The sequence below is a fragment of the Cryptomeria japonica genome, chromosome 9 (assembly GCF_030272615.1).
Source record: "Cryptomeria japonica chromosome 9, Sugi_1.0, whole genome shotgun sequence".
NCBI classification, from domain to species: domain Eukaryota; kingdom Viridiplantae; phylum Streptophyta; class Pinopsida; order Cupressales; family Cupressaceae; genus Cryptomeria; species Cryptomeria japonica.
The window spans coordinates 117,658,457-117,802,635 of record NC_081413.1 but is presented as its reverse complement, the minus strand read 5'-3'; positions in this window follow the sequence as shown (position 1 = coordinate 117,802,635).

Genomic DNA, 144,179 nt, shown 5'->3' with positions numbered 1-144,179 from the left:
CATTGTCGGTTTGGATCCAGAACCCAGTTGAGTGTCTATCTTATGGATTACAGTCTATACAAATGTAGGCATCTTATCAATTTTCTTCTCTCTTCTTTTCTTGTCGAAGCCAATTACTTCAAGAGCCTTTTCTTCAGCAGTATCAAAGTGTTCTGTCTTATCATCCAATGGAGCTTCAAGCAACATTTTTGCATAAAGTTCAGAAATGCTATCATCCACTTCATATCCAAGTTCAGTGACCCATATGATCCTAGGTTCTACTACCTCCATAAGAGTTTCACCAGTATTCACCATAAAAAAGATATTAGTGGAGTACTTCTCCACAATGTGCTTTGATATTCTTTCCCTCTGTCTCATATTTTCCTGAAATGTTTTGAAATAGCCCCAAAGCTTTTCGTCCCTGTCGGTACCAAGACCGTTGATTGCTTCCTTGATTTTCATACCTACCGGTGTGTCATGAGCCCAATGCTTATTCCCTAGACCAGGTAGCTCAATTATGAAGTAAAGCATTAAACAAACAAAGAGATTTCCAAACCTAAAAGTTCCTTTCTTAACACTCTTAATCTTTCCAAGATTCAGCATTAGTTCACTTCTCAGCCATTCATATAAATCATACTTCTCATTAATCTTTAACATCTGATAAGCAACATGGATGCAGAAAATAGCAACAGAGTTCAATCGAGTAGATTGAGTTACCTTATAGTCGATTATCATGCAAACAAATTTCACATTAGTGTCTTTGATTGTGCTAACCCTCATATATCTTCCATCATGGGTTGTGTTGGTGAGCTTCTTTGATGATTGTTGGAAATCCTCTTAGAATGCTTTTGCTCACTCTTAATCACTTGAGATTCACCTTTTCTTTGCTCTAGATTGCTTAAATGTTGGGTGAGTGAAAATGAATTCACTTTCCCCTTTTATCAGCTAGTAAACCCTAATCCTTCACTGTCATAAATGCTTCATGATGTACCCTACCGGATGTCGATTTCATAGTCTTATGTTGGGTAAACCTTCATCAATGATTAAGACAACTCTCCAGATCTCTTTTAGATATCTTTTAGATCACCTCCAGGGAATATGAAAGATTTGCAATAGATTTTCCAACCCCTAAGGCGTATGCCTCAGTTACCGGTGGTATTTCCTACCGGTGCAAGAATGCTTTGTTCTATCGGTGGAGTTGCTGGTGTAGATCCATCTCCACTTGGTTCTTCAGAATTTATAACCCATCTCTTGTTGTGATCTTGTTGTATTTCATCTACCTTCTGCTTTCCTTTCTCATTTTCTTTATCATTGCTAACCGGTCTTGTTTCTACAATACTTAGCAATATGACCTATTTTGTTGCATGCATAACATGTAACATTGTTCTTTTGAATTGCTTTAACATATCCAGTGTCATTCCTTGACCTACATTGATTAGCCAAATGATCAAACTTTCCACATGCATGACATTTGACATTCATTCTGCAATCTTTTGATTTATGACCATATTTCTTGCAATGTTTGCATTGACCGGGAACAAAATTGTAGTTTTGATTTGCTCTATTTCTACATTGTTTAGCCATATGCCCAAATTTATTACAAACAAAGCATCTAACATTGAATTTATAAGCATTAGATTGCCTTACCGGTTTCCTCTGGTCTGATGAATTCTGCATACCGGTTGTCTAATCTTTATTTGCCGTATCGAAGCTTTCACCTTGTACAAATCCAAGTCCTCTAGAATCATCATTATGCCTTTGTCTTTTCAATAAGTCATCCAATTGGGCAACATTAATCCTGAATTTTTCTTTATACTCACTTGCAGTAGTCAAATCATCTCTCAAAGTAGTTATTTCTCTTTCAAGCTCTTGTTCATTATTCTGGGAGTGTACCAAATCAGTTCTCAACAGATTATTCTTATGAGTCTATCTACCACATTCATCAAATTTGTTTTTTAGAGATATAACAAGATTTTCTTCCTTCTTTCTATCCTCGATATCTTTTGATAACCTCATAGTTAGGTCTTGCATTTCATTCTTCATGAGCATGTTTGCTTGACTTAGTTTCTGACATTGTTCCTTAAGAGCATTTTTCTCTTCATCATCCTGGTTTTGCAAAAGTTCCTTTCTCTTGGCTTGAGCAGATGATAACCTTTCTTACAGGATAAGGATGAATTCATTAGCAGAATTCAATTCATCTTGCAATTTTAAATTCTTCATCCTTTCAGCATCATAATCCTCAAGAGCCATCTCAAGTTGCTTCTCCATAGCCATGTTCAATGATTCTGGTTTCAAGATCTTCCTCAAGTTGTTAAGCTTCTTCTGAGGAACTAGGCTCTGATACCAATTGTTGGGATCCAAGAACACTGAGGGGGGGGGGGGGGGGGGGGTGAATCAGTGTTTTGTCAGTAAGATATAATTTTACCCTTTTATAACATACACATATAAACTAGTAAATGAAGAAACATATGACTTGAATCAAATAAACCATCCACATAAATGAACACCATAACACACAAAATTTATATGTGGAAAACCTCAAAGAGGAAAACCCACGATGGGATTTGTGACCCACAATATTAGTTCACTAGCCATATGAAAGATATTACATAAAATGGGGACCTGCAGATGCAGGAAGGCACACTGCTCATCACAAAAGAGTCTCACTGACTACAAGCTTTTGCTAAAATAAAATAGTAATAATGAACTCACAAAATGCATTTGCTATGCCAAAAAGATTTCTGGTTATAGTACGTTCTTCTCTGTACCGGTTCATAAACCCTAAAAACTTCTACTGGTATCTCCTCTCCTCCAAGAATGCTTTCCAAACTATCTACAGATCATTGCATGATATAACATTCACATAAAAAATGATCTACATACATATACTTCGCATCACACAATCTCCTATATCCTTATTACAATCTATCTCATCTATATATATAATGACCTTAACAAACTGACCTATATACACTTCACAAACAATATGCCTTATGTCGGCTTACAATGAATTACAAAAGAAATACAATGTCGGTCTTATACAATAATTACAAAATGATTTTACAAATAAAACTTCCTTCGGGTCCAAGACTGATGTCGGCTTCATTGAAATGTTGAATGTCAGTGTCGGTGCTGATGCCAGTGTAACCTTGGATACTCCAATGCCAGTGTCTACCGGTGAATCCCTCCTAGTGCCGGTGTATGCTTCCTTATGAATCATGTTGCCAAGTTACCATGTTGCCATAAATGACAACATATGAATCCAATGAGTGTCAATTGCCAACACACAAGATGTAATATAATGGAATCGTTAGTGGATTAACAATCCCTATCCAATGCTTCCTATTTCATAGGTGGAAGGAAAGCCTCAAAATGAGAAAGCAAGCACACCCAAGGGAAAAGGGTCTTCTACCTCAAAGAAGCTACCTCCTTTGGCTCACCCAATAGGCCATGCTAGAGCATTCATTGAGAAAAAACCATTAAAAGTACATAGGAAAATGAAAATGATAAGGAAAAGCTTCCTTCTACAAGTGTAGAGAAGACAAAAAAAGGGAAGGAGATTATGCTTCATGTTGTTTCCACTAGTACTTGCTCCTCAATCTACCAAAGAACTAGGTCTACCAAAGCTAAGGATAAGACCAAGGAGGTTTCTAAGGATATATCAAGAGTTTATAAAAGGTTGAAGATAGGTCCATCACCAATAAGAAGAATCATAGATTGGTCCAAAGAGGAAGCAAAAGAGGAAGGGTCACAATTGTAGAGAAAGAAGAAAATAAGGGTGAAGATCTCAAGTGCATAAGAACAAGTTGCACCCTCTACTTGGGTCATAGGGGAAACCTCTCCTCTACTATAGACTTAAATAGATCTACAAAAGGTTCCACCACCATCTTCCTTTGTCAATGTGCTATAGAAGGAAATTGTTGAGGAATGACATCAAGATAGCATTCACATTGAGGATGATGAAGAAGGGGAAGTTGGGAGAGATGATATTCTTGAAACTCGCATAGGGGAAGAACCAAAAGAATCAGAAGAACCCATAATTTAAAAAGGCCTCTCCAGGGATGACACACAAGATCTATACCTTCCATGATTGAATGTGGAAATTAAAGAATAGAAAAGGATGTTGAAGCGAGAAGGACTATTGACGTAGAAATAGACATGAATGTATTGAATAAGGAAAGTGAAGAATCTTTGCACTCCCTGATTGGAGGGAGAGAAAATGATGAAGATAATTAAAAAAAGGATGAGCCTCCTCATATCAATAAGGAGAGGAAATGATCCATAAGGTGATGGGATTGTATTATGCCATCAAATACCAACTAACATTGCCCCATGGAATATTGATAGACAAAGGAAAGGAAGCCATAAGATTTGAAGATATAATCCTCATGTGTTATTATTACCTTTCAATATTTTGAATCATTAAAAATACTAATGAAAATTCCTTAGTAAAAAGGGGATCCTCAATGATTCAGATAAAGGCATTGTAATAAAATGGACCAGAGTCATCAAAAAGGTAATAAAGTAGTGTAAGAATTCAAAGGAGAAGGTGATTGAACAAATCAATATCACAAACACATTGTTGGCAAGAGCTGAAGAGTTCATGGAATCCCTCCCTTGCACTCTTTTGAATGATAAAATGGTGGTTAATAATGTTCAACAAATAATAGAATAATTCAAGGATATGTTGCACAATGACTACACTACTAATATTATTGAGAAAATGGTTCCTATGAAGTAGGGAATCCAAATAATGTAGGTTGAGCTTTCACAATTTGAACAAAAGAAGAGAAGGTTGAAATTTTTCATAAAAAATCTGGTTGTAAAATTGGAATATACAAATCCATTGAATATTGAGGTCCTGAACAATATCGTAGACATGTTCAAACAATAATTTCCAAAAGAAATTTATCCCTTGCAAGGGTGTAATTCAAATTTTGAATAGATACATTTGCAGAAAATAAAGTTGCAGCGAACAATCATTCCAAATAATGTTTTTAGACATGGTTTTTGATAGCTCCATTTAACTCCAATTCTTACGTGGATGGAATGAGCTATGAAAAGGGTATTTTGTTTTTCTTTCCCACACCCAAAATATTGCATTTAATTTTAGTTGAGTTGGGAAACACTAGAGTGATCAAACCCACATTTTGGAAGGAAAGCCTCTCAAATTTGAAATGATAGTTAACTTGCACTTCAAATGTGATCAAATGGGTGTTGAACAAACCAAAACACTAAGAGAGGGGTGAATTAGTATTCCCCAAATCAAACACACATAAATTCTGAAGCTTAATTTGATCTCAATTAACCTTAGCATGAAGCAATTGAAATGAAATCCAAAACACACACAACCATAAAAGAGACACTAGATATTTATACTTGGAAAACCCAAATGGGAAAAACCACAGAGAGGTTATTTCTCAAGTTAATATAACTAGTTATAAGGAATTACAAACAGAGGTTCACTGTTGAAGGGCTCACTACTCGGAGGGCTCATTGTCCAGATTACAAAGGCTCACTGCTAAGAAGAGTAAGAATGAACCAAGAAAATTGCATCTACATATGCATAAGATCAATTCCTATTAAGCCCAGACAATAGATCAATTGCCTGTAGTAGATCTGGTTAAGAAAATGTGCAATTCATTAACTATCAGCCTGCTCACACTCAAAATACCATCGCATTAAAATTGTCCTTCTTCTTCACCCAACTCACCACCTTCTTTTCTCTACTCTCTTTCTCATATCTCATGTATCCAAAAATAATGTGTATATGTGTGTGTGTGTGTGTGTGTGTGTGTGTGTGTGTGTGTGTGTACCAATAAGGATATACATCAAGTCGGCCTCAAACACACTTACCCAAAAGATATTCCAATAGTTAGATCACACGCTACAATCACCGAAGAAAAAACAATAATAAGAACATTCAAGGTCAGCCTGGCCCAGAAAGAACATAATCTCAAACTTCCTCAAGAACACGCTACCAAAGCATAAATAACACGATCCACCTCAACATAGAGACAATTAAAGACACGAACAACAAATTACCAACTAGGATTAACATTAGATATCAAAAGCCAGAGGCAAACTGAAGCTCATATAACTATCAAAAGCTGCACAACTGAATATATCTTTGTAGCACAACATCTAGAGCATGACTTCTGAAGTACCAAAACTGGAATACAACAATCTTGAGAAATGACAACCAACATATAAAAAATGTGCTATCATATCTACAACGAGACAAGAATGCGGAGCACTGCAATCCTACTAACTGTCAACTAAATATCACCATACTACATATACATCCAAGCATGAAATCGATTGCCACAACCAACACCAAAACTCAGACATAATGAGAAACATATCCAAGAACTGCCACAACACAATTCTAGAGCAATAGTCTACCAAAAGAGTATACTTACAATCACTGTTGACTACCTTTAATTCATACATACCTATCTTCCATTGTTATGCACTGCCAATGTTCTGCATACTCATCATACATTGCAAACACTATATGCTGCAATATCCAAACCAATCAGGATCACTGGGATCGACATGAATGACAACCAATCAAGCATTTCTAACAATGGGTTCATTTTCTCTTGATCTGGTACTAGTAATAACTTTAAGAAAACTCCTCTCAAAAAATTGTATAAAATCTTGGTGAATATTTATTTTATTTTTTTTAAATATTATTATTTTAATTGGCGAATCTTTCATTTTTTTTTTAAAAAAAATTAATTTTATTGGTGAATTTTTTTATATCAATTTTTTTTGGTAGAAAATATTGGCGAATCATGGAAAATAATAAGAGTATGCATTAATTACAATTGCAAATCCTTTCATTTAAAAAAAAATTGGTTTTTATAAAAAAGTAAAGGCCTGAAGGTGGAAATCATTAATGAGTTTAAGGGGTACAATCTACTTTATTTTTTTTCTACCATTAACTTAAAATAATCTAATAGCCCTCTTTGTATTTTGTGGGATAAAATATACCAACAATTTGTAATACTTATGGGGCAAAAAATTGCTTTTAAACGATTGATTTTCATTGAGGTCATTACAACTTGTAGGTACAATTTACCTCATAGAATACAATTAAGGTCATTAGATTATATTTTAAATCAATGGTGGCAACTAAAGATTGTTGATATAACCCTAAAGTAACTAATAATTATGATATATTATTGGCGAATTAATTTAGATTTTTACAATAAATTATAAAATGTTGGCGAATATGATCCAATCATGTATCAAATATTATGGCAAATATTTGAGTTAAAAAAAAACAAAAAAAAACAAATTCTCTGGCGATTTAAATAACACTAAAATAAAAATTTGTAAAAATGTGGCGATTCGAATCACCTCAAAAGCTGAACTTATTAGCCAAATCTTGATTCCCAAATTTTAAAAAATAGCCAATTGGCGAATATTAGCCACTAAAATTTTCACTCTCTGGTACCCCAAATTTATCATCTACACTTTGCATGAGTTTTAGAAGTAGTTTGCTTCGATTTTGGAGTAGTTTTATTCAATTTTTAATAAATTTTTACCCAAAAACCCTAGTTTCAAGTTTATAAATTGATCGTTGTAATTGCTATATAAATCCTTCATTTCAACTTCGAAACGGTTGGATTTTTAATGCAAATTTTATAGTGAAATGTTTATGCAATTTTGGTGTGAGAATTTTTGCCAAATTTGTGAAATTTCAATGAATAAAGTTTAAGTTTCAATGTTTCTTGTTTGTGTTGATGATTCAAACAACTTTATTAGATGGTATTATTGATGGTTCGATGATTTAATTGCAAAGGATAACCTAGTTAGATCGTGTTTCAAATGGCTTATAAGTAATTTTGTCATGTATGTGCGCATGGGTATGGCCATATAGTTTGATGAATTCTAATAAATTTATTGATTAATTCATTCCTTTTGTGATTGAATCATATTTACATGATTGTTTTATTTAAGTTATGTTTATGTAATTTATCTTGATCTAGTCTAATCATCATATGTAGGAAATTGTCAAATGATTAACATTGTCCAGTAGTCAATTGCAATTTTATCTCTTGTGTCCCTTTACTTTTGCAATTTATTTCATGATCTTGAGTAAAATATATTGTTAGAGTAAAGCTAGGTGTTATCACTTGGTTTAAATGAAGATTTTATATTAGAAAATACCAAAAAGACCATTGAAGTTGTGAGAAGATTGTGAAGCTTCACCACATAATTTCTAGTTTGAAGTGTTAAACACTAATGATTAATACACTCACATTTGTTCCCATTGATGTACCTTGCAGGCTAAGACCTAGCCTTCCATAACCTTAAAGTGGGAAACCTCACCCTTTAAAAGAGGATACATACTCGGATCTCCTGTCATTATCCATGCTAACACCACAGTCAATAGTTATTATCTAGTTAATGGAGTAGATGGAACTTTCTTTATTATTGCTAAAATGAAATCCACTAGGTTTCTACTTTTATTTGTCAGTAATTTTATTTTTTAAATGAAGTAATAGGATGTGAAAGCCACCTTTTTTGAAATGCACAAACTAAAAAAATCATTGCTAAAGAAAAGTAAAATTTCTAGTTTGTAAACTAAAAGGTCTTTGTATGGTTCAAAAAAATATCCTAAGATGTGGTACACATTGTTTTGAAACTTTAATTTTTGAATAGCCAAGACTATCGTTGTGTTTATTATAACAAAAAAGATGCACATCTTATAACCATAGTCTTTAATGTTGATAATATCATTATCATTAAAAATAGTAAAGATATGATTAGAGAATTAAAGGCCCAATTATATTAAAAATTTGATATGAAAAAATTAGGGTCTACTATTATATCTTAGGGTGGAGAATAAACGAACCATTCTTGAAAAAAACTTGATTAAATAAAAAAAAGTGTATTGAAATAATTTTATAAAAAATTAATATGCATGAAATAAACCAATGAATTTACCCCTTCTAATTGTCATACAACTATCTTTATATCAATGTTGTGGTTCTATAAAGATCTTGAATATTTTTAAAAATTCTTATATATAGAATGGTTTGTACTAGACTATATATTGCCTAAGTACTAAGGTTTTTTAGTAAATTTAGTATGACCATATAGGAAACATTAGACCTATCTAAAAAAAGGAATCTAGATATTGACATGAAGCTTTAAATTATTTCATTTGTTGTCAATGAACAAGTATTGTGGATAAGATATTTGACATATGGGGTTTTGTTGATGCAAATGTGAATAGGATATTCTTATGATTTTTTACCTTTTTAAGGGTGCTATTAGTTGAAAGGAAAGAGATAATAGGTGGTTGTTCTTTCCACTAATGAAGTATGTGAATTTTGTATAGGCTTATAAAGAAGCAATGTGGCTATAGATTTTGTGTTTGGATATTGGTAAGATTAATTGTGATCGTTAGAGTGTCATTAGTTTGAAAAAGAATTATATTTTTCATTCTAACAGGAAACATATTGATCTATGGTTTCTTTTTTTAGGATGTGTTGGAAATGTATAGATTTAAAAGATTGACAATTTTAGAATATTTTTTATTCTCTCACTAAACCAAACAAGAAGATTTTTTACTTGGTATAGGTAAATTGTGGGCATCTTTACCCAAGTTTGTTTTTCTTATTCTTATGCAATTTATATAAGTGTTAGATTGTTTTGACTAAATGTAATTAAACACTATGTATAATATTAATACATTTAATGGGTCATATGTGAATATTGATGTTCCATTATGATGTAGTGCTATAGGACGCATGCCATTTGATTTGTGTCATTTTGGATTGTAGGACAACAATAGAAATATTATTATATGTGAAGTTTGACTCTCCATTGCACATAGGACAAAAGTTTGGTAATAAATTTTATATTCTTAGTTGATCTAAGAGAATCTTTGAAATTCTAAAATGTGCAAGAGCATTTGTGCTTTGTAAGAGCATGTATGGCATTGTAGGATGAGTAAGATTATTTATATAACTATAAGAGTTACATTCTAGTCTTGGAAAGATTCACATATGTGAGAAAATTGGAACTTTAATTGGTATTAAATTGGGTGCCCATTTTGATCCATAAATTTAGCTCATTATAATTTAAATATTTGAATAATATTTATATATACAAGCATACATGTGTATACAGACATGCATGTTGTATAGACTAATACTTTATCACTATTAATTAATTTATAAATATTTATCAAATAATTAAATGTAATGAAAATATAATCTATAAATATCATTCATGGCATAGTGTGATGGTAAAATCATGACATTGTTATTGCAACCAACAAGGTTCAAACCTCTAAACTTTTGTGCATGTGGGTTTGGACTACTTATCTTGATGGTGTGTGTTCATGTCAAGGATGAGGTCCCCAATTTGTGGCCTCACTTGGCTTGGGACAAACTAAAAATTCTAAGCGTATCAAGTAATTTTTTTTATGTATAATCAATAAATAATAATATATTTTTAATTAAATAATTAATATTGTAGACACCTAAAATTGTCCAGTCTAATTAAATAAATATTTTATTTATTTAATTACTTTAGCCTAATTCTTCTATTAATTAAATAAATCTTTATTTATTTACTTAATTCATTTATCCTCTTCTAGCCTTATTTATCATTTAAATAAATACATTTATTTATTTAAATTATCCTTTTCTTAAATTAAATAAATATCTTATTTATTTAATTATCCAACTTCCTCTATTAATTAAATAAATCTTTATTTATTTAATTAATTTATTAGCCTTTTCTATCCATGACATGTCATTCATCTCTTAATTCATACACTACCTACCCTTTCATTATTTTATTATTTTCTCTACCTACCCTCTAATCATAGCCAACCTCTTTTACACCTCTCAATCTTATCCCTCCATTTCATATAGTGTCTTCTATATAAGGAGATGCTTCCTTCATTATCAACCCTAATCAATCTATGCATCCTAATCAATTGATTACACTCACTATGCGTTCAGCCCCGACTACGCTTTCAAACTTGCATATGCAATCAAGCCTACTTGCAACCACATTTCCGTTCTTTGTTGAGCTCTTGTGCACATAAAATCTGAGAGCAAATATATCAAGCAAGATCAATGGAGATAGGAAGAATGGAGATTCAAACCCTATTGGACATGTGATGGTATAATCTTTGTGATTTCATTTGATTTGTATTGTCTTAGGTAATCTTCATATGTTATGGTAGATCTTTGTTGTTGTTAGGCTAGGGTTTTGTGGTTGAATTCATTTAGTCTTTCAATATTGTTGTTATCTATTTTCACCATAAACATTTTGGAACGCCCCATGGGACACAGATTTTTGTTAGATCTATATTTTTAACAGATTTTTCTAACCCTATATTGTTGTTTTGTAAAACAATTTGGAGAATAACCTTGTGCAGCTAGGGTTTTGGACACAAAATCAAGATCTTGGAGAGATTTGATCATATCTCACAAACGGCTTGGAAATTTTGCACCAAATTTTTTTTGCAGGTTGAAGAAAGTATCAGGAGATTTCAATCCAAAATTCCAAATTTTTGGAGCACATTTTAATTTTCTATGAATTTTTTATGATTTTTCATAAAAAATTAATTTTGAGAGAAAATGAGAGAATTTTTCATATTTTCTTACATTTTTGGAAATCTCTCATAATTATACATAGGATCTATTCTTTGTGATTTTAATTTTGATGCAAAATATTTCCCTAAAAATTGGATCTTTAAAAATTAAGGTTTTTCCTTATTTTGATCAGATCTCACAAACACCTTCGAATTTTGGCATAAAATTTTTTGTATAGATCAAGAAATGTATCAAAAGGATACAGTAAAAATTTTAGATTGTTTGGATCAAATTTTCATTTTATATGAATTTATTATGAGTTTTCATAAAAAAATAATTTTGAGAGAAAATTAGCAAATTTTTTAGATTTTCTTACATTTTCAAAATCTCTCAGAATTATACACAGGATTTGTGCTTTGTGATTTTAAATTTGATGCAAAATCATTCATCAAAAATTGGATCTTTGAAAATTAGGGTTTTGCATTATTTTACTCATATCTCACAAACTGCTTAGATTTGTTGCAGATATGTTTTTATGTAAGTTTGGAAGACCATCAGGAATCTCCAATAAAAAATTTAGATTTTTTGGATCGATTTTGCATTTTATATGAATTTTTTATGATTTTTCATTAAAAATTAATTTTTGGAGCAAATTAGCAATTTTTTTGGATTTTCTTACAATTCTGGAAATCTCTTGAAATTTTACAGGTGGTCTTTTTTTATGATGAATCAGATCTTTGAATTGGTCAACAAAATAATTTGTTGAAGTCCCCTTATTTCACAAAGTCTTTTGGATCTAAAATTTACCTAACTTGTGTGCTTGCAGGAAGGGTGATCATTTGAAACAATCCAAACTACTAATAGATCTTTGTTGCAGGACCTTGGCAAGGGTTTTTGATCTTTATTGTATGCCTTGTTCTCATAGACTAGTAAACACTTCAATTGGTGCACTAAAATTGAACCATTGTCTTTTGTATCTTGAGCAATAGGCTCTTTTGGTTTAATCTTTAGAGGGTCTGTCTCCTTGTGTGGTCATTAGGACTACTAGTGAGGAGAGAATGACCCAAGTGGTAGCAAAAGAAAATCCATCTTCTTCCAAACCACTATAAACAACTGTATTCATGGTGAAAACTATGGATAACGTGTGCTGATTAGTTCATACCGACACTATGTCTCCCCATAAACCCATTTGATCAAATTTATTTGATCATTTGTAGGGCGTAACCCCTACCAGCTGGAAGCCTTCTGTATTTATAGAGCTGAAAGTGTCGCATGTATGGCCACACGAGCGGATGCCCTTACTAGCACCTTTTTGTTTTAGAAGCCAAAATCCTTCTAGTTGTTGGGACAGGAGGTTGGACCTCTGGTAGTGGCCCACACACATACGGTTCTTAGTAGAGTTACAAAGTTCACCACGGGGAGTTTTCGTGGGGATTGATGCTTGGCTGCCCCGAGAAGTGAGTGTTGAGGGTGGAGCCAGTGGGGTCAAGCATCTAAGTATCCGCTCTGAATAGTGTAGCCTCAGGGGAAACTCCATGTGGGATCAACAATTATTATCCTAGCCAACCATAAGAATTGTGCTTGTCTTGTTTTGAACTATCAAACATTCAAGACCAAACATTAAAACATTGTGTCTTTTGTATCTTCAAGTGTATGCAAAACAAATTTTACATCAAACAACACACTTTTTTTTTAGTCATTTTTGAGTCTAAACACTTGCAAACATTGAGTCCTCATCAACACTATGTCCTCTTGTCACGAAAAACAGTCAAACAAAATTCAGATTTTTGGTCACAAGAAATAACTTCACAAATTGGAAAAATTTATAGTCCAACAAACAAGAGCAATCAGTTTCAGAATTCTTGAGCTTCCTAAGCTATCTCTTTAGGTTTTTATCTAGCATTCAACCTATCTTTGGGTCTCACAAAGTCCATCATTGCTTTACACCTTACATTACATTCACATTTGTCTAAACATGAGTCAAAAGGTCACTTGCTTGTCCTCATCACACTTTGTCAACACACTACATACAACAACATTTTGCTAAGTGGTCCCTCATCAAGGTCTATCACCTTTGGGTCTCATTTGGTCTTACTTAGAGTCAAGGTCAACTTACCTCATCAAGAGAAACTATCCTCTCTTTGGAAGTCACACCCACTCTACTACATACATACTTGGTCTTACATTTTGGACATTGCAAGTAAACCTCAAATTCATTTACATCTTGGTCAATACCTAGTTCATGGTTGAAACTCATTCCCAAAAATCTAGGAGAGAAACTAAAGAGGCTCAAGAGTCCGCAAACATGAGCTCCTATGAGTATGCCAATGATATCTTTTTCAATTCAAATCATACTACATTACCTAACATGGATTCCTATAGAAGCATTCCAAATGTTGAGAACGTGGACACTACAAACAACAATGATACACACAATGACAATATGGACAACATTTCAATACATTCAGCAGAAGTGGAAGACTCCATTATGGATCCCCGTTTCAATCGATTGGTTGAGGAAATAATGAGGGATAGACAATATTTCTTACAAATGATGGCACAAAGTGGAGCCAAGATACCTCATGATTTTGACATGTCTCAAATAATGGAAAATCGACCTTTGCAACAACCTCACCTCAATATAGATCAAAGGAGACCTAATAGTGGAGGCAATAGAGGACCACATCTTGTGCCTGAATCACCATCATCTTTGTTTCAAAAACTAGAGGTCCCATACACACATGGTCAAGCATATGATACTCACCTTCATCGACCATTATGGAAGTCTTATGCAGAAAAATATGCTCAATCACATACCAATGCTAAGGATCAACCACCAAAGCAATTAGATATCCAAAGGCATGCTCAAAATTTGGGCACAAGGAAACCCCGCGTCAAATTTGGGGGCAAAACATTAGAACAAACTCATGACATGCCTGTAGAGTATGGTATACATGGACAAAGCAGATATTCGATTCCTCACCATGACTCTATACCAAGTGGTCCATATACGCAGCATCATTATAGACCTCCTCCATATGAACATGTGTATGATCAATATCATCCATATATGCAAGATGCTCCTCCTCCAATTGGTGCCTCAAGCATGGGGTATAGTCCAAGAAGTCGGTCTCCACCTAAGAACAATTTGGAGCAACAAATCAGGGACTTACAAAAGAAAATGGAGGACATAAATACATTGAAGCCAACATACACAATGAGAGACATATGTCCTTATCCATTTGACAAGAGCATTCCAATGCCTCCTTTTCCTACACACTTTGTGAAACCTAAGTTTGATAAGTATAGAGGAAAAGGGGATCCTAAGGCACACATAAGATAGTTTTTCACAGCTTGCATTGAGGTAGCAGTAGAAGAGACATAGTTGATGAGATTATTCCCACAAAGCTTAGGTGATCAAGCTATGGAATGGTTCTCCCAACTGCCACTTGGAATTAAGTCATGGGGTGATTTAGCAGAGGCATTTATCCAACATTTCTCCTACAACCTAGAGACAGACATATCAGCCACTACTTTGTGCAACACCAAGCAAAGGGATAGAGAATCTTTTTCATCCTTTTTACAAAGATGGAGAAATCTAGCCAGCAGATGCTCTTGTGAAATTCCACAAAAACAAATGGTAGAAATGTTCACCCAGAATGTTAACAAAGACATTGGCTATGATCTAAGGAAATCTTGTTTGTCCACCTTCAAGGATGTGATTGAAAAAGGCTAAGCGACAGAAAAGGTCCTAATTGAACAAGGAGTCATTAAGATATTCAAGGAAAACAAAGATGACTTTAAAGGAAAAGATAAGCCAAGATTTTGGAATAAAAACAAGAACACAGTCAATGATGGTGTTGTTGATGCCAATACAGTACGACCCAAAATCATTTTTTTCTGGATCAAGCTCTACAAACAATCAAGTGAATACTCAAACAACTTCCGAATCACAAAGGAAGTACACCCCATTGGGAGAACCACTAGAGTCAGTTTTCAAAAAACTAGTGGCAAACAAGATAATCACAATTCTAGATTTTCCTCCATATGAACCAAAGGTTAAACCAAATTGGTGGAATGATGATGAGTATTGTGAATTTCATAAAAGCAAGGGTCATAAGATAGGAAATTGCCATCGATTGAAGAACATCATACAAGATCTCATTGATAGAGGTGACATTGAAATTGAAGGACACTCATCCAACCAAAAACATGAAATGTTTAAGGAACCATTTCCAAAACATGACAAGGGAAAAGCTAAAGCCACATATGACCAAACCAACTATACCAGAGCATCTTATAACTATGATTCAACTATCAATCACATTTTGATCGACAATTATGTCTCTACCATTATCATCAAGGACAAAACACCTGAGAATTATACCCAAAGACCCAAGATTGTCCTAAAAGGCATTGGATCTTCTTCCGAACCTACCTCTAAATGCAATGTTACCACTCATCGAGGTAAATTCACTTTGCAAGGTGCTCCAACTAAAAACACTACTTGCTCATCAACTAAGCCTGAGTATGACCTTGTAGAACAGTTAGGGAAGACATCCGCGCTTATCTCCATCCTTGAGCTCTTACACATATACCCCACACATAAAGCCATTCTTGACAAAATTTTGAGAGACAATTCTATCCCTATTGATCTGAACGTGGACCAGTTTCAAGCCATGGTGGGATACCTTTCCATTCCACACTCCCTTACATTCACAGAAGTTGATGATGCCTCTGTGAGTCAGCCACATAATGCATTGTTACACATTGAAGCCTTCCTACACAAATATCAAATAAAACGAGTCCTGATAGATGGAGGAGCAGGTTTAAACATTTGTACATTGAGCACTATTAAACAATTGGGATATTCAGATAAAGCTATGAATTCTACAAACAAAATTACCATAAAAGCATATGATGATGAAGAGCGTTCATCCAAGGGCACAGTCATTTTACCTCTCAGAGTTGGGCCAGTTACAAAGTATGTGGTTTGTCAAGTCCTTGATTTAGATCTCACATACAACATACTTTTGGGACGTCCATGGATTCATGAGATGAGTGCAATCCCATCTACATATCATCAATGTATCAAGTTTCCACATAATGGAGTTGAAGTGACCATCAAAGCTGACCCAAATCCATTCATATATTGCAACAATCTGCGACCTAAATCAGAAATAACAATTCCAGCTAATCAAAAAGTTGTTCCATCTTTAGCATATGTGAATCCAAAATCATTGAAAGCTTCTACATCAAAACAAACAGAGCTCAAAGAAAAATTCAAGGTTAAAGACCTAGGATGTGGTGAGTATATCTTTCATGTTGAGCAACTCCCACTATCTCCTAAGGTATTAAGTCGACAGGAACAATCTATAAACAATTTGCAAGGAATTGGGTGTGAACCACCTAGTGTTGTGGCTACTAAGTCCAAATGCAAATCTCCTCTAGTGGTGCAAGCATCTCTTGATATCAATAATCCTAAGAGTGGTTCCAACAAAGAATCTATTGAGCATATCACCAACCCTCTTGAGAACTCACATAGCCTTACCATTTCATCCACTCATTCCATTTCCACCCCACTTCCAGACTTGGATCAACAAGAATTACAAAAGCCCTTACTCATTGGGGATCAAAAATCAAGCTATGAAAAGAAAAAAACTAAGAGTCAAAACTAAAGAAAAGTCCTTTAGTTCAAATCAAAATCAAAAGCTATTGGACTTTGCAAAAATCAAAGTCAAGGATAAAATCATATGAAGCAAAAAGAGAAAGAGTTGATCTCCCCTAATATCAAAATAACTAGGGGCAAAAGTTCTACAATTACAAGTCAAAAAGCATACTTGTTGATCCTAAGTCTCCATCATGCTATCCTGCTTTCACTTCTTTTCACAATCATAAGCCTTCATAACTCATCCACTTGTTCCATACATCCTTTCCCTTCTGGCGATACATCATGGACCTTTAATGGAGCTTCTTTGAAGGACTTTGTTATTAGGGATGCCCAAACTTCTTCAGGTGACACGCATACGGGCCTGTGTAGTCCACACACTAGTAATTCTATCTCAATTCCTTTATCAAGGAAGACAGTCACTTGAGCTACACATCATTCAGTCAAGGAACATTGCAGTTACAATCATAAGGTAAAGCCTCACACATTTGAGGTTGGTGACTTATTTCTGAAGGAGAATCCCAAAAATCAACAAGACATACAGAATAAGGACAAGTTCGAACCAAATTGGCTTGGTCCTTATATCATCACAGCAACATATGGATCTGGTACATATCAGCTCTTAACTACAGAGGGCGAACCTTTAGAGGATCCTATCAATAGCATGCACCTTCGCAGGTTTTACACATAGCTCTTCAGAGTATCCTAATTCAAAAATACAAAAAAAAAATCAAAAAATACAAAAAATCATAAACATAAAAAATTGTTACTTGGTGAAAACCTGGCAAACAGGCACCTTGTGACACAAAAAGAAATAAAAAAAGTAAAGAAAAACATTTTCATCCAATGGTGAAAACCACTTCGGTGGCACCCTGCGCAAGTACCATGGTGAAAACTGGGTCACTAGTGCCATGCGTAGAGACACTGCTCCTTCCTCCTTCAGGATTCAATTTCATCCTTTCACTTTGCACAAACTCACAACCTATTCATCCATAATAAACTTACCCATTCCCACCATGGCTTGTTATTGATCTACCCAAGATTGGTTAGCCATTCCTAATAAACATTCCTTTTTGCTCATTTCAATCCATAATAAATCAGCTCCTATCTGTGGCTAAGACAAATCCTACGTCTAGTGATGGGTGTGGAACTGAGAGCATCACATATTTCGAGGAGTATAGTTTCTTCCAGTTTTTTTCAGTCTATCCGCGCACAATCCGCAATAAAGCAACATCTACATCGCCGATCCGCAATAAAGTATTAGTTTCATGGATTAAGTTAGTTTCAGACGAGACACATCAACAACAATGGGATTCAACAAATCAAATCTTTCAACAAACTCAGACAACATTATGGTTTAGTGCTATCTATCCTTTTTGTGAAAGTAAACATTGTGACCACAATCAAATAAGACTTATACAAGTGACAAGAGACACCAAAATTTGAGGACTACAGTGGACGTTGGTGTCGGGTCTTAGTTTTCTTTTGATTTTATCTTTTGGTGACATGTCTTTTAGCTTTTCCAGGATGTCTCTGACTAGAGATTCTATCTCTAGGATGTCTTTGACTAGAAAGACGAGGATGGGGTATCGTCATCTATTTTTCTTTGCTATCTGTGGATTGTCTCTTAGTAATGCTATGACTTGTCCAAGGATATGAGGACACTGAGAGTCTAGTATGAACTGGGGCATTTCTTGTTTGCGACTGTCTTATCTCCATGCAAATAGGTACAATGACTTTCTAGGTCAAACATATGCCTCGATTGTCATAACCTATTTTGCCATAATAAAGCTCAATGATGATAACGCACAAGAAGCTTTTTCACTTTCATATCTTCTATCTTCCATCCCCCTTTCTTGACTGACTTCCATTGTCCTTCTTGAGTCCGTGTAGCCTACTATCACATGACTGAGTATAAGGACACACCAAAAAATATTTGCATTTCATGTAGTTGCACCTGCATTACCACCTATTAAGCATTTCATACATACATATAGATATCACAATTGCATCACATCCTGCACACAACACATATTAGCACATTTTACATTTTCATCATGTAAATAATCATTTGCATTATCATATTCATTTGCATTTCATACATTCACATTTGCATTTCATACATTCACATTTGCATTGGCATAACATATTAAAAACATAAAAGAACAAAAATATTGTTTTTCATCATGTACATATTTGCATCCATATCATAAGCATCACATAGGTACACATGCATATAGTTGCTGCAAAGATGAATCATCTCATATATATATATATATCAAAATCATAAGTGTCATGATACAATGATGTCAAAATCATATGGCTACAACTAACCCTCGTGTCACCCTATCCAGACAGAGGAACCCACTGATCACTCCTACCAGCACCGCCGCTAGCGCCAATCCTGTCTATGTCATTATGTTCCGTGCCACGTGTCCAGCCCTCATCTCCAGTCTTGGATCCTGAAACACTCGTCTCAGTGCATCCCTATCTCCATCTCGATCGTAAGGAACTAACTCCCCATCGATCGGTATCCTCAAAATCCTGTATACATCCTCCAAGGTGACTGTCATCTCACCCATAGGCAAATGGAAAGTACATGTCTCAGAGTACCATCTCTTAGCTAGCGTAGTCAGCAAACCCATGTTCGCCCGAAACTCAGGCACATACAGAATAAATCGCAAACTCCTAACCTCAATCGCGGCTCTGTCCTCAAATGTCAGCTCTAGTCGTAACCTCTGAGTCGATGGGAATCTCTCCCATGACTCCAGCATAGGTAGGTACTCTTGCAGTCAAGCAAATCAATCATGTCAATCATAGTGGCATTCCCTGTTCATCACAAAATGCTGCTCTTTATCCTAGTGCTTATATTTATCATATGGCGCTATTTATCCTAGTGACACTCATTGTTCATCACAAAGTGTTTCTATTTATCCTAGTGGTACTCCTGTTCATCACAAAATACTACGTGTTTTGCACTCCATGTTCATCACAAAGTGCTGCTCATATTTGCACTCCCTGTTCATCACAAAGTGCTACTCATATTAGTACTCCATGTTCATCACAAAGTACTATGTCTTGGTACTCATTGTTCATCACAAAGTGCCTCGATCTATCCTGGTCTTCCCTAGAGGACCTGCTTGAGTGTATCCTCTCAGCAACTTATCCAATCGACAACGTATGTTCATCACAGAACTGCCAATTTGCCCTAGAAGACATAGATGCACATTTTTGACACAAACGCACTTACATATTGCACAGACACGCCTCGACGTTTTTTGACCTTGTTTGACATTTTCTAAAATGCATTTATTGCACTACCTAGCATGCATTAATAACAACATTTATTGCGACAAAGTACAAGGAGGTTTTGAAGTACTTACTGGCTCTCCTGTATCTATTGGCCTTTGAAATCGATGAACGCGATTGAATCTGTGAACCAATGCCATCGTTGTTGATTGTTGTTGCTCTATTCTCTCTCTGCACTCTGATCTCTTGAAGGTGTGGATGACAATGAGGATGTATTCCCCTTGTGGTCTATCTTATAGGCTGCCCTAGCCCTCATTTCTCGAGTCAGTCTTCATTATCTCGTGACTCTGTCACTCTATCTTGTCAGCCCATTCTAGCCTTTTTTTCTTATCGAGAGATTGTCTGCAATCTTTTCACACATTTTCATCCAATCTCTCGAGGGGGCATATCATTCCCATCTTGGGGCAACTTTGTATCAGTTCATCTTATCTTCTTTGAAACAATGCGACAAGCTGCATTGTCTCAAAGAGGGGCAAAATGTAGACACCTAAAATTGTCCAGTCTAATTAAATAAATATGTTATTTATTTAATTACTTTAGCCTAATTCTTCTATTAATTAAATAAATATTTATTTATTTACTTAATTCATTTATCCTCTTCTAGTCTTATTTCTCATTTAAATAAATACATTTATTTATTTAAATTATCCTTTTCTTAAATTAAATAAATATCTTATTTATTTAATTATCCCACTTCCTCTATTAATTAAATAAATCTTTATTTATTTAATTAATTTATTAGCCTTTTCTACCCATGACACATGTCATTCATCTCTTAATTCATACACTACCTACCCTTTCATTATTTTATTATTTTCTCTACCTACCCTCTAATCATAGCCAACCTCTTTTACACCTCACAATCTTATCCCTCCATTTCATATAATGTCTTCTATATAAGGAGATGCTTCCTTCATTATCAACCCTAATCAATCTATGCATCCTAATCAATTGATTACACTCACTATGCGTTCAGCCCCGACTACGCTTTCGAACTTGCATATGCAATCAAGCCTACTTGCAACCACATTTTCGTTCTTTGTTGAGCTCTTGTGCACATAAAATCTGAGAGCAAATATATCAAGCAAGATCAATGGACATAGGAAGAATGGAGATTCAAACCCTATTGGACATGTGATGGTATAATCTTTGTGATTTAATTTGATTTGCATTGTCTTAGGTAATCTTCATAAGTTATGGTGGATCTTTGTTGTTGTTAGGCTAGGGTTTTGTGGTTGATTTCATTTAGTCTTTCAACATTGTTGTTATCCATTTTCACCATATACAAATATATTATTAAGTTATGTTATATTGATATCTCTCATATTTTTTATTAGATGTATTTAAGATATCTATTAGTATTAATATCTCTATTGTGTATACAACTCCTATCACTTGAATCAATTGATCCTTGAGCCTTTGGTTGATTTATTTTTTGTTATAATCATTAATTGCTAATGACTAATTGCATTTGGTATATTTTATGGTGAGTTCCAATTATAATATATTATACCTGATTAGATCTATTTATATAAAATTATCTGATACTCTTTGTATCATAAATAAACTATGCATCGTGATGATGGCTCTTATAAAGCATGTATTTATCTTATAAGCCTATTTATCAAATGGTCCAAAACTTAAAAAGAGCATAAGTTAGGCATTTGCCTCCTAAAGGAAGAGCTTCTTTAATTTTAATTAAAACAAAATGTTTAATAGGTCAAATGCATGCACATGTGAGTTGATAGAGGAGTATGCTAAGTTTGTTGCCTCACAAAAATAAATTATCGGGCCAAATAATTAGAATGTATTTATTATAGTGTCAAATCATTAAAATGTGAATTTGACTTAAGAGTATGATACACTGGATTTTTGTTGCAACTCTTAATCTTACGGATTACTTAATCTTATAGACATCATTGAAACTTTTCATTTCATTTTACCATCATCACAAAACATATTATCAAATTACTGGTTGTGAGACAGGAGGTTGAAAGGAGGGACCACTTAGTCGAGTGCATGACATCAACCAGCGGCAAAGGTCTTCATCTCCCAAATAAAATAATGTCATCATATCTTTTCCCATAACATTTTATTAAAAATTAATACAACATTCTAACCTATCGTAATAGTTACCCTTAGAATACCTCCCAAAAACCAAATTAAACATTGCTTATTCTCTAAAGTGGAACAATTAAAAGAACCCCGGAGAAGAAAGGCATTGAAAAAAGAGACATTTTGCACTATTATGTGACATTAGAATTGTTGGAACTACCCTTTTGTCTGGCCATTAACTAGACCAGTAGTGGGGTTTGGTGGTAAGGTTAGGATAATGCTTCAACCCCAATGCAAGGTATCTACACATATGGGGTCCGTTGTTGGAAGCTATCCCCATTTAAGATGAATTATTGGGCTTAAATGGTGGACCCGCAATCCCATCAACTTGCATTTTACTCATTGAAATCCTCCAACCTTATTGAGAGGCCCACCCTTAGACTTTTTAATGCCCTTGTTTGACCTGAATGCATATTATAATACACTCATTATTATAATTCTCATGAGCTGTTGTGCAGTCACAATCTCATCATACAAAAGGCTTCTCCTCCACCACACCATCATGACAGTGGTGGTATTGTTTCTTGTGATCTTAAATGCTGACATCATATTCTCATTGAAAGCTTTCCAAGAAGATGATCTTATTATGGCATCCAAGTGACAGAAATGAATATTTTATGCGCATTTTAACATAGTAACTGTTGGGTTTTACGTAGTTGACTCACATTGTACAAATAAAGGTTTCCAGATGTATTATATCATTTGCTTAAGATTGTATTAAGTTTAATAAAATATTATAGAACTTTGATAATAAGAGATCAGATTTTCATATTATATAGGGATTATTGTTTTATTTCAAGTTTTCAGTGTAAGATTGTGTTTGTATCAACGTTTTTGGATCAGTGATCTCTTGGCACTCTTACACATTCTGATGATGAATCCAAAACGTTGATACAAACAAAATCTTGCACAGTGGAATCGAGAAACAAAACAATAATTCTGATAACAGTTAAAGATTTTTTAGCATCAATGTTTTGGATCGCATTCTGTGATCCATCAAGCATGCTAGAGAACTTAAGGAGATGAAAAACAGATTAGTTGGAGACCTAAACTATCTTTTCTTTCCTTTCTTCCTTATAAATTAGTTTGGGTCTGCAATTAATCTATTTTTCATCTTCTTAAACTCTCTAACATTTCAGTGATAGATCACAGAATGTAATGGAAACATTAATACTCAAAACTTTTGTGCAATCAAAAACAAAAACAACAACATTAATCCAATAGAATAATATTGGATCTAATAAAAATATTCGATTAGTCAAATTCAAAAGATCTTTTAAGAAATTCAGTACGATCAGAGCTGATCATAGATCACATGGTAAAAGTCAAAAACCAACAGAATACAGACTTATCAGTCAAAAATATACAACCAAAAGTGATTAAAGATAATAGTGGTCACAATCAAAGAGCAACAAAAGAGTGGTAACAGTCAAAGAGCAGCAGATTAGAGTCAGAAACATACAGCCACAGTTGATTGTAGATTGACAAAGACTGCTGCTGAACACTATTATATCATTTCTTTTTGATAATATATCCTGTGTTGCGGTTCAAAATTTCAAGATAATCTTGTACGGGTTTGCTTCCCATGTTGAGAGAATCTTAGCTCTTATGGTTTTAATATTTTTCTCTTATGGATCTTATCTCAAATATAGAGCCATTTGTTTTAAGAAACTTGGTCAAAAGCCAGGCTGGGTAAAATATTCCATTTGGGGGCATTACAAATTATATCAAATCCAAGATGCCTCCATTAAGAGGATAAGGGTAAGGTATTGTTAATGGAGAATAAGGTATTGTTAATGGAGAATATGGTATTGTTAATGTTGCTGGAAAGATGGAAGAAAAATTTGAGATGGTGAACAAAAGTGAAGATTTAAATGGATTATTTTGAATAAAGTTAAAAAATCATAATATTATAGGTGATGACATTAATTGAAAATAAAAAGTTATTCTTGTTTAGAAATGTGAGGGCGAAGAAGGAAGAAAGGATCTTAAAAATTTATATAAAGTATTGGAAAAATATTAGAATAAAATATATCAAATATTTTTGACAAGTCAAATCTTAAAAATACATTTTGATTATTAAGATACATATGTTCCATATAGGGGAAGAGAACCTACCCATGCTCCAAATACTATTCACTTTATGCTCACCCAACGCCCCAATTACTAACTTTAAAGAAACCAAAAGAAATGATAAATTAAAGACTTAAAAATTTTGCATGTACCAATAGCCGCCCACTTTATCCCTAGTAGTTAGAATTTTCGGACTTTAATTGGAGGATTTGTGCAACTTATTAGTACACATAGTGCACGACTATATTGGGGGCATTAGTGCATAAGTATTAGTCATTTTTGAGGTAATTGTAGTGCATGGTTATTGGAGCATCTTTAAGTAGGTATTGAGAGACACTTTGAAATGACCACTTTTTTACTCTTGTGTGTATAACGGATACCACAAGAAGTGTCATTACTACCCAAAAGCCAGAACAATAGCTCTAAGCAGTTAAGTCGCATATAAAGACAACAACAAAAAAAAATGTCAAAATTTGATGTATCGTTTAGGATCTATGGGTGCACAAAGTTAGCTATAATGACTACTAGTAAGTGTCCCCTAACATAAAAGAATTAAGACTCAATTGAAAGGTTATATTGTCATTTGGTGGAAATAAAATTAATTAAAAATAAATAAAAAAGGTACCCTAGTATTGGGAAATGGGAAAAGCTAATGTAATTCTCATAAATTGTCATCTTGAATTATTAAAGTAGTTGCACAACTTGAAGTAAAAGTATGTCACTATGAAAGTATGTATAGATGAATATTACAAGATAAGAATTCGATTATAGCATATCATGGTGAAGGAGAAAAGAAGGTAGCAAGGCACATTAATGGTTTGAGTGAATCAAATTAAGTAGTTGAAAATGTTGAATATCTAAAGAGTGGAGCAAGTGTATTAGTTGGCTCTAATGACAGAGAAGAAATTGAGTAGAAGACTTAAAGATAGATGGAATTGATAAAAAGTAAGGAAATGAAGATTATAAAGAGAATAATATAAATGGGGAAATTGGAGGCCATATGCCAAAGATACTATGAGTAATATGTTATGCCATAATGGAGGAAGCAATAGTTCTTACCACAAAGAAAAGAGTAACAAAAATTTATTCTCCAATGACGGAATTGATGGATATCAAAGAAGCTAAGGATTGTATGGTGGATGTGATAGAATATATCTCAAAGGAACTTCTTTTAAGTGCAAAGAGGAAGGAAACTAATCTTTTAATTATACCAAGGCTAGAGAAACCCTAGCAAAAGATCATACAAAAAAGTAAGTTGCACATGGTGATGAGGAGACAAAGGGATCATAAATTCTTCAAGATGAACTAAACAAACGTAAGTAATTTTTTATTAGATCATCTTTGCTAAAAATTAAGGTGGAAAAAGAACCAATACAAAGAAATATTCTATTTAGAATAATATGAAAATCAAGAGGTATATGGTGTAAGGTTATCATTAATAGTGGTAATATAAATAATTTAGTATCAAAAGAGATGGTTGATAAAATAAGGTTGGAGATGCTAGAACACCGAGCAGGCTATATAGGATTTCTTGGCTACAAAAAGAGCATTATGTATTGATGAAAGAATAATATTTTGTCAAATTTAAAATAGCTATATATTGTGATGAATTTTTCTATGATATAATGTCAATGCATGTGTCTCAGTTGTTTTTTAGGGAGGCCACAATAAATTGATAGGACTATAATGCATGATGGGAGACTAAATACTTATATTATAATAAATAATGGTAGAAGACACAAGTTGATTCTTTTTAAGGAAATAGAGGAAAGAGTTTTCAATAGCACCAAGATTTGTTTAGTGGACATGACTAAACAATTTGATACGTGAGAATATATTTTTACATTAGTTTCTTGTGTTTGTGCCATTACAAATGTAAACAAAGCACTAAAGGTGGAAATTGTAGAAGTACTTATTGAATGTTAGTTGCATTAATACCAATGAGGAGTATATATCATCACATGTACCCAATCTTAAGAGAAAGTTCACTAAATAAGACAATTCATAGAATGACACAAGAAGAAAATTAAGAATTGAACTAATAAGTACAAGAGTTGTTAACAAAATGATTAATCAAAGAGAGTTTGATACTATTAGAAACTTGAGTTCTTGTGTTGCGTTGTCATTGATATCAGCCTATTTGGTGTTGTCATTGATGTCACTGTGTATTACATGGATGTTGCAAATGGTCCGAAAGTGAATTGTGTGATCTTGTTGTGTGGTCTGGTAGTCATATTGAGAAAGTTTGGGGCATTTTGGGAAGGTTAGTGTAGTGGAAGTTTCAATATGTAGGAAATAGTATTTATGTAGGAAAGTTTATTTAATGCTCAAGTGGAAGAATTATTTGCATTCCTCCAGTATGTGAAGATTATGGAGTGCAACTCTAGATATAATGTTTATGATATATGTATTTTATACTATCAGATTTTTAGGTCCTCTATTGTTCAGATGGTAGAGGTGGTTGTTGGTGTTTCTGACAATATGGTCATTTGTCAGAACTGGTCCAGATAGTGCTTGTCGGTTCTCTGATTTGTGGACTCAAGTGATGTGGCTTGAAGGAAGTGTTAATTTGGCTTGTGTGGTGTTCCAATTTATTTTTTTGGTGATGGTTCGATTGGCAAGTGAAGTTATGGTGATCTGAGTTATGTGTTGTCTATCAAGTTAGTTTCTGGTTGATCGAGGTGGTGTATCCTATCTAGATAATGTCTTTTTGGTTTGGATATACTTTGTTGATTGATTTTGGATGTTGATATGGGTCTCACCATGGTGTGTGTAGATCCATATTGATTTTTGTGCATTGGAAGATGTTTTTGGGCCGACCAGTTGGTGTGCTACATTGTTTATCTACATGTTTCGTTTGATGTTGACCTTGGAGGATGTGTTAGCATGTGTGGTTAATTGGAATCATTTAGAAAGGATGTGTGGTGATGTGTTTGGGTCCTCTCTATCTCCTACAGTGGACTACATTTGATATTATTGGTTTGGGTGGCATAATTTATGTAATTCGGTATATTATGTTTGTGGCCAACCTAATTAAGGGTTTTAATAAATTATCTTGTATAGATAGATGTGAAGATGTTTGAGTTGAGCATGAGATGTATGTGAATTGATGTGAAGTGGGTGTGAATGATGCACAAGCAGATTTGGTGTAGCAGAAGTGTGAAACACAATTCTGAAGAGCTTTGAGATAGTGTTTGATGTCAAATATATTTGCCATGATATTGGTCGCTTGACATAGTGGTTCAAGGACAATTTCATGATCAGGAGATCTTGTTCACTTTGTTTCATTGATCCTTTGCACCTACGAGAAAAAGGTGTGTTCTTGTTGGCAGTCAATGCATTCATATGTATCTTGCCTTGAGACTATGAGTCTCAGTATTGCAAGTCTCAATTTCCTATGTACTAACAATATCACTGAATATGAAGCCCTTATTACTATTTTAAAAGTGAGTTTATCCTTTAATGTTCAACATTTGCGTATCTATGGTGATTCACAATTGATTATAAGACAAGTAATGGGAACATATCAATCTAAACAAAATAAGCTATCACAATACCGTAACTTGGCTTTATTAGTGTTAAAGAAGTTTGCTTCCTATACAATAGATCCTATTCCTAGCAAATAAAATCAACATGTCGATGCTATGGCAGCCTCCCTTATGTTCCTTGATGATACTTTTGTGGATTATTGTTGATATATGGCCACTAATCATGTTTCTGGGCTTAAATTTTGGCAACTTTCTCGGGGGGATTTTCACCCTAATTATTAACAGGGGAGTGCAGGGGCATAGAGCCCCTCTTGCAAGTCTCGGGGGGGGGCTTGTTTCAGGGGCAGTGCCCTTGAAGCCGAAAATTGCCCATTATTTTATAGAGTAGGCTAGGGTTTTGGTATGTAAGTTAACCTTTGTAAACTGCCAAAAAGGCTTATAAATAAGTAACTATGTAATACAAAGGTTATCATATATTTTAATTTTCTCTTCGTTGAATAATAAAAAGAATTGGACAACTATTTCTCTGGTGGATGTAGCCCACATTGGGTGAACCATGTTAATTCTCTTTGTTACTGTTTGTTTTTTTATTTTTTGTCTTTTTTATTTTGCATTATACCTAATATTGTTTATTGCTCTAGTCTCCCTTAAAACCCTAAAAATTTATAAGTTCATCATTCATAATCTCAACTCATCTACTATTACTAGCAATCTTAATGAGGTAGCTTGTTGTTATGCTTTAGACTTTGTTGAATGGTACTCTCATATCTTTCGATACTTGACTAATCCAGTACCCTTTTTGGATTATACAAGTAAAAATACTCAAGCTAAGATTCGTAAACTCATTGCATGATGCATTATTCTTTCAAATATTATTTATCGACGAGGTCATAATGACCTTCTTTGTTGTCTCAACAAATCAAATATCCCCTTAGCCCTTGAAGAGGCACATTTAGGTGCTTGTGGGGGGCATTTTGGGGGAATTTTTGGGGCAAATATTTGGTTCAATGGTTGCTCTGGATGGGAAACTATTGGTAGATCATGGAAACATACTCTTTTTCTTTTGTCAAAAAGTGTCAGCAACATAACAATTTGATTCATGCTCCCACTCATGAGCTTAGGTCCCAAGTGGCTTCTTGGCCCTTTATACTATGGGGTTTGGATCTTATTGGTAAAAAAATTCCTGATTTATCACAAGAACATACTTTTATTCTCACGACCACATATTATTTTATGAAGTGGGTAGAGGTTGTTCCTCTTCGCTCCACAATTGCTAATGTAATTTTTCAATTCATTCTAGATAACATCATTTTTCAATTTGGTATACCTTTTACTTTGATTTTTGATAATGTTACTTCAGTTAAGAACTAATATGTGAAGAAGTTTCTTGATAAATACCATATCAAACTTCAATTTTCTACCCTATATTATCCTCAATCAAATGGTCAAGTTGAGGCTTCTAATAGATCATCGAAGAAATATTTGTAAGACTATAAATAATAATGGTAAGGATTGGCATACTCATTTGATATATGCTCTTTGGGCTTATCATACAAGTGTTCTCATAGATATATGGGTAGAACTCCTTACAATCTTGTTTATGGTGTTGACGCAATTATGCCTTTAGAGTTAGAGATTCTCTCACTGACAATTTCTCTTAAGGGGATAATTGATGATGATTTTTATAGAGAACAACACATACACACTCTTGAGCATATTCAAGCCTATCAAAATACTCTACAACAAAGCTAAAATGATAAAGTTATTCAACTTTCTTTCTTAGTGGGTGATTTAGTTCTCTATGAGAATTAATGTAATGTTAATGCTTTGTCGAGTGAGAAAGCGAAGTTAGTCCAAATTGGCTTAGACCATACATCATCACTGATATTTACAGATTAGGTTCTTACAAGATAGTAGACAGGGAAGGTACGCCCCTTAAGGAACCCATAAATACTATGCATCTTCATAGATACTATGCTTATTCTTCTTCTCTCCTTTTCTTCTCTTCTTTTTCTTTCATCATTATTGAAGGGTATGCTAGCATGTCTACATTAAAGCATGTAGTATTAGATAATTGTTCTTTAATATGCATTGCTTCATTCTTGACACAAATTGGTTGTCTTATATTCATTATGTATTTTTTTATGAATTTAAATTTCTTTATGTTATCTTATCATTTCAATTTTTCCATGTGTTATGTTAGATTACATCATGTTGTGTTTAGTTAAGTTATACTTTAATTAGATCACATTCCATGTACTTTAACATAATTACACTACATCATCAATAGTAGCATTTAATTAAACATTTAGTTGTTCAGTTAAATCACACATGTATCAATTTAATCATGACAACATTGAGAAATCAATCACATGGGTATTAAATGAAGCATTTATGCAATCTACCAAATTTGTTACTTTTAATCAAAGCAATATAACAGATTGTTTTTCAATTAAAGAAACACATTAGAGACAAGAGATTGCCATCACACACACACACACACATTACCAGAGTTTTGATACAAAATTTACAATCATCACCACTCATAAAAAATGTGGTGCTCATATCACCAACTCTATGGATGGTAGCCACCTGATCCCTCTGGCCCATGTTGTGGTGGTCCCATGTGTGTACGACGATGGTTCAATGTGGAACATGAGTGACTCTTTGATGAGCTCCTCCTATCCCTATCCATCACGACACCTTTATACATCACTGACTCTACTCGGGCCTCTGTGAGATCATGTTGTAGTCACTCCCTCTCCTCTCATGCAAGCTCTAGCTCCACTCTAACATCATCAAACACATCCTCATGCTTCTCAATACTCTATTGAGATCTTTGTGTGATCTACAAGGACTATAAAATGCATGATGATATGATGATATCACCAAGTACGTGATGGATAATGTCACGCCACCCCTAGGTGGTGGATGTAGAGAAAGAGACAAAGAATTTCACATTAGCCTTACATATATACATATATCTCATTAATAATCAAACTCAATTTAAATTTTTTTAGAAAAAATAGCATCTTTCTTTCCTAGATCTCCTTCCTGCCATGTAGGACCTAATGAGGCAGGAGTCTAAGACATTGTAGTTGGGGGCACAACCCTACTACTCTCTTTGTGCTTGTACTACCTTTTTTCCTTAGAGTGTGGCCTAGGTTGTTATGACCTACAAATCCTTGAGGTAGGCCTTTGTAGGGCTCTGTTATCCTCCTCTATCGCTACCTCTTGTCCTCTATCCTCCACTGGTGAAGGGATGGCATCTTGGATCTCATCTCCAACATGATCAGGATCATCTCCCTCATCCTGTTCATGCTCCTCTACCTCCCCATATATGTTAATAGGCTCCTCGAATGCCTCATCTCCTCCCTCCTAACTACATGACTTTGTTGCTCTAACCCATGGATTGGGATTCCCCCTTGAGTAATATAGAGGAAATATGGCTCCTAGATTTGAAGCTTACAAGTATCCACTAATGTAGTTGGGATATACACTTGCATCATCCTCTAGTGGGGAGACATATCTATTGCACCTCTCCTCCTAATCATCATCTATAATCTCCACATCTTGTGTTGTAGGTCTCATATTGGCTCCTTGTCTCACAACAATATGAGAGTTTCGTATGTATATTGGTACCACCGAGGGATAGCCCTACTCTAGACCGAACTACCTCATGACTCTATCAAAATAAAATGGGAAAATCATACAATGTGGAAACCCTCTAATAGTGAGTCTCGTTGCATATGATGTAGTTGTACATGTTGTCCTATCCAATGATGTATCCAACTGTAAGGTGTCCATATGATATCATCAAGCTGCAAATGTTCTATAACAACTCTCCAATATAATAAGTCTCCTCTCTACCAAGGTCCCGTGCATGGGTATGCAAGTGCTCAGGGCCCATTAAGGACTATATCTATGGTAAATCCTCTGGACCCTGTACACGTAATATGCTCGAACATTTAGACCTGGAGAAGGGTGCATTTCATCAAACTCTTCCCCTCATAGTAGATAGTCTCCCAAGTCATGGTATAGATGTGCTAACATGCTATGTCCCCATGCAAACATAGTATGGTTTTCCTCCATCTCATACATGGCGTAGGTCAATCCTCCATGCATGTGACTACCTCGACCATCTAGATATATGGCTAGTGCTACTATAGAAATCATCAATCTCCTCACCAATGGGACATTACCTATCAGATGCAGTAGCCATCAGATAAATATTTGGCCCCTCATCTCCCTAGGTGTAGCTCTCCCGACACAATATATCCAATCCCTCCTCACCTCTACTTGTGATCAAGATGACTCATATCTCATAGGCCTTCCTCTCACTAGTAATCATAGGATGTGGTATACATCATGTAATGTGATTTCTATCTCCTCAACATGATGGTAGAATGTGGATGTATCAGGATCCTATCTATCCATCAAGGCCATAAGCATCGGTCCATCAAATTTGATCGCCAAAATGCAACATACCCACCATAATCCAACTATCAAGAGAATTTTCTACTCATCTAACAAAAGGTGAGGGATTTGGCTCTAAAGGTTGTTGTATATATGGCCCGAGGTATGCTCCCATAAATATGACATCTCCTACAAGAATCAAACATCATGCATTAGGATACTCATCATCAAAGTCATCAAAATTTGTCTTAACCTCATGAGTGCCACATGATGCCCCTTTTCTAGCACTATGGTGCCTTGATGGGACCATGGATCCCCTAAGGGACTAGGGTGCCCAAATGGGACCATGGCACCCCATTCTGTGTGGCCCATGTCAAAATTAGGGTTTTGACAGCTAATTTACCAACAAAAGACACCAAATCAATAAGGTATAGGTTGTTGGGCCTACCTAATCCAATGGGATATCCTCCAGGATGGATTATCTTAGATTCTCCATCTAGATAGACACTTCAGGTCATTGATGTGGCATTTTATACTTTGTGGGCTCCTCCTCTACACTACAAGAAAAAAAGGTGAATAGGACAAATCAATAGTGTTCTTTTCACTATTTAAAAGGTAATTCTTCTAAAAGGACCCTAATTCTACATTTGTACTTAATATTTCACATCTTGAGCTAGAGAGCTTCTATTCTTGCTTTGTCTATTGTGTTGGAATCATATTTCAATTCTCTTTCTTACCAAATGATTCTCCATCATTTTTAATCTCGTATTGAACAATGTTGTGGGAATTTTTCATCAAAATTTCCTTCACAATTTGAAGTGGTCAACATGATACCCTATTTCAACATACTAATTAATTAGGGGGAATCTAGCTACCCTCTAATTTCATTACTCTTAGTAAGCATTTTAGGAGATTTTGTGATTTCAACTAGCAATGTGGTTTTGTAGCATGCGGTTCCTAACATTGTACTACACATACTATTGGGGCCTTCATTAGACATCATATGGACTTATCCTTTTTCCCATGAATGTTTAATTTTATTTAATTTAAGTTGCATATGCACATAGTGTCATATGACCGCTAAAGTGGGGGATAAATGTAGCATCATCAATTGTACACCCTTAATTAGGTTGTCCAATTCTATGCTTAAGTTAGCACCCACCTTAGTGTGTCCCATTGCATTTTGAATTATAGGACTTCTTTAGGAATTTAATTATTAATATAATTAAATCTAATTTTTATCTCATCAATTTACATATCATAAAATTGGGCCCTTGATCCTAGGTGCGCCCCTTTTATTTAATCCTAATCTTTTTTAGTCAATTGGTATCAGTCACCATAGTGCTACAACACTAACCAATTTAATCATAATATTACCCTAGTTTCAATCTTAAAGATATATTTTTCACATATACACATATTAATTTGAGCCACCAAGCTAGATTTAGCATTAGAATCATGCTAGCTCGCATCCCTAGAAAATCATAAAACAATTGGTCAAACTTAGTCCCAAACCTTTTTCCCCAAATTTTGGGAGCTTAATTTGATGGTCTTACCATATTAAAATCCCACTTGGTGTCAAATTTCATCAATTTTAAGTCAACCTTTTATCAAATTTAAATTTAGGGTTTCAGAATCCTGCTAGCTCACATCCCTAGAAAATCAGAAAAAAGTTGGTCAGACCTAGTCCCAAACTTTTTTCTCCAAATTTTGGGAGCTTAATTTGGTGTTCTTACCATATTCAAATCCCACTTGGTGTCAAATTTCATCACTTTTAAGTCGACCTTTTATCAAATTTAAATTTAGGGTTTCAGAATCATGCTAGCTCGCATCCCTAGAAAATCAGGAAAAAGTTGGTCAAACTTGGTCCCAAACTTTTTTCCCCAAATTTTGGGAGCTTAATTTGGTGGTCTCACCATATTTAAATCCTACTTTGTGTCAAATTTCATCAATTCCAAGTCGACCTTTTTATCAAATTTAAATTTAGGGTTTCAGAATCATGCTAGCTCGCATCCCTAGAAAATCAAAAAAAAGTTGGTAAGACCTGGTCCCAAACTTTTTTCCCCAAATTTTGGGATCTTAATTTGGTGGTCTTACCATATTCAAATCCTACTTGGTGTCAAATTTCATCAATTCTAAGTTGCCCTTTGATCAAATTTAAATTTAGGGTTTCATATATATGGCTCTTCTTTCCCTCCTTTAAGGATCCCTAGTCTAGCGTTTTAAAGGAGATTCTTGTGAAGTGAAAGAATTGCTTTATGGGAAGTCTCAGATCTGCAAATTCATCCATCAATCAAGTCTTCATCAACATCTTTATCAATTATGGAAGATTTAGGAGATATTGAAGAATAATAAGGGAATCACCAACTATTGATTGGCTTGTACCTCTTCCTTGTATGATTTGGTATGATTTCATGTTGTTCATGTCATTTTCATGTCTGTATGTTAAACTTCAGATCTACATCATATTACTTTTCATATTTCAATTATTGCTTTATATTTGCATTGCAATTGTAATTTAAAGCATTCTCATTACAAGCATTTAGGGTTTGCTCAAAAATACAAGGTAGAACTCTAGTTTGCATTTAGCTTGTAGCAATCTTACAAACACATAAATTCAAGAGAACACACACATTTTTAGTTACATTATCAACTATTTCTGGAGGTGGAAATCATCAAAACAAGGGGTTTGACTAAGGCAAAACCCTATATAGCCACTAACACACTATTTTTCCTATTCCATGTGTAGTTACAGGTTTCCGTTGGAGTAAGCAATTTTCGGGAAGTCTCAATAGACAAGCACATGTTCCTTGTCAAAAATTGGTCTTGAATTTCAAGGACCAAGGCACCCCACACCCTAGTCCTCCTATTTTTGTTTTAAATTTCACAAGCAGAACTCAAACAGTCTTAGAATTCAGTTTTCTAGTTTGCAGCCTTTCACTGTTTCACGGACCAAGGTGTACAACGCTTTAGTTATGTCAATTCAAGCTTAATTTTCACCTACATGTGCACACAAAACTTCCATTCTAAGATCAATACTTGTTGCTTCAATTATGTTTTCATTCAATTGACTGTTATTGTATACACCTAAAAATGGTCTGAAAATAATCAATTAAATAAGCAATTATTTAATTAATCCCCCTTCCCAATTTAATTGAATTCATTAGAAATTCGATTAAATTCCCCATTCACCTGCTTATTAATAAATCTAAGGATTTATTTATTAATTTCATTTCAATAGTCCCCTTCAATTAATTAATCCCCCCCCCATTTAATTCATTTCTTCTAATCCCCTAATTAATTAAAACAAATCAATTTATGAGTTTGTTGAAAGTTAATTAGCCTTTTCCTATTATTTGAATTTTTAAATTCAAATTCCCCTAACCTAACCCATTCCACCTGAACCTGGGTTTAACTAACCCTATCCTATCTTGCACAGCCTAACCTCCTATGGGTTGGATATTCTCCCCTTGAGACACATGACACTTTTGCCACATATCTCATCCCTTGGACACTTGCCCTCTTGTGAGCAAGATTCCTTGACACTTGTCACCATAGAGACGACAAGTGTCCCTCCCTCCAACCTCTTCTCCAACCTCCTCCAATTTGACCCTTGATATCTTTAGATTCAATCTTGACCATTGATTCCTGCCACCTCACCCCTGGCCTTGGAAATCCTATAAATATCCCCCATCTTAGAGCACAAAGGATCCCATCTCAAGCATTGTTATTATAGGTAGATCCCATATCAAGCATTTTTATTATAGGCATATCATTTCTAGCATTCTAGTTTAGCATTTTTATCATTTATTGCATCTTAGATCTAGCTTAATTCGATCATCTTCTAGTATAATTGTTTAATCATATAGCATAATCAATCTCTCATCTATCTTAATTGCATCTATCATATAGAATAATCATGCATATCATTAGCCTAATTAGCTTCTTGGATCAATCTAGCTTAGTCATGCATTCATCTAGCTTGCATATCATATCATTTTAAATCCTTCGTCTTGGTGTAGTCAAGTCACTGGGATTGCTCATCTAGATCTGAGAGAAAATCTACACTCGCATCTCTTAGGAGGCGATAGGTCGCTTTGCCATGGTTTATCTGTTATTTGATTTCAATTTGCTAAACATGCTTGTAATGATCTATTGAGTGTTTGTGTTGCAGTTGCAAGTACCCTACTTCACACTCACGACATTTTGGCACCCATCGTGGGGCCAGAAATATCATTTCTTCGCCTCTTGCATCTTCAAATCTTCAATCTCATGGATCTTTGTTATTACTATCTTTAGAATCTCGTACGAGTACCTTTGCAGTACCATACGAGTTTCTTTGGGCACTTGTATGGGTATGTGGGAATACTTGTACTGCTAGGTGAGAAAACTCGTACAATTTTTTGTTTTTGTCTTTTCATAAATAGAGTTTTTTTAAGGGTTTTTATGCTTGAATTTGGCTATTACTAATGCTAACCTTAGTTTGTTTGTGATTTTTCTAGCAGCCTAAATGGTTTTTTGCAAAACGTTTATCCAAGATTACGCAGGCCAAAGAATCAATTACTCAAAACAACATGATTACTAATATATTGGTTTTGCAGGTTGTCTAAGGGAACTCAACCAAACTTTGTGTCTTCTTAAAGTTCTCTAGGCACACTTAATTTTCTATTGGTAAATGAATAGTCTTGTTTTCTATGTTTGAGAAGTTGTCTAAAAGGTGGGAGAGTATGCTCTTGTCCTTATGGATAATCAGAAATCCTGACCATTGAAGCGCTTCTATGTTTGAGATTTGAATACCTTTAGCGGGTCTGCCACAGTGGGAAAAAGTAATCACCATATGAGAACGACCCAGGTGAGTACATCTAGACCTAAGCTTTCTGACTCACTCTAAAAAATAGGCCTCTCGAGATTAAAGTCTCAGAGGATGGGATTATTTGAGTTTTCTTTTTTGAGATTTATCATATCGAACATTTTGTAGGTTCCCGCGGTCTCAATCACGCTTGCGTGACTACTTCTTGTTTTGGTACCTTGTTGGGTTGTGTCTAAATTGCGCTTACATGACTGCAAGGGGTAATTCCAAACGAAAATCCTTACTATGAACCCTAAGATAGAAGCTACCCGGTTCACCTCTGAAAGGGGGATAATCTTTATGTAAGAGAGATAGTAACTCTCTTAAGACACTTGCCATATCGTGCCCCCATTAGCATTTGGAGTCAGATAATATAGCATTGAGAATCCATTGCATGAGACTCAGTGGTTATATTCTGATTAGCTATTGGGTGTGTACCTAAGTTTGCAAGCAAAGTTTTTCTCTCACAGCCAACTTCCTTATGATTTGGCATGTTGTGCTTGAGGTCACTTATCATATTGTGTGTTTTTTGTGTTTTCATCCTTGGCACTGAAATTGAAACATCTTTGACTCGAAAACATAATCAAAACATTAAACATCATTGGTCAAAAATCTGTCAAAGTCAAAAGTTTGTTTATTCTCTGTCATAAGTCGTACGAGTTTCCTAGTTTGTTGTACAAGAAAGTTAGTTCATCATTCTATTCTATCTAAATTGTCCTACAAGTCAGATTAGCAGAAGTTCTTTGTTATCAATGGTCGTATGGTTGTCTCTAAATTGTCGTATGGAATTCCTAGTTTGTCGTATGGGACTGCCTAAATTTTTTTCTGGAGATTATTAAACTATTGTACGAGGTTCTGTCTTTGTCAATCCAGAGCTATCTTATTGCATATCTTTTCCAGATCTGTCATGTTTGTTGGGTCAATTTAAAGTGAGCGTATACACCTGATATTTGTCATCCTATGTTTAAGTTGTCTTCTTGGTTCGCTTGGTTAAGTAATCTTCTGTCAAAATGGATTCTAGAAATAGACACCCCAAGATTTTCAAGTATTCATCTTCAACAAGTTCAAGATCTAATATCTCAAAGTGCATTATCACCTTCTTTGATAAACTGTTCACTCAAAACATAGTTTCTCATCAGGATCTATCATCCTCTATCACGAAACTACGTGTGATCAGGATAACCTCATCCCATATCATAGCATATATTGTTACTATTGGACTTGATCTTATCAAAATCATCATAATTGCACTCCAACCTAAGAAAAAACTTACAAACTTACAAATACTTGAATTATCTTTTCATTTCATATCACTCTATCATATCTACATTGACAATCAGTCACTTATATAAACACCTTTTAAACAATCGAATACTTGCAAAATATTCAACACACATGTATGCTTGTTTTAACTAGAGCTTAGAGATGTAAGGTCACAAAAATGGAAATAGAAACATTTAAAATAGTTGAATATCATAGGAATATGGCTTACCAAAGCAAAATACAAGAAGAGGACATAACAGATCAACATATCAGAGAAATCAAACAAGATCCTAAATTCGATAAATCAATGGAGAAAATATTGGAGGGAGAAAAAGAAAAAATACTTTTTAATGTTAGCAAAATATGGTGTTACACTACCCCAAGATTTTCATGTGAGCAATTTAGTACAAAGGAGAAGTGACCCTTTCCATGATAACGAACGACATGAGGAGATTTCTGGTCATAAAAAGGATGACACATCAATTCCTAATAACACAAGAACTAATGAGGAAATTTTCGTTCCCAAAAAGGATGATTTAGAAATTCTCAACAATGCCAAATCTAATGAGGACACAAGAAGGAGTCGAGATGATATAAGAATAGATCAAGATCATACTACAATACAAACTCATGGTTATGCAAGAATAAATCATGTGGATAATCCTCTCACAGCTATTACACAACAAATGCAAATGCTGCAAACACAGATTCAAGATATGCAGAGAAGAATTGTTAGAAGATATTAGCTTCAAGCAATATGTCCTTACCCATTCGACAAAAATCTAAACATGATACCATTTCCTACAGGTTGTGAAACTCCTAGATATGATAAATATAATGGAAGCACTAATCTCCGAGATCATATACGAGAATTTTGGATGATGAGTATGGAGTTTGCACATGAGGATACATACTTGATGAGATTATTTCCAAAGAGCTTAAGTGGACTAGCTATGGAATGGTTCTCCAAACTTCCACCCGGAATTAGATCATTGGCAGAATTGGTGGATAAATTTGTTTCACAATACTCTTACAACATATAACATGAGGTTGCAATGCTAAATCTATGTAATACCAAACAAAAGAGTGGAGAACCTTTCATGACATTTCTATAGAGATGGAGATGGTTAGCTTCACGATATCCTCGTACGGTGCCAGAATATGATAAAATGGACATATTCATCGACAATCTAAATGGAAAAATGAGCTATCATCTAAAAATGCAATGTCATCAAAATTTTGAAAAAAATGATTGATAATGGAATCAGAATGGAGGAAGCTATGGTAAAGAAGGGTGAGTTGAATCTATACAAAGAAGTAGTTAATCCTCCTAACAACAATACTAGCAACAACAACAATGATAAGCACAAATTTTTGAATAGAAATCGAAATGTCAGCAATGATGGGATAGTAGATAAAAATAATGTAAATCCAAAGCAACCGGTTTTCAATTTATCCAAGCACTCAACAACGGCTCAACAAAACAACAATCACCAAAAATCAACTTTCAACAATTTATTTCGAAGAAAATTTACAAACATTGGTGAACCACTTGGGTCAGCATTAAAGATGCTTCTTGCAAACAAGAAGATTACTTTTCCAGAAGGAAGAAACTTTGAACCTCAAGTGAAACCCTCTTGGTGGAACGACAACCATTATTGTGATTTTCATCAAAACAAGGAACATCGAACGGATAATTGTCAGCAGTTGAAATATGTCATCCAAGATTTGATTGATAATGGAGTGATAATTGTGGATGGACATATGACAAACGAATCTCATACATCTTTCAAAACTCTGCTCCCTAACTATGAGAAGGGTGAATAATCAACAACACATAATGGTAAGGGTAAAGAAAAGGTGAACTATGCTTATACATATGAAAATGTGGTAAATATGATTGTGGTTAAAGTTAAACAACATCAAGAACCCGCTCATGCCATCACAAGAAGCAAAGACGAAAAAAAATTGTCGGGTCCTACAACTAACACATCATCCACTTCAAAACAATACAGTCTAGTCATAGATCAACTACGAAAAACTCCCACACAAATATCCATCTTATAACTTTAAAGGCTTTCACCTACACACAAAGAAATTCTAGAAAGAGAATTAGTAGATATGACTGTGTCCAAAGATCTTGATGTAGATCAATTCCAAACCATGGTGGGACACCTCACAACCCCTCACTTCTTATCGTTCACTAAAGAAGATGACATGTCCTTGCAACATCCCCATAATGCTCCCTTTCATATTGAAGTCCTCATTCATAAGATGCATGTTAAACGTGTCCTAATAGATGGGGGAGCTGGCCTAAATATTTGCTCATTAAGTCTTGTTTGTGCTCTAGGTTATTTTGAAGATGCAATTGATCCCTGAAAAAATATCACAATCAAAGCATATGATGAAGAAGAGCATTCCTCCAAAGGAATTGTGGTATTACCCATCAAAGTGGGACCTTTGCAGAAAGACACAACATGCCAAGTTCTAGACTTGGACTTATCATACAACATACTTTTGGGAAGACCGTGGATACATGACATACAAGCTATTCCATCAAAATATCATCAGTGCCTAAATTTTCCATATAATGGGTAGGAAATCACAATCTCAGTAGATTCAAATCCATTCCAATACTGTAGTAATCTGAAACTGGCTCAAGAGGTCATTGTTCCTCATAATAGGGAGGCATAGTCTTCAAATACACAATCCAAGGAAAAATCATTTGCCTCAATTTTGTCAAGTATGGAAAAACAAATGTAGCTAAGAGATCGAGGGAACGAAGAATATTCACTGTCACAGTTACCACTTTCTCCTAAATCCTATGGAAAGCCATCAAACTCTAAACAACAACCAATTGTGAAACATCTTCCAATATTTGATGGAGAATTTGTTAGTGTTGGGACCTTATCAGAGGAAACGGAAGACAAAGTATTGGCAGTTGACACTCATTGGATTCATTTTGTTGTCATTGATGGCAACAAGATCAGATGGAAGTCATATACTGGCACTTGGAGACATATATTGGCAGATAGCAGCTTTGGAGCATTCAGGGCTACACCAGCACCGACACCGGCACTAGGATCAATACTTCATTGGAAGCTAACATCAAGGAGGATTTACTTAATAAATCATTTTGTAAATATCATCAAGGCCAACATTGAATATCTTTTGTAAATGTATTGTAAGCCGACATAAGGCATATAATTTGTAATAGGTATATAGGTCAGTCTGCTAGGTTATTTTGTAAGATATCAAACATATGAAATGTGTGGATATAGGAGAATATAGGAGAACTATATGATGCAAAATATATGTATAAATATCATTTTGGATGTGAGGGTTATATCATGCAATGATCTGTAGATAACTTGGAAAGCATTCTTGGAGGAGAAGTGATATCGGTAGTAGTTCAGGGTTTAAGAATCAGTACAGAGCAGAGACAGAACCGGAACTCTATTTTGCATAGAAGATGCATTCTTGAGTTCATTTTCAGTAATTTACTTTAGCAGAAAGCTTGTAGGCAATGGGGTTCTTTAGTGATGAGCAGTATGCTCTAGGCAGTGTGCCTTCCTGCATGTTCAGACCCCTAATATATGTAATATCTTTTCATATGGCCAGTGAACTGATATTGTGGGTCACAAATTCCACCGTGGTTTTTCCTTATTGAGGTTTTCCACGTATAAAGTTTGTGTGTTATGGTGTTCATTTATGTAGATGGTTTATTTCTTCTTGTTATATGTTTATTTATTTACCGGTTTATATATGCATGGTATCAAAGGATAAAAATCGTTCATACTGGTAGAACACTGATTCACCCCCCCTCTTAGTGTTCTTGGATCCCAATAATTGGTATCAGAGCTTGGTACCTCAAAAGAATTTTAACATCTTGAGGAAGATCCTAAAACCAGAGTCTTTGAACATGGCTATGAAGAAGCAACTTGAGATGGATCTTGAGGATTATGATGTTGAAAGGATGAAGAACTTGAAATTGCAAGAAGAATTGAATTTTGCAAATGAATTAATTCTTATCCTTTAAGAAAGGTTATCATCTGCTCAATCCAAGAGAAAAGAAATTTTGCAAAAACTGGATGATGAGGAGAAGAATGCTCTTAAGGAGCAATGTCAGAAACTAAGTCAAGGAAACATGCTCATGAAGAATGAAATGCAAGATCTAACGATGAGGTTATAAAAATATATTGAGGATAGAAAAAAGAAGGAAGATAATCTCGTTATATCTCTGAAGAACAAATTTGATGAATGTCGCAGATTGACTCATGAGAATAATTTGTTGATAACTAATTTGACACACTCCCGAAACAATGAACAAGAACTTGAAAGAAAAATATCTACTCTGAGAGATGATCTGACTACTGCAAGTGAGTATAAAGAAAAGTTTAGGATCAGTGCTGCATAGCTGGATGACTTATTGAAAAGACAAAGATAGATTGATGATTCTAAAGGACTTGGGTTTGTACAAGGTGAAAGCTCTGGTACTGCAAATGAAGATCAGACAACTGGTATGCAAAACTCATTAGAATAGAGGAAACCGATAAGGCAATCTAATGCTTATAAATTCAATGGTAGATGTTTTGTTTGCAATACATTTAGGCATATGGCTAAACAATGTAGAAATAAAGAAAATCAAAACTACAATTATGTTCCCAGTCAATGCACAAATTGCAAGAAATATGGTCATATATCAGAAGATTTCAGAATGAATGTTAAATGTCATGCATGTGGAAAGTTTGGGCATTTTGTTAATCATTGTAGATCAAGAAATGATACCGGATATTTCAAAGAAATTCAGAAGAACAATGTTACATGCTATGCATGCAACAAAATATGTCATATTGCTAAGTATTGTAGAAGAAAGACTCAACCAGTTAATAATGATAAAGACAATGAGAAAGGAAAGCAGAAAGTAGATGAAATACAACAAGATCACACCAAGAGATGGGTTAGAAAATCTGAAGAACCAAGTGGAGATGGATCTATACCGGCAACTCCACCGATAGAACAGGGTTTTCCTCCACCGATGGGAAATTGGATCGGTAACTGAGGCACAAGCCTTAGGGGTTGGCAAAGTCATTGCTAAATTTTGCATAGTACCTCAAAAGAGAATTAAGGAGATCAGAAAGAGATCTGGAGAATTGTGTTAATCATCGATGAAGGTTCACCCGACACATGACTGTGAAACCGGCACCCGTAGGGTTGTTTGTGAAGCATTTATTACAGAAGATTAGGGTTTTATTTGCTGATAAAAGGGGGTAAGTGAATACATTTTCACTCACCGAGCATTCAAGCATTCAGAGCAAAGTAAAGGCAAGTTAAGAGTGAGAAAAAGCATTGTGAAAGGATTTCAAGTAATTATCTGAAGCACTCAATCCTCCACCGACATTCACTTTCAGGTATTTTTTGAAATGGCATCTAGATCTTCAGCTCCTACTTTTATTGCAAATCCCACCATTGTCGAATTCAAGGATAGGTTAAGGCCAGTATTTAAGGAGGTTCCTGAAATTTCTAAAAAGGAAGACTTTGCAGGAGCATTTTCTAGGGTTCCTGATGGCGTAATGTATGTTGAAGATGTGAGGGCATACATTCACTGCACCCTTGAGGATTTGGGTAAAGAGGGAATCAAAAGCATGTATCAATCTATGATACTGGGAGACTCTGGAACCATCAAACTAGAATAGAAAGAAATCGAGGATCTAGGGTTAGCCGGTATTCTCTGAATACTAGAATTCAAAGATGGGGTTATCAGATACATTCTGAGCAGGGTTTACAACGAATTCATTTGGCTAGATAGGCCTTACATGATCATGAAGGAAGTTATTCAAGCAGTCACCGGCTTACCCAAGGTTAGACAAGAACCTGGCAAGAAAATTTCCAATATAGAGGTCACGAAACTCATCAATGCTACACCTGATAACAAACCAATGAGGATAAGCACAATAACTGACACGGATATAAAGTTTGCAAGCATGATCATAGGTTACAAGGTAAGTCACTCCAACCGATTGAATTTTTTTGCTAGTTCATGCATTCATGTTGCATATCAGATGCTAAGGAACAATGTGAAGTATGATTTATGTGAATGGATGAGGAGTGAGTTGATATTAAACCTTGGTAAGATCAAAGGAATCAAGAAAGGCACTTTTAGATATGGAAATTTGATTATTTGTTTAATGCTTTACTTCCTGAATAAGCTACCCGGTTTAGGGAAGAAGCATTGGGCTCATGACATACCAGTAGGTATGCAGATTAAGGAAGCAATCACCAGTCTTGGTACCGGCAGAGATGAGAAACTTTGGGGGTATTTCAAGACATTTCAAGAAAACATGAGGCAAAGGGAGAGAATATCAAAGAACATTGTGGAGAAGTATTCTACTGATATTTGTTTCATGGTAAAAATAGATGAAACTCTTATGGAAGCAGTTGAACCTAGGAAAATATGGATTACTTAGCTTGGATATGAGGTGGATGATAGCATTTTTGAACTCTATGCAAAGATGTTGTTAGATGCCCCATTAGATGATAAAACAAATCATTTTGGTACAGCAGGAGAGAAGGCTCTTGAAGTGAAAACCAGTTTTAACAGGAAGGCAAGAGAGAAGAAAATAGAAAAGATGTTTGCAAATGTACAAGATGTAATATATAAGATAGACACTCAACTGGGCTCAAAATCCAAACAGGCAGCTAAACCGACAGAGGTTGGTACTGCAGAAGTGAAGAAGCCACAAGTTCACATTTCCCCTATCACTTCTGACTCTAATTCTAAGGATAATGAACCTCTGGCTTTTAGAAGAGTACAAAGGAAGAATATGGTAAAACCATCGGTAGAGCAGAAGAAGGCAAAGCCTAGGAGGAGACTTGTTAGAAAGGCAACTAAGCCTACTGCACCTCTGCCACCAGCAAGGAAGCCTATGCGAAAGAGGAAACTAATCACATTGGCAACCACAAGCAAAAAGAAGAAGGGTGATGATACTAAAACCGGTAAGACCATAATGACCTATGCTAAGCTTATTGATGAAATTACAAAAGATGGAATATTGAAAAATATATCCAAGTATTATGAAGATTTAGAAGAGAATGAGCAAATTGAATTAAAAGAGGCTATTTTGTTGTATATAGACATTTATAAGAAAGCCTTAGTCAAAATTTTGAAGGAGATACCTTTATCCTTGTATAATAAACTTGAGGCTAGGAGACTTGACGTTGTCAAGAGGGATAGGGAGATTAAGGAAGTAGCACTCTTGGAAATGTGTGGCTCTATAAATAATGAAGAAATGAAAAGATGTATAGATATTGCAAATAGGATAGTTTTCAATAGTAAATCTTGGTAGATAAGCCTTATGATGGGGAGAGTAAATGAGGTGATAAGTGAGACTAGTAAGGGATGGACCAAATTCTTTCAGAAAAACCCATATTTTCTCACATCTCAAGAAGAATTTGCAAGGGAAACAACTTCCACCATTCCTGACGAATCAAAAGGGAAAGGTATTTTGGGCAGTGCAACTCTTATTTTGACACAACCAACAGTTAAGGAGAGTGTACAGTCTGTACCGGCATAAACCATTTTTTAGAAAGGCAATGTATAGGACACTGGAAATACTGTGGATAATAATCGACCGACAGTAACCAACACTGCACCAAGTGGCGAAGCCACCGGTGCAAAAGAGGTTGAGATGGACAAGGTAAAAGCAACTGAGTCCATACCAGTAGGTAAAAATGATTCCCCAGCAAAGGTTTTGGCAATTGACACCTATCAGGTTGAGAAGAAATCAATCTTTGAGTTGAGTCCAATTGAATTGATGATGATGGCTACTCAGAAATTATTGAAGGAAGGTATTACAGATAAAGGAATAATTGATCAATCGCTCACAGTGTTGCATAGATTATTACCTGACTGTCAGATTGAAGATGGATTAAGCTATTTTGGTAAGCTCAAGACTCTAACAGAGCACATATCCAATAATTTTCAATCTCTGAGGCAGATTGCATACTGACAGGCTTTGGATAAATTCACAACAGCAAAAAGAACAACTTTTGATCAGATTATAGAAACAGAGAAGAAGAAAATTGAGGACAAACTTATTCTTATTGAGGTTTGTTTAAAACAATGTAAAATTATCTACAGAGTGTGTTGTAACATAGAAAGTCTTGTGGCTAATGTAGATAGCAGATTGAAGGAGTTATATGATAAGATAGCTAAAATTGCTAACACTTTTGATGGATTGATTGCACTGACCACATTTGTTTATGGACAAATTTTGTCCTTAGAGAACCACTTTTTTGCTTTTGAGAAGGAGAGAGATAAAATTATGTGAAGAGAAAGAAATCTAAGAAGTTTGGTAAGTCCTAGAATAGATTCATTGGGTGTTCATAAGAGAGAGTGCATGGACATGATAGCTGAACCCACACCGACAGATATCCAAGAGAAGGAAACACTTGCCCACTTACTAAGTGGACTTGCATCTATTTCTGATACTTTCAAATCTGGTTGGGATACATATCTTCAGTTATTGCAAAAGGCATACCTAGAAATCTTGAAGATGACTAAGCTCCAATGAAACTAACAGTATTCTTTTACTCTTTCAATTCTTTCACCGGTCTTTGGCATTAATGTCAAAGGGGGAGTATGCATATATGTGAAAAATATCAGAGAAACACATGGGAAGGATATTAGATGGAGTGTATTGCTCAGGGGGAGCATACCGACAAGGATTCCATTTTTCACATGAGTGTTGCCATCAATGCCAAAAGGAGAGATTGTTGGCAATTGACATGCATTGGATTCATTTTGTTCTCATTGGTGGCAACAAGATTAGATCGAAGTCATATACCAGCAGATACTATCTTTGGAGCATTCAGGGCTACACCGGCACCGACATCAATACTTCATTGGAAGCCAACATCAAGGATGATTTACTTAATAAATCATTTTGTAAATATTTTCAAGGCCGACATTGAATATCCTTTGTAAATGTATTGTAAGACGGCATAAGGCATATCATTTGTAATAGGTATATAGGTCAGTCTGTTAGGTTATTTTGTAAGATATGAGACATATGAAATGTGTGGATATAGGATAATATAGTAGAACTGTATGATGCAAAATATATGTATAAAGATCATTTTATATGTGAGTTTTCTATCATGCAATGATCTGTAGATAGCTTGGAAAGAATTCTTGGAGGAGAAGTGATATCGGTAGCAATTCAGGGTTTATGAACCGGTATAGAGCAGAGATAGAACTGGAACTCTATTTGGCATAGAAGATGCATTCTTGAGTTCATTTTTAGTAATTTACTTTAGCAAAAATCTTGTAGTCAATGAGGCGCTTTAGTGATGATAAGTATGCTCTAGGCAGTGTGCCTTCCTACATGTGCAGGCCCCTAGTATATGTAATATCTTTTCATATGGTCAGTGAACTGATATTGTGGGTCACAAATCCCACCGTGGTTTTTCCTCATTGAGGTTTTCCACATATAAATTTTGTGTGCTATGGTGTTCATTTATGTGGATGGTTTATTTGCTTCTTGTCATATGTTTATTTCTTTACCAGTTTATATATGCATGGTATAAAAGGATAAAAATTATTCATACTGGTAGAACACTGATTCACCCTCCCCCCCCCTCTCTGTGTTCTTGGATCCCAACACAAAGATGTACTACAATGGCTATACAAGGAGGAAGAAGTCCAATAAAAGATCAGTAATGTTAGAATACCTACAGAAGATAATGGAAAATGATTTAACATCCTTCAAAAAATGGGATATATTAGAACGGGTCCTATAGGAAAAAGAAAAGAAGGTATCTCGAAACCTATACAACCTCATACTCAGCAAGCTATAGACAAAGCAGGCTTACGGTATGGACAAGTTACTCTACCAAAGGACACATTTTCTAGGCAACAAAAAGTTGAACATGATAACAGACAAGAGCAACTTGCAATTGAAAGGGAAGAAACATCTACTAAACAATGAGAACAAACAAACATGAAATGGAAAAAGAAGAAAGCTTCTAATCAACAGGAAAAAACAAACTAAAGGCACTTCCCAAGTAGAGTTAACTCCTAATCAAAACAAACAAGAAGCTAGTACAAATCAAGGAGAGTTGATAGCAAGGTTGACAAAACTCAATATCAGCCCAGAGGAAGCAAAATATGAGAGAAGAAAATATATAGCAAGAAAAATAGAAGAAACAAATCAAACGCTATATGAACAAATCTGCAGATTGCAAGTTTCAAGTGAGATAGATTCTAATGAATGGGAATGGGATTCCTATCATTATGAACAATCAACTAAAGAAACTTTCTTTGAAGATGTAATTGTTGATGTAGTTCATGTGTATGTGGGGAAAATGTTAGGAACTAGCCCACTTGAATTAGAATCACATTCGGTTGACTTGGACTTAATCAAGGAAGATCAGGAACTACTTGTGAGAGGTCATTCTGATGAGAGTATCATTCTATACATTGAAATACATATCAAAAACTTTGATATCTCTATCATGACCCTTAATACCTTTGAAGCATCTCAACCTGAGGACCCCTTACCTCTAATCCATCCTAAACTTATGGGCTGGGAAAATGAAACACATACTGCCATTAATACCTTTCCTAATGACCATGCCATATCCTTATTTCTTAATGCAATTGAACCTGCAACAACTTTCACTAGGGATTTCAACAACTCATCTTCCATTCAAGTGGGTGCCAAATCTCCCAGTCACAAAAGTGAAAATAAAGAAAACAATATCAATCTAATGTTGAAAACCATTTATTAGCAATATTAGACCCAAAAAAAGTAAAAAGAAAGAACGCATCTAACGATGAAAACCTCCTCGAGGTGTTAGAGGATGGGAGATTTGACACCTTACCTTAATACTATCAAGAAAGGTCATCCATATTGATTGAACCAAAAGAGGCAGTTAACATTGGGACAATAGAGAAACCAAAGATTCTACATCCAGCAACCTCTCTATCAAAACAAGAAATGCAACAATATATGGAATTCTTCAAAAGATGGCAAATCATTTTCGCCTGGTCATATGTAGACATGCCAAGGTTGGATCCAAATCTTATTATGCATCACTTAAATGTCAGACTAGGAGCCAAACCAGTTAAATAGAAATTAAGGAAGATGCATCCTCATATCGCTCTTCTTGTCAAAACAGAACTAAGGAAATTACTGGACGTGGGATTCATCAGACCTGTAGCATATCCTCAATGGGTATCAAACATAGTTCATGTTTCCAAACTAGATAAAAGTATCAAAATATGCACAGATTTTAGAGATCTCAATAATGCATGTCCAAAGGATGACTTTCCTTTGCCTAATATTGACATCAATGTGGATTTAACTGCTGGACATTCTATGTTTTCTCTAATGGATTTTTTCTCATGATATAATCAGATTAAAATAGCTCTAAAAGATCAAGAAAAGATAGCTTTTGCATGTCCATGGGGTACTTTCTACTAGAACATCATGTCATTTGGACTAAAGAACGTAGGTGCTATATATCAGAGAGCCATGACAACGATATTCCATGACATGATGCATACATTCATGGAAGATTATGTGGATGACATATTGGCAAAATCATCCAACATAGAAGAACATATAGGAATACTGGAAAAGGATAAGGAGGTTGGTGTCACTTCAAGTAAGCTATTGGGATACATTGTTTCAGCTAGAGGTATCGAAGTTGATCCATCCAAGATCAAAGAAATCATGGAAATGGCATCTCCCGGGAATATTAGTCAACTTAGATCACTCCAAGGAAGATTGTAGTCAATCAGAAGATTTTTTGCTCAGATAGCAAATAAATGTCAACTATTTACTCATCTATTGCACAAGAATGTTAATTTCAATTGGGACCACCAATGTGAGGAATCATTCAACAAAATCAAGAAATATCTCATGCAACCACCAGTCTTAATGTCACCAATTCAAGGAAAGTCATTGTTACTATATGTATCAACCATAGAAGTATCGTTAGGAGTTCTCCTCGCACAACAGGATAATGAAGGAAAAGAATGAGCTATCTACTACATCAGCAGAACATTAGTGGGATATGAGCTCAACTATTCATCAACAAAAAAAGCATGTCTGGTGGTAGTGTCTGCTTCTCAAAAATTCAGACACTATCTATTATCTCACTCCATCAAGCTGATTGCTAAAATCGATCCATTAAAGTATTTTCTCAGCAAGGCAACATTAACAGGAGGATTAGCAAAATGAATCACGATCCTAAGTGAGTTTGATATTGATTATGTGGATAGAAAATCTATCAAGGGACAAGCCATTGCAAACCAACTAGCAGAGGCACCACGTAAAGATGATCGTCCTTTACATATTGAATTTCTAGATGTTGATATCCTAACAGTCACCACAAAGACATGGCAATTGTACTTTGATGGTTCATATACGCAACATGGATTAGGAGTAGGCATTCTATTCATCATGCCACAAGGTCATACAAATCCAAAGGCATACAAATTAATCTTTCCATGCAACAATAATACAGCAGAATATGAAGCTTTGGTCACAGGAATAAAGATGGCCATGGTGTGGAACATTACACAACTTCAAGTCTTTGGAGACTCTCAGCTCGTTATCAATCAAATCAATGATGATTATCAAATAAATGATGAAAAGATAATTATGCCTTATAAAAATATGGTTGATGATGTCAAGAAGTACTTTATCAAAATAAATTTTGAGAAGATTCTGAGGAATGACAACAAAGTAATAGATGCCATGGAAACACTTGCTTCTCTACTTTAGACACGGGAAAATCAAGAGCGTTACGAATTCCTGGTGGAAGACTATTTTTACCCTGCTCATAATTGTCCTAATTCCCAAACTATATGTCACCTTGTTGGGCATGATTCCTCCCACTATGGCCAAATTTCTGCATACTTGAAATATAACACCCTCCCTCCTTGTCAAAAAAACCAAAAGAGAAATTCCATCTGTCGATCCTCCCAATATACTCTTGTCATGAATACCTTTTTAAATGAGGTCTAGACAGTACTCTTTTAAGATGTCTCGAGCAAGAAGAATCCGATAAGGCCTTAAATGAAGTCCATAACGACATTTGTGGCACCCAGTCAAGTGGTCTTACCCTTTCAAAAAAACTCATACATTTGGGCTAATATTGGCCAACTATGGAACAAGATTCTTTTCAAATAGCTAAAACATGCAAACAATGTTAGATCCATGGAAATTTAGTTCATGCACCAGCACAAGAACTTCATGCTTTCACAACCACTTGGACTTTCTGCCAATGGGCTCTTGATCTATTAGGAAAGATGCATCCTCCTTCATCCAATGGTCACAAATTCATCCTTGTAGCTATAGAATATTTCACAAAATGGATTGAGGTAGTACCTCTCATAAATATCACTGGAAAACAAATTGTTGCATTTATCTTGAACTACATCATATGTCACTATGACATTACCATGACCATTATCACTGATAATGGGCGACCGTTCAAGAATTGGGATGTACAAAAGCTATGTGAAAAATTCAAGATCCAACACAAATTCTCCACAACCTACTATCCACAAGGGAATGGGCAAGAAAAAGCATCAAACAAGAATATTTTGAAAATCCTCATAAAGACAGTGAATTATGCTGGCAAAGATTGGCATATTCAATTGAACCCTGCTCTATGGGCCTACCATACCAGTATCCATGCACCAACAGGTGCCACACCTTTCTCTCTTGTCTATGGATCAGAAGCAATATTTTTAATAGAGGTAGAGATACCTTCTCTACAAGTATCATTAAAAGGCCTTATCCTAGATGAAGAACAACGAGTATCTAGATTGCAAGAGTTAGAATTGATCCATGAATGAAAAAAAAATGACTTTGATCATTTAAAAGTGTATCAACAAAGAATGTGTTGAAGTTATAATCACAAGGTCAAACCAAGAGCCTTTCAAGTTGGAGAACTATTACTAAAGGAAAATCCACGCAACCAGGCAGATTGCGAAAAGAAAGGGAAGTTTGAACCAAACTGGTTGGGTCTGTTTGTGATCACAACAGTATTTAGGTCAGGAGCATATCAGCTATCAATACCAGACAGGGATCAGCTTGAAGAACCCATCAATAGCATGCATCTGAAGAAGTTTTATGTCTGAAAAAATAAAAAAATAAAAAAAACTATGAAAAAGCAGAAAAAGAAAAAATAGTGAAAAAGAAAAAAAATAAAAAACAGTGAAAAAGAAAAAAATCAAAAAACAGTGAAAAAGCAGAAAAATCAAAAACAGTGGAAAATAAGAAAATACGAAAAACAACAAAAACAAAGAAAAAAATCAAATATGACAAAAAGTGCAGTAAAAACAGATGGTGAAAACTTGGCAACAGATGCTACCTGTTAGCTAGCTCTTCCATCTATTAGTTCATGCATCCTTCCACTTGCATTTCCTTTTCCATCAACGTTGTTCATATCCACAAATAAACCTTTTGCAGCTAATTTCTCACCATGTTTTGGATCATTGGGTATATCATAATAAATTTGTTTCTAGGCTTGGGGCAAAACCTTGCACCTAGCTGGGGGTAAAATTTTTCGTCATTTGGAGCTTCATCAAACAGGTAGAACAATAGTTAGCCAACACTTGCCAAGCAAAATTTAAGAAACATCCAATGTTGAAGACAAGATCACTTTGTCAACCATCAAACTATCACATGTCAATCTAAGAACGACACACACTTTTCAATGGATGATATCTTTTGACTAATGATTTTAACACTTTGGTTCAACTTATCTATCTTGATTTTCGGTATCATGATTTTTGAGTGACTCCAGGATGTCTCTGACTAGAGGAACAAGGGACATGATATTTTTCTTGTTTTCTATATGTACATTAACCATTAATATGTGCAAATTTGTCTCAGGACATGATCATCAGGGTATCATCAAAGAAATTTTTATTTGTATATAGAAATGGTTAATACTAATTGTTTTACGCAAACAACACTCAGGTCATCTTGGTTCAATTATACCTCGATGCTTGTGCTAACTTGCAATATCAAAATCTAGTAAAGTAGTGCTCAAGTCATCATGGTTCATGTATACCATCGATGTTTGCATTCACTTCCCACATTTTAAAATTCTCAATGATGACACAAAGCAATAACCCAATGGTTGATTCGATCGCAGCTTTACATTTCATTCTTGCATAGGATCACAAAAAGCTCATCTTATCCAAGGCCAAATCTATCGCAGGAATCATCAATGTATCATCATAGGTGTATACACAATCAGAGTGAGTATTCATCTCTCTCCAGATGTTGTCGACCCAAAGTGAATCTTATGCTACTTCCTCGCATGTGCCAACATCAATGCATCTAAATCTTCCTGCAATAGGATATCAACAAAATGTCAATTCTTTATCCAATCAATCTTATCAATTCTATCAATCCATGTCATTTGATCCATTCTATCATACCTTATACAGGATGTATCTTTCCTGGAACCAGACATTTTGATCAAGTCTTATATAGGATATATCATTCCTGAAACCAGATGCTTTGATCATCTTTGTCTTATATAGGAGGTGTCATTCCTGAAACCAGACTTGATCTCAATCTCATCAATCTAATCAATCTTATCACTTCAATCAAGCTCTATCAATCATCACATCAAGAACTACATTACAGTGATCAAAGAACTCGCACTTTCATCAATCAACGTTGCAAAAATCAAATCATTTCTAATCAGGAAATCAATTTCGCACAAATTCAAACACTCCAAAGGTCATTATCTCAATTGATCTCCCAAGGGGGCATCATTGTATCGCATTTTATCAATCAATGTCCGGGGCATCACATCAACATCATCAAATTGATAATTCTTTGAATCAACGCGTCATCACACCTTGCTTCAAAGAGGGGCAAAATGCATACACCTAAAAATAGTCTGAAGATAATTAATTAAATAAGCAATTATTTAATTAATCCCCCTTCCCAATTTAATTGAATTCATTAGAAATTTGATTAAATTCCCCATTCACCTGCTTATTAATAAATCTAAGGATTTATTTATTAAGTTCATTTCAATAGTCCCCTTTGATTAATTAATCTAAATTGATTAATCCCCCCCCATTTAATTCATTTCTTCTAATCCCCTAATTAATTAAAACAAATTAATTTATGAGTTTGTTGAAAGTTAATTAGCCTTTTCCTATTATTTGAATTTTTAAATTCAAATTTCCCACATGTCTCCTAACTTCTAACCATCTAACCTAACCACCCCCTAAACTAACCCTTTCTACCTAATCCTAGGTTTAACTAACCCTATCCTATCTTGCACATCCTAACCTCTTTATCCTAACCTCGGTTGGATATTCTCCCCTTGAGACACATGACACTTTTGCCACATGTCTCCTCCCTTGGACACTTGCCCTCTTGTGAGCAAGATTCCTTGACACTTGTCACCACAGAGATAAGTGTCCCTCCCTCCAACCTCTTCTCCAACCTCCTCCAATTTGACCCTTGATATCTTCATATTCAATCTTGACCATTGATTCCTACCACCTCACCCCTGGCCTTGGAAATCCTATAAATATCCCCCATCTTGGAGCACAAAGGATCCCATCTCAGGCATTGTTATTATAGGCATATCATTTCTAGCATTCTAGTTTAGCATTGTTATCATTTATTGCATCTTAGATCTAGGTTAATTTGATCATCTTCTAGTATAATTGCTTAATCATATAGCATAATGAAATCTCTCATCTAGCTTATTTGCATCTATCATTTAGCATAATCATGCATATCATTAGCCTAATTAGCTTATTAGATCAATCTAGCTTAATCATGCATTCATCTAGCTTGCACATCATATCATTTTTAAATCCTATGTCTTGGTGTAGTCAAGTCACTGGGGTTGCTCATCTAGATCTGAGAGCAAATCTACACTCGCATCTTTTAGGAGACGATAGGTCGCTTTGCCATGGTTTATCTTAAATTTAATTTAAATTTGCTAAAAATGATTGTAATGATCTATTGAGTGTTTGTGTTGCAGTTGCAGGTACCCTACTTCACACTCATGACCATTACTGTTGTTTAGTCACTTTGGTTTACATACTCATTCTAGCTTTACATCACCTTTACATTTTATATACTCTTTCATATCAATGAAGGAATAGAAACCCTAGAATTATCCCTTAACTCTCTTTAACAAAAGTTATTGAAGGAGGATCACTCCTCTAAGTGATGAAAGTGGGGTTAGGTCCTAAGCCTACCCCATTTTATTTTCACCCTAAACAATTCTATTCATTATTCACTATCTAAAAAGGCTATGAGGGTGACTTAGATTCAAGAACCAAAGAGATCGAGTGAACCTAATACTATCATTATGGAAAAAACTTTAGGTAAATTTGGAATTGTTTCGTGAAGGTGTAAATGCCCCAGGACTATTATAAGTAGTGTCCATGATATCTTGTTTAACACCATTCCCTAACTTAGAGAGCACATCTTAGATGCTTTTGTCCTTAATTCTTTCCTCTTTCATTTTTTAAATTCTTTACTTCTTTCATGTTGATATTTGTTGATTGAATAGACCTTATTTTATGTTTTTACTTATTTTTATCCCTCTTAGCATTCTTATTTTAATCTATTTATCACTCCTCAACAATATCCTTGTTAATATTGGGCCTACCCCTCTTCTCAGGGAATCCCTAGGTCTATTTGGAATTAATTGTTATTTATTCTTCCTTATAATAGTCCTCATTATTGTTATTATTCTCTAATAAGGATGAAACCCTCAGGAATCAAATTTTAATGTTCAAGTTATCTTCATTAGACACAATTCTTAAATCCTAAAGGGGAATATTTCCCTCCATACTATCAAAAAACTAGTGGGGAGCCTAATTGTTGGCAATATGTGTTGTCACAATGCAACAAACTAAGAGGGGGGGTGGTGAATCATTTTGCCCTCAAACTCTACACAACTCAAACTCAAAATCAGATCTGATAATAAATAGTAAAAGCATAAATCAACATGAGATCAATAACATGCATAACACCAAGACTTTTGACGTGGAAAACCTGGTTAAGGGAAAAACCATGGTGGGAACCTACCCACAATGAGATAATACCCTATTAGGAGTAAGTGTAAATATTACAATGGGGAATGCTTATGCATTCAAGCACACTTCCTAGAGCTCACTGCTCAAATCACAAAACAAGAAGGGCTACAACCCTGGGGAAGGCTCATTGCCTTACAGAAACATTCAGATTACATCTGGAGGATCATGAACTGATGAAATAGCATCTTCTCATGCTTGGTTACAGTTCCAGTTAAACACATACACTCAAACTCTTCTCTTCACACTTCCACACACATCTTCGCGCTTCTCCTCTTCTACTGAAAGATTCAATCAATATTCGCACACGCGGATACTGAGCAGATACATCCGCCACATGAAAATTACATATATTTATACAAATCGTCAACCTTTATTTCAAGGTCAGCTAAACCCTCAATATAAATTATAGAACAGTAACCTCACACGCTACAACAATACATGCAGACCAAAACAATGTCGACTAAGGCATATTTTGGACCTAAACCAATACCGCAAACATGCAACACCTCCAAAAATTACGGTTCAAACATTCGCAACACACTACAATCACCATGAATGTCGCATAATACAAAGAACACTACCGGATCAATAAAATGATCAATAACGTGCACAACGATCAATGTGGATCATCAACATGGATAGAACATGATCTAGAAACATCCACAAGCAAAGTGAATCACCACAGTAATAACTCCAACATCACCACTTACTAGAATCTTCATCATCATTATACCGAACCTCAAGAACATATGTTGAACTGAATGACAAACTGATAGATTCACTTGCAGACTTACAAATCATGAACCATCTGAATTGAGGACACATATGAACATTCCAAACACTCTCCCAAATCCAAAAACCAAGATATAGCAATTCCAGAGCAATGTTGAGAAAAAACCAGAATATGAATAACACAAACAACTGAACAAACCTAAATATTGGATCTCATAACTCAATCAAATCATCATGCAAACCTCTAAAACTTCTACTGAATCAACTAGAAATAAGTATCTCTAAACCCATTTAACCACAATAGCTCAACTACGACACACTGACCAAACCAACTCATCCAATCTAACTACAACAGTGGAATACATGGAAGAATATGTTGACATCAATGACAACACGTCATTCCAACAAACTTCTCAACAATATCCAACAATCACCCCCTATGGAATTGATTGCAACATATGAATGTAAAAAACAATTGATGCAAATAAAGAAATCAACAACCGACAATCTCCCATAACTCTTAACAATCTCCCTTAAGATCAACACAGAATATAGCAGTTTTTCATATACTTCTCTCCCCCTTTGACATCAATACAAAAGGAATATACAACACAAATATTGATTCTCCCCCCCTTTAGGACAAACACACAAATCTGAACATCTGAACAAGTATGTGGTTCAAACACTGACTAATCCCCCTAAGTAGCAGCCTCACTCATCAATCTAGATCTTAAGATATCTCTATGAAGTCCATCTGACTGATGCAAAACCATGCATCTTATTACTTATTAGGAGGGGAAATCACCCTTAGCTTCTCTATAAGATACTCAAAAGTATCCTTAGGCAAAGGCATTGTGAAGATATCTACAATCTACTCCTTTGTAGATACATACTCTACTATTACTTCCTTCTCATTCACCTTCTCTCTCAAGAAATGAAACTTGATTGATATATGCTTAGTCTTTGAATGCAACACCGAATTCTTAGAAATGTTTATAGCACTTGACTTGTCACAATATATAGCAGTAGGCTCATCAAAAATAACTTCGATATCCTTCAACATCTACTTCATCCCAATCACCTGAGTACAATTTCTAGCAGCAACAATGTATTTAGCTTCTGCAGTAGATAAAGATATAGCATTTTTCTTCTTACTCATCCATGAAACCAATCTCTTACCCAGGAAAAATGCACCACCAATAGCACTCTTTATGTTATCAACATCACCTTCCCAATCAGCATCTGTAAAAGCACTCAATGTGAAATCATCATCTCTAGGATACAACAAACCAAAATCAGTTGTCCCTTTCAAATATCTGAAAATTCTTTTCACAACAACAACATGAGATTCCTTAGGATCAGCTTGAAATCTAGCAACAAAAAATAGAACATTCATAATATCTTGTTTAGTCTGAGTCAAATACAACAAACCACCAATCATAGATCAATATCTAGTCTCATTTTCTTTCAAAGAATCATCATCCTTTGTCAACTTACATCCGGTCACCATAGGGGTACCAATTGGCTTTGCATCATCTAAACCAAATTTCTTCAACAATTCCTTCAAATACTTAGAGTAAGATATAAAAATACCTTTATCCAACTGAGTAATTTTCAATCCCAAAAATAATTTCAACTCACTAATCATAGACATCTCAAACGCATTCTTCATATCATCAACACCTTTCTTGCACAAACCATCATTTCCACCAAAAATAATGTCATCAAAAAAAACTTTAGCAATCAATATGTTATCATTATCAATCTTGAAGTATAGATTACTGTCAGTGGTACCTTTATTAAATTCAAGCTTCATCAAATACTTATACAATCTGGCATACCAAGCTCTTGGAGCTTGCTTCAATCCATATAGTGCTTTCTTCAACCTGCAAACCATATCTTTCTGATCTATCAACTGAAAACCATTTGGTTTCTCAATGTAGACTTATTCTTCCATCTCTCCATTAAGAAAGGTTGACTTAACATCCATCTGATAAACTTTGAAATCTTTGTAAGCAACATAAGCAAGAAATAATCTAATAGCTTCAATTCTAGCTACTGGAGCAAAAGTCTCCTCAAAATCAATACCTTCCATCTGAGAATAACCCATACAAACATGTCTTGCTTTATTCCTAACAACTTCACCTTGCTCATTTAATTTATTCTAAAACACCCATTTAGTTACAATTACATTTTTATCCTTAGGGCTAGGAACAAGAATCCATGTATTATTCTTTTCAATCTGATTCAATTCTTCTTCCATTGCTTTAACCCAATTTTCATCTTTACAAGCTTCATCAACATTCTTAGGTTCAATATTTGAAATCAACCAATACTCTTTAGCAATTCCTCTCCTAGTCATCACACCTCTATTCTTATCACCTATGATCTAATTCTCTGATTGATTCAACCTTACATACCTAGGAGTCTTAGGATTATCATGATTTTCAGACTATTGACCTCTTTCTTCTGCACTAGCACTTGCACCTTCTTCATTCTCAAGATTTTCCGGAGCAATCTAAACTTGATTCTGGGTCTACACTTGCTTTTCTTTATCTGCACTGACATCCTGATCATCTAAATCATATATGCAAGATTTTATTTGTCTCTCATTTGCTTCATCAACCTTCACATTAGCGCTTTCAACTATCTTCCTCAATCTTTTGTTATAACACAAGTACACCTTACTCTTAGTAGAATAACTGGTGCAGGGGCACAAGCCTCAATTTCATAATTTCTTGATTTTAAATTTCACTTTTTTGATAGAAAGGTGTTGAGAAGGATCAAAGAATTATTTGTTTATGTTTTTTTTGTAATAAGATCCTAAATGTCCATTTTGTAAGGCCTAGTGGCCTAGGGTGCATTATAAACCCTATGGTCGACTATCATCAAAAGGGACTTAGGATGAGTAAAATTAAGGATTAAAGGTTGTTTTGGTCTATTTAGATCCATTTAAATGTGTTTATGTCCCTAGGTTGATGATAAAATTAGTTTGAATGGCAAAATGCAAAAAATGTCAAAAATTGACAAAAGTTGTCAATTTGTAAAGCAACTTTTCAAAAAGTTGTTGTAATTGGTTGCCCACTGTTCATAACCACCTCCAATCAGTTTGAAAATTTTGGGAAAGCTATAAATTTCCTCAAAAAACTCATGAGGAGGTTGTTGTGGGTGGAATTTGTAAACTTGATATTTGAAATCAATAAAATTCTGCATTTTTCCAAAAAAATTGTTGTTATCACGCTTGGTACGGCCCTGTCCGGCCTCTAAAGTGAAAAATATATTCATGGGGGCTTAGAGGGTTGAGTTAAATTTCTTTTTAATCCAACCAGAGGTCTGGAGGTTGAGTATTGAGGGAGAAAAGTTGTAACAAATCCAAACAGCCCGTGAAAGTGCCCTTTCCTAGGGTTTCAACTTCAATTTCCCATTTCTTCCAAATTCACCATGGGAAAATTCTAGAACTTGGTGAAATGGAGGATTTGGGAGTTTAATTTAAGATTAAAAAGGTTTCAAAAGTGGAGGAATCAGTTTGGGTAAGATTTTGGTGAATTTGGCCAGGCATCTCCATGTGACTGGTTGTGGGAATTGAACAAAATTCATGAACAGTCCCCATAACTTTAGTTTTAATGCAACCCAGGAGTTATGAATTGGTAATTGGTGATGATTTGGATACCCCAAGGTGCTCCAATAGTTTAATTTTTTAAATTTCTTGTTTGAGGGATAGTTCCTTTGTAAGGTGCTCAAATTTGCCCTTATTAGCCTAGATGAGGGTTTATTAGAAATGGTACTTGCAAGAGGTTCTAGAAATTTTCCTTTGGTAGAAAGTGCTTCCCCATGTTGGTGCTCAATAAAATCAAACAATATTGGCCTATCCTTTGGATTTTTTGGTGGGAAGCCAAAAAGTGGGTTTTGAAGGCTAATAGGTCTAAGGAGCCAATTTGCACTGTGACTTTTGGGACTTGAACAACCAAATCAGAGGGTTGTTTGGCATCATTTGAGTTTTTAGGAACCTATAAAACCTATCTTGAGCCTTTGTTGGTCTATAAAACCATTTGGAGGGGTTGTGAGCAATTTGAGCCATTTTGAGCACTTTTGCCTATGTGATTTGAAACCAAATATTGATAAACTTGCACACTGTCCCATTGTGGGGTTATGGGGATGAAAATAGATGACTTGGGATTTTTAATTGATTCTCATAAAGGTGTGAGGCTTGTTTGGATTGAATCCTTGAATGGAGGGTTTTGTTGCTTGGTTGAGCAAGTGAGCAACTTGGAGCATTTTTAATTTGTTTGAACCATACCTCTACATCAATTGGTATCAGAGAAAGTGTGATCCTTAGGAGAAGGATTGTTTCAGTTTAGCCATGTCAGGGGAAGAAGATGAGGGTGATTTGTCCTCAAGGATGACTAATGCACAGATAGTGAAGTTTTTGAAGGATCAAAACTTGGTTCACAAGATTGATTCCTTGCAAAAGGAGGTTGATAGACTTAATGGGGAACTTCATAAGAAAAGTGGTGGAAACTTTGATGTTGTTGAAGAGGGGAGTGATGAGGAACCCCATGAGAATAGTGATGAAGAAGAAGTGCCTGCTGATCAGAGACTACTTGTGAAGACCCTGAAGGCCATGGAGAGAAGGACCATGGATGTTAGCTTGGACCTACCTTCGTATGATGGAAATTTGAATCCAGATGTTGTTGTGGATTGGATTGATGCCCTCAGAAGCTTCTTTGAATGTGAAGACATACCAGAAAGTCAGAGAGTTAAGATTGCTAAGTCCAAGTTGAAGGGATCAGCCCTTACATGGTGGAATTTCACTCAAGATGATAGGGTGAAGGAGAAGAAGAATCCAGTGACCACTTGGAAGAAGATGGTTGCATTGATCAGGGATGCATATGTTCCTAATGATTATGAAGTCCAACTTCATAAGAGCAGAATGAGTTTGAGACAAAAGGAGATGAGTGTCTCAAATTATACTCAAGAGTTCCATAAATTGGTGATGAAGTCCAAGGTGGTGGAGCCTGAATGTGTGAAGCTTGCAAGATATTTGCAAGGGTTGAGGGTTACCATACAAGATGAAATCAGTCTAAGCAGCCCTCTCATAGTCGAAAAATACTTTCAACTTTCCTTGAAGGTTGAAGAGAAACTCAAGAGGAAGAGTGACCAAAGTGGAAGAGGGAGGGGACAAAAAGACTTTGGAAATAGGGGTAGAAATATGTCTCAAGGAAGAGGACAAGGTTCCAAAGACCTTGGTGAATCAAGTCAAGGGAATGAACAAGGGGAAGGCAGCTCTAGAGGATATTTCAGAGGAAAGAGAGGAAACTTTAGAGGAAGAGGTGGATAAAGAGGCCTAGAAGGCATAAAGTGCTATAGATGCCATCAAATGGGGCATGTTGCATCCAAATGTCCAGAGAAGGCAAACAAACAAGGTGAAAGGAGAGAAAATTTGGTGAGAGATGAGGACACACATAGTGTTCACTCTCATGGATCCTTTCTATGGCCTAAACAAGGAGAGATCGTGATGATGAGAAGGACATTGATCAAAGCACCTAGTCCACCAGAGCCACCCCAAAGGAAGGCGCTTTTCAGAACTACTTGTAGAAGTGGTGACAAAGTATGTAGTGTGGTGATTGATTCAGGTTCTACTAATAATTTGTTGTCCATTGAGGAAGTAGAGAAACTAAAATTGAAGAGGATTAAGCATCCAAGACCCTACAAGGTATCATGGCTTACAAAGGGGCAACAAACAGTCATTGAAGAGCAAGCATGGGTGGAGTTTTCTATTGGCAAGTACAAGGAAAAGGTACTTTGTGACATTTTACCCGTGGATGCATGCCATTTTCTTCTTGGAAGGCCATGGAAATATGACATGAAGTCAAAACATGATGGTGAGAAGAACACATATATCATCTGGTACAAAGGTGAGAAGGTAACACTACTACCTCTACCTGCTAATGGTGAAGAAGCAAAAGACTCTAAGTTTTTATTTGTAGGAGTGAAAAAAATTTTAAAATGTTTGAAGAAGGAGGATACTCCTTGTTATGCCTTGGTGGTATTGCAAAAATAGGAAGAGAGAAAGGTGCACAAGAAAAAGGAAGAATCTAGGAGGGTAGGACCAAAACAAGTGGTTGATTTGCTTGAGACCTATAAGAACATTGTAACCAAACAATTTCCTGATACCCTACCTCTAATCAAAGAGATTAGCCATAATATTGATCTAATCCCAGGGGCTACACTCCCAAATAAGGCTGCCTATAAGTTAACACCCCAACAGAATGAGGAAATGGCAAGACAAATCTAGGAACTCTTAGATAAGGGTTTGATTTCTAAAAGTTTGAGCCCATGTGTTGTTCCATCCATGCTAGCACCTAAGAAAGAAGGTACATTGACGTTATGTACGGACTCAAGGGCCATTAATAGGATCAGTATCAGGTATAGGTTCCCTATGCCTAGGATTGAGGACTTGTTGGATCATTTAGGGGGTGCAAGGTGGTATTCAAAGGTGGATTTGAAGAGTTGGTAACATCAAATCAGAATAAGGGTTGGAGATGAATGGAAGACAACCTTTAAGACTAATGAAGGCCTTTATGAGTGGAGAGTGATGCCATTTGGCTTGTCCAATGCACCTAGTACATTCATGAGACTCATGAATGAAGTTCTAAAACCTTTCCTTGGTAAATTTGTTATTGTTTACTTGGATGATATTCTTATTTTCAGTAAGAATAGAGATGAACATATGAAGCATTTGAATTTGGTCCTTAAGAGATTGCAAGAAGAAAAGCTCATAATCAATGTGGACAAGTGTCTTTTTATGCAGGAAGAATTGGTGTATCTTGGTTTCATAGTTTCAGGTGGAAGCATCAAGATGGATCTTGAAAAGGTGGAGAGCATCTTGAATTGGCCTTCTCCAAGGTCAATGACTGAAGTTTGAAGCTTCCATGGCTTGGCTTCCTTTTACAGGAAGTTTATAAGAGGTTTTAGCCAAGTTTGTGCACCTATCCTAGAAACAATCAAAGGGGGGCAGAAGTGCAAGTTTGTGTGGACCAAGGAAGCTGAGGAGGATTTTCAAAGTCTCAAAAAAAATGTAGCAAAGCAACCTGTACTTGCTTTTCTAGATTTCCAAAAGGTTTTTACAATTGAGTGTGATGCATCTAATGTTGCTATAGGGGCTGTTTTGAGCCAAGAGGGTAGGCCCTTTGCATTTTTTAGTGAGAAACTCAATGAGGCAAAGAGGAAGTATTCCTCATATAATTTGGAAATGTATGCCTTAGTTCAAGCCTTGAAAAACTGGAGGCATTATCTCCTTCCAAAAGAATTTGTTGTTTTTACTGACAATCAGGCACTTAGCTTCTTGAATAGTCAAGAGAAGTTGAGTCACAAGCATATCAAATGGGTAGAATATATACAAGCATATACATTTACCATCAAACACAAAAAGGGAGTTGTGAACAAGGTGGCAGATGCCTTGAGTAGAAGATCCTTGACAGTGCAAGAGGTGAAGTTACAAAGTGTGGGGATTGACTCCTTGAAAGGTATGTATGAAGGTGATGAAGACTTTCATGAAATTTATAAAGTTTGTTCTGATTTTTCTGAAGCATACCATGTTGAATATGTTGATTACTTGATCCAAGATGGTTTATTGTTCAAAGGACGTCAACTATGCATTCCTAGGTGTTCAATGAGGGAGAATATTGTGAAAGAAAAGCATTGTGGAAGCATGAGTGGACATTTTGGGTTGGATAAACTTGAGCGGGTAAGAAGACACTACTATTGGCCTAATATGCAAATTGATGTGAGAAGATTTGTTAAAACATGCACTATTTGTCAAAAGGCCAAAGGTACTTCCACCAATGCAGGTTTGTATCAACCATTACCCATACCTACAAGGCCTTGGGAAAGTTGTAGTATGGATTTTGTATTGGGATTGCCTAGGACTCAAAAAGGCTTTGATAGCATCTTTGTTGTTGTAGATAGATTCAGTAAGATGGCACATTTATTTCCATGTAAGAGTACAAGTGATGCAACCTATGTAGAAAATTTGTTTTTCAAAGAGATTGTAAGGATACATGGACTTCCTCTAACAATTGTGTATGATAGCCATGTAAAATTCATTGGCCATTTTTGGAGAACCTTATGGAAGAGGTTGGGAACAAACTTGAACTTTAGTTCAACCTACCATCCACAAATAGATTAGTAAACTGAAGTTGTGAATAGATCCTTGGGAAACCTATTGAGATGTTTGACAAAGCAATATGGAGAGAAGTGGGATGTTGTACTTTCACAAGCTGAATTTGCATTCAATGATTCTGTGAATAGGAGTATAGGAAGGAGTCCATTTCAGATTGTGTATGGGCAGAATCCAAGAGGCATCTTGGAGTTGAGAGACCTTCCACATGATGTGCAAACAAGTGCTCATAGTGAACAATTTGCTAATAGCATGAAAGAAGTGCATGATCAAGTAAGGTTAGCCCTCCAAAGGAGTTCACAAAAGTACAAAGAACTTGTTGATAAGAAAAGGAGGGATGTACAATTTTAGATTGGTGATATGGTGTGGGTGTACCTAAGGAAAGAAAGATTACCAAAGGGGAAGCATACAAAGTTACTGATGAAGAAAGTGGGTCCTTGCAAGGTTTTGAAGAAAAATGGGTTGAATGCCTATGAGATATCTCTTCCCTCTAACCTTGGTATTTATCCTATATTTAATGTATGTGTTCTAACACCCTATAAAGGGCATGTTGTTGCAGGTACAGACTTTCATGTGGAGGAGATTCAAGAGGACATTGCTGATATACCTCCTCATGCACCAAAGAAGCCTGAAAAGATCATTGATGAAAGGGTCATCAAGAAGACCAGAAATAAAGAATAAAAACAATACCTTGTGAAATGGGTAGGACACCCTATTGAAGAGGCAGTATGGATGGATGAGGCAGAAATTCTGAAGCATGGTACTTCATTGGACCAACTTATCTCATGTGGAAATGAGATCAGCCCACCCCGGGAGTATGGTACAGGGGCACAAGCCTCAATTTCATAATTTCTTGAATGTAAATTTCATTTTTTTGATAGAAAGTTTTTGGGAAGGATCAAATAATCCTTTGTTTATGTTTTTTTTTTAATAAGATCCTAAATGTCCATTTTGTAAGGCCTAGTGGCCTAGGGTGCATTATAAACCCTATGGTCAACAATGGTCAAAGGGGACTTAGGATGAGTAGAATTAGGGATTCAATGTTTTTTTGGTCTATTTAGATCCATTTAAATGTGTTTAGGTCCCTAGGCTGATGATAAAATTAGTTTGAATGGCAAAATGCAAAAAATGTCAAAAATTGACAAAAGTTGTCAATTTGTAAAGCAACTTTTCAAAAAGTTATTGTAATTGGTTGACCAATGTTCATAACCACATCCAATCAGTTTCAAAATGTTGGGAAAGCTATAAATTTCCTCAACAAACTCATGTGGGGTTTGTTGTGGGTGGAATTTGTAAACTTGATATTTGAAATCAATAAAATTCTGCATTTTTCCAGAAAATTTGTTGTTATCACTCTTGGCACGGCCCTGTCCAGCCTCTAAAGTGAAAAATATCTTCATGGGAGTTTATAGGGTTGATTTAACTTTCTTTTTAATCCAACCAGAGGTCTGGAGGTTGAGTATTGAGGGAGAAAAGTTGTAACAGATCCAAACACCCCGTGAAAGTGCCCTTTCCTAGGGTTTCAACTTCAATTTCCCATTTCCTCCAAATTCACCATGGGAAAATTCTAAAACTTGGTGAAATGGAGGATTTTTTAGTTTAATTTAAGATTAAAAAGGTTTCAAAAATGGAGGAATAATTTTGGGTAATATTTTGGTGAATTTGGCCAGGCATCTCCATGTGACTAGTTGTGGGAATTGAACAAAATTCATGAACAGTCCCCATAACTTTAGTTTAAATGCAACCCAGGAGTTATGAAATGGTAATTGGTGATTATTTTGATACCCCAAGGTTCTCCAATATTTTATTTTGTGAAATTTATTGTTTGAGGGATAGTTCCTTTGTAAGGTGCTCAAATTAGCCCTTATTAGCCTAGATGAGGGTTTATTAGAAATGGTACTTGCAAGAGGTTCCAGAAATTTTCCTTTGGTAGAAAGTCCTGCCCCAAGTTATTTTTTCAATAAAATCAAACAATATTGGCCTATCCTTTGGAGTTTTTGGGTGGGAAGCCAAAAAGTGAGTTTTGAAGGCTAATAGGTCTAAGGAGCCAATTTGCACTTTGTGACTTTTGGGACTTGAACAACAAAATCAGAGGGTTGTTTAGCATCATTTGAGTTTTTAGGAACCTTTAAAACCTATCTTGAGCCTTTTTTGGTCTATAAAACCATTTGGAGGGGTTATGAGCAATTTGAGCCATTTTGAGCACTTTTGGCTGTGGGGTTTGAAACCAAATATTGATAACCTTGTACATTGTTCCATTGTGGGGTTATGGGGACGAAAATAGGTGACTTGGGATGTTGAATTTATTCTCATAAAGGTGTGAGTCTTTTTTGGAGTGAATCCTTGAATGGAGGGTTTTGTTGCTTGGTTGAGCAAGTTAGCAACTTGGAGCATTTTTAAGTTGTTTGAACCATACCTCTACATCAATAACCAAGAAATATTCCTTCATCACTTCTAGCATCAAACTTCCCTAGATATTCATCTCTTTTGATATAGAATTTACTACCAAAAATTCTTAAATATCTAACTATACGAACAAGAGAAAACCATAACTCATAAGGAGTCTTACCAGTATCACCGTTGATATGCACTATGTTAAAGGTATACACTGAAGTACTCATATCTTCTCTCCAATATATATGTGAAATGTTTCCTTCCATAATCTTGATTCTAGCAGCTTCTTGAATTGTCTTGTTCTTCCTCTCCACAACACCATTCTACTGAGGGGTCCGCGGAATAGATAACTGTCTCTTCACCCCATGCTCTTCACAAAAAGAATTGAACTCATCGGAAGTAAATTCACCACCTCTATCAAATCTCAAAAACTTTAGCTTCAAACCAATCTCTATCTCAACCATAGCTTTGAAAATATCTAACTTCTCCAATGCTTCAGACTTCTCCCTTAAGAAGGTAACCCACATCATTCTTGAATAGTCATCAATCAGCAACATGAAATACATGTCACCCTACAAGCTTCTCACTCTAGAGTGACCACACAAATCAATATGCACAAGATCCAATATCCCATTAGAAGTATACTATTTTCTTTTGAAAGAAACTCTTGTCTACTTCCCTAACAGACATTCCTTATATACCGAATTATAAGGCTTTACAATCTTAGGCAGATCTCTTACTACTTGAGTAGAACTTATCTTAACTGTGCAAGCAAAATTCACATGACACATCCTTCTATGCCATAACCAACTTTCATCAATTTGAACAATCAAGCAACTTTTTCCACTAGCATTCAAGTGAAAGATATTACCTTTAGTCTTTGTACATGATGCAATTTCTATTCCGGAGCTACTCAAGATCTTACATTTGCCATTCTTGAATTGAAAGTCATGTCCCTTATCAACCATTTGTCCAACACTCAAAAGATTATGCTTTATACCTTCAACATACAAGACATCATCAGTTTTATGCTTACCATCAAGAGAAATAGAACCTCTACCACAGATTATACTAGCTTTGTCATCTCTGAATCTTACTACACCACCATCATACTTTTTCATACTCACAAACTTACTTTGATCACCTTTCATATGATGAGAGAAACCACTATCAATAACCTATTCATCTTTCTCTTTAATCTTAGAAACTAAATCTTTCTCTTCAATCTTAGTAACTAAAGATTTATCTTCATTAATGCAGCTAGTAGAATCAGCAGTCACCACATCATATTCCTTAATAGCAATGAACACCCATTCATCTCCTGAATTTCCTTTCTTAGACTCATAAGCAAAAAAATAACACTTCTTCTAATATTTAGGCTTATATGGCTTCAATGGCTTCTTAGAAACTCTTGAGGCAAAATTTTCTATCTTATTGCATGAACAAACATTTGAGAGGTAAATTTCCTTCATACTTACCGACACCCTTAGGCAATCTTCTGGCAATCAAGGCTTCAAGCTCTTCAAGATCTCTTTCATCTTCTTCAAGCTCTCTCATCTCCTTCTCATATCTGGATACTCTTGTTGAACTTTCTCCCAGATCATATTTTTGCTTCTTGGATACAGTAGCTTTAAATACAGATTCAAATTTAGGAGGGGCTTCACCAAACTCACTCAACTCAGAAGGAACAATCTTTCCAATCAGCATATCTCTAGTCACATCTGTCACAGTTCGGATCTCTTCAATAGAAACAACCTAATGCTTCTAAGAAAGAGGCAAGAATCTCAACACCTTAGCAACAATCTCATATTATTCTAATACTCCACCAACACATCTGATGTTCAGCACCAGCTCATTCACTTTCTACATAAAGGTGGCAATGTCCTCATCTTTACCCATCTTCAGCATTTCATACTTTCCTTTCAAGCTCTACAACTTAGCAACTTTCACATGGTTGTCACCTTCATACAAAGTCTCTAGCTTCTTCCAGATCTCATGAGTAGTCTGCAAATGCATCACATTAGTCATCTCAGAATCAAATAAGGCACTCAACAATGCTTCCTTAGCTCTAATATTGAATTTAGCTTCCTTAATCTCATCCAAAGTTGTAGAACCATTCGGAGGAACATTAAACACATTCTTAGTAATCTTCCAATAGTCTTCATCGATGCATCTCAAATGACATTCCATCTAGTTCTTCCAGAGAGTGTAATTTGTTCCATCAAATCGCGGACTATCCTTCTTAAAAGAAAATGTTTCCATCCCAGATCTCCTCAAGCGATCAATCTTATTTCGAAGGATCTAGCTCTAATACCAATTGTTGGAAATAATGCAACAAATTGAGAGGGGGTTGAATCAGTTTGCCCTCAAAATATACACAACTCAAAATCAAATTCAAATATGATAATAAACTTAAAAAGAATAAATCAACACCATGTCAATAACACACATAACATCAATATTTTTAACGTGGAAAACCCAGTTAAGGGAAAAACCATGGTGGGAACCTACCCACAATGAGATGATACCCTATTAGAAGTAAGAGTAAATATTACAATGGAGAATGCACACAATGAGATGATACCCTATTAGAAGTAAGAGTAAATATTACAATGGAGAATGCACATGCATTCAAGCACACTTCCTAGAGCAAACTGCTCAAATCAGATTACATCTGAAGGATCTTGAACTGATGAAATAACATCTTCTCATGCCTAGTTACACTTCCAATTAAGCACATATACTCAAACTTTTCTCTTCCACACTTCTTCGCACTTCTTTGCACTTCTCCTCTACTACTGAAAGATTGAATCAATATTCACACATGCAGATACCGAGCAAATACATCTGCAACATGACAATTACATACATTTATACAAATCATCAACCTATATTTCAAGGTCGGCTAAACCCTCAATACAAATTACAAAACAATAACCTCACATGCTACAACAATACATGAAGACAAAAAAAATGTCGACTAAGACATAGTATGGACCTAAACCAATACCACAAACATGCAACACGTCCAACAATTATGCTTCGAACATCTGCAACATGTTACAATCATCATGAATGTCGCATAACATGAAGAACAATACAGGACCAAGAAAATGATCAATAACGCACACAATGATCAATGTGGACCATCAACATAGATAGAACATGATATAGAAACATCCACAAGAAATGTAAATCACCACAATAATAACTTCAACACCACCACTTACTAGAATCTTCATCATCATTATATCAAACCTCAAGAACATACGCTGAACTGACTGACAAACTGAAAGATTTACTTGCAGACTTCCAAATCATGAACCATCTGAATTGAGGACACATGTGAACATCCTAAAAACTCTGCCGAATCCGCAAACCAAGATATAACAATTCTGGAGAAATGTGCAGCAAAAACTAGAATACGAATAACACAAACAATTGAACAACCAACCTCAATATTGGATCTCATAACTTGATCAAATCATCATGAGAACCTTTGAAACTTCTATTGAATCAACTAGAGATAAGTATCTCTAAACCCATTCAACCGCAATAGCTCAACTGCAACACACTAACCAAACCAACTCATCCAATCTGAATGCAACACTGGAATACATAGAAGAATATGTTGACATCAATGACAACACATCATTCCAACAAACTTCTTAGCAATATCCAACAAAAGTTACCTTCATTAGACACAATTCTTACCTCCTAAAAGGGAATATTTCCCTCCATACTATCAAAAAAATAGTGGGGTGCCTAATTGTTGGCAATATGTGTTGTCATTGATGTTAACCTAATGTCTTACAATATATGGAGTCCTATGTGTGGTCCCTGACTGGTGACAGATGTTGAGGTGTCATTTATGATATGGTGATTGTTTGGAGAAACAATGGCATCCTTCTTCTTGTAGTAATGGTGGTGTACGATCATATGAACATGGTACAGAGACTATAATATATCTGTAATAGGTTGATGGTTCTCTATGGTAGTTTATTATTAGTTGTTGATGTTATTATCTAGTGTCATCACATGGTGTCCTGATTGTTGTAGTAATGATAAAGTTGTATGATCATATCAACATGGTATAGGAGACTATGATAGATCTACAATAGGTTGACAATTCTCTATGGTGGTTTTATGTTAGTTGTTGATGTTCTTATCTAGTGTTGTCACATGGTGCAATTTGGTTTATTGGTAAGATGAATATGGATAGTGTTGACTGTGGTTGTTATGGTGAATTCAAATGAATGATGAACCTATGCAAAAGATTGTTGCAGACCGTGATCTCAAGTATGAGTTGGGCGGATGTTTCATGTTTGATGTCCATCATCTCAATATTGATATCTAACATACTATTCTAACATGTTTGGAAACATCGATATTTGAATGCTTTTCCATGGAGAGAATGGATGTAGATACTTGTTCTTGAATTCTAGTGATGTTGACATTGTTGGACATTGTTGCTGCTAGGATACGTTGTTGTCATTGATGTCAACATATTCTTGTGATTTATTGCTCTAGTGGTTATAGATTGGTTTATTGGGATCATGACTCAATTTATGGAGTATCTGTAGTGTCACTATATCTTTATGTATTGGTTTTAGTGATACGGAAGCTTAATTAATCATATCATATGATCTGGTTTGCAATTTGGTTTTTCTGATCAGTGCTTTGCAGAGTTTGATATTTCCTACAATATATTTCGGTGTGATCAGATCTTGAGTTCATATTTTGGGAGATTGTTTTAGATGTTCATGTGTATCTACATTTCATATGGTTTGTGATTTGGTGCTCCGCAAGCTATCTTTCTAGTCCGAGTTGTTGTTATTTGAGTGCTCTTGAGTTTCATATGTTGATCGATGAAGATTTTAAAAGTGGTGTTGGTACAACTATTGTGGATGATTCTAATATGCTTGTTGGTGTTTCCTAATCACGTTCTATTAGTTTTAATAGTCCGCATTGATTCTTGTGTGTGTTCTTGGTGATTTTGTTGATCCGATGATATTCTTCATGTTATGCGGTATTCTTGGTAGTGTAGTGTGTTGCAGTTGATCTTGGCATAATTTTTGGTGGCATTGCATGTTAGTACATTTGATTTAGGTCCATTCTATGTCATTTATATCATAATATTGGTCTAGTGGTTGATCTTTGTATCGTGTGATATAATTTCTTAATTGTAAGATGAGAGTTTAGCCGACCTTGTTGCCAAGGTTGATGATCGATATATATAGATGACTTAGTCATGTAATTTTAGTATTGGTGTTCTGTTTGCATAATCAAAGAGTGGTATATGTGGTGCTTAAGAGAATTTATACTTTGGTGTGGTGTATTGAGCAGGGCATACAAATGTGCTTAATCAAAACTGTCATCGAGCATTAGGAGATGCTACATTTGCAATTCATGTAATCCAGATTGTAGTATGACCATTATTGTAAGGTAGTGAACCTTCCTTGAGGGTTGTAGCCTTATGGGTCATCCTATTTTGAGCAGTGAGCTCTAGGTAGTGTGCCTAAATTCAAGTACATTTCCCTTTGTAATATTTACACGTGCTATTACAGAGTATCATCTTATTGTGGGTAGGTTCCCACCGTGGTTTTTCCCTTAACCAGGTTTTCCACGCCAAAATCTTGGTGTTGTGTGTTGTGTTGTCAATTTTCTTATCTTTGTTGTTACTATGGTTTATCAGATTTGTATTTGAGGTTAAGTTTGATAATCTAGTGAAAACTGATTCACCCCCCCCCCCCCCCTCTTAGTTTTCCTTCATTGTTGTTGCAAACATACATTTGTTTAGTTGGATATGCAATAGTTGGTTTGGTGCCATAATGTTGATGTATTGGGGATCAATGATTGTTGTATTTTTTAAGGAAGTTGCATGTTCATGATTAATTGGTGAAGATATTGATTGACGACACCTGATTATCAGTTGTTGTCATTGTGTAAAGAGATTAATGTAAAGAACAGATAGATATTATGTGCAGACGGTCTATGGATGTCCACTTTCTTGGTGTCTGATGTTTACACTAAGTATGTTATGTTGATACAATTGATGATGTTGACAATGTGGTTGATGGTAGTAATAAAATATTAAGGTTCAAATGGTTTAAAATATTAAGATGAGGATAAGATGCATGACAAAAGAATAAAAATTATGTACTAAGTGAGAAAGTAATGTTTCTAGGATAATTTGGTCCCTAGAAGGTTGATAAAGAAAGTTGGTACAAAATTATGTATTGAAGTCTGTTCAAAAGAATGCTTTGTATTTCTCTTCCTTTGTCGATATGATCTTTTGGAATTGGATATAATTTTTATGCTCTATGGACATTGCACTCTTATCTTTTCAAGTTTGTGGCTTTGCAACTGATATGGTTGATGATTGCAATTGTCTAACAATCTAGTTCTCTATCAAAAGCAGTTTGGGAAATTATTTGTATATCTTTGCATTTATTTTTCAAGTGTTGCATCTTGGAGGATGTGTTTACAAATTTTGTGTTTTGTGTCAATTCAATTATTAGATGATGGTATGGTTTGCAATTAGTGATATTATGTTATTGTAGCATCCTAAAATTGTACCCTTTGCAATTTTGATCGCATTTTGGGCCCTCACCTTATCAAACTCATCCCCTATGTTGGTCTCTATTAGAAAAATAAGTATTTGAAAATAGGAAAGTATAAAAGGAGGTCTTACCCTCTCACTTTGATATAGCGTCATAACACACAAACATAAGGTGAGAGAGTGACAAGGTGGAGAAGGCAAGGAGACTACATTCAAGCATAAAGCATTCAAGCATTCATCCATTGGAGCAACATTACTTCATTCATTTTCAAGCATGTATGTGTGTTAGGGTTTTGTCATGTTCATGCCATTTCATACAACATATGTGATTACATTCAAGAACTAAAACATCACTATCATCTATTGCAGATCTGAAGGTATACCTTTCCATCATTTGTTTCAAGCATTTCCAATATTTCATTCAAAGTTGATTCCAAACCGGGGTTTGACTTAGGCAAAAACTTATTGCCAACCCCTTTCTTCTTCTTTCTATGTGCAGGAGATAGGTGCGTAGCTGTACTTCTGGATTTAAGTTTTATTCGTAGAGATGGAAAAACCCTTTTCGACGCATGGAAAGTTCGGAGGACCAATAGGAGGGTGCCCCTATCCGAACACATGGGTCTTGTAAATTTTATCGGATTCTGTAGGGTAGCTCCGAATCATCTCAAACTTCTTAGATCTAGGTGCACAAGTGAATCCTGAATCTGTAGCTCACTATTTTCGCATACTTTGTCTTCATTTCCAGCACTTTGTCTTAACTTAATCAGTCAACTTACAAAAGAGGGTCAATTCCATTCCAATACACTTAGTGTTCAATCCTTGCATCCTTTGGGATTGGATCTAGTAGATTCATCCCACTCTTTTGAATGTAAAGTCCCCTAAGTGAAAATTGAACCTTAGTTAAGTTCCCATCTTTCTCCCAAGTGGCGAATTTGGCTAAGGTTCCCAATTTTCCCCTTTACATTTTGGTGAACCCGACTCCTTACACCATTAATTCTGATTTTTGGTTTCAGATTTAAATGTATGCAATTTAAAATTCAAATTTTCATTTACAAGTTTGATTTCCTTGCAAATTTTAAAAATTTAAAGGTTGATTTCATTAAAACCCTAATTTTTATTTTCAAAATTGAGCTTATGATTTGTATAATTTGGATTAATTATTTCAGATTTGATAATTCATTTAATTTGCAAATTCAAATTTTCATCTACAAGTCAAATTTCACCATTAAATTTTAAAATTAAGTGGTTAATTTCAAAAACCCTAATTTTTAATCTTTAAATTGTGCTTGTGGATTGTTTAAATTTTGAATTTCCCTCCTCAAATTTGATTGATAAATTCAAATTCAAATGCAAATGCAAAATTGCAACCTTGGATCAAATTACAAATTTAAATTTTAAAATTAAGCAGTTAACTAAACAAACCCTATTTTCTAAATTTAACTTAATCTTGTGCATTTTTCAATTTTTCACATTCCAAATTCCAATCTTAGATCTATTTTCAAATTTAAATTTTAAATTAAGTGGATCTTTTTACAAGACCCTAATTTTACATTTAATTCTCTTGGGGACAATTTCAAATTTAAATTTTAAAAAATTAAGAGGTCACTTAAAAGAGCCCTAACTTTTAAAATTAAATCAATCCTTTCAATTCTCAAATCTCAACATTTCAAATTTTAAAATTAGGAGATTATTTAACAAAACCCTAATTTTAAGATTAATTCTCATTGGACAAATTCAAATATTCTAGTGGGTAATTTTAAATTTAAATTAAGAGGTTATTTTTAAGGGCCTAATTATAAATTTAAATTTCCTAGGAGGTTGCATAATTTTTCAAAAATTGAATAATCATTTTTCTAAAATTTTGAATTGTTCAAATTCCAATTTCCAAATCTCAACTTTCAAATTCTCATTTTCAAATTTTTATTTCACATTTTTCAAAATTTTCAAAAAAAAATCAAATTTGAATCTCATCAATTTAAATAAATTAAGTGGTTTTTAAAATCCTAATTTATTTTTAAATAATTTTCTGGCACTTAAATTTCAATATTTATCATGGCAATTAATGGATTTGATTTATTTTTTATATCACATATGATTACATTGATTTTTGTATACATTTATTATAATCATGTGTTGGATAATGGCTTCTTTCACTTCATGTTACTTCTTTTCATTCATAGCACTTGGACATATTGCATTTTTTGAATTTCCAAGTTGATTCCCTTTCATAGATTAAATCTCAAATTAAGCTTTCATTTTTCATGTATGTTGTGCTATGGTGATGTTTTTGGGAAAATGTATTTCATACATAGATCACCTACAAGATTTTGTAGATCCTAATGCTAGAGATGACAATGAAAAACCTAATACTTGTACCTCTCCTTGGGTATCTAATGTGAATGAAGAAAGAGCTAATACTCCTATCAATGGTCTCTCTAATGGAGATCAAGCATTGAAAAGCAACATGTCCCCATCTTCTTCTCATACACATACCCTTGCGCAAGGGGAGCAAAATCAAAATATTGGTGTTTCCATCTCTCTAGATCCTCCTTATTCTCCTAGAGCCTATCTTAAACATCAAAGAATTTGTAGAGAAGATGATGTCATGCATTTTATTCATGATCTCTATCCCCATATAACATTAAGAAAATATGAGGCCTTAGATGATAAGGATCTTCCTTCCCAATCTACCAAAGAAGACATGCATGATGAAATAAAGGAAAATCCTTCTCTACAAGATATTCCCTCTTCATCTACTAATCCTTTAATTCCTTCCAAACATTCCTATACCACAAACTTCAAAGAAATTTATTATAATGTTCCCCTCTTTCTCAATTAAAATATTCTTATAGGAGTGGCTTTAACTTAATATCAAAACAAGGTTTTAGAGGACAAGGACTTGGAAATTTTGAACAACGAATTTGAGTCCCTATAAACCCTCTCGCAAAAATAACCACATAAGGCCTAGGAAATTATAATAAATCTCCTATGGATGAACTCCTTAGGATTCAAGACTTAAAAATCATCTTGCAAGACAACAAGCCATTAGTGCTCATAAAAGAGCTTCTTCTTCAAAATCTCCTTTTTGTTCATTCCATCAAACCCATGATCTCCATGCCAATGATTGTCCCGATTTTTAAAATTCAATAAAAGAACTTATCGATAATGGTAAATTTAAAATCATGGATGAAAATAAGTTCTCTTATAATAACAAATCTTGTCCTCAATATCCAAACAATACACCTACATCTATTAATGACAGAAAAAATAGCAACTAGAATCTTTTGGAAATTGAAGTATGATAAGAATGTTGTCTTTCCTTTTGTGAAGTTTAGCAATAAGCATAAAGAAGGAAACGGGTATTTGTCTTTTTCATCATGGTGGTTCTCATTCTATTGGAAAGTGTAAATCATTTAAGGAATTTTTTCAAGAACAATATGATTGTACTTGTATATGTCTTTCAACAGATCTTGCTCTCTTTATAGGTGAAGTGGTAGTGCCTTAGCATTCGTTTCACCCTCATGTTGCTCCTCACCCTATGATATAAGAAGTTAACTTAACTGGGGGATCTTTTTCATTAAAGGTGGTATTTGTTCAAAATTAAATATATTTGGGTAGCAACATGATTTCCCCTCTTTCTCTTCTAAGGTTTCACTATGTTCTTTGTGATTGCATTATTCAAAAATTGATGTCCTTTCTTTCATGGAATTATCCTTCATGCGAGCACATGTTTGTTCCTTGATCAGAACCTATTTCTTTCTTGAGATGGTGCATCTTATATGAATAATCTCTCCCTAGAGAACTTTTGTAAACCTTCCTTCTTCTTCCTCTTCCTTTCTCTTTGAAAATTATCTCTTCTTTTGTATTGTGTTATTCATCACTTGATGTCTTTTCTTGCATAGAGTTATCCTTCATGTGAGCACATGTGTGTTCCTTGGTTAGGACCTATTCTTTGTTTGAAATGGTTCATCTCTTACGAATAACCACTTTAGGAGATGTGTAATTTTCCTCTTTGTCCTCTTGCTTGGGGGGAAAGGATGGATTTTTCACCCTCTCTCTTTGTATCTAATGTATTACTATTCCCTTTAGGGGTTGCATTTTTCATGTGTTGATATGTTTTCTTCAAATTTTATGTCTCTTATGATTAATCCCTCCTTAGGGGAATATGTGATCTTTCTTTCTCTCCCTCTCTCTCTCTTTGAAGATTACCACTTCTTTTGAGATGCATTTTACATACACTAATGTCTTTTCTTTCATTGAATATTCATTCATGTGAGTTTATTGTGCATTTCCTTATGCCTAATCTCTCCTTAAAAGATTGTGTAATTCTTCTCATTATCCTTACACTTGGGGGGTAATGATTGATTTCTCCTCCTCTCTCTCTCCTCTTTAAGGATCTACTTTTGCTTTGTGGAGTGGTGTTTATTCATGATTGGGTATCATTCCTTGTGTGAATTTATTATTTTCTCAAGGATTCTCTCTTATACAAGAGGTGTAAGTCCTTGGCTACAACCTCTTCTTCACTTGGCAATGTATATCTATCATAAATTTACCCCTCACATTTGGTTAAAAGTTGTCATCCTTCATCAAGAATCCCTTTCACCTAGCAATAGGAGGAAGGTATGAATTCTTTCTCTCCTTCCTTTCTTTTGGTAGAAGATGTTATGTTTGTTCAAGATAGCTCATCTTGGAGGTAGATGTCTTTTGAGAAAATATCTCTTCTCCTCCAAGGATCCCCTTTACATTTGTTGCAAGATATCTCTTTTTCAACTATCTTATCCTTTCTTAAAGAGTATTCCCTCTATAGCTTGGATTTATGACATTGTTTACTAAAGGATATCTCCTTTGTGTTGAAGGTAAGGTATCCTTGTCTTTCTATTCCTTAAGACATCAACATAAAACTATGTTGACATCTTAAGGGGGGGGCACCCATATCGCTCCCTTTGAAACATAGTGTACTATGCTCTTGCATATAATTTTTGCATCTCTTAAATAGGGTGTTCATTCTCAGAACTAGAGTAAAAACTCTTAGAGCGAGATGCTTCACACTTGAAACCAGATGCAACATTTGATATATGTCTTAGACGGGGTTAACACGTCACCAAAAACAACAAAGTATTAAATGAGATGGCCTCAAAACTAGGCATGTATCTTTTCCACTTGACATTTACACATTCACACACACACAATCTCCCCTTGGCATTTGTATTTACATTAAATGTCTTGAACAAGTTGAGGCACATTCAAAAATAGAGCAAAGGCTCTTACACGGGGTGCTATACACTTGAAACTAGACATTACTTGCACACACGCACGAGGATGGGTGGAACTAGCTAAAAACAACTAGACTATTCATACTTTCTTCCCCACATGGATCACCTAGATAAAAATATCTAGGGGTGAGTTTTCCATGTCCTTCCCACCATGGATCACCTAGATAAAAACATCTAGGGGCGAGTAGTCCATGTTATCTCTCATTATTCATCTCATGGATCACCTGGATAAACACATCTAGCGTGTAATCATGCTCTCTCTCCTTCATCTCATGAAGTCGTAGCTTTTCTATTGATAGTTCATGGATGATGCTTGTTTTTCTCTTTTATGAGATCATTTGTGTTCTTGAGATGGGATTTTCAAGAATGATATTAGTTGTTGAGACATTTTGATATTGAGGTCTCTTTATCTAGTTGACTTGAGGTCTTGTTTTGGTCTTTAGCTTTTAGGTCTTGCACGCCTTTGTGTCTTTGCCTTTGTTTGTCTTTTTTGTCTTTGTTTATATTTTTATTTTTCTCTTGTTTTGTGTGCCCTCTCATATGTTTGAGTGAGTTAAGATCCTAAGATTGGGGGCTTAGTTCCTTGAAATTAGCGATATCTTATACTCTTTGTGATTTTTCCTCACATTCCTCATCTTCATCTCCCTTTCTTCTACTTTACCGTGAGTATTTGTGTAAGATCGTACTCCCGCTAAAGTGGGGGTTGAATGTAGCATCCTAAAATTGTACCCTTTGCAATTTTGACCACATTTTGGGCCCACCTTATCAGTTTCATCATCATTTATTTTTCTCTTGTTTTGTGTGCCCTCTCATATGTTTGAGTGAGTTAAGATCCTAAGATTGGGGGCTTAGTTCCTTGAAATTAGAGATATCTTATACTCTTTGTGATTTTTCTCCACATTCCTCATCTTCATCTCCCTTTCTTCTACTTTACCATGAGTATTTGTGTAAGCTCATACTCCCGCTAAAGTGGGGGCTAAATGTAGCATCCTAAAATTGCACCCTTTGCAATTTTGACTGCATTTTGGGCCCACCTTATGAAGTCGTAGCTTTTCTATTGATAGTTCATGGATGATTCTTTCTTTTCTCTTTTATGAAATCATTTGTGTTCATGAGATGGGATTTTCAAGAATGATATTAGTTGTTGAGACATTTTGATATTGAGGTCTCTTCGGCTAGTTGACTTGAGGTCTTATTTTGGTCTTTAGCTTTTAGGTCTTGCATGCCTTTGTGTCTTTGCCTTTGTTTGTCTTTTTTGTCTTTGTTTATATTTTTATTTTTCTCTTGTTTTGTGTGCCCTCTCATATGTTTGAGTGAGTTAAGATCCTAAGATTGGGGGCTTAGTTCCTTGAAATTAGCGATATCTTATACTCTTTGTGATTTTTCTCCATAATCCTCATCTTCATCTTCCTTTCTTCTACTTTACCATGAGTATTTGTGTAAGCTCATACTCCCACTAAAGTGGGGGCTAAATGTAGCATCCTAAAATTGCACCCTTTGCAATTTTGATTGTATTTTGGGCCCACCTTATCAGTCTCATTGCCAATGTTGGCCTCTATCGAAAAATTAAGTATTTGACAATAGGCAAGTATATAAGGAGGTCTTCTCCTCTCATTTTAATATAGCATCATAACACACAAATATAAGGTGAGAGAATGACAAGGTGGATAAGGAAAGGAGACTATATTCAAGCATCAAGAGTTTTTTATCAACCATTCATCCATTGGAGCAACATTACTTCATTAATCTGCAAGCATGTGTGTGTGTTAGGGTTTTGTCATGTTCATGTTAGATAGCTCAGATAACCGGTGAACAACTGAGAGGGGAGGGTGAATCAATTGTTAACAGATTATAGAACTTTAAGAATTAAAACCTTATTATCAGAATACATAAACCAACTACCAGAATAACAGATATAACAGTTAAGAACAAATATAATCCATAGAACATTTACCAGCCATCCACAAAAGATAACACCAAGATTTGTACGTGGAAAACCTAATAAAGGGAAAAACCGCGATGGGAATCCTACCCATAGTCAGATAATACTTCTGCAGTAAGTATGTGATTACAAAAGAGGGGCATCCACATGCAGGAAGGCCAAAATCCTAGAGCACACTTCTCATCACAAAAGGAGCCTCACTGACTACAAAATAAATCCATCATACAATCTGGAAATAAGAGTCAACTGCAAGAATAGCATCTCCTATGCCTGAATACAGTTCCGGTTAAGCTTGGTACCGAAGATCTTAAACCTCTTTCACCAACCCAATTTGGTCACCTATGATCAACCAAAACCTCTACATATGATAACAACGTTATTCGCACACAGATAATCCTATATCCCAAAAACCCATGATCTAGAAAGAGATCTTACATCATAATTATACCAACCTGGGACTTAAACAATTATGTCAGCCACCTAAAAGATAATGCAATAAATTCATAACATAAACCCGCAATCCAATTATCAACAAAGTTGGCCTAATACCAAAACAACATAACCCAATCAATAAAACCAACCGGTAATGCATCGAGATCATCCACCAACACGTTACATAAATCAGTCCATAACCTAGCCGAATAAGATAGCATTAGGTCCGGACCCAAATCCAACACCACCGATCAATAGGAACACGAACAAGATAACCAACAACATCCCAAAATCCATCTAGAAGCCACGCCAACACTACTTATCATGTTCATCAAAAGATCTTCAACAAAGCTCTATCGGTAAAAGCCTTATCGGTGACTAAAAGGCTTAATAGAACAAATGATAGCTCATGAGTCATCAAATCCTGAACCAACTAATCATGATACATATCTAAATAGCATGAATGACAGATAGAAACTAATTCCACAAACCGAAGCATACCGGATTATACTAGATCAATATCATAATCCAACTGCTCTACCGGAACCTATCGGAAACTAGTAAACAACCAAAACAACTGATATTGCCATCAATGATAAAACATCAATGCAACACATAATCAATTCCTCCAATTTGCCAACAATCTCCCCCTTTGGCATTGATGGCAATACTAGATGTGAAAAAGATCCAAGTGCTAAGAAATGCCAAACAAGTCTCCCCCAAAGGAAGACAACCAACAATCTACCATAAGATGATATTACAATGAAGTTAACAAACTAACTCCCCCTGTGAATGATATCCATGTTAAGCTCTAATCTCACTTTGATTGATATTTTGTTAAGCTCTATTTTTCACATATATCTCTCCCCATTTGACATCAATGCCAAAAATCTGACATAAATATCAAAGATAAATCATAAATCCACTAAACCACACAGCTGACTACTCCCCCTAAGTAGTAGCACCAACACATCAATCCGGAATGAATAGTAGCTTCGTAAATACATACCAGACTGATTCCAATCAACATCACTCAGGTCTCTATCGGAGGGGTAGAAACCCCCAATCTATCTCTGAAGTACTCAAATGATTCATTAGGCAAAGGTTTAGTGAAGATATCTGCAATCTTCTCTTTAGTGTTCACATAAACCAGTCTAACTTCATTTGCTTCCATCTTCTCCTTCAAAAAGTTGTACTTGATAGATATGTGCTTTATCTTAGAATGAAATACCAGATTATTTGATATGTCAATAGCAGCAGATTTATCACAGTGAATAACTATCGGTTCATTATAATTCACCCTTATATCCTTCAACATTTTCTTCATCCATAGAACTTGTGTACAGTTAGTAGTAGCAGAAACATACTCACCTTCAATAGTAGATAAAGAGGTACATGACTGCTTCTTGTTGATCCATGAAAAAAGTTTCTTTCCAAGAAAGAAAGCTCCACCAAATATTCTCTTACGGTCATCATGTCCAGTCCAATCTACATCTGTATATGCACATAGTGTAAAATCATCATTTTTAGGATACCAAAAACCATATTCAGTTGTTCCTTGCAATACATGAAAATCCTTTTCACTGCACTCTCATGATTCTCTCTAGAATCACTCTGATATCTTGATACAATACAAATTGCATTCATTATATCCGGTCTAGTCTAAGTCGATTATAAAAAACCTCCAATCATAGACTTGTACCTTGTAGGATTTACTGGTGTTGATGCATCTATCTTAGTCAATCTTTCACTTGTAACCATAGGAGTACCAACCGGTTTAGAATTTTCCATACGAAATTTCTTCAACAACTCTCAAGCATACTTAGTTTGATAGATGAAAATACCTTTATCAATCTGAGTAATCTGCAAACCTAAGAAAAATTTCATCTCCCCAATCATAGACATCTCAAATTCATTCTTCATATTATCAGAGAATTCCATACATAACTTATCCTCACCTCTAAAAATGATATCATCAACAAAGACTTCAACAATCAATATGTCATCATCAGTGATCTTATAATATAAATTACTGTCAGCATTACCTTTAGTGAAACCAATCTTCAAAAGATATTTATCTAATCTTGCATACCAAGCTCTAGGGGCTTGTTTCAATCTATATAAAGCTTTCCTTAACCTGCAAACCATGTTTTTGTCATCTAAAAGTGAAAATCCATTAGGATTCTCAATGTAAACTTCCTCTTCAAGATCTCCATTCAGAAATGCACATTTAACATCCATCTGATAAACCTTGTAGTTCTTATGGGTAGCATAAGCAAGAAATAATCTCATAGCTTCAATCCTAGCTACCAGAGAAAAATTATCATCATAATCAATTCCTTCCTTCTAAGAATATCCTTTACAAACCAATCTAGCCTTATTCCTCACAACTTGTCCATCTTCTCAATTTATTCCTAAAAACCCCTTTAGTCCCAATAACATTCTTATTTTTAGGTCGGGGAACTAAAGTCTATGTACTATTCTTTTCTATCTAATCTAATTCTTGTTCCATAGCTTTTATCCAACATTCATCTTTACATGCTTAAATTACTGATGTCGGTTCAATTTGAGAAATTAAACATACCTCATCAACTACCAACCTTCTTCTTGTCATCACTCCTTTGTTCTTGTCTCCAATGATATGATCTTTTGAATGATTTAACTTAACATACTTAGGAGTCTTCTGGTTTTTTGTTCCTCTGCTCTGAGCTTCAGTTACTGTTGAATTTTTTGATACTGTCGAAGTAACTGGTTCAACATTTTGTTCAGGTGTAGGTGCTACTGGTTCAGTTATGATCATTTCCACTATCGGTTCTCTCTCATAAGTTCTGATTTGACTTATGTTCAGCTCATCCACCTTGACATTAGTGCTCTCCACAATTCTCTGCAATCTTTTGTTATAACATCTATATGCTTTGGTTTCATTAGAATAACAAAAAAATGTCACTTCATCACATCTAGGATCAAACTTTCCAATGGAATCATCTCTTTTGATATAGCATTTACTACCAAAGATTCTGAAATACTTAATTGTAGGTGTATGACCAAGCCATAACTCATAGGTGTCTTATCGGTGTCTCCTTTAATATGAACTCTATTGAATGTGTATAATGTTGTGCTCATAGCTTCTCTCCAGTAGATATGAGACAGTTTAGCTTCCATCATCATAGTTATAGCCACATCCAATATAGTTATGTTCTTCCTTTCCACAACTTCATTCTGTTGAGGTATCTGAGGTGCAGATAACTGTCTCTGTATCCCATTCTTTTCACAATAATTGTTAAATTCACCGGATGTGAATTATCCACCCTAATTAGACCTTAAGAATTTAATCTTCAATCATGTCTTTGTATCAACTTTGTCTTTTAATATTTTAAATTTTTTGAATGCTTCATATTTATCCTTTAAAAAAGTAACCCACATCATTCTAGAATAGTCATCAATGATTAGCATAAAATATCTATCACCCTGAAAACTTTTGATTCTAGCAGGACCACACATATCAGTATGAATAAGATCAAGAACATCATTAGATTTTTCTTGTATACTCTTAAAAGAAGTTTTGGCTTGCTTTCCCATTTGACATCCCTTACATACCGGATTATAGGGCTTCACAATCTTAGGTATATCTCTAACTGCCTTAGTAGAACTGATCTTTACAATGCAATCAAAATTCACATGACACGGCCTTTTATGCCATAGCCAACTCTAATCAATTTGTGCAATCAAACATGTCTTCTCACTGGAGTTCAAATGAAATATGTTACCTTTAGTCTGAGTACCGATTGCAATCTCCAGTCTAGATTTGTTGATAATCTTACATTTTCCATCCTTGAATTGTAACTGAAATCCCTTATCCGCCAAGTGTCCTACACTCAAAAGATTATGTCTTAAACATTAAACATAATAAAAGTTATCAATATCATTCTTACCATCCAATGATATAGTTCCCCTTCCCTTGATCATGCATGCTTTGTCATCTCCAAATCTTACCAAACTGCCATCAAATTGTTGTAAAGATAGAAACTTCCTTTTATCTCTGGTCATATGATGTGAACATCCATTTTCTATCACCCATTCATCCTTGTCTTCAACTTTATTAGCGAGGGCCTTTTCTTCAGGTACCGAATCATCTTCCTTGAGAGCCAAAAATACCCATTCCTTTCCATTGCCAGATCCACTAGTTGAATCTTGTGTCGGTTCATCATCAGAATCAATCACACCTTCCTCATTCGCATAGTAGCATGATTTGTCTTTGTTCCTCTGGTACTTATGCTTGTTTTGATAATCATGGTTAGGCCTAAAATATCTGCTAGCTCTTTCCTCAAATCTTAAATTCCTTTCAGGACATATAGATGCAAAATGACCTATCTTATTACATGTGAAACATTTAAAAGGCAATTTTCCTTCATACTTACTTCCTGTCGGACCTTTAGGTACCCTTCTGGAAAATAGGGCTTCAAGTTGCTCAAACTCTTCATCTTCTTTCTTCATTTCCTCTAGATCCTTAGCATATAAGTTTTTCCAATCACTCTTGTCGGTAGATGATGTTGATGCATGAAAAGTAGGTTCAAATTTTGCAACTCTAGAAGGACCAAATTCCTCGAGCTTAAAAGAAGATAATTTACCAACCAAGGTATCTCTATTAACAGAGATGTTTTCCATGGTTCTCAACTCATTAATTACAGTAGCCTTCATCTTATAAGTCGATGGAAAATCTCTCTATACTTTAGAAACTATTTCATCTTCACTCAGAGATCCACCACAACACTGAATTCCCAAAACAATTTCATTAACTCTCTCCATAAAAGCAGTAATCCTTTCATATTCTTCCATCTTTAGGTTCTCATATCTCACTCGGTAACCATCAAGTTTAGCAATTTTAACAGTAGGGTCACCTTTATTCAGAATCTCTAATTTATCCCATATATCCTTTGCATTTGATTTATCATTTAGTCACATAACTTGTTGATCGGAAAGATCACACAAAAGGGCTTCTCTATTTCTACAATCATTTTCAATGTCCTTATCCAAGCCTACCAGAGGAGGATTTCTAGATGTCGGATTATGAGGTATATATCCTTTCTCAATGATCTCCCAAATATACTTACCAAGACATCTCATATGAGTTTGCATCTGTATCTTTCATACTTTGTAATTTGTTCCATCAAGCCTAGGAATTTCTCTCTGGAAAATAACTGTAGATGAACTTGATGAACTTGAACTATTAGATTCCATAGGATCTTCCTCATGTGGTTAACCTTCTGCAGAGAGGACCAGGCTCTGATACCAATTATTAGAAAGCTCAAATAATTGGTGAACAACTGAGAGGGAGGGTGAATCAGTTGTTAACGGATTATAGAACTTTAAGCATTAAAACCTTATTACCGAAATACATAAACCAAATACCAGAATACTAGATATAACAATTAAGCACATATAAAATCCACAAAATATAACACCAATATTTGTGCATGGAAAACCCGGTAAAGGGAAAAATCACGATGGGAAGCCTACCCATGTTCAGGTAATACTCTACAGTAAGTATGTGATTACAAAAGAGGGGCGTGGACATGCAGGAAGGCCAATAGCCTAGAGCACACTTCTCATCACAAAAGGAGCCTCACTGACTACAAAATAAATCTAGATTACAATCTGGAAAGAAGAGTGAACTACAAGAATAACAACACATATGCCTGAATATAGTTCCAATTAAGCTTAGTACCAAAGGAAGCATGGATAGAATAAAGGATAAAGAAATTAAAAATTCTATGGGAAGAGAAGGCATGGGGAGATTCAAGGAATTTGAAATTATTTGGATAGACAAAAGTGGGTGGCATTTAAGGTTGCAGGATGAGATGGGAAAGCCATTTATGGCAAAGCGCTGACCCATCCCTAAGCAAGGTGATTAGGGATGTGAAAATGATTAAGGGGAGTGATTAGGTGGGATAATGGAGGATGGTACATGAGGAGAGAGAGAGTGAGTGTCCGGGAATATTAAATTGAGGAAAATGGTGATCATGATTAGGCTAAATGGTGAGGATTAAGAGGGTGATTTGTAGGAATGAAGGAATTAGCTAATTAATTGGGATTAATTAACTAATTAGGATTTAGATGAAATGTTGGCTAAAGTTGAGGAATTGAAATAATTTTAGAAGAATTGAATATAATTAATTTTAATAAATTAATTATAGGGTTAGGGTGACAAAATTAATAAAGATTAATTTTGAGGAGGAGGACTAACATAATTAATACAATTAATTATGTTAAAATGCTAAATTAATTAAATATTAATTTAATTAATTTTAGGCATCTATAGATAAAACCCTAGATGCAAACTCTAGGAGAGGAACAAATTAGAGCTTGACGAGTTTCTTAATCATATGATTTGAGACAACTTGACCCGTAATTAGCTCAATCTAATAAAATAAAAGCATTCTTAGGTTTATCTTAAGTGTAATAAAGTAATAAGGGACCTAATTAAAAATTTATTAGGTCCAATTATCCTAATTACTCCAACATCTTATAATGGTAAAAATTGCATAATCATGCTTTTTTCCTTATATTTTAGGCCCTTTTTTTATTACAATATTGTAAATGTAATAATTAGCTTACAAGTAATTGACTCATGAAATCACATATCTTGATCCCTTCATCATTGATCCCTTGATAAGTATTAACAATTCCTAGATGTATTTTTCATCATCTTAGATCAGATCTACAAGTGCAAACATGAGATAGTTGTATTCACAAATATGAATTCTTCACTTTTAAATATTTTTTTTTTCAACCACTTCTCTAGTTATTGTGAACTTCGACCTAACTTGTAATTGTATTGATTGGTATGCTTGGTATGCTTGGTTATGGTATGAAAGTGCGCTTGTTCACTTGTTTGAAATTATCTCTGGATAACCTATGACTTATTAAATGTGTCTAGATTTCAATTTTTTAAAGTGGAAAAAATTAAGTAACTAATTAAAATCATTTCATCCTATGCCCACTACATTAGTACCTATTGACCTCGATCCTTTCACTTCGAGCTATAAATGTAGTTCATTTAGCGCTCTAATTTATGAGAATGTGATCCTTGTGATTTGGTAGATTTTCTAAATGTATTTATAAACATTACACATCCTTACATCAACTCAAATATCAAGATTAAGGCACAAAAATTAAACTGGGATAGATTATGTCAAGTTACATGCACACGAAAAATCAAGTCTACAGATGTTAAGATGAACCAAAGAGAGAAAATTAATTTTTATAATATGAGATCTTTGGGCAGGCTCTGCAACCTAGAGTTTGACATGGACCTTCTGGTTGCACTCGGCGTTGGGGTTCTCACTCCTGCATGTGGAGGAGGTGGTAAGGCCTCCTCCACGGTGGTAAATTAGTCTCTCTTGCTTGCCTTTCTGACCCATTCTTTACACTTCATTCTCTGTCTGGCTCTCTCCATTTGATAGAATTTATTGCAGGTGTGTGAAGGAGGCAGCCACAATCAATGCCTGATGGAAGAGGAATCAAGTGGGTTGGGCATTAACTCAACCCAACTGATATCCTCAAAAATAGTTTAAGAAGGACTTATGGGCAAGTCCTTTAGAGAATCCATTGTTGGATACATTGTGCAAGTCCCCCATGTAGTCAAGTTTGACCTGGTAAGTGCTTCATCCTCTGGGTGCGATGGCGGAGATGGAGGACAAGGTAAGGGCCCTTTCTCGCCTCTCTGTACTTTTTCTATTTCTCCTCATGATTCTATGACCAAATCTCTTGAATTGGAAAATATTAGGCTTCAAGACATCACCATTTTCTTTGTTGTTACTGATTTAGATAGATGTCCAGCTAGAAAATTTCTAGATGACTGGATGAAAAATGTATGGACTAAAAAGCTAGGGTTTAATTTATCTTTTTGTAGAATGATTTAGAAAGTTTTATTCATTATTTTCCTCAAAGATAATAAGTCGCAAGCAAAGGTCCTCCAAAAAAAATTCTAGGTTGTTGGTCAAACCACCTTCAGAGCTCTCAAATGGTCATTTGATGCGATTAATGAAGAGATTTTGGCTCTCTCTTGCCCTCATTGGCTCCTGATTAAGAATTTTCCTCCCATCTTCTAGAATTTCATCCCTTAAATTCTAGAATCCATAGGTAGAGTGATTAGGGTTTATCACTCCTCAAATCTTATCCCCCACCTAGATTCCAGAGTCCTAGTTTCCATTAACCCTAGCATTGATATTCCTAGATTTATTGAAATTAAACTCCAAGATGACACATTCACATGTATTGTCGAAACCCTAGGAGGGATGAATTCTTGTTTTCTGTTTAAATAGGAAGGACACATCAAAAGGTCATAACCTATCCTTTCGGCCAAGAACCAAAATGGTGGTAACCCTCCTAGAGTCGTCGCTAAGCTGGGTGTCATTGCTTCCCCCAACTCAACCACTAAGACTGGAGGATCCCCACCTATCCTAGATAAATTGGATGTGGCTAGTTTCCTGAAAGAGAAACTTGTAAACCCCCTGTTATTGAAAAATATACTTCCTTTGGCTCCTTTAATGTCGACCCCCCCCCCCAAACTCGGTTGTATCTTTTTCCATCTCTCAAATGGAGGGAGTCGAGGGCTCTGGCTTCTAGGTGTTCTCTAGAAAAAATAAGAAGACAAAAAGAAAAAATGCCCAACAATTGGCATTGGAAAAAATCAGAGCTAGAGGGCAATAGAAGCCATGCTTTATTGAGGCACCCATGGAAGATGGTGCTAGTAGGCCCCCGCTTGAGACTTTATCAATGAATGATTCAAACAAGGACTCCCATGTTAAATCTATTATGAAGACTTTTGAAGGGATTGATTGAGGAAGTTGTGATAATAAAAGAAGGGATGCAACCTCCCCTACCCTCTGTGATCCTCATTCTACTTCTAACTCTAATCAATTCTAGGCCTTGGGTGACTTATCCAGTTCGGCCATAATACAAACTGGCGCTGAGGATCCCCGGGGGGATGGAGATTCTGCCCCCCCTCTCATGTCATTACCTCTTCAGCCTCTACCCCTATGAAATCTAACTCCCTGGTTGATGATGAAAATGTCTTCTATGAGGTTATCCCGGCTGCTGCAATGGTTCACAATCCTAAACCTATTTGCCCTTCTGAGGTAGGTCTATCTGAGGGTGATACCCCTAAGGAAGCCTCCTCAATAGAAATTCATGAGTCTAAGTTTGAGATTGAGTTGAGATCCAAATTTTTGGTTATTAGTTGTGAAGGGATTAGGGACAATTATAATCCGAATGAGGAGATTTTTGAGTCTAAAGCACTCTCTAGGAGGAAAAGAGGTAGACCACTAGGCTCTAAAAATAAGCTCTCTCTCTTGCACAAAAAATCTAATCGGAAGGCTAGCTTCCCCAAGTGTTTTAGCAACTTTAAAGCTAACAAGAATGATAATTAACTATCTAGTTACCATGAAGTGCCTATCCTGGAATATCCAGGGGCTGGAATCCCCCAATAGAAAATATGTGGTGAGAAGAATGTTTAATCAACATAAGGATTTTGACTTTGCCATGCTACAAGAAGTTAAAGTCATAAGTTTTTCATTAGAAGTCAATCTTAATTTTGTGTGGAGGGATGCCCTCAAATTTTGCACTAAACATGAGAAAGGCAAGGGGGGGGTTGTTATTCTTATTAACCCTGAATGGAGAAACTCTATCCTTTTCTCAGGAGTATCCGCCTACAATAGGGTTGTATGGATCACCTTTGAGAATGGTGACCCTTCCTTTGGGCTCTGCACTGTATACGCTTCCAATGACTATAGGGATAGATTTGACCTCTAGCAATGACTTGCATCCCTTCCAAATATCCCACGGATCTTGGGGGGAGATTTCAACATTGTTGAACATAAGGAAGATAAGATAGGGGGAGCCAATGTTGAATGGAAAGGGGGAGAGAAGCTACATTGGGAAAGACTGAAAATCATTACGAGACTCTTTGACCCCTTGGAAGGTTTAAAACAAGCCTATAAGGGCATATGGCTTACCTGGTGCAATTATCAAAAAGATAGAAACGGGATCTTCTCTAGACTAGATAGATTCTACACCAACAAGGATGCCTTCTCCTTTGTTCTGGATCGTCAAGGGTGCCTGGTGATTGTGAGGCCCTATTCCCTTTCTAACCATCATCCCATTTTTGTTAATATTGTCTTTAGAAGTTCTAACAAGACTGATAACAAAAGTGGTGGCAAATTCATCCTTAACAATAAACTCTTGCAAGATCATGATGTTTTGGCTGCTATTCATATTGTGAGGCTATTCAATAAATGGGATTCTCAAGTTATCTCTACTATTATTGGGTGGAATACCTCAATTTCTAGTTGGCAGAAGATTCTTTGTACCATTGGCAAGAAAAAGGCCAAGGATGCTAGACAGGTAGAGCTTATCCTATCCTCTAACCTACATAAGGCAGAGCAAGACATTCAAAATGACCTTAACAACTCACACCTTACCCACTTGATCACAGTGGCTAGAGATAAGCTTGGGAGATTTTAGCATGGTAGAGCCATGGGAGCCAAGACTAGAGATAGGATGTCATGGTTGTCTCAAGGAGATAAAGGGTCAAAATTCTTCTTCAACCTTTTGAAGTAGAAACAGTTCAAGGAGAAAATAGACAAGTTGTGGGTGGACTGTGGGGAAGTCTCTGTAGAAGAAGAGATCATGGATGAATTCCTTATTTTTTACAAGATGTTGTTCTCCTCAGAGGATTCTCCTACATCCATTCTTTCTAGAGACAAATGTCAAGCTCTTGTACCAAAGATTCTATCTCTTGAAGAAGGTAGGACTCTTAGTAGACCCTTCTCGATTGAGGAGGTCAAAGGAGCCATCAACTCCCTGCACAATGATAAAACCCCAGGGCTAGATGGACTTACCATTGAATTTTATAAGGCTAATATTAGCTGGATTGCAAATGACTTACTTAAGGTCTATAAGGAAGCTACTAAGATAGGGTCTCTGGGTGCTGACATTAATAGAGGCCTTATCAAACTTATTCCTAAAGAAGGGGATAAGGCTCTTATAAAAATTTGGCATCCTATTACACTACTTAATGTATCCTATAAGATCCTTGTGAAGATGATTGCTAGTAGACTTGAGAATATCCTGCCCAAGTTTATCTGTACCACTCAAACCAGATTTATTAAAGGGAGATACATCTTGGAGAACCTTATTACCAGTTGGGAGGCTATGGAGTGGACTAGACTTTCAAATCAAAAGGTGACCATGTTTCTGTTGGACTTTGAAAAGGCCTATGATAGGATTGAATGGAACTTTATTTCCATAATGCTTAAAGCTTTTGGTTTCCCTGAGGTCTTCTGTCATAATGTTTAGGTTCTCCTTAGGGATGCTCATGCCCAGGTGAAAGTTACTGGGTTGATCTCACGGACCTTCAATCTTAGTAGATCTATTTGGTAGGGGTGTCCTCTAGCTCCTGCTCTCTTTGTAATAGCCTATGATACTCTATTTTACCTGCTTGGGGATAATTCTCTCTCCCTTGAGGTTAGAGGAATCTCCCTGCCGAATAAATCTAAATTGCTTAACATTCAGTTTGCAGATGACACTGCACTCTTCTTTGAACTGTCTAAGGAGAACATGAGTGCTTTATCTGCCAAGTTCAGCCTGTTCTATGACGCTTCAAGGGAAAAGATATCTCAAACTAAATCTTCTATGCTCAGTTGGGCTGAGCAACCATCAGATTGGCTTTCCACCTATGGTTTCAATGGGGAGGACCTAATACAATTGTCTAATACCTGGGGATTCCTTTTGCAATCTCTCCTTGCCTCAAAGATATGTGGGTATGGATTAAGGGTAAGATTGACACCAAGCTTACCAAATGGAACAAACACTACCTCTCATTGGCAGGGAGAGTGCAAGTTTGTCAAAAGATTCTATCATCCTACAGTATCTACTATGCCTCTGTATGGATGTTTAGTAATTATCAAATCAATGAGCTGCAAAAGATCATCAAATATTTTTTGTGGTCGGATGGTAGAGGTCACAGAATAGCATACTCGGTCAAATGGGAGTGGTGTTGTATGGACAAGTCTATTGGAGGTCTAGGACTTAAGGATCTTAAAGTGCAAGGGATTACACTTGCTACTAAATGAATCTTCCATGCATTGGAAGGTAATGAGCCTTGGAAAGTGCTCATTCAGAACAACATCAGATTGGGTGTTCCCAAGAAGGCTAAATCTTGGAAATCCCTCCCTATTAGTGACCTATTAGCTGGATCCTTCTCAGTCTCTACCGCAGGCTCTGTTGTTTTTAAGTTTATATGGAAACCATGGGAAAGCGTTATATTTAGTATTGGCAATAATTGAATCAGTCGAGGTAACCAAGTCTTTGGCGAAACATCAATCTGGTGGAACTTAACCCACAATAAACCACTCGCCCTCACTCAAGGTTGCTCGGCCATGAAATGGGCCAGCAAAGGTATTTGTTGTCTTAAAGATATTATTATTAATTGTGCTCTCATCTCATGGGATGATCTCTCCAGCAAGTATCAGTTTCCTATATCTAATAAAATAACTTATAACATAATGTGCAATGCTTATGATCTCTTGCAGCTTCCTAAAGAATGCGATGTGAATGAAGACGGGTTTGTATGCTTCTCATGGATTGATAGCATCCTGCTCTGTAATGTGAAATCAATTTATATCTTTAAAACTATCATATAATGATAATATTCTTAATCATGTTTGTAGACACCTAAAATTAATATTTAATTAATTTAAGCCTATCAACATAATTAATTAATTTAATTGTGTTATCCTTATTCCTCTTAGAATCAATTAAATCTAATTTAATTAATCTTGTCACTATTGTCCAATAATTAATTTATCAAATAAATTAATTATTCCCCTATTCTTATAAAGTTCTCTCAATAATCATTTCCTCTAAACCCACTCAGTTAATTAATTCTAATTAATTATCCTAGTCATGTGATTCCTACAAATTACTTTTTCCTAATCTCACTTAGCCTAATTAATGCTTCTAGAATCTCTCATAATCATGCTTATCATTATTCTCCTATTTTTAATTCCCACTCATGTCACATCAACTCTGAATCTCTCAAAGAAATTCAAATTTCTTTGAATCCATCAATGCATCCTTATTTTGGAATTTTTAATTTCTTAAATTTGAAATTCAAATTTCTCCCCCCTTTTTTCAAAGGAATTTTATATTCCTGTTTATTTTCCCAAGGCACCCTTGATCCATGCCTTCTATCTAAAATCAATCTCAACCCTTCATAATCAAATCAATCTTGGCCCTCCATTGGTCTTCTCCAATCTATAAATTGGAGCCAATTATCCTCACAAAAGATGAATCTTCTCATGCATTGTTATGATGCCCTTTTCTCCTCTTCTTTCTCTAATCTTCTAATCCAAATCCTCCTATCCATCACTCAAATCCAAATCCTTCAATCCACCTTGTTGAGCACAAAGGAGAGCATTCCACATCCAAAATCAAGCAAGGAGCATATCAAGTGGAGCATCATCAAGGGGCGCCTTCAATTCATCAAGCTCACTCCGAAGGAGAAGGTAAAATAGCAAGGTGAAATGGTTATTCTTTGATGTTTTTAGAATTTTCATATTTATTTCATCATGTTTTGATCATTTTCCCTTCTAATATGTATTCCCCTCTTTATTTTGGCATGACCGGTGGGACGTATGTCCCAAATTTAACAATTTTTTTGAGTTTTTTGTGAAGTTTTTTTCGCAGGTTCACGCTTCAGCGTGAGTGCACGTGCATCAGTGTGACCATTTCTGAATCAGCACGAGCACCTCGGGTTCGGTGAGACCACAAGAAAAATTCAAAAAAAAAATTGGCGGCTCTGTTTCAGCACGACCGTCATGAACATTCTTCTATCTCCTCAGCATTCTTCTTCTTCTATCTTCTTCTATCTCCTCAATTTTGTTTCTTTTTTGTTTCTGCTTCAGCGTGACCGCTCCGCAATTAGCGTGAACATTTTTTTAGTAAAAATTTGAATTTTCAATTTTGAGTGCTCACATTAGTTGTATCAGTGTGAGCGCCCGCGTATCAGCACGAGTGTCCATGCATTGGCGCAAGTGCCTGATAATCAGCGCGACTGTATTTTTTCATTTCTTGTTATCTGCTCTATTTAATTTAATAATCTTTTTGTTAGCACGACCGCTCGCGCATCAACGCGTCTGCAAATCAGCGCCTGCAGGAATTTATTATGTTTTTTAGTCATATCCTCTTTGTCTTAATTATGTTTTCCTCCAAACTCCACTAGATCCGCCGCAATTTCATTTTGCACATTTCCTTCCTTGGGTGCCCTATCCCAAAATCCACTTTTTGAAGCCCAAAATCCCACATTCCTCTATTTTTAGGGTTTGTCATAACTCCTTCCACTTTTATCCAATCACCTCCAAATTTTCCCACATTTTCTATCTCCAATTTTTACTTCTTTGTCCCTCTTGGACAAATTTTCCATTCCTTCACCTCTCCTCCAAAATCCTCATTTTATGCTTGCCTATCCCTTAGAAAGTGGCAAAAACCTAGTCAAACCCCATTTACCCATCAAAGTTTCCTCCAAATCCACATTTGTCATTAGCAGAAAAGTTTTTATTCATGTTTTTCTACTCATTCCTAAAAAATAAAATAAATAAATATATTTTTGTCATTTTGTTGTCTTTTTGCAGGACGCTTGTTGAAGACTTCATTTCCAAACTACAAATCCAGTTTTTTGCAGGTTGCCTAAGGAAATCCAACTAAACATTGTGTTTTTCTTAATCATTTAATCTAGGCACCTAGTTCTTAATTAGGGGTAAAATAACTCTTGCTTTTTGTGTTTGAGAAAAGTGTAGAGGTAGGAGAGTATGCTCTTGTCTACATAGACAATCAGAAATCCTGACCCTCGAACCTTTTCTTGTTTGTTGCATGCTTACCCTTAGCGGGCCTACCCTCCCAACTTGCTCTTTGAGAAGGCAAGAGGGGAGCAACCCAAGTGAGTACACCCAAACCTGAGGTTCCCAACTCACTATAATAAATAGGCCATTGACTACGAAAGGGTCAATGGTTGGGGCTATATGAGAGTTCACTCTCACATTGAGTGCTTAGTAGGATCCTAGAGATCTCAATCACACTTGCGTGACTACTAATTTCTTGGTGCTTCATTGGGCTCTAGGCCTCAATTGCGCTTGCACAACTTCGAAGGGTATCTTCTAACAGGAAGCCTTACTAAACACCTTGTTCATAGTGGTCAAAAACCTTCTAGTCATTGGTACAGGAGGTCGAACCTCCGAAGCTGCCCATATTTTTACGGCTCTTAATAGAGACACAAAGTTCGCCATGAGGAGTTTTCATGGGAATTGATGCTTGGCTGTCTCGAGAAGTGAGTGTCGTGGAGGGGAGCCAGTGGGGTCAAGCATCTAAGTGTCCACTCTGGGTAAGCATAGCTAGGAAACCAATTGGGATCCATTGACTATTGTCTTTTCTCGCCATAGGATATGTTGTGAAGGAGCATGAGTGTCTTTTGAGTCTAACTTCTTTTGACCATTGTGTTTTCTTTACTTGACATCTCTTGCCAAGTCCATCCCCCACAACCAATCAATCATCCCTCTTTCCAAATTCCATCTTGCCATCATCAAATCTTCAAATCCATTTTGATCTATCTAAGAAAATCTCTAACCCCCAATCCACTTTCATCTATCCAAACAATCATCCTTCATCCTTCCTCAACTAATATTCATTCTTCCTCTAATCCAATCAAATCTCCAAAATTTTAATCAATCAAATCCATCCATATTCCTAATCCGATTACCCAATCCTCCATCAAGAAATGATACAATCCTTTAATCCAATCAAATCCAATTCACCATCAAATCCAATCAAATCAAGTCCTAATCCAAGGACTAATCCAATCCAATCCAATCAAACCAAATCCAAATCCAAATCCAAATCCAAATCTAATCCAAATCCAATCAAGTTCTAATCCAAGGACTAATCCAATCCAATCCAATCCAATCCAACCTAATCCAACCCAATTCAATTCAATCCAATCAAATCCAATCAAAACCAACTCAATCCAATCCATTCAATCAATCAACTAATCCAATCAAATCAAGTCCTAAACCAAGGACCAATCCAATTGAACCAATTCCAATCCAAATCAAATCCAATCCAATCCAAACCTAATCAAATCTAATCCATCATCATTCCAAGCCAAATCCAAATCCTCATCTTCATTTAACATCATCTTCATAATCTTTCCCAATTCCAATCTAATCCTTCACTCTCAAAATGACTACCCAAAATTTCAACGCTTGGTATGAGAAGATGCTCATGGAAATTCATGAACCTGCCTACCAAGTTAATCCCATAATCTATCACTCGCCTATCATACCTTCATCCATCCCATCTCAACACATTGCACCCAATCCCAATCTATACCATATCTCATATCCTTCCTCTACCTTTGACAAGGGAAATCCATCTTATCCCCCATCCATATCTCCATCTTATTCCCCATCCATATCTCCATATTACCCCTCATCCACATACTCCTCTAATCAAATAAGTATACCTCCATCTCCCTCCCCATCTACATCCCAATCCCCATCCTTCTACAATGCATTCATTACCTCTACTCCCCATCCAAATCCTTCACTCCATAGTCCTCCAATAATTAATCCTAATTCCCCAATCCATTATCCTAATCCTCCATCCAATTCCAATCCCAATCCTAATCCTCCATCCAATCCTAATCCTCCATCTAATCCTAGTCCTCCAAAATCCATATTATCCAAGTCCTCCAAATCCATCATCCATAATCTTATCCAAGACATGCTAGCAAAGGAGACAAAACCCTCACCTCAAAGCAAAGTGGCCAAGTCTCCTCAAGTCCTCCATCCACCCCAATCACCTCCAACTCAAAACAAATCCTAGTCCTTCGCACTTCATGATACCATCATTCCTCAATCTACTCACATCAAAGCTTCCATATCTTCCTTCATCACACAATCCCCACAACTCCAAACATGCCAGAAGTTTTTTCTAAAGCATGCTAGCATAGAAACCTCTCCATCTCATGATGCATCTCCCTCCACTCCATCTAATGATCCCATCCCCTCCACTTCCTCTCATGATCATATGATTCCTCTATCATTGCATGATCCTCTTCCATCTCATGATACCCTCCCTAGTCAAGATCAAAGTATCCCTTCATCTCCATTTCATGATCCCAATCCATCTAAAGATCCAAATCTTCCTTCCACATCTCATCCCCCTCAAAATGGACTCACATCTTGTTTCCGAAATAATAAGGATCCTCAAGATAATGCTCAAGATGTTGGTATATCCTCTATTCCTCCTAAACCCAAATTTCCCTCATACAAATCCAAATCCCATTATCCCTCATCTTCCACATCCATTTTGGGACCCTATGTTCCAAAGTTAAACCCTTTATTCCTTCCATCCATTTTGGGACCCTATATTCCAAAGCTAAATCATCCATCCCTTCCATCCATATTGGGTCTGTACATCCCTCCATCCACCACTCCATCACCTCAAATAATCCCTAAGCAAGATCAACAAAGTCACACATCCTTGGATACCTCCCAACACTCTCTTTCCACCATCCCATCCATCAATCCTTCATCCTCATGCACCCATCCCATTGCTATTGAAAGCAATTTGGATGTCCAATCTAAAAAACATAAAGCTCAAAATCCACAAAAATCAAAGGATCAACATGTCCCCTCAAAATGGCATGCTCAAAAGAAAAATGTGATCCAAAAGAAACAAAAATCAAAAAGGCCACAAAGGCCCCAGAAGAAAAAATTAAAAACTATGTGGATTCCCAAAGAAGCAATGCATCCCAAAGTAAAATCAAAAATGGCATCCAAACTTGCTAATCCAAAATCTCCATCCATTCATAAGTCCTCCAATCCTCCATCTAATACTCCTTCATCTTCAAAATCCATTTTGGGTCCTTATGTCCCAAAATCCACCATCCCAGCTCCATCATTCCCTTCCTCTATTTTGGGTTCTCATTTCCCAAAATCCACATATAATCCAAAATCCTCTCCTCCCCTACTCCACCACCCTTCAAGGTATGTGCCAATGTTGATATTCCACAAGTTATTCAAAACCCCATCCATTATCCACCATCCATTTTTCACAATCCCATTCCATTAGTCCAATCCTTTCCAAATCCTTATCTTCCATCCCCTATCCATTTCATCTCCCCAATTATTGTTACCAACATCTATGAGCATACCTCTAGTTCAAAGAAATACTAAGGGATACAATCTATGGAACTAGATGCTTGAGTCCTCCTTCTTCCATATCCACTCATCCTTATCCTTCTCCATCAAAACCATTCCAAAAATTCAAAAATTCAAACAAAATCAAAAAATCAAGAAAAATGCAAAAAAAAATTTTAAAAATCAGAAAAAAGTAAAGAAAAATCATTTCATCCAATGGTGAAAACCACTTCTTGTGGCGCCTTGGGTAAGTACTATGATGAAAACTTGGCAAACAAGCGTCATTTGTAATCCCCTCATCCCCTTGTACAATACACTTGGGGGCAAGCTTCATCCACACAATCCTTCCATCCATCTGCATCATATCCAAGTCCATTATCCTTTCCTATCTTTGATCTTGACTATCCTATCCATATCCTCCATCTCATATCCCTCATTCTATCAAAATAAATTCTCCATTTCTATATTTCATCTTGATCATATAAGAGGCAAAACAATCATGCATGCATGCTTTGGAGCATTCAAGCCTTAATCGCCTTAATCCTCTACCATCCATATCCATTACACATTATCCTTCCACCTCATACATATTTATCCACCATCCTTGCATCCTTAATTCCACTATCTCTAGTGTGGGGCATTGCACTCCTTTGCAGCATAGTCCTTGGGTCTCCATCACCCTACCCTCCATCCTTTATTCCTCCATATCTTATCCATATCCATCCAATCCATCCACCTATCTCCTATCCAAACAATAACTCCCTCCTTCCATACATCTATCCTCTTACCAATGCTTGGTTCTCCCTTGTCATTGGTTCTATTCAATCAAATCCTATCCACCACTCCACCCCATCCAATCTAATTTCCAATCCAATTTCTAATCCAATCCTAGCTCATCCAATCATATTCTCCATCTCTTCAAATTTAATCAATAATCCCATCCCCAATCCAATCATATTCAACCATCCATCCACCTTTTCATCATATCTAATCATTTATCCTTCTTCTAATCCTATATAATCCATCAAACTGAGCTTTCCCCATCTACCTAAGCTTGCACTGACTTGTGCCTAATCCAAGCACCCATCCATACTACACTAATCAAATCCAAGTGGAAATCCTCTCATTTGTAGATCTTGCCCATCCAACTTGTCTTTTTTCATCCATCCATCAATCAATCCCTGCCCATCGGGATGCATCCTTCCCTAGTCCGGCAGTTTATCCAAATCCATATCCTACTCTTGGCAAGAGATACCAGTTGGTCATGTGCATGTTGTTTGCATGCTTGAGCTTTTCGCTTTGTTTTCATCTTGTGTCCCAGGACTATACTTGTTTAGGACTGCCTTTATCATCCTATATCTTGGTATGTTTTGGCTGGTGTATAAAGGGGCATAGTTTTCATGGCATGGTGTGTTTGAAGGTTTTCATTGTATGAACCGACAATCCTGCATTAGTGTTTATCAACACTTGCATGATTGTGTGCAAGGCATTCCTATTTGACTAAGTGTCAGTCCACGCCTTGGATCTTCATATCATCATGGTTCTTATAATCAGTGGTGTAGACTATCCATGGTAATAACAAATCTAGGTTTGCTCTCTATATTTTCTCAACAAGAAATCCAATCCATTTATCATTTCTTTGTCTCATTCCATTCCCAACACTCCAACTCATCCTACTTTCCTCTTTCATTGTCTTCATCCTTCATCACTTATTCTTCTAATTCCTCTTGAGAGCACACCCGTGTTCTTCAAACTCCCATGTCCTCTCAAGGGGGCATATTGTTGCTTCCTCGTCATCCTTCCTTCTTATCATTCTTCCTCATCTCATGACCGGGGCATCATGCTACTAGTCCTTATCCTTTTCTTCATCTCATGACTAGGATCATGCTACTAGTCCTTATCCTGTTTCTTCCACTATGTTTTATTCTTCTTTGATATAACATCATTTCACGATACTATATCAAAGAGGGGCAAAATGTAGACACCTAAAATTAATATTTAATTAATTTAAGCCTATCAACATAATTAATTAATTTAATTGTGTTATCTTTATTCCTCTTAGAATCAATTAAATATAATTTAATTAATCCTGTCACTATTGTCCAATAATTAATTTATCAAATAAATTAATTATTCCCCTATTCTTCTAAAGTCCTCTCAATAATCATTTCCTCTAAACCCACTCAGTTAATTAATTCTAATTAATTAACCTAGTCATGTGATTCCTACAAATCACTTTTTCCTAATTAGACTTATCCTAATTAATGCTTCTAGAATCTCTCATAATCATTCTTATCATTATTCTCCTATTTTTAATTCCCACTCATGTCACATCAACTTTGAATCTCTCAAAGAAATTCAAATTTCTTTGAATCCCTCAATCCATCCTTATTTTGGAATTTTTAATTCCTTAAATTTGAAATTCAAATTTCTCCCCCCTTTTTCCAAAGGAATTTTATATTCCTGTTTATTTTCCCAAGGCACCCTTGATCCATGCCTTCTATCTAAAATCAATCTCAACCCTTCATAATCAAATCAATCTTGGCCCTCCATTAGCCTTCTCCAATCTATAAATTGGAGCTAATTATCCTCACAAAAGATGAATCTTCTCATGCATTGTTATGATGCCCTTTTCTCCTCTTCTTTCTCTAATCTTCTAATCCAAATCCTCCTATCCATCACTCAAATCCAAATCCTTCAATCCACCTTGTTGAGCACAAAGGAGAGCATTCCACATCCAAAATCAAGCAAGGAGCATATCAAGTGGAGCATCATCAAGGGGTGCCTTCACTTCATAAGCTCAATCCGAAGGAGAAGGTAAAATAGCAAGGTGAAATGGTTATTCTTTGATGTTTTTAGCATTTTCATGTTTATTTCATCATGTTTTGATCATTTTCCTTTCTAATCTGTTTTCACCTCTTCAATGTTAATGCTAACTAGTACTCAAGTCTATCACATGCTCAATGGGGTAAAATGTTTAAGGCTCTTTGGAGCTCTCCTCTGGCTCCTAAAAAGAAAACTTTTAGATGGTTGCTAATGCTTGATAAGTTGCCTATCAAATTTGATTATAGCAAAGAAGAACTTTGTACTATGTGTAAATTTAAGGACTCCAGTAGACATATTTTCTTTGACTATATTATTGCTAAGTGTCATGCTTGTGAAGTGTATAAATGTAGATGCAACACAAAACACTCAATAGATCATTACAACCATGGCAAATTTAAAACAAAGAAAGATAAAACCATGGCTAATAGATCTATCGCCTCCTAATAAATGTGAGTGTAAATTTTCTCTTAGATCTGGATAAGCAAATTCCAGTGACTTGACTACATCTAGATTGAGGATTTAAGATGATAATGATGCATTTAAGATAGAAAAGGGAATGATTAAGCTACATGATTCAACAATTATGCTAGAAAATAAGCTAGATCTAAGAATGCAATTGCTTATAATAACAATGCTCAAATGATATGCTAAGAGATATTATGCCTATAGTAACAATGCTCAAAATGCAAATGAGATGGGATCATTATTTCTCCAAAATGGGGTCTATTTATAGGATTTCCAAGGCTAGGGGTGAGGTGGCAGGAATCAATGGTCAAGATTGAGTCTGAAGATATCAATGGTGAAATTGGAGGAGGTTGGAAAAGAGGTTGGATGAAAGGGAACATTTGTCATCTCTATGGTGACAAGTGTCAAGAAGCTTCTAGAGACGTTGGATGAAAGGGAAGATTTGTCATCTATATGGTGACAAGTATCAAGAGGTTTCCAAGAGAGGGGACATGTGGCCCAAGAATGCCATTTGTCTCAAGGGGAGAGTATCCACACCATAGGAGGTTAGGATAAGGACATTAGGATGTGCATGCTAAGGTAGGTTTAATTAAACCCAGGGTTAGATGGAAGGGGTTAGGTTAGGTGGTTAGAAGTTAGGAGGCATGTGGATAATTTGAATTTAAAAATTCAAATAATAGGAAAAGACTAATTAACTTTCAACAACTCATAAATTGATTTGTTTTAATTAATTAGAAGATTAGAAGAATTAATTGAAGATGGGGAAGAATTAATTAATTTGAATTAATTAATCAAAGGGGATTATGAAAATGAACCTATTAAATAAATCCTTAGATTTATTAATAAGTAGATGAAAGGGGGAATTTAATCAAATTACTTAGTGAATTCAATTAAATTAGGAAGGGGGATTAATTAAATAATTGCTTATTTAATTAATTATTTTCAGACCATTTTTTACGTGTATACATTTTGCCCCTTTGAAGCGAGGTGTGTTGACGCATTGATTCAAAGAATAATCTCATTTTGATGATGATATTGGTTTGATAGGATGTCCCAGCTCTTGATTGATAGATTACGGTATGATGATGCCCCCTTGGGAGATAAATTGAGATAATTCACCTGTGGAGTTTTTGGATCTTTGCGAAATTGATATCCTGATTAGAAATGATTTGATTTCTGCAACTGTGGTTGATGAAAGTGCGAGTTCTATCATCATAGTGATGTGGTTCTTGATTATTGATAAATCTTGATTGATTAGATTGATAAGATTGAGATTCAGTCTAGTTTCAGGAATGACACCTCCTGTATAAGACAAAGATGATCAAAGCATCTGGTTTTGGGAACGATATATCCTGTATAAGACATAGATTAGAACATCTGGTTTCAGGAAAGATACATCATGTATAAGACATGATAGAGTCGATTAGGTTTGATTTGATAGAATTGATAAGATTGATTAGATAAAGAACTGAGAGTTTGTTGATATCAAGTTGCAGAAAGATTCGAATATGTTGATGTTGGTTTTGTTGAGAGGGATAGCATAAGATATTCCCTGGGTCGACAATATCTAGAGAGATATGAGTCATTAGTTTGATTGTGTATACACTTGTGATGATACCTTGATGATTCCTGTGATAGATTTAACCTTGGATAAAAGGAGCATGTGGGATCCCATGCAAGAATGAAATGCATAATAAAATGCAAATGCAAATACAAAGCTACGATCGGACCAGTCATTGGATTATTGCGTTTTTGTCATCATTGAGCTTTTGAAATTTGGGAAGTGAGTGCAAACATCGATCATATAATTAAACCATGATAAGTTGAGCACTTCTTTCCTAGATTTTGATATGGCAAGTTAGCACAAGCATTGAGGTATAATTAAACCAAGATGACCTAAGTTTTGCTTGCGTAAAACGGGCAGTATTAACCATTTTAATACGCAAATCAAAAATGTCTTCGATGATACTCCGATGATCATGTCCTAAGACAAATTTGCACATAATGATTAATTTTCAGATAGAAAACAAGAAAAATATCATGTTCCTTCCTTGTTCCTCTAGTCAAAGACATCCTGGAGTCACTCAGAAATCATGATAGCGAAAATCAAGATAGAAAAAAGTTGAACAATCATGTTAAAATCATTCTCCAAAAGATATCATCCATTCAAAAGTGTGTGATGTTCTTAGATTGACTTTGTAATAGTGTGATGGTTGATAATTTGATCTCGTGTTCAACATTGGATGTGTTTTAGTTTTCGTTTATTAAATATTGTCTAACCGTTGGTCTACCTGTTTGATTAAGCTCAAAATGATCAAGAAGTTTTGCCCCTAGCTAAGTGCAGGATTTTGCCCCAAGCTTAGAAACAAATTCAGTATGATATACCCAATGATCCAAACCATGGCGAGAGATTAGCTGGGATGCCTATGTATGTACAAAGGCTTTATTATGGATATGGACAGTGCTGATGGAAAAGAATGCAAGTGGAAGGATGCATGAACTAATAGATGGAAGAGCTAGTAGATAGATAGCGCCTGTTTGCCAGGTTTTCACCATCTATTTTTTGTTGGTATTTTGGTATGGTTTTGTCATTGATGTCAACACCTACTAAAACACTAGCACTTTGGAGATCCAATAGCATTCACCGGCAAGCAAGTAACTATTGTATAGTTACTGGTATCTGGTACACCGGCAAGATATAATGATCACCAGCACTTGAAATGGCATGGAAGACACATGGTTATGTCGAAGACATCATTTGGACATCTTGCCCTAGAGTTTTGTTCATTGGTATATTCATAGTTGCATATTTGTTGTTACCGGAAAATAGGTCTAGGGTTACACCGGCAGGTTTATCTTTTCCAGATCAACATGGCACGCTATGGAGATGATTAATTATTGTTGTAAATGCATTAAGCCAACATGTTCAATCAGTTATTGCATCGGATATTATATTGTTTGTAAAATGTTTTATTGTAATATCTTGTAGAGACGACCTACTAAAATTGGTCTTAGATTATGGTATAAATGTAAGATCTTATTTGTAAGATCAGATGTGGAATGCGAAAAAGGATTGTGTGAAGGTATATGTGAGATTAAGAAGAGCTATACATGCAAACATCATTTGAAGATTGACAGAGGGTTTTTTGTGAAAGCATATCAGCATTACACCGGTATCGAATCCAACATATGAAGATGCTATTTTGTGCAGTACATTCTTATTGGATTTAACCATCCAACTATAGTCAGTGTGACTCCCATTTTGTGATTGAGCAGTGAGCTCTAGGCTGTTGGCCTTTCTGCATGTGCAGACCCCATTTATGTACACCTACTATCTGCAGTAGTATCATCTGATTATGCGTAAGGTTTCCCACCGTGGTTTTTCCCCCTTACAGGGTTTCCACGTACAAATATTGGTGTTACGTGTTGTGGATGACTTTGTGTTTATGTTTCATGCACTAATCCTTACCGGTATAGCAATTAAGTGTTATAACTATCTACCGGCATACTTAACTGGTTTACCGGTATTAAGCATTAAGTTGGTTAAATTGTTTTTGGTTTAAATTTATTTGACAACTGATTCACCCCCCCCTCTCAGTTGTCTCTGGGACCTAACAATTGGTAGCAGAGCTTAGTCCTCTTTTGCAGAAGTTTAATAGCTTGAGGAGATCCAATGTCTACTAATTATTTCAGGAAGGATAGTCCTAAACTTGATGGAACCAACTATGGCATATGGAATATCAGAATGGAGACACATCTAAATTGCATTGGTATAGACATCTGGGAAGTTACAAAGAATGGTTATACTGTTGTTGTACAAGGTCAGCCCGGTCCAGCTAACTTGACAAAAGATGAGGAAAATGATTGCAAAACAAGAGAAGCACTTTTGAGCGCATTATCAGATCAACAAATCATGGGACTATCAGATAGGTCTACTGCTAAAGCTATTTGGGATCATTTGGAAACACTGAATGAAGGAGATTCCACAGTAAATGAAATTGTTTTGGGTATGAAATGTTGTGGAGGAACCTTAAGTGAGGATGAAATTGTTTCAAAAGTTTTAAGAGGATTGCCACTGGCATATAAAATGAAAGTCACTACTATAAATGAGTTAAGAACAATTCCTAATACATCAGTTACTAGGGATACATTGATTGGGAAACTTTCAACTTTTGAAATTGAAGAATTTGGTCTTGTTGCTACTATAAAGATAGATTTGGTCTTTAAAGCATCAACATCATCTACTCCATCATTTGACAAATCTGACTAGAAAGCCTTTTATGAAAGAGAACTTGAAGAAAGTAGGAAAGAAAATGAATAACTTGAAGAACTTGAAGCACTATTTGCAAGGAAAATGCCTAAAGGTCCAGTTGGAAGTAAGTATGAAGGTAAAGCACCCTTTAAATGTTTTAACTGCAATAAGATTGGTCATATGGCTTCAAGTTGCCCTGATAGACATGCTAGACTAAGAGAAGAAGCTAGAAGAACATACAAGCCTAACCCTGAATATCAGAGATATAGATTTAAGAAGAATAAAGACAAATCTTGCTACATTGTTGATGAAGGTGTGACTGATGATTCTGATGAGGATCCGGCAGACAATGGATGGGTTTTTATTACTATAACAGAAGATCAATCAGCACCTACTACTCAACTGGTAGTACAGGCCCTGGCAGATAAAGTTGAAGTAAAGGATGAATGGATCATTGGTTCAGGATGCTCACATCATATGACAGGAGACAAAGGTAAATTCTTGAACTTTCAAGAATACAATGGAGACTTAGTAAGATTTGGAGATGACAAAGCTTGTTCAATCAAAGGTAAGGGTTCAATATCTCTTGATGGTAAGCATAACACTGACAATGTCTACTATGTTGAAGGATTAAAGCATAATATTTTGAGTGTTGGTCAATTAGTTTAGAAAAGATTTCAGTTACAATTTAAAAATGGAAAATGCAAAATCATGAACAGAACTGGTTTGGAAATTGCAACCGGTAATCAGAATAGAGGTAATATCTTTCATTTGAATAACAATGAAAAGACATGCTTAATTGCACATATAGATGAAAGTTGGTTATGGCATAAGAGACTCTGTCATGCAAACTTTGATTGCATGGTAAAGATCAGTACTACTAAGGCAGTTAGAGATTTACCTAAAATTGTCAAACCTCAGAATACAGTATGTAAGGAATGTCAATTTGGAAAACAAGTTAGAGCTAGTTTCAAAAGTATTCCAGAAAAATCAAATAATGCTCTTGATTTGATTCACATTGATTTATGTGGTCCAACTAGAACTAAAAGCTTACAAGGTGATAGATATTTCATGCTAATCATTGATGACTATTCTAGAATGTGTTGGGTTACTTTTCTCAAAGAAAAATCAACAGCACTTGGAAAGTTCAAACTATTCAAAGCAATGGTATTAAATGAAACCGGTAAGAAAATGAAATGTTTAAGATCAGGTCAAGGAGGTGAATTTACATCTATGGAATTTAATACATTCTGTGAAGTAAATGGAATTAGAAGACAACTATCAGCACCTCGGACACCACAGCAAAATGGAGTTGTTGAAAGGAAAAACAGAACTATCTTGGATGCAACAAGAAGTATGTTATCAGAAGCAAACCTACCACATGTATATTGGAGAGAAGCAATCAGCACAGCGGTCTATACATTTAACAAAGTTCACATCAAAGGTGAAACTGGTAAGACCCCTCATGAACTATGGATTGGTAATACTCCTACTCTTAAGTATTTCATAAATTTTGGAAGTAAATATTATATCAGAAGAGATGAGGATATTGGAAAATTTGATCCTAGAAGTGATGAAGGAATATTTCTTGGTTATTCATCTAAGAGCAAAGCATATAGATGTTTTAACAAGAGATTGCAGAAAATTGTTGAGAGTACAAATGTAAAGATTGATGAACAATTCAGAGGAACTTCAAGGTATATAGACTCTGAACTGGCAACAGAAATTTTGACAAATCAACCTACATTGAATCCACTGATATAGAATGAAGATCCAGTTACCTTGGTATCATCTTAGGATTCAACAGTAATTGAGGAACAACAGCAAACTAAGACACCCCGGTATGTAAGACTGAATCATTCTGAAGATCAAATAATTGGAAACAAGTTTAAAGGAGTTATGACAAGAGGAAGATTGGCAAATGAAGAGGTATGTCTTATTTCTCAAACTGAACCATCATCTGTTAATGAGGCATGTGAAGATAAATTTTGGATTAAAGCTATGGAAGAAGAATTAGAACAAATTGAGAAAAACAACACTTGGACATTAGTTCCCCGACCTAAAGATAAAAATGTAATTGGAACCAAATGGGTATTTAGAAACAAACTTAATGAAGATGGTAAGGTTTTCAGAAATAAAGCAAGGCTAGTGTGTAAGGGATATTCTCAGAAAGAAGGAGTTGATTAAAATGAAACCTTTGCACCGGTAGCTAGAATTGAGGCAGTCAGATTATTTTTGGCTTTTGCAGCACACAAGAACTACAAAGTTTATCAAATGGATATTAAATGTGCATTTTTGAATGGAGATCTTGAAGAGGAAGTATACATTGAACAACCTGATGGATTTTCTTTGACAGATGACAATGATATGGTTTGCAGGTTAAGAAAAGCTCTGTACGGACTAGAACAAGCTCCAAGAGCTTGGTATGCAAGATTGGATAAGTATCTTTTAAAGATTGGTTTTACTAAAGGAAATGCAAACAACAATTTATATTATAAAGTAACTAATGATGACATCTTGGTTATAGAAGTATTTGTTGATGATATAATCTTTGGAGGAGAAGATGGATTATGTAAGGAATTTTCTATTAAAATGCAGCAAGAATTTGAAATGTCTATGATTGGAGAAATAAAATTCTTTTTAGGATTACAGATTTCACAGACTGATAAAGGTATATTCTTGAGTCAATCCAAATACTTAAAAGAGTTACTAAAGAAATTTGGGATGGAGAACTCTAAACCGGTAAGCACACCTATGACAACAAATGACAAATTATCACAAAGGGATGAATCTACACCTATTAATCCAACTAGATACAAATCTATGATAGGAGGTTTACTATATTTGACACAAACCAAACCTGATATTATGAATGCAATATGTATTGTTTGAAGATTTCAAAGTAATCCTAGATAAAATCTCGAATCAGTAGTAAAAAGGATTTTCCGGTACTTACAAGGCACTATAAATATTGGATTATGGTATCCTAGAGATGAAAACTTTGAATTATGTGCATACATAGATGATAATTGGGCAGGAGATGTGGATGATAGAAAAAGCACCACCGGCAGAGCATTCTTTCTTGGAAATAGATTAGTTTCTTGGTTGAGTAAGAAACAAAGTTGTACATCTTTATCAACAGAAGAATCAGAATATGTTGCAGCAACAACTAACTATACACAGGTACTATGGCTTAAGCAAATGTTGAAAGACATAAAAGTAAAATGCAAGGAACCTATTACTATCTATTGTGATAACACTGTAGCAATTGATATATCTAAGAATCCAATATTACATTCTAAAACCAAACATGTTTCTATCAAACTGAATTTTCTAAGGGAAAAAGTTGAAGCAAAGGAGATAAAACTGGTTAATGTGAATACTAAAGAGCAGATTGCAGATATTTTCACTAAACCTTTGCCTAAGGAGACTTTTGAATATCTCAGAGATCAGCTTGGAGTCATACCACCACCAGTAGAGACTTAGACAGTTGATGATTGTCATCAACTGGCAGAATTAACAGAGAAATCTTTTATTCCGGTCTTTGATGAGGAAGCTACTTCTCAGGGGGAGTAGTTGGTATACTGAATTGATTGGTATTTTGTATATGAACTTGGTTTTATTATAACTTTGGCATTTGATGTCAAAGGGGGAGAGATATCTATGGAAAAACACATTATCTTTATTATCTTTTGGGGAGAGATTGGTATGGAAAAACTTTGGAAAACACATGTTGCTCCCAGGGGGAGAAATTGTTGTTTAGAGAGATTGTTGCTACTCTCTGTATCTGTATTTTGATTTCTGGTTATAATCTTTTTGGAGATGGTTGGTTTTTGGTACTTGGCATTTCTGTTTTGGCACTTTGATGGTTTTTCCATCTTGTGTTGCCATAAATGCCAAAGGGGGAGATTGTTGGTATTTTGGTATGGTTTTGTCATTGATGTCAACACCTACTAAAACACTAGCACTTTGGAGATCCAGCAGCATTCACTGGCAAGCAAGTAACTATTGCACAGTTACTGGTATTTGGTACACTGGCAAGATATAATGATCACCCGCACTTGGAATGGCATGGAAGACACATGGTTATGTTGAAGACATCGTTTGGACATCTTGTCCTAGAGTTTTGTTCATTGGTATATTCATAGTTGCATATTTGCTGTTACTGGCAAATAGGTCTAGGGTTACACCGACATGTTTATCTTTTCCAGATCAACATGGCACGCTATGGAGATGATTAATTATTGTTGTAAGCATTAAGTCGACATGTTCAATCAGTTATTGCATCAGATATTATATTGTTTGTAAAATGTTTTATTGTAATATCTTGTAGAGCCGACCTATTAAAATTGGTCTTAGGTTATGATATAAATGTAAGATTTTATTTGTAAGATCAGATGTGGAATGCGAAAAAGGATTGTGTGAAGGTATATGCGAGATTAAGCAGAGCTATACACGCAGACATCATTTGAAGATTGAAGGAGGGTTTTTGTGAAAGCATATTAGCATTACACCGGTACTAAATCTAGCATATGAATTGCTATTTTGTGTAGTACATTCTTATTGGATTTAACCATCCAACTGTAGTCAGTGTGACTCCCATTTTGTGATTGAGTAGTGAGCTCTAGGTTGTTGGCCTTTCTGCATGTGCAGACCCCATTTATGTACACTTACTATCTGCAGTAGTATCATTTGATTGTGGGTAAGGTTTCCCACCATGGTTTTTCCCCTTACAGGGTTTCCACGTACAAATATTGGTGTTATGTGTTGTGGATGACTTTGTGTTTATGTTTCATGCACTAATCCTTACCGGTATAGCAATTAATTGTTATAACTGTCTACCGGCACTCTTAACTGGTTTACCGGTATTAAGCATTAAGTTGGTTAAATTGTTTTTGGTTTAAATTTATTTGACAACTGATTCAACCCCCCCACCCTCTCAGTTGTCTCTAGGAACAAACATTTTTATTGCACTTTTTCTCATATTTGATTTTTTTTTTGGATTTTCTTCTTTTTCACTTTTTTTCTTTTTTCTATTTTTTTACTTCTTTTTTTTCACTGTTTTTTATTTTTCTTCTTTTTCAGACATAAAATTTCTTCAAATGCATGCTACTGATGGGTTCTTCAAGATGATCTTTGTCCTGTGTTGATAGTTGATATGCTTCTAATCTAAATATGGGTGTGACCACAAACAGACCTAACCAATTTGGTTCAAATTTTCCTTTCTTTTCTCAATCTGTCTGGTTGCGTGATTATAACTTTAGCACATTCTTTGTTAATATACTTTTAAATTATCAAAGGCATTTTGTCTTTGTTCATGTATCATTTCTAACTCTTGTAATCTAGATACTCATTGTTCTTCATCTGGGATGAGACCTTTTAATGATACTCATAGAGAAGGTATCTCTACTTTTATTGGCAGTATTGCTTTTGATCCATAAACAAGAGAGAAAGGTGTGGCCCCTATTGGCATGCAAATACTAGTATGGTAGGCCCATAGAGAAAGGTTTAATTGAATGTGCCAATCTTTTCTAGCATCATTCACTGTCTTTTTGGGGATTTTCATAATAGTTTTGTTTGATGCTTCTGCTTGCCCATTTCCCTGTGGATAGTAGGGTGTGGAGAATCTGTATTGGATCTTGAATTTCTCACATAGCTCTTGTACATCTTGATTCTTGAACAGTCGCCCATTATTAGTGATAATGGTCATTGGTATTCCATAGCGACAGATGATGTAATTCAAGATAAATGCAGCAATTTGTTTTCCTGTGATGTTTGTGAGAGGTACTGCCTCAATCCATTTTGTGAAATATTTTATAGCTACAAGGATGAATTTGTGACCATTAGATGAAGAAGGATTTATCTTTCCTACTAGATCAAGACCCCATTAGCAAAAAGGCCAAGATGTTGCCAAAGCATGAAGTTCTTGTGTTGGTGCATGAATCAGATTCCCATGGATCTAACATTGTTTGCATGTTCTAGCTATCTGAAAAGAATCTTGTTCCATAGTCGACCAATAATAGCCCAAGTGTATGAGTTTTTTCAAAAGGGTAGGACCACTTGAATGAGTGCCACAAATGTCATTATGGACTTCATGTAAGGCCTTCTCAGATTCTTCTTGTTCGAGACATCTTAAAAGAGTATCGTCTAGACCTCGTTTAAACAAGGTATCCATGACAAGAGTAAAATGAGAGGATTGGTGAATAAAGTTTATCTTTTGATTCTTTGATAAGTTGGGAGGTAGCGTATTATCTTTTAGGTATGTGTAAGTTTGGCCATAGCGTGAGGAATCATGCCCAACAAGGTGATAGATAGTTTGGGAATCAAGACAATTATGAGCAAGGTAAAACAAATCTTCCACCAAGAATTCATAACATTGTTGATTTTCCTGTGTTTGAAGGAGAGAAGCAAGTGTAGCCATGGCATCTGTTGCTTTGTTGTCATTTCTTGGAATCTGCTGGAAAGTTATTTCTACAAAGTATTTCTTGATATCATCAACCATCTTTTTATAAGGCATTAATTTTTCATCCTTTGTTTGATAGTCATCATTGATTTGATTAATGACGAGCTAACAGTCTCCAAAGACTTGAAGTTTTTGTAATGTTCCATTCTATAGCCATTTTGATACTTGTAACCAAAGCTTCATATTCTACGGTGTTATTGGTGCATGGAAAGCTTATTTTGTATGATTTTGGGATTGTATGACCTTGTGGTGTGATTAATAGAATACCTACTCCTGATCTGTGTTGTGTATATGAACCATCAAAGTATAATTGCCATGTTTTTGTGGTGACTATTAGGATATCAGCATCGGGAAACTCTATCTATAAAGGATGATCATCTTGAAGTGGTGCCTCTGCTAGTTGGTCTGCAATGACTTGTCCTTTTATAGCTTTTCTATCAACATACTCAATATCAAACTCACTTAGGATCATGATCCATTTTGCTAGTCATCATGTTAATGTTGCCTTGCTGAGTAAATATTTCAGAGGATCGATTTTAGCAATCAACTTGATGGGGTGAGATAGTAGATAGTGTCGTAATTTTTGAGAAGCAAAAACTACTGCCAAGCATACTTTTTTTATTGGTGAATAGTTGATCTCATATCCTACTAGTGTTCTGTTGATGTAGTAGATAGCTCATTCTTTTCCTTCATTATCCTTTTGAGCAAGCAAAACTCCTAATGATGCTTCGGTAGTCAATACATAAAGTAATAATGGTTTTCCTGGAATGGGTGACATTAGGATAGGCAGTTGCATGAGATATGCCTTGATCTTGTTGAATGTGTCCTCACATTGATAGTCATACTTGAAATGAACATTTTTGTGCAATAGATGAGTAAATGGTTGATATTTATCTGCTAGTTGAGCAACAAATCTTCTGATTGACTGGAGTCTTCCTTGGAATGATTTGAGTTGACTAATATTCTTGGGAGATGCCATTTCCATGATTGCTTTAACCTTAGCTAGATCCACTTCGATACCTCTAGTTGAAACAATGTATCCCAATAGATTTCCTGAAGTAACACCAAACACACATTTATTAGGGTTTAGCTATAGCTTGTATTGTTCTAGCATGTCAAAGATCTTTTCCAGTATCCCTATATGTTCTTCTCTATTGTATGATTTAGCCAATATTTCATCCACATAGTCTTCCATGAATGTATGCATCATGTCATGAAATATAGTTGTCATAGCTCTTTGATATGTAGCACCTGTGTTCTATAATCCAAAAGGCATGACGTTCCAGCAGAAAGTACCCCATGGACATGTGAAGGTTGTCTTTTCTTGATCTATTTTGATCTGATTGTATCCAGAGAAACCATCCATTAAAGAGAACATGGAGTGTCCAGCAGTTAAATCCATAATGATGTCGATGTTAGGCAAAGGAAAGTCATCATTTGGACATCTGTTATTAATATCTTTGAAGTCTATGCATATTTTGATGCTTTTATCTGGTTTTGAAATAGGAGCAATGTTGGATACCCATTAAGGATAAGCTACAGGTCTGATGAATCCGACATCCAATAATTTCTTTAGTTCTTCCTTGACCAAAAGAGCAATATGAGGTTGCATCTTCTGTAACTTCTGTTTAACTGGTTTGGCTCCTGGACTAACATTTAAGTGATGCATAATAAGCTTTGGATCTAACCCTGGCATGTTTGCATAGGACCTAGAAAAATTGATTTGTCATCGTTTGAAGAATTCTATATATTGTTGCATTTCTTTCTCAGATAGAGAAGTTGTTGGATGAAGAATCTTTGGTTGCTCTGTTGTGCCAATGATAACTGCCTCTATTAGTTCGATCAAAATGGATGACCTTTCGTGATAATACTCAGGTAAAGTGTCAAATCTCCCATCTTTCGATGCCTTGAGGAGGTTTTCACTGTTAGATGCATCCTTTCTTTTTACTTTTTCCTGATCTAATGTTGCCAATAAATGGCTTTCAGCATTATACCTGATATTGTTTTCCTTATTTTAATTTTTGCGACTAGGAGATTTAACACCCACTTGACTTGAAGATACGTTAGCGGAATCCCTGGTGAAATTTTTTGCAGGTTTTATTTCATTAAGATATAAGGATATGGCATGGTCATTAGGAAAGAAATCAATTGCAGTATGTCCTTCATTTTCCTAGTCCATAGGTTCAGGATGAATTAAGGATAAAGGATCCTCATGTTGGATTATGTCAAAGATATTAGGGTTCATGATAGAGATGTCAGAATTTTCAATAGGTATTTCCATGTCTATAATGGTACTCTCATCAAAATGACCTCGCGCAAGTAGCTCCTAATTATCCTCAATTACGTCCAAGTCAACCAAATGTGATTATGATTCAAGTGGGCTAGTTCCTGATGTTTGTCCTACATACGTGTGAACTATATCGACATCTACATTTGTTTCTTCATCCCTTTCAATTTCAAGTTGCTCTTGTTTGTTTTTCCATGATAGCAAATATTCTTTGTTCCCTCGATCTCTTAGCTATATTTGTTTTTCCATGCTTGACAAAATTGATGCAAATGATTGTTCCTTGGATTGTGTGGTTGAAGATGATGTCTCTCTGTTATGTGAAACAATGACCTCTTGAGCTGATCTTAGATTACTACAACACTGCAATGGATTTGAGTCTGTTGATATTGTGATTTCTTGCCCATTGTATGGAAATTTTAAGCACTGATAACATGTTGATGGAATAGCTTGCATGTCCTGTATTCGTGGTCTTCCCAAGAGTATGTTGTAGGATAAATCTAAGTCTAGAACTTGGCATGATGTGTCTTTCTGCAAAGGTCCCACTCTAATGGGTAATACCACAATTCCTTTAGAGGAATGTTCTTCTTCATTATGTGCTTTGATGTTTATCTTTTTTCTGGGATCAACTGCATCTTCTGAATAACCTAGAGCACAGACAAGACTCAAAGAGAAAATGTTTAAGCCAGCTCCTTCATCGATTAGGACACATTTAATGAGATATCTATGAATAAGGAATTTGATTTGTAAGGAAGCACTACGGGGATGTTGCAAGGAATCAATGCTTGGATATGGAGGAGATGAGCTTTGAATAGGATCCTCTGAAATAGGTGTGATAGGTATATTGTTTGGTGAGGATGCTATGGAAGGTTCTTGCAATATTTTAAGAAGTGTAAGAATAGATGCCTTTGGAGAGTCAATTTTCTTATGGGGGGATGAGCCTTTGCTAGACATAGGTGCACGATTTTGATCTTTCTTAGTCAAATCCTTTAGGGATATCTTTAAGAGTTGCATAAAAGAACCACCTTTCTTTGGAGATATGTTTGAATCCTTGTGAGATTTTGACATAGTTGGTTTTTTATTTTGGACTTGTTTGATTTCTCTGATATGTTGTCTTGTTACTTGTATTTTGCTTTGGTATTCCATGTTTCTATGATTTTCAGCTATTTCAAAAGTTTTTGTTTCCACTTCAGGAGTTTGATTGTCCAAAAGTTGTTTTGATAAGTGATCAATTGTTGATGTAAATGTGATAGACCGATATGACATGAAAAGATGATTCAAGTGTTTTAAAGCTTGCAAGTTTTTTGATCTTCAGTTTTGGAGTGCAATGATGATGATTTGATAAGAACCAAGTCCAGTAGGAACGATATATCCTATGATGTGGGACAAGATTATCCTAACCAAACATTTTAGTTTTGTGATAGAGGATGATAGATCCTAATGAGAAACTATGTTTGAGTGATCGGTTTACCAAAGAGGGTGATAATGCACTTTGAGATGTTTAGATCTTGAACTTGTTGAGGGTGAGCACTTGAAAATATTAAGGTGTTTATGTTCTAAAGTCTGGTTTTGAAGGATGATAACTTGATCAAGCAAACAAAGGAGACAATCCAAGCACATAATGATAGAGAATGGGTGTTTATGATTATTACAAATTGATCAAGCAAAATTGACAGATCTGAAAAAGGCATGCAAGACACAGCTCTGGACTGGCAGAAACAGAGACTCGTACGAAAAACTATACAGCCTCAAACGACAAAAGATACAAGACCATATGACAAACTAGGATTTTCATGTGAAAAAGAATAGGCTCGTACGACAAACTTTTCTGAACCATACGACTAAAGATTGATCTCATACGATAAATGACTAGTAAGTATGACAAACTTTTTTGAACCATACGACAAGATAAATGTTTCGTATGACAAATAACAGGATATAGGTAAATGTGTTTGTTTGGTTGAATTTTGATCAATGAATTATGATGTTTTGCTTATGTTTTCCATTTTTTAGATGTCTGATTTTCGATTTAGGGATGAATACACAGCAAACATGCGATATGTTAAGTGACCTCAATCATGCTAAACCCTAAGGAATTTAGTTGAGGAGAGAAAACCTTTGTTTGCAAACTTTTCTACACACCCAATAGCTAATCAGAATACGGTCATTGAGTCTCACGCAATGGATTCTCAATGTTGTATTATCCGACTCCAAATGCTAATGGGGGCACGATATGGCAAGTGTCTTGGGAGAGTTACTATCTCTCTTGCATAAAGATTATCACCCTTTCTAAGGTGAATCAAGTAGCTTCTAATTTAACCAAAACTAGTAAGGGATCCATTCAGCGCGTCGGGGTATAATACTCAATTAAGAGGTCTCCCAGCCTTGAAAATGAAGGTTTTCTATACCCAAAGGTACGGAGGAGAACTATTCCCGAGCACTATCGTTGAATTTATTTTCATCAAATCACATTTATTTTATAGTGGGTTGGATTACTTGGCATTAGGCATTCCCACTTAGGTCATTCCCCTCTCACTGGCCTAAATAGCTAAGAGTTATTAGCTCCTCAGGAGGGTAGCCCCGCTAAAGTTATGCACTAATGAAAGTAAAATATGAGTCTAGCTTTTTTATCACCTAAGAAAGGTGAGAGCATACTCGCCTATCATCACAAACACAAAATACATGATTGTTCATTCCTTTAGCAAAAGACAAGTGTACCTAGAAAAATTTAAGGAATACACAAAGTTTTGTTGAAGTCTTCTTAGGCAACCTGCAAAATAGATCCATTAGTAATCATGATGTGTTTGGTTGAAATAAGTCATTGGCTAGCGTATCTTCGGCAATCGTCCTGCACAACTAGTTAGGCTACCAAAAAGCTCATAAACAAATCAGAGTTAGCATTAATAATGATCGGATTAAAACCTGAAAACCCTAAAATGCAATCTATTTAAAAAAATAGAAACAAAAAGTTGTATGACACGCTTTACCAGCTCATATGACAAAACTTTAGATCTTGTGCGAAAGCAGAAACAGGCGCATATGATATAGAAATGAGCTTATACAAGTAAAGAATGATTATTTTGCCAACTCGCAAAGAATTTGTACGAACCTGAAAAGGAGCTCGTACGAGTTTCTTAACCAGACCCGAGTAGAGATGAATGTTGATGAAGCTTGAGAGGCCAAAAATGATAATTTTGGCCCCACGGTGGGTGCCAAAATGTCTTACCTATGAAGTGTATACCTGCAGTTGCAACACAAAACACTCAATAGATCATTACAAGCATGGTTAGAAAATTTATAACAAACAAAGATAAAACCATGGTTAATCGATCTATCACCTCCTAATAAATGCGAGTGTAGATTTGCTCTCAAATCTAGATAAGCAAATTCCAGTGACTTGACTACATCTAGATGGAGGATTTAAGATGATAATGATGCATTTAAGATAGAAAAGAGAATGATTAAGCTACATGATTCAACAATTATGCTAGAAAATAAGCTAGATCTAGGAATGCAATTGCCTATAATAACAATGCTCAAATGATATGCTAAGAGATATTATGCCTATAGTAACAATGCTCAAAATGCAAATGAGATGGGATCATTACCAAAATGGGGTCTATTTATAGGATTTCCAAGGCCAGGGGTGAGGTGGCAGGAATCAACAGTCAAGATTGAGTCTAAAGATATCAATGGTGAAATTGGAGGAGGTTGGAAAAGAGGTTGGATGAAAGGGAACATTTGTCATCTCTATGGTGACAAGTGTCAAGAAGCTTCTAGAGAGGTTGGATGAAAGGGAAGATTTGTCATCTATATGGTGACAAGTGTCAAGAGGTTTCCAAGAGAGGGGACATGTGGCCCAAGAATGCCATGTGTCTCAAGGGGAGAGTATCTACACCATAGGAGGTTAGGATAAGGAGGTTAGGATGTGTAAGCTAAGGTAGGTTTAATTAAACCCAAGGTTATATGGAAGGGGTTAGGTTTAGAAGGGGTTAAGTTAGGTGGTTAGAAGTTAGGAGGCATGTGGGTAATTTAAATTTAAAAATTCAAATAATAGGAAAAGACTAATTAACTTTCAACAACTCATAAATTGATTTGTTTTAATTAATTAGAAGATTAGAAGAATTAATTGAATATGGGGAAGAATTAATTAATTTGAGTTAATTAATGAAAGGAGATTATGAAAATGAACCTATTAAATAAATCCTTAGATTTATTAATAAGTAGATGAAAGGGGGAATTTCATCAAATTACTTAGTGAATTCAATTAAATTAGGAAGGGGTATTAATTAAATAATTGCTTATTTAATTAATTATCTTCATACCATTTTTAGGTGTAACACTAAGGAAGTGTGGCTTATGTTTGGTTTGATTTTACCGGTGCATATTTACATACTTGATGTTGTTAATGGATTTATTTAGGGCATTAAGAAAGACACTAATCTTTTTTGGAATCTATTATCTTGTGAAATCCTTTGGTATCTATGGAAAATTAGGAATTTAGAAATATTTCAAGGGGAAGAAAGGGCCCTTAGTGAGTCTTTTCATAGACTCACCTTTCATTTTATCTTCTCGCAAGTTACTATGGTTATCAGGCTGAATAAGGAGAAATTTTGTAGATTCCTTACCGACGGGCATACAAGAATTTTTATCTTCGAACTCTCTCATGGCTATACTTGGGGGAGAATGAATGTTGAAAGAATAACCTTTGTCAACGCCCTAGATGCTCTCATGGAGGAAATCAAAGGAAATGGATAGTTGGTTCACCAGCAAATGTTACACTCTACCAGAATACTAGATGATCCGAGGTTGGTTTGGATGGAAGGCCACTTAGGATGGATCACTTGGATCTAGCACAGAATTGTCTCATGATGGATGTATATAGTTGGACAGCTTTTGTATATGCCTCTTTAGTTGTATAGGCATGTATATGTTTTTCATATATCTCAGTTTAGGACTATATAGGCTTTGTGTATATGTTGACGGGTATTTTGCTTAAACCCATATGTCAACATCCTAACCTTTACATACTCTCTGATGTGACTACTTACTTAGAAGACTGCCATGATCTATTGATAAAGCTTTAACTATTTTGTATTTCAGTTTACTCTCTATTATCAATACAAAAAAAATATGAGATTTTTTTCACAAATTACCTTAAAAATGTGAAGGCAAATAACATCAATTACTAACATTTGACACATCATTTCTTGATCATTATTTATCGAGCTAGTATAATATATTATTTTTAAATTTTAATTTATATTCATGGTCATGATAATCTCTAACTCATATATCTAGGTTAATCTATGTTCATTGAATGCATTTATTTAATTAACTTATATTATATCATCTATTAATATTAGGGTTTAGTCCTTTATTCCATAATCTATTTGATACTCATCTACCCATCATTGGATTGACATTCATCTCTACATTTTTTTATCATGGATTCTCATAGCCTATTTTCTCTAACTTTTATTCATGTTATTATTATTTATTTTAAACTTTTTAATGATTTTTGTATATTTTATCCCACTATCCTTGATTTACTCATCATCATTTTATTGTAAGGATGAGATTGCACTTGTTATGGAGGCGTTCTTTCATCATATAAGCATAACCTCCTATTTAGCAACATGCTCATTTCTCTCCATTCCCTCTTAGACACTCTCATTTTACTCATTCTTGAGTCTCATAATGTTTATGCATGTCTTTTAAGGATAGGGCTAGTGATGTGCTTGTGAATAATAATACTTTATCTTTGAGTACTTTTCCATCATATGATTTGACTCATGCTATATATTTTGTGATGGATACTAATGTTGTACCCTTGTCCCTTCATAAATAACTTATGGATGGTATTTTATGTGATGATATTATATCTATTATAATTGAACATGATATTGTTATGACTTGTGATACCACTCTTATATATCATGATATTATTCATGTGACCTATACATATATAGATCCCATGCCTCATGCAAGACTTGATCATAACATCCCCACTTTATATGTGTTGATTATACCATAAATATATTTCATGTTTGGATAGACAAATAAGGATATGATGTGTTAGATAAAATTATGCATACTCTTGCCAAGATATCTCTATGGGATTTATGTTTTCATTTGAGACCTACAAAAATATTTTAAAACAATACCTTGCTAAAATTATTTTTCCATACAATGTTACCCCCACTTAAGTTATCACACTAATCCATAAAAATAAATATAAGATTTTTTCTATAGCTTATGAGTTTTGTCCTCCACACATCATTCAGGAACATCAACCCTTAGAAATTAAAGTTAAATATGAGGATATTTCAACTATGAAAACATTAGTAGTTAATAGATCAATATTAAACATTCGCATCAAGGACTTGCTAATATTATCAAAATTAATTTTATAATTTTTTAAACATCTTAGGTTATTATCAAAGCATTTGATAATGTGGTATATGAGTCTCTTGTTTATATCACTTTAATTATCACTTTAGGACCTATTACATTGAATATTACATTCCATGTGATACCATGTGCCTTAATGTATAACATCCTCTCTTTTTTTTCCTTGAATGCATGCTATGGGTGTTGTCCTTTCTACACTTTATCATAATTCTAAGTGTATTTATAATAATAGTAGATGCATTGTTATAATTAATAATAATTGATGGAGAGGGTTGTTGCATGTCATAATTCTTGTATCATTTACTCATTTAATATCAAACTAGGGTGTGTCCAAGGCTATTTGTAGTAAGAAGATTGTATTGGGGGTTTTTCTGAAAGTGATTTTTGTGTGTTTTCAGCCCAAAGCTAGTCGAAGCTATCAGTATGAACTCTAAGCTACACTAATCTTCTAAATGCAATTCAATCCTATACTTAAACCTAAAGAGTATTACATATATTAAAGACTACAAAAAAATATCCTTACTCAAATTCAAACACACACTTAATGTCTTGGAGTTCACTAATCTAACAGAACTATTTTGAAAGTTAAATTCTACATAATTGCATAAATAAGACCTAAGCTACGCTTGCAGAAATAAAACCCTATTTACGCTTGCAAAAATAAAATACTACACTAATCTTATAGAAATTAAATCACTATTATTGAAACATAGAAAAGAACTCCATTCTATTTCATTGATTTGAATTCAAAGCTTGGATTCATAATTGCACTCATTCAACAGACTGCTTACTTGATTTATCATTTTGTAGACGTCCAAAATTAATTAAATTAATATTTAATTAATTTATCCCTTCTTGCATAATTAAGTCCATTAATTATGTTAGCCTTTATTCTTCGCAAAATTAGTTAAATTATATTTAGTTAATTTTATCCCTTAGCCATATAATTAATTTATTAATTGATTATATAAATCCTTGTTCTTAGATAAAATCAATTCAATTCCCAACCTTAGCCAATATCTTCAATATTCCCCTTTAATCCTAATTAGCTAATTAATCTAATTTAATTAGCCAATGCCTTGATTCCTACAAGTCACCCTTCCTAATCCTATCATCTAGCCTAATTAATCATATCCTAATCATGCTTATCATTTCCTCCAATTTTATATTCATCCAATCATTCTCTCTCCTCATGTCACATCCTCCTAAATTTCCCACTTGCATTCTAATCCCTCATTAACCATCCTCATTCGGTTTATTCCTAAAAACCCATTTAGTTCCAATAACATTCTTATTTTTAGGTCGGGGAACTAAAGACCAAGTCTCGTTCTTTTCTATCTGATTTAATTCATCTTCCATAGCCTTTAACCAATGTTCATCCTTACAAGCTTCAATAATAGATTCCGGTTCAACTTGAGAAATAAGACATGCCTCTTCATTTGACAGACTTCTTCTTGTCATAACTCCCTTGTTCCTATCTCCAATGATTTGATCTTCAGAATGATTTAATCTTACATACCTTGGTGTCTTCTAAAATTCAGGTTCACTACTCTGATCATCAGTCATAGTTGAATTTTTTGATTGTGCCGGTGTAACTGTCTCAGTTTCCTGTACCGGTTGAGGCATTGTCGGTTCAGTTATGATCATTTCCACTGTCGGTTCCCTGTCATATGATATAGAATGATATATGTACTGCTCATCCACTTTCACATTATCACTCTCCACAATTTTTTGCAATCTTTTGTTATAACATCTATATGCTTTGCTTTGAATTGAATAACCAAGAAATATCCCTTCATCACATCTAGGATCAAACTTTCCAATTGAATCATCTCTTTTGATATAGCATTTACTTCCAAAAATTCTAAAATACTTAATAGTAGGTGTATGTCCAAACCATAATTCATAAGGGGTCTTATCGGTTTCACCTTTGATGTGAACTCTGTTGAATGTGTAGATTGTTGTACTCACTGCTTCTCTCCAGTAGATATAAGGCAATTTGGCTTTCATCAACATAGATCTTGTTGCATCCAAAATGGTTTTGTTCTTTCTTTCCACTACTCCATTCTGCTGAGGAGTCCTAGGTGCAGATAATTGTCTCCTAATTCCATTTGTCTCACAATAACTGTTAAATTCATGAGAAGTGAACTCACCGCCATGATTTGATCTTAGACATTTGATTTTCAATCCAGTTTCTGTTTCAGATTTTGCTCTAAAGATCATGAATTTCTCAAAATCTTCAGACTTCTCCTTAAGAAAAGTCACCCACATCATCCTAGAATAGTCATCAATAATCAGCATGAAATACCTATCACCTTGAAAGCTTCTAGTCCTTGTTGGACCACATAAGTCAGTGTGAATCACATCAAGTACATCATTAGATTTATCATGTATGCTCTTAAAATAACTTCTAACTTGCTTTCCCAATTGACATTCCTTACATACCGGATTATGAGGCTTCATAATCTTAGGTATATCTCTAACTACCTTAGTTGAACTGATCTTAACAATACAATTAAAATTAACATGACACAACCTCTTATGCCATAACCAACTCTCATCAATATGAGAAATAAAACATGTCTTATTACCAGTGTTCAAGTGAAATATATTACCTCCAGTCTAAATATCGGTTGCAATCTCTGAACTAGTCTTGTTAATGATTTTGTATTTTCTCTTTAAACTGAAGTTAGAAACCCTTGTCCGCCAATTGACCAACACTCAAAAGATTATGGTTTAAACCTTCTACATAATAGACATTATCAATGTTATGCTTACCATCTAAAGAAATAATACCTCTACCTCTGATCATACATGCTTTGTCATCTCCAAATCTGACTTGACCGCCATTGTACTCTTGTAGGGACAGAAATTTTCCTTTATCTCCAGTCATATGATGTGAGCATCCACTATCAATTACTCATTCATCCTTATCTTCAAATTTTACTCCCAGGGCCTTTTCTTTATTTATGATAGTCGGTTTCGATTCATCTTCCTTTAAATCATAGAACACCCATTCCTTTCCATTGTCGAATCCACTAGCAGGGTCGTTTGTTGGTTCATCTCCAGAGTCATCAGTTACTCCTTCCTCATCCGATCTGTAGCATTGTTTACTTTTCTTGAATCTATATCTATTTTGGTTAGGCTTAAATGATTTCTTAACTCTTTCTTCAAACCTTACATTCCTTTCAAGACATCTAGATGCAAAATGACCAATCTTATTAGATGAAAAACATTTAAAAGGTGTTTTTCCTTCATACTTTTTTCCTGTCAGACCTCTAGGTACTCTTCTAGCAAATAAGGATTCAAGTTGCTCAAATTCTTTATCCTATTTCCTCATGTCTTCCAATTCTTTTGCATATAAGACTTTCCATTCACTTTTTTTGGTAGATGATGATGATCATGCATGAAAAGTAGGTTCAGACTTTACAGCTCTAGAAGATCCAAAATTTTCAAGCTCAAAAGCAGATAATTTCCCAATCAGAATGTCTCTGTTAACTGAAGAGTTTGCCATTGTTCTCAACTCATTAATTGCAGTTGCCTTCATCTTGTAAGCTGGTGGAAGGGCTCTCAAGACTTTGGAAACTATTTCATCTTCACTCAGAAATCCTCCACAATATTTAATTCCCATAACAATCTCATTTACTCTTTCCATAAACACGGCTATTCTTTCATTATCTTCCATCTTCAAGTTTTCATATCTTACCCGGTAGCCATCAATTTTAGCAATTTTGACAGTAGGATCACCTTCATTTAGATTTTGCAATTTGTCCCACATAACCTTAGCCGATTATTTGTCAATCAATCCCATGATCTGTCGATCAGTAAGTGCATGCAAGAGGGTTTCTCTAGCTCTGCAATCATTTTCAATATTCTTGTCCAAGTTTGTAGGAGCTGGATTGCCAAATGTTGGATCATAAGGTGTCTATCCTTTCTTAGTGATCTCCCAAATATCTTTGCCAAGACATCTAAGATGAGTCTCCATTCAAATTTTCCATATCCCATAATTTGTTCCATCGAGCTTAGAGATTTCTCTTCTGAAAATAGTTGTCGGTGGATTAGAAGTGTTAGCTGCCATAGGATCTATGTCAAGCGGTTAAGCTTCTGAAAAAGAGGACCAAAGCTCTGATACCAATTGTTAGGATAACTGGTGAACAGCTAAGAGGGGGGTTGAATCATTTGTTAACAAATTATAACATTTAATCCACCTAATAACCCTTAAACAGATTAAGTATCGGTAGAGCAGAAACAAATACCGATAAACAATACAACTTAATAATTAAATAGATAATCAATGCAAAGCAACTATACCACATAACACCATGGTTTGTACATGGAAAACCTGGGAAGGGAAAAACCTTGGTGGGAAGCCTACTCACAATCAGATGATACTTCTGCAGAAAGTATGTGATACAATGAGGGGCCTGCACATGCAGGAAGGCACACTAACTAGAGCATACTGTTCATTACAAAATAGTCTCACTAACTACAGAGAAGCTACAACCATCTCAAGATAAATGGACAAAAATCCAATAGAGTGAACTGCTAGAAATAGCATCTACCATGCCTTATTATAGTCCTGGTTAAGCTCAATACCAGAGGCCTTTGACCTCTTCCTCAATCCCAATTCGATTACCTATGATCTACCAAGTCTCCTTCACATATGATATTGCATTTCAAGACCACGAACACTTATTCCATTCCATGCTATGATCTACAATGAGATATTACATCATTTTATACAAACCTGAAGGCCTAAACCAATTAGGTCGGCCACCTAAAAGATATTAAGATAAGATCATTACATAGATTAATATTACAATTATATGCCATGTTGGTTTAAGACCAAAACAACAATAATAAATCCATAAATCATCTCGAAACATCCTGGTAATGTTTAGAGTACACATTAGCATGATACCGGTCCATAACCTAGATAGGTACCGGACCTATTCTGGGTCCACAATGCTAAAGCAATATCTTCAAGCAATTGAAGCATGATCAAAGAACATCTTCAACATCTTGAAATCCATGTAGAAGCTGCACCAACACCAATTATGCATCCTGTCAAGATTCTTCATTGAGAGCTCTGCCAGTAAAGCCTTAAACTAGTGTTGGTAAGGGTTTACCAGAGTGTATGATAGCATCTAATTATCAAGTCAATACCATCTAACCAAGACATGCTCCAAAAGCGCATACCACATGTAACCAATCATATTCCATAGATCAAAACATGTCGGAAGTGTCCAACAGATAGTCTCTTCTGTCAGTAACACTAGATCTTCTACTGGTAACCAAAACCTGTCTGTCGGTAACTAACCATAACAGCTAGTGTTGACATCAATGACAAAACATCAATGCAACACATAATCAAATTCATCCAATAATGCCAATATCATATCCATATCAAGTGATCATTATCTTGTCTTAAACAGAAGAGGATACACTCAAAATCAAACAAGTCAGTCTTAAACGGGGTCCCCAACTTTCTGAGATCAGACATTATCAACCATCACATCAAGCAACTAAGAATGAAGGCACAAGGTCAGTATAGCTGCTGAATTTTGTCTGAGTCAGTCTTTATCTTTTATCATTTGGTGATAGATCATGTTCCTATGCTACTCAAGGATGTCCACAAGTGACTAGAGGATCCATGATGGGCATTATCTTTTTATTTGTTTGTTGTTTGTGGTGTGAACCGATGAAGTTCTAGGGAAATTGCTCTAGTGGGTGTCTGTGATAGGAGCATTCAGCTATTGAATGCCACACATACCTCGACCCCAAGTGTATTTCCCAGACTGGAGGGGTTCATTCCTTATCTGCTACATGTTTTTTTCTTCAATGAGATATCTTTAGATCTTGGTTCCTTATACCCTGATGTGCTAAGCTCCATTGTTCAATAATAAGGCTCACTGATGAATATATATTGTGCAATAAATAATGACATAGGTTCATGAATCAATCATTCTCATTTCATCTCATTTGCTTATTGCTAGTTTACTGATTCTTTTCTCATCATCTCTTTCTAAATCATTTTCTATCATCTAGCATTATTTTATTTCATTCTAAGGTTCATTCTCTCATATTCTATCTCAATATCATCTTCACATCACCTATCTCTATCTCAAATCAACTAATCATTCTTCTATCTTTCATCTCACATTCTTTTTTTTTTTTTGAGAGATCATTCATGTCTTTAATGCATAAACAATCTCTCGAGGGGGCATTACACCCTAAGCGTCATTGGGGCATACTGGGTAGAAAATTAAAAAAATTCATTTTCTTTGAAACAACGTCATTCTGACATTGTCTCAAAGAGGGGCAAATGTAGACACCTAAAAATGTCTCATTGATCATGTACTAATTATGCGTTTAATTGATTAAATAATTATTTAATTAAGTTAATTAATCTTATTCTTCTAAATTCATATTTCCTCATCATCTTACTAATTATTATATTTTCAATTATGTCATCGTTTGATCATTTAAACCATTTTCTAATATTAATTAAATATTTATTATTTAATTAATTGTGAATTTTAATCATTCAATTTAAATAATCTTTATTATTTAAAAAAATTATATTTTCAATTTCTATTTCTAATCAATTAAAACCCTATTTACACTTGCAAAAATAAAATACTACACTAATCTTATAGAAATTAAATCACTATTATTCAAACATAGAAAAGAACTCCATTCTATTTCATTGATTTGAATTCAAAGCTTGGATTCATAATTGTACTCATTCAACAGATTGCTTACTTGATTTAACATTTTGTAGACGTCCAATATTAATTAAATTAATATTTAATTAATTTATCCCTTCTTGCATAATTAAGTCCGTTAATTATGTTAACCTTTATTCTTCTCAAAATTAGTTAAATTATATTTAGTTAATTTTATCCCTTAGCCATATAATTAATTTATTAATTGATTATATAAATCCTTGTTCTTAGATAAAATCAATTCAATTCCCAACCTTAGCCAATATCTTCAATATTCCCCTTTAATCATAATTAGCTAATTAATCTAATTTAATTAGCCAATGCCTTGATTCGTACAAGTCACCGTTCCAATCCTATCATCTAGCCTAATTAATCATATCTTAATCATGCTTATCATTTCCTCCAATTTTATATTCCTCCAATCATTCTCTCTCCTCATGTCACATCCTCCTAACTTTCCCACTTGCATTCTAATCCCTCATTAACCCACCTAATTTGTCATCCTAATCACTTGCACATTCCTAATCACCTTGATTAGGAATGGGTCAACTCTTTGTCATAAATGGATTTTTCTCTCACACTTCAAACCTTAAATGCACCAACTTTGTCTCTTCCAAGGAATGTCAAATCCTTGCACATTTGCATGTCTCCTCTTCCCAAGGAAGTTTTAATTCATTTACCCCTTTATTCTTCCCACACAATATTCTATTTTGGAATTTTTAATTCCTCATCCATTCCCCCGAGGAATTTTATATTCCTTTTTATCTTCCCAATGTACTTGGGGAACTCTTCCCCATATACTTGTGGGGTGTGGAGACAAGAAATTCCTTTATGGAATATCTCTTGGATCTCCCACCTTGTCCTCTCAATCTTCCTCCACCTTCTTTCAATCCTATCCCTTCATTTTAAATCAATCTTGGCCCTCCATTTTGGCCTCCTCCAATCTATAAATTGGAGTCTCCTCTCCTCACAAATCATCCACCTTTCATGCATTGTCTTTCTATCCATTTGAGATTAATTATCCTCCATCATAGTATCATAATGCCCAAATATTGCCTCATATAATCCCATCCACCATATCCACACTTAGCATTTGAATCCATGTCTTGTTGTGTAGTGGAGAGAAATCCACACATCCATCATCCAAGGAAAAAATCAAATCAAGTGGAGCATAGGGCGTATCCACTTCAACAAGCTCAATCAGAGGAAGAGTGAAGAACTAAGGTATAATGGTCATTTCTGTCATTTGAATGCATGATTATTGTGTTTTATTTGATTTATGCAGCTAACCATTGATCTAGGTTTCCCCCTCTTCACATTTCATATAACTAAAGTAAATAATGATTCCAATTTCAAACTAATTTATCACAACTATGAATCACAACAATTTTGAAACTAGCAACTATATCCCTAACTACAATAGAAATTCAAATGATGATTTAAAATAATTTTAAGCATAAGCTGAAAACATGAATAGAAAGAATAACAAAATAAACATAAAACTTGATCACCTCCCTTTGGTCAAGCGGGTCCTACTCTTCATATGGATCCATACAAATTCATATAGCCACATAGCCATATAGTGCTATACTTTCACTTGTGTTAGTTTTCAACACCTCTAAAATGTTTTTGGGCACCTACATAATTTTCTAGCCAATTTTTTCCATCTTTTGGTGGTTTTTTTTATTTTTATAACCATAATTAGTTTTTTTCACTATTAACTAGGTTTTTTTGGCACTGGAAGGTTTTTAAAAAAATTGATGGAATTCAAGTTTCCTAACATCAATTTATTTTTTTTGCTAATGTTTGGTGACCACTTAAAAACTTCCCTCTAACCACCATCTCACTATCATCACACCACTCAAAGCTAAATCATCAACCATTGACCTGATCACTACCAAATCCCAGCCAATTTTTTTCTATTTCTCCATTAGGATGTAACTCATCCAAACAAATCTATAGATCCACTACCACCCAACCACTAGATAGCCACCCTACCTTAACCATTATTTACCTAAAGGATATTTTTTTTCTTTTTGGCATAACTTAGGTGTACAGTATCAAATCTTTGAAAATAAGATATCATCTAAAAAATGGCTTCAAGAACTTTCTAATGCTTATCATTTTCTCACATTTTGCTATTGGTGATTTTTTATTGCCTATTAAAGTAGGATGTACTTTTTCACTTCCAAACTCATAATATTTGGCTCAAATCTCTATTTTTCATGATTCTTATGGCATTGGAAAGTTTGTTCAATGTTCTACATAGTACATAAAGTTAATTTTCTAGAATTTTTACCAAGTACACAAGATCAAATTTGAAGAAAACCCTTTCATTCTTTTATTTCCAATTATCAAATTTGCAAAAGGGTTTTTTAATGGGGGGTCAATTTCCTTCATAATTACATTTAAGAATTAACAAACACTCAAAATAGTATTTAATTAATTTTTAAAACTCAAAATGAATACACACATGACAAAAACCTCTTATTTTGAGCACCTTACACTACACAAGTATCACATTTGGAAACCTCATATGACTAAATTGCTCATATCCAAGGGACTATCATCCACATTAGATGATACTGCACTTGATTTCAGTCAATTATATGAAGAGATTTTCATATAGAAACAAGATGGATAGAGCTATGGGTCTTATTGCACTACATGTTTCAAATTACTTATTATTCACATAAATTCTTGTAGAACTCCTAATAAAATATGAGATAAGTACAAGAATTTTTTTATTATAGTTAGTGATTTTGAGTCATTACAAACTGAGGAAAAGTTAACCACATTGGCACGTGATGCATTTACCTCCATTGAGGAATATTTAGTAAAATTCAAGTCATTGAGATCATTTATATAAGGTCGTGGAAACAAAAAAGTTGATGAAGTATGTATTTTTCAATCTTTTCTAACTTCAAGGACTATTTTAGGTGTTATATAATGCAAGATTATATTCTTCTATGGATGCATTGGGAGATACAATTACCATTCCTACATTTTAGGTATTTTGTGATTTAGTAACATGGGAACAAGCTAAGTTGGCATAGTTAGAGTCACTTTCCAATTCTAAAACTCATGCATTGGTCACCTAGTCATTCAAGCGAAAAGATAAGCAAACACAAAAGTCTAAGATAAAATCTACATTAGCTAGTGATGGTTCCTCCAAGACCAAGCCAAACCACACCTAAGAATGATGAATCTTCTAATACTAGTGATTTTTTTCTAAGGTGAAGAATAAATTAGGAGACCCTTGCAATTTTTATGGCAATAAGGACATGTACTTATCAAATTTTGAAAGATACTAGAGGCATTAGATGAATATATGTAACAACAGACCATTTCACCCTCTAAATATTATTTCATAGGCACAAGAAAAGGTCATACACCTTCAACACAAACTTCGTCTTTAGCACATTGTTGGATTATAGACTCTAGAGCCTCATATCACATGACTCATTAATCTAATCTAATTGAGTCTCTATTTCATATAAATAATTCTCATCTTATAATGAATAAATATTTATATATTTTAGTTTTAGTGCCAAAGAATATACAAATGACCTATGGTTATATTAAGGATGTTCTTATTCCCAAGATTTTTTTGAATCTTCTCTATATCTAACAAATTTGTCACATTGGGGGGTAAGTTGATTTTTCACCACATGATATTGTTTTTCATGATCTTCATCATCCAAATATAGTTATTGCTTCAAGTAGAGTTGATCATGAGTCTATATTGTGTAGTTTTCATTCTTTTGATTCATCCATGTTGGTTCATCACATATTGCTTATATAGATTCACTGAGTAAACTTTGGCATAAACATTTTATTCATGTCAACTATAGGTATCTATACTTGGTCTCCATAAGGTTTTATGCATAGATGGAACTTTTGAGACATTTAAGGTGTTCATGGAGAATAAGTTAGTTTCTTCTATTTGATAGCTACACAAAGATAATAAGATGAATATGTGAACCAAGAATTTAAAGACTATTGAACTAAGAATATCATTCACCATCAAATTTTGTTTCCTTATACTCCTTGGTATAATGGTATTTTTGAACACAAGAATAGATCGCTAGAGGATATCGCCAATTATATGCTTCAAAATCAATCTATGGATCCATCATTTTGGGCTAAGGAAATCATATTTTCTAACTATATTCAAAACCACATTCCTCAAAAGGTGGTTTTGAAAATCATTCTTGATAAGGCTTGGTCCAATATCAAGTCTAAAGTTTTCTTCTTTCTGGTATTTTGTAGCGAGACTTGGGAATTGATACTAGATGGTCAATGTAATGCAATGGACAAGAAGATTCAACTATTCATTTTTGTTGACTATTGTGAAATCTGTAGACTTATTGGTTGTTTGATCCTAGCACAAGATGTGTCCAATTTGATTTGATTTTTTTTCATAGTTAGACTATACATCTACTTATTCCTCATTACATACTCTACTTTTTGTTGGCTCCCAAAATGGACGACGGGTTTACACTGCTTACAAGGTAGAGACCAAGCTGATTTCCTCCAAATATCTATGGAGATCCACCTCCAACTATCAATATCTGTCAAGCTTGGACCAACAATAAAAAGGAAGGAAAGTCCTCCTGCGCTTTAGGCTCTGCAGAACCAGGGAGGGTGATCCCTTCATTAAGAAATTCCTTCTCTCTCTAAGGATACTCGGGAACTTACTGAAAACAAAGTAGATTATCTCATAATAAGACTCAACAGAAAGGGAGAATGCTCAAGGATGGAAAATCCTTCAGTGATCCTCAACCTTAAACTGGAGTATGAGAAAGGGTGAGACTACTTTCAGAAAATACATAAATCTTAGCAAATGATTGTTCTGATTGTTTATAAGATTCGCTCTGAGAGATCATAAAGAAGATAAAACTAGAAACTGACAACCTAATGAGATTTGCTAGCGAATAACAGTGCCTTATTCATTTGGGTTACAGAGTTTATGAAATTTGTTACTGAAAATCTAATAAAACTTCATCTAATAGCTAGTCTAGCCTAAAACAATACTGCCTTACAGTATTGCTTTGCTTATAATCCTTCATTTGAATTACTTATCAAATCCTATGGCGAGTCTTATTTCCTCTGTAATCTTATTCAAGAATTTTAATTAACCTCTTGGACTAAAGCATTGAATAGAAGAATGCATAAATCATAACAATGCAATAAACAAACGAAACCCTTGATCTCATTTGCTTAAAAGAAGATAAAATCGCACACAGGAGAGTAAAGATTAGGAAACTATATTTGCATTAATATCATAAGCTATATTTTATCAGATGATAGCCAACAAATTCAAATACATAATGACCCATTTGAAAAAGGGAACCTGCAACTATTTTATTACATTTATGCACTATAAAATAACATTACAGACCCTGTTATTTTCTATGACTCTCTAGAACTCCTTTGGACCTAACCCTGCAGAAAAATCTATTTTACAGAGATCTTTCCCAAAAAATTCGGACCCTAACTAATGGCCTTGAATTCCCTTTTATAGAAATCAAGGGAGCGACAAGATTCAAGCCATAAGACACTTGTCAATAGTAGATTTACTTGATAATTAGCCTTAAAGGTTGTATACAATTCTGTTTCAAAATATCCACATGTCTATGCGCTGGAACCTGTAAATCATCATTCTCGAACTGAAAATTGGTAGAAGCAAAACCATTTGAGTCATGTCATTATCGTTGTGACACCTTTGGATGGAGTGTGAGATGTTGCATTTTTGTCCCATAGAGCATTTCCCTTCCTTAGAAAGGGAAACAGGATCTCGGAAAGAGGTAAAGTCATCCTCAAGCTAGAGGAGGAACTCAACCTTCATGCCCAGGATCAGAGGTAGTGGGAGGTGAAGTTAGAGTGGAAACATAATATGTTGGGGAGGGGTCACAACTTCCATGCAACTACATGGATGGATTTTTGTCTCTCCCTACCCAGACATGTCCCTTTTTCATTCCTTTGCGGGCTCTGTCTCAGAACCCTCTACCACCCAAAGACTGAGTAGATATAGAGGCTATGCCATGTGTGACCTTTCTTCACAAGAAAGGGCTTTCATGCCCCCTCTGTCAATCCTCCCCACTTTCACATCCCCTATGGTAATAGACATGCTCACACATGAGAGAGAAACTCCATCCGGTATCACAAAGTATATTGCAACTCCATCTATAAGCATGCTCAAACATCATTTCTTCTGTAGAAAGAAAAACTACACTTAGAAAATGAAAAGGCTTCATACTCGATCTTCTACCAAAATGATCACTACCTTGCTGCATTTATAGCTGAACTATACTTCATCAAGTAGTGCTTGTTCTTGAAACATAATCACTTTGGTGTTCTCAATTTACTCTGCCAACTATGGACACTATAATTCATGCATATCACATCTACTACATTCTTCTGTCAAGTTTCTCCTGATGCGAACTATTTTATTTTGATCTTATTCCTCTTTTTAGTGTACAATCTCCAGCTTTAGGATTTCTGTCAACAAGCAAATCTCTAAATTCATTAGAGAACTCATGATTCATCACACCTAAATTGGGAGCTTATCCAAATCCTTTCACATCTCTGAGCTATCATCTTTGACTGTCAAATCAATCCTGAATTGACAAGTTTGAATCCCATTCATTCTACCCTTTTCCGCAAGCTACGACCGGTGCCTCCAAAATCTCTCCAAACTTCTCATTTGAAACTCAGTCGTAGATCTCATCCAACCTAGAAAATCTAACGGTCATTTCTTGCCAACTTAGCAATTTGACTTTCCAACAGTATCTGTGGACCCACAAAATCCTGTCAAGTCAATGCCATATCATTCTCTGACCAAACTCCGTCAACAAACTCCCTGCAAGCCTTCCTGATCAACCAAGGATACGTGGCATCATCTTGTGATGTCGTGGTCTGTAATCTCCCTGCAACTTTCGTTATGGGATTACGAGGGTCATCTGATCTATTCAATCTTTACCGCTTTGCATACTGCTCGTCAACTCCTCCATGACTTAAAAGTCGAGCACCTTTTACCTCAGGATAAAACATCCTCATTCATTCTAAGCACGTGCAAATTTATGGGACTATTACTAGATTGACCTTTACCTCCTTTCGAACTGGTATTACAAAGATTTCGATCGGTTATGCTGCTAATTCTATCGGTTTCCGCTGATGACATGCGACACAATATCATTATGTCGTGGTCATTAGAATCCTCTCATCTTTGATCATGGGGAAATGTTAGCCATTGGATCTATCCTTTCTTTAACAGACAGACGGAGTATTTAGGACTTGCCGGACTTAGGAAAATATAAGTGCGGGCATAAATATTTAGAAGGGGACCAATAATAGGGAATTTATGCACTTGACTTAGGAAATTTTATTTCACAAACCGGTCGATCAATATTTTGCTTAGGGAATAAAATGGCCCCGCTCATGGAAAGGGTACCCTCAGTTTTAAGTGGGAAAAAGTAACAACAAAATATGTCACTTCTAGGGTTTTCTTCACAAAAATGTAAGAAGTTTTGATAAACCCTAAACCCTAGATCTTGAATCATTCTCAAAGGATGTAAGTAAAAACCTGAAAAATCAATGTTTTGGGCTTACATTTGAAAATTTAATGCAATCAATTTTCAGGGCTATTAGTGGCTCTAGTTGGGGATGCTCATTTCTTAGGAATGAAGCGAGAGACCAGAATCTTTGAGTAAAGCTAACCAACTACAGGGCAGACCAAGAAGAAATTACCTAGATAGAGTAACTTCAACAAAAGGAAACTACATTACCAAAGCAAATCTAACTAATGCTCATGGAAAACAACTACTTTAAGAAAAGTAGAACCTCAAAATTGTCAATAACAATCAATTAAGAGGGGATTTATTCATAACTCCATTGTGCATAGAGTCAAATAAAACCACTCTACTCCGATTCACTTGTGGCCTGCAGGATCAGACCAAGTGTGATAGCCCAAAGCCATCCGCCAATGTCAACGAGTGCTTTCCTCTGTCATAAACATGATTTTATTTTGAAAGCATCAAATATAATCTAATAACATAAGTGGAAAACCATTTTTCAAATTTGTTGGTTATTTCTATATGTCCACTATGCTTAATTTTATCATTGCACTTACTATTGAAAATCTGAAAACTGTGCAATGATATAGAACATCTGCTATTTTGTGACATATATGTTGTATACTCAACATAGCACACATCCTGACTGCAACCAATATCCTTTTCTAAAAAATACATCGTCTTGTTGGAAAAGGAAAATCTCATATTCTGGTACATAACTAAAAATACATGCCTCTTTTGCATTATCAAGTTGCCTACTGAAATGAGGACTCTCTGAAGAATCCTCCTTCTTACTGATCATATCAAGCAAGTTGTTATCAAGGGGAAGGAAAGGATCATAAATGACCTCTTCATATGTTTCATTTTCTTGCTTTGTTTCCAATCTAATGTCAACAATATCAGCAACAGGGGAAGACTGTTCATTGTTACCTACCTTTGAATAAGATATTACACCTTCATCTTCATAATATTCTATTTCAAAAGTTGATGCAATAATCTCCAAATTCTCATTTGCTTCTTCATATAAAGGGTTAAGAATAACATGAAGACCCTTCTCAAAAATATTGTAACAGAGCACCAATTGATCGTCATCTGCATCTTCATCAAATAATGTGTTGATATTTTCGCTAAAGTTATTTCTGATCTCATTTTCAGGTTCATCAGGAAAACAAGAATCGGAATTTGAACTGGAACAACACCCAACAGTACATTCCTCACAGATCTTATCATCAAAAGCTGATGGTATCTCATCATCTAATTTTTTATTATCATAGTCCTACAAACTGGCAACTGCTTTAGACATAAAACTTTCTAAATCTTCATACTCACTGTCATATCTATCTGAAAAACAAGATTGCAAACCAATTCTCTGTGATGTATTCTCCCTGGAGAAATCACTATTGTTGTCATTCAATAAAGTGATTGGCATCATATTGGTCTCTTCATCTAATATGTTAGACACTCTCTCATTATCCTCTTCTTCATCAATATGAGGAATAATTGATGGGGGGGTTCACCTAGTTTGCTCAACACTTCACCTAGTTGGTGTTGCTCAATTCCACCAACTCTCCAAGCCTTATTGCATTCTATACCTCCAATTCCTTCTTAATTTCTTCTAGGGCTTTCTTCTTAACCATTCCAAGGTGTTTGCTTCAAGTGTTTTAGCTAGAAACCCTACCAAGTTACAATGCTTCCCATGTGCTCAATTATGGCTTTCTTGGCTTCAACTTGTCAAATTGACCTCCTACTGTTGTGAGTTGATGCATAGGTGTGGAGGTGGCTACTAAAAAAAAATTAATTCCTTTTGGGTCCATTTGAGGTTTGCAATCTTTTCCCTTCTTACTGATTTCTCCATTTTGCCTAGAAAAGGGCTACAAGGAATTAGCCCTATTAGGCCTCCAAAATCCGGTTTTCTAGGGCTTGGAGGAAAACAGTCCAAAATACCACCTAGAAAGTTTGGATTTTCTTCAAAGATACACCTGACCTCAAGTGATTTTTGTGGTTTTGGCTCCTTACTCCACCGTTCAATATGCTAACCCCAAAATGAGGGTTTTTAAGGGTTTCTAGGCCTTCTAGCCAGCAGTGACTGGTCAAGTTGGTGTTTGGGCATAAAATGATTTTTTCAAGGCTTCTCCTTGCATTGGAAACTCTTTCCCAACTTCATGTACCCCTCCAAAATCTTAGATGGTGGTTTAACATTCACCCCTGCACTTTGCACATCAATTTCACCTTGTTTCCTCTAGTCGGGTTGCTCCTGGACTCACCTAGAACAAGGTGACAGTCATATTGAAAATCATCTCCAGCACTTTTCCTTACATATTTACACCATACAATTTATTTTCCTTCATGTCCTTACAGGTCGTGATGGTAGCACGTGTGGAGTTCATGGGGCAACCATTTTACATAAAACTGGTATATACAAGCCAAAACTGGTTGTGTGCAAACCAAAACAAGAAAACACTAATGTAAACTATCTACAAAGCTTGAAATGGAACTAAAAACTCTGTAACACACCAAAGCAACTCAATCCATTTCTGGATTAATGGATTCAATCCATTTGTATTTACAAAAATGAACAAAACAAGCCAAAATGTTGCCAACTAGTTTGAAAATGAGTAGTTTCAGATTGTTGAACTTACAAAACCAAGTCTCCAACCTAGGTAACTGTGCAAGAGAGGGTTCTTATAGAATTTCCCATGTATGGAGTCTTTCTAGGGCATTGGAAAATCCCTAACTCCATCGCTAATCAAATTAGGACAAAAGTTGTCATGACAACTTTTTGCAACTTTGCACTTTTTTCACTTTTTGACCTTCTCAACCTATGAGGCCTATTCTAATTCATCACACGTGACTTTTAAAACATTTCTAAGACTAATTTAACCCTCACTAATTCCTATACCAAGTTTTGACACTTTTGACCATCAAGAAGGTCAACTACCTACTAAAACCACTATTTATGCACAAAATGCAAACCTAGGAAGAATGAACTCAACCTAGGCCTACATTGACTCTAAACACTAACTCTTGGACCCTCCTAGAGTCCTTGTTCACTAACTAACTTGGCTAGGGTCAGTACAAGCCAAAATTGAGAAATCGCGACTAGCCTAAGTCCTAGGTGCTCCTGCACCAATAACCACTATCTGGGACAAGTTCTCTTCACTCACATTTTTGTTTATATCATAATCAATAATAGGGCTAATGTAATCAATAGGAATATAAAAGTCTTGACATGGTCCTTTAGTTTCAGATTCATGCTTGGCTTCAAACCCTATCATCTTAGGATAATATACCCTTGTAGATAGATAACCCCTAGGGATTCCAAATTCCAAATTATTTTTAATCTCCATTGCTATCCTATAAGCCTGATGTAAGGTTTTAGGATCCTTATCTCTTAGCAAATAACTCTCTTCTTCAAATGTAGCCAAAAAAACAACTAGGCATACTGCATCATTTGGTCTATAACTGCTAGGAATGTCATCCAATGCCCTAGCAAACCTGAGATTAAAAGCAGGTACTAACTCATCTTCTTCTTTCTGAATGTCCAAGAATGTTTTCATAACTGAGCTTGGATCAATTCTTTTACCAAACTGTTCCATGAATGCTACCTTCAACTCATCCCATGATGAGATAGAGCATACTGGCATGTAGGAGAGCCAGTCTCTAGCATTTTCCCTCAAAGACTGAACAAATAACTTCATGAAAACATCTTCCTGATTTATTTCAAAATCTTCCATTAATTCAGAAAACTCCCACAAATGTTGTCGTGTTGATTCTGACTTCTTCCCATTAAATACTAGTAATTATTCCCTAACCCCTACAGGAAAAGGGTTTGGGAAACCTTGGATACCATCAAAATTCAATGGTTTATATCTTTCCCTAAAGAAAGATCTATGATGACTTGGCATAGATTGCACATTTGTTTTTGTCATTTCATAAGAAAACACAGGCACGTGATACATATTTTCATTCATTCCCTTACTTCTTTCTCCTCTCTTGAACTATTTCATTATAAAGCTCATAACATACTCCATCTAATCTTATATAGAAAGATGAAAACCGAATCACAGGAGTATGTAAAATAATCACTACCATTCCCTTCCTTTGTGCTTCTTTCACTATTAAGGGAACATCTTTTTTTACAATTTTCATGAAAATACACTTGACTCGTGAAAATCTAAATACCTGGAAATGCTAAAATTGTTGTTGCCTTCTTCAACCCAGGATTTGCAAAATCACCTTCAATCCTTCAAATATTTAACACTGATCTTTTGACAAATTTGCCACCTCCTTACAGAGGATCAATACTCAAACAACTAAAATTTCTTCACAGGTCAGATTTGTTTCAATACAACACTACCACATTTCCCTATCATCAAATGGCATTAATGATTCTATCCTCAACTTGTCAGGGTACTTCATCATAAGAGCTCAAATCTGCTTTATCCTTCTTGTAAATGTCTTGGTTCTTCTTCAAGCAGACACACACTGGTACATAGATCTCAGAGTCTCAAAGTCGCCACTCACAATCGTGAGGTATTACATATAATCTTGAAAAACGGACAGATTTGGACTGAACTCTTTATAGAACAAGAACTACTATAGATTTTTCAGCGACATTTATGAGAATTGACTCAAACCGACAAGGGATAGATTAAAAAGCTTCTTCACTATGTGGGCAAAATCTCCACTATATTTTAAACAAATCTTTTCTAACCAGAGACTCTCAACAGTTCATTCCCCAACAGAGTCGCCATTTTTTATTGGTGACTCGGATGGGATAATCTTAGCTATATATTAAGAAAATATTTTCTAACCAGAGATTCTCAACAGTTCATTCCCCAGCAGAGTTGCCAATTTTTGTTGGTTCCCAAAATGGATGATGTGTTTACACTGCTTACAGGGCAGAGACCAAGTTGATTTCCTACAAATATCTATGGAGAGCCACCTCCAACTATCAGTATCTGTCAGGCTTGGACCAACAATAATAAGGATGAAAAATCCTCCTGCGCTTTAGGCTCTGAAATTCCTGCTCTGTGCAAGGATACTCGAGAGCTTACTAAAAATAAAGCAGATTATCTCATAATAAGACTCAATAGGAAGGGAGAATTCTCAAGGATGGCAAATCCTTCAGTGATCCTCAACTTTAAACTGGAGTATGAGAGAGGGTGAGACTACTTTCACAAAATACATAAATCTTAGCAAATGATTGTTCTAATTGTTTATAAGATTCGCTCTGAGAGATCATAAAGAAGATGAAACTAGAAACTGACAACCTAATGAGATTTTATAGAGAATAACAGTGCCTTATTCATTTGGGTTACAGAGTTTATGAAAAGTGTTACTAAAAATCTAATAAAACTTCATCTAATAGCTAGTCTAGCCTGAAACAATATTGCTTTTCTTATAATCCTTCATCTGAACTACTTATCAAATCCTATGGCGAGCCTTATTTCCTCTGTAATCTTATTCAAGCATTTTAATTAGCCCCTTGGACTAAAGCATTGAATAGAAGAATACATACATCATAACAATTCAATAAGCAAACGAAACCCTTGATCCCATTTGCTTAAAAGAAGATAAAATCACACACAGGAGAGTAAAGATTAGGAAACTATATTTGCATTAATATCATAAGCTATCTTTTATCAGATGATAGCCAACAAATTCAAATACAGAATGACCCATTTGAAAAAGGGAACGTGCAACTATTCTATTACATTTGTGCTCTGCAAAATAACATTATAGTCCCTATTACTTTCTACGACTCTCTAGAACTACTTTGGACCTAACCCTGCAAAAAAATCTATTTTACAGAGATCTTTCTCAAAAAAGTCAAACCCTAACTAATGGCCTTGAATTCCCTTTTATAGAAAATAAGGGAGCGACAAGCTTCAGGCCATAAGACACTTGTCAATAGCAGATTTACTATGATAATTAGCCTTAAAGGCTATATACGATTCTATTTCAAAATATCCACATGTCTATGCATTGGCACCTGTGAATCATCATTCTCGAACCAAAAATTGGTAGAAGCAAAACCGTGTCATGTCATTATCACCCTGACACCTTCAAATGGAGTGTGAGATGTTGCATTTTTGTCCCATAGAGCATTTCCCTTCCTTAGAAAGGGAAACAGGATCCTGGAAAGAGGTAAAGTCGCCCCTCAAACTAGAGGAGGAACTCAACCTTCATGCCCAGGATCAAAGACAGTGGGAGGTGAAGTTAGAGGGGAAACATAATATGTTGGGGAGGGGTCGCAGCTACATGGATGGATTGTTGTTGCTCCCTACCCAGACATGTCCCTTTTTCATTCCTCTGTGGGCTTTGTCTCAGAACCCTCTGCCACCCAGAGACTGAGTAGACACAGAGGCTATGTCATGCATGACCTTTCCTCACAAGAAAGGGCTTTCATGCCCCCTCTGGCAATCCTCCCCACTTTCACATCCCCTATGGCAATAGACATACTCACACATGAGAGAGAAACTCAATCCTGTATCACAAAGTATATTGCAACGCAGTCTATAAGCTTGCTCAAACATCATTTCTTCTGTAGA